This window comes from Lipophrys pholis (assembly GCF_963383615.2).
Source record: "Lipophrys pholis genome assembly, chromosome: 14".
Lineage (NCBI taxonomy): Eukaryota > Metazoa > Chordata > Actinopteri > Blenniiformes > Blenniidae > Lipophrys > Lipophrys pholis.
The window spans coordinates 14,615,402-14,759,580 of NC_137633.1; the positions used below are offsets into that span (position 1 = coordinate 14,615,402).

At 42.2% G+C, this 144,179-nt stretch overlaps 1 protein-coding gene across 4 annotated transcripts; it reads right to left on the reverse strand.

The window, feature by feature from the left end:
* Positions 1-7,794: 7,794 nt before the first annotated feature.
* On the reverse strand, positions 7,795-63,226 carry cdin1 (CDAN1 interacting nuclease 1). Of its 4 annotated transcripts, none has more exons than XM_080479369.1 (12): positions 63,156-63,218; positions 62,780-62,893; positions 51,869-51,914; positions 50,821-50,885; positions 49,720-49,780; positions 46,592-46,664; positions 39,067-39,146; positions 38,700-38,749; positions 37,158-37,225; positions 35,566-35,631; positions 35,271-35,376; positions 7,795-8,716 (listed from the first exon to the last, which is right to left on the reverse strand). In XM_080479369.1, exons 2-12 carry the CDS (start codon positions 62,878-62,880, stop codon positions 8,536-8,538), a joined length of 897 nt encoding a protein of 298 aa, XP_080335495.1. In that variant the 5' UTR covers positions 62,881-62,893; positions 63,156-63,218; the 3' UTR covers positions 7,795-8,535. The 4 variants fall into 4 exon arrangements, with proteins under 4 accessions (XP_080335495.1, XP_080335496.1, XP_080335497.1 ...); XM_080479370.1 differs by having other exon boundaries at positions 63,002-63,168; XM_080479371.1 differs by lacking the exons at positions 50,821-50,885; positions 51,869-51,914 and having other exon boundaries at positions 63,156-63,226.
* Positions 63,227-144,179: the final 80,953 nt, after the last annotated feature.

Below are 144,179 nucleotides of genomic sequence, written 5' to 3' on the forward strand. Positions count from 1 at the left end.
GTTTATAGACAGGGAGGCAGAAGAAGAGGCCGTTTGTCTGTCTTTCATGTTGTGACACCAGCGCCGGAGGAGCTTTCATTCACATTTCTGCTGTAAATATTGAGAAGAGCGATCAGATCTGCCCCCTCCCTTCATCACCCTCCTCGCCACAAAAAAAAAAAAAAAAAAAAAAAGAAGCTCATGCAAAAAAATGTTCCCTCACCATTTTTACTCTGTGAGATGATAAGATCCTGACCCGCTGCAGTAAATGTGACCTCCAGAGACTCTCATCTCATATTTACTCACAGGTATAAAGCTCCTTATGCATGTATTAGGAGGGCACGTTGATGGGAAAATCAATAAAGATGGATTGCAGGGTCAATATTATGCTTTGCACCTGGGGACTTGTTGCCCTGCTCCCTTTCCTTGGGAGTGTGTGTGTGACACCGAACGAGTGAGAGAGAAAGAGAGAGAGAGAGAGAGACGTGGGCAATTCATAATATCTCTGCAAAGCACGCTGCGTACGCACGAGTCTGTGTGTGTGTGTGTGTGTGTGTGTGTGTGTGTGTGTGTGTGTGTGTGTGTGTGTGTGTGTGTGTGTGTGTGTGTGTGTGTGTGTGTGTGTGTGTGTGTGTGTGTGTGTGTGTGTGTGTGTGTGTGTGTGTGTGTGTTTAAAGAAGAAAGAGAGTGTTTGAAGAGCAGGGCAGCAGGACTGGAGTCATCCAACCAGAGGCTTGGAGGACCCGGCGAACACTGGCATCATTAATCAAGGCCCACTTGAAGATTATGACTGAAAGGAGAGAATCGGCAACCATTATCGTCTCGGATGGCAGTTAAAACCTCTCCTTATTTTTCAAAACATTGCAATGGCACCGAGGTTTACAAGAAAAAAAAGGAGTGAAGACTATAAAGGAAGGCAAGAAGAGGACTGGAGTCAAAATAATGTTTCTGAAAATCGTTGGTCCTTTACATTAGGTTGGACTAGAAATAATAATAATAATAATAATAATAATAATAATAATAATAATAATAATAATAATAATAATAATAATAATAATAATAATGTTTAAAATCGAATTCATTATTGATACTTTGTTATCTGTGTCGGATTTAAGTTTTAATCAAATCAATCAATTTCCAAACATTCGTTTGCAAATTAAATTAAGCGTCTTCTAATTGTCAATACAATTGAAAATATAAAGACTGTTGAACCTGAAATCGATTTTTAAAAAATGAAAATGTGTTCTCCCTTTTCCCAGAAGTGGGAAAAACAGCTTTGTCAATATTTCGACACTTAGAAAGAAGAACGTGAAAAAAAAGAAAACTTGAAACGCGAATGATCGATGTCATTTTAACCTACCGAAGAAAACGTGAAGCAATAACAGTAAATACAACATTTGTAAATTATTATTATTTTTCATTGCATTTTCCCTTTAAAAAAACCATATCAACGTCGGGTTATTTGGTAAAAATAATTTTTTGATATTAAATCCAAAGCGCATTTTATACAATGGTTGAGACATTTTTTCTAAGTTTGGATTTTCAGTCAGTCTTTGCGCTTGTGAGTTGTATTCCTTTTTTTTTTTTTTTTTTTTTTTTTTTTTAAAGCGTGATATATTGATATTCGGTATTAAATGGACTCTGTTCATGCGTACTTTTGTGCGCAGTATGTCATCGATATGTTTAGGGTGTTTCAGCCAATGAGAGAGGCGGAACTGGCCAGCCTGCTCCCTGTTAGCAGTAGGAAGCTCCAGTGATGAAAAGCAATAGCTGGTGTCAAGAACTTTTTTAGCACGTCACTACAGCTGGTGGGAATAAATAGAAGTCAAGTGAAGAGGAGCAGGAGGGGGATGAAGAGGGGGAGTGGGAGGGAAGGGGGGGGGGGGGGGTGCGGCAGGGGGCGCATGGTTGTGACATAAGGCTACTTGGGTGTGTGACCACAGGGAAGCTGGGTTTTCATATCTCTCCCACACAATAAGAGCACTGTGTGCAACTGTCTCACAAGTCCAACTCTGTTTCTCAACAAGGAGTGTAAACTGTTGTCAATATTCAGATAGCCTTCATCTGCCAATAATGACAGGCAGCCGGCTTCCTATCTTATCTGCGGGCCAGGTAGCGCCATACCTGGGGGGAATAACTGCTGCGATAAAGAGTGTCTGGGCCAATAGAAAGGCTCTTGTCTGTCTGTGAGGAGTTAATGGAGAACGCCACTGGAGACAGGAAGTCCTCAGAAAGTGAAAAGCACTTTATTGCACACCTGAATGGCTCGGCATAGGGTTTCTCTCAAACCCAATGGGAAAACCACATTACAGGTCCTTACACAGGGTCATTACAACGGGGCAATGGAGTTCAAGTGATCCATTGCATTTGAATGACAACATCACATCGCTCCATTCATTCCTCCCTCTTGTGTGACCTGATGATGATCCCTGTGGGATTGGGATGTTGTCAGTGGAGTGATGTGCTGAAGTTACAGTAGAGAGCGAGCGAGATTCGGGACCATTCAAGTTCTCTTCAAAGTGAGCGTAACTCAGTCCAGCGCACATGTTGCCTCATCCATTTGTCACTAACTCTGAGTCGAGACAGTTGCGGTGATTGTTGCTCTCCCGGCAGCTACAGGTCCCCGGACCCGTAACCCCTCGCCAACACTGCAACATGACATCAGCAGGCCTCTAAAAGGGAACCACATCGATCCCTCGCAGGCCGATCTCCCGTAAGTCAAAAGTAGACAATGTGGCACATGTGTTTGGATGGAAGTGTATATTTACCTGTCACCAGGAACTCAAGGACATGGCAGCAGCAAGGTTGTATCCAGCCACAAAGTGAAATGTTTTGGGGTGAAAATGAGTTGTAAAAATGACAAATGGCCCCACGTTTCTCCAGCTAAAGGAGCGCTGGAGCTGGCACCATGCTTTCAGCCACACAGTTAATTGCTCAGCTCAGTGAAGGGCCCACAAAATACCCATAAAGCATGACAAAAAAAAAGAAAAAAAAAAAAGAAGAAGAAGTTAAATCCAGTCAGTCTCTTCCTCTCAACTCCCTCTCTGCTTCCTCCTCCTGCCTCCACTGGCTAAACGACAGCGTTCATCCCTTCTCTTCACAATTTACCAGCACAATAATATTTTGTTGCCCGTGGCAACAATTCAATAAAATACCCAATCACGTCTGTTCTTTCAAATATTTGCAAAATTAAGCTGAGTCTGTACATAATGGCGAAGTCGTCTTCTCTGTGCGTTAGGATTTCAAGCCGGGATTTATTGCGCTGTGATAAACGATCGTACGGCTTGTTTTGACAAACGCAAGGGTACTTCTGAATGAGCGCAGGGGCTGGCACGCCGTGTACGGCCAAACCCACTGTTATCAACTGGATTAGTGGCTCCGATTGTGCCCTGGATTCAAGCTTTGCTCCAGAGCACCAATCAAAGTCTGTGGTCTATGCATCCCATAATAGCCACTCTCATCTCCATGGCTGCCGCCACCCTTGTACTGTAACCCCGCCTCCTCCTAAGTGTACTTATTTCATAATAACAAGCTCGCGACAGCTCCCGTCAGGCCATCGCGCTCACAAATGGAGGACAAGGGAAAGTGTGAGCCAGGGTTTGTTTTGACTGAACCGAATTTTTGTCTCCAGCCTCTTGTGAAGAACATTTTTTTTACCCCCATCTCGACAACCTCGGCTCATATTTTTCTACCGCACAGCTTTAATCTTTTAGGATGTCACTGGTGATCATATGCCGGCTGCTATCTCTCTAATGGCTCTTCCTCCTCTACCTCTCCTCTGCCCTGCTGTTCTCCTCGCCCCTGCCCATCAGCGCTCCGGCCTGTACCTGACTCAGTGGATGTTGCCGGCCCTCCTGTGGACCCTCGCTGTGAACAGGAGATGACACAGTTTCTGGGTCACTTCTGTCACGGCCCAAAATGCCACTCAGGTGGGCTGACCTTTCAGGAGCAGCCAGCCCTCATGCAGGTTGTCACCCCTGTGGTTACAACCAAGGGTGCACACTGCGGTATCCTCCCGTTCCCTTTTATTCATGATAATGCATGCGAAAACAATGGGGACGAATTAAACCGGAGCAGAAATAGCCTCTGCAAAACAAGGCTGATGTGATATCTTGGCTAAACGCGGGACTGTGACAGGCCCGTGGCGATGGCCACAGACACATGCTATATCAGGTCTCGCTGGAAGGAACTCCAAAAATGTTTCCTGGATTTATTTGAAGGTGTGGGTTACGCAGCAAGTGCCACTGTTTTTACAAATGGGAGCTTAACTCTAAATGGAATACCTCAATTAGCAAGAAGCCCAGTCAACACCTTTCTCTTTAACATAGTATACTCCGAGGTTTGCCCTGCCAAGGGGAAAGCAGCTTGAGTTGCTCATTTGGAGCTGGCAGAAAATGAGATTTCCAACGTCCACATCCTGAGTGCATTTGATTTAGTGTCACGTCCGTGTTAAGAGTGATTTTTTGCAGCTCTCTTGGCAACGTCTTGTCCAATACTGTCAGCAAATCCTTTAAGAAAATAAACTATTACTTATATCTTTCCCACTCTTTGAGTAAATGTATGCGCTATTCTCCATCTATATATTGAACTCCTACCCTGCTTCCTCTAAAGTCAGTTTGTTGGGGAGGGGGGGGAGGGTTCAGACGACACAGGTAAGCAGTTCATCACAGGGAAAAACAGACTCCAGTGGTGAATGTGCTCACTGTTAGGCAAACGCTAACCACTGCCCCACTTGTTCCACTTTATTCAAACATACCATCCGTCCCTCATCTTGTCAATCAAACATCCTCTGCTTTCACAACCCCCCCACCCCCACCCAACCCTCCACCCGACCATTTTTCTCATGATCCATTGTTGTTTTTAAATAACAGCCTCTGATTAGCGAGCGGAGCGTCCTAAAAATAAAAACTCTTCGTATCTGCTGCAGCTCGGAGTGGAGAGACCTCTTTTTTCTCTCTCTCTCTCCTCCCCGCGCTGTTATTCAAACCCCGCTGAAAAAAAAAAAAAAAAAATCCTTTTTTAATTTCAAACTGACTTGCTCTGACTCTTCCAGGAGAACCTTTATTTATTTCCACCCTGTGATGTCTCGCTGGCTGACGGAGGCTGAGAGGATCCCGACTAAAAGCACCGGGCTGCCTGGGGCAGAAACAGGCCAGAGCTCTCTTCACATAAATAACACAGGAGCGTGGAGGAAGTCCGTTTGGTGGTCTGCTGGAGGGAGAGAGCCTACCCTTCACTCCCTGGTTCTGTCCTCCTTTTCTCCTTCTTAGTGTCTCAGTGGTCTATCCAGCAGCCTGGCTGAGGAGGCATTAAACAGCAGGACGTGGAAGAGATTGGGCCAAGATGTACATCTGAGTGGAGAGCAGTCGTCCAATAGCCCGCAGGCCTCATTCCGACCGAGAGGATGCTCTGAACGGCATCAAACTAATACGACACACGAGAGAAGCATATTTCACAGTTGTAACCGATATTACAAAATGAAGTGTGTGAGTAAAACATGCGCATTAGGAAAACTATATTTAATGATATCCTCTCAGTATTTGCTGCATTTATTTAAATGTCAAAATCAGTCCAAAGGGCTTTAAAATAAAGTTTTCTTCTCATTTTAATGCCTGTTGAAGATCAGATTTCTCCAGAACGCGGGTGTTCTCAGCCCCAGGAAGTGACCTCTGCAGACTGGCCTTATTTGGAGAGCACTCCAGTGCCCCATTGTTGGGACAAGAACAATGAATCTAAAAACGGGGTGGGAGACAAGGACAAGGAAAACACTAAATAAAATGTCTGGCTCTTAAAAAAAAAAAAAATCATGAGATGGATTTTTTTTTTCCTTTTCTATATTTGCACTCGCATCATGGAAATCTTGTCAGCTGACGCTGATCCAAACTCTCGCCTTTGAAGTAGGTTTAAAAAAAAAAAAAAAGAAGAAGAAAAGCTGTATATAGTGCACATTGTGTATGGAACCTAATTTATAGGAGTTGACCCGGGCTACTCTTTTGTGCAACAGACATCTTGGAAAACAATGGCAGGAAGGCTTGAAACTTGAGAGGAACTGAATCTGCTGTTTTTCATTTTTTTCTCTTATTCAATGGAGAATTTTCCTCTCCCGGTGTGAAACAGCTCTGTTTTTGTGTCCAACAGGAGCCATAAAGTGATGTCTAAGCATACCATGGCCAGGCAATAGGCCTTAGTTTAACTGGACACATGGGGACAGTTGTTTTGTACCACATGGAGCGCGGGGGGGTGGGGGCTGACAGAGGAAGCCATAGCCGCCTGGCGACCCCATAGTGACCCAATGGCCTCCTCATGGAGGGATCAAGGCCTAGAAGGGAGCCGGCTGAGGGTTAGAGGTTTAAGGGTAACAAATCAAGCAACACTTTAGTGGTATTTAACCCCCACATGCCATATCTCTCTAACTGCTTGAACAGTGCATGGAGCACAAACTTAGGAGGGCTTATTTGGATTCTGCACTCAGGTTCATTTAAAGAGTCCCGAGAAAAGACGAGCATCAGTACGTCTGTGTGCTCTGACACTTTTTCCATCAGTGACTGAGGTGATCTCTGAAAGCTCAGCTAATATATGAAAGCCTCCGACACTGCTTTATAGAATGTTTTCTCCGCGGTGACGGCAGGTTCCTCTCACCTTTTCACTTTCTTTCCTCTTATCGTTTTGTGCGCCATAAAGAAGGGGACAGGACAGGGACCCCCTATAGGCAGTGCATATCTCGCTCTAAAAGCATCACTCAACTTTATGTTCACTTCTGGTTCTTCTAGCTCAGCTGTGTTTCTTCCATTAGTATCTCCTCATAAAATGTACCCGGGTATAAAGATGTGCAACGGACAACTGTAGACAGTCGCACACCTTTCACATGGTAATCACTTGCTGCTGTGTACCTGCAGGCACTCGTGTGTGAGTTTATGGTGTTAATATCCCTGACGAGAGAATAGTAAAAAAAACTGCTTGTCGGGCCTCATAAGCTCACAGCTTAAAATGTGAGCTGAAACCAAGAATAGTGAAATAATAATAAAAACAATTATATTACCACAGGTGATATAAATGTAATTAATTTCGCGTGCGACTGTTTTTCTTATCACAGCCTCATCTGTCTCAACCGATCCATTAATCCATCCGCAGTGATTATCTGCCTCTTACCGTAAGTGATCCATGGCTCGCAGAAAATTAATTGCAAACAATTTTGATATACTTACTAATTGGTCGACACATTTATCAAGCAGAAAAAACATGGTTCGCAAATACAGGGACAAATGGGTGTCATGATTTTATGGATATTGTTGGGAGGTTACAAATAAACTAGTTTTATTGGGAAGACTTCAGCACCACTGTTCCTTTTTTCATACAAGTTTGTCTATTTTAACAGACCAATCAGGAATAATAAACAATATCAGAGGGTATTTTAAACTCCAATACGACACAGGCATTGCTCTTGAGCTGATGCCAACAATTACATTGTAATATTTCATTTTAGGAAAATATTAACATCCGTTCGGATTCATTTCCAATAAATATCACAACTCTTCTTGTGCTACTTATATGCTTTTTGATATTTTTTTCCATATATAAAAGGCATTGGTTGGGCCTTACTTCATCTGATAACTAAATTATTTACACTTTCTCTAAACTTTTTTTAATGGAAAAAAAAAAAAAAAAAAAAAAACATGCTTGGAAAAGAGGCATTCTTCTGACCCCCAGACCTGCGGTCACCTGCTGTTTTGCCACAACTGAAAGACACTGCAACATGAAATATATAGTTTAACCAGTTACAATAGAAAAAATTAATACACAAGAGTAAACAAAAATACCGGTAATGTTATTTATTATTTGATTGCAGTTATGTACAGTAATGTAGCATGAACACTGGATTTAAAACACTGTTCCCCCTCCAAAAAAAGAAAAAAAAGAAAAGAAAAGTATATTGTGAAACGAGTCACTGTGAGGTCGGCCACAATCAGAAATGATTCCGTTTCCCTCCTGGAGAGAGGCTGAGGGGGCACTGAGTGACGCAGGTGAGATAGAAGCGTCCATGCAGCGCCCCGTCCCAGACCGCACCTCTCTTATCAGCCTATGGAAAAGGAGGAGGAAGGAGTGACAAAGGCCAGGGCTTTGGGTGTGATAAGGAAGGGCCTAATGTCCTGCTTTTGCCCCGGCTCACACCGTGACCGAGGCCATCCAGAGGCCAGGTGTCGACCACAAGCCGAAAAGCCTTCCAAAGCCGATGTCTTCGCACACAGGTGATCTGACCCTGTGCTGGCAGATATACAGAAAGCTGTTGTGTATTTACACGCGGTCGCTTTGGGGCGGTGAATGGAAGGAAGAAAGTGAGAGACGGAGAGAAACAGAAGGTCAGGTGAAGTTCAGGGCAAGTTTTTTTTTTTTTTCCTTCTTCTGCCGTCTCACACTGCAGGAAAGCGAAATTGCTTCCGGATCTCGGTATCCACCCCTGCATAGTTCAGTGTTCCTACCCTCCCCGCCTCCTCCTTGTCCTCCCTCTTTCCTCCCATTCATCCTCCCGTCTTAACGGTTTTGTCTTTTGCTCCACTTCTAATCTTTATCTCGCTCTTTGTCCTCATTCTGGCGGTCTGGCAGGCGGTCCTGCTGGGTGGCATGGCACAGGGTGACGATGTCTGTCGGGAAGCAGTCTTTGAGCAGGATACCTCGGTCTCGCTGGCAGTCGAGCTCGCCAATAAAACCATACCAGTAGATCACAAGGCCTGGACCAAACCTGCAGAGCATGACAAAAGAAACAAAGCCAGGGACTTGTTAGTACATCACCGCTGTCATCTACAGGGATTTTTCAAGTAGCTAACAAGTGCTACAGCTGTTTCAAATACAGATCTGCAACGTGCTTACGGCTGTTGACTTTGGGTTTGGCAATCATATTAAAAAAAAGAAAAAGAAAAAAAAAAGCAGGAATAAGTTAGTGAAGAGACAGAAAAATGGGACATGGGTGTGATGGACCGATGAGAGACGATGCGGCTTAGGTATTTTTGTTTGATCGTGCTCCAGGAAACTTGAAAACAAAAACACTGCCAAGGAGATAGAGATCTTTCTGACGGAGTGATACACACTCGATCACATTACAATGGCAAGTGAAATAACAATGATCTATGAAATAACAAAGAACTACACCGTGGCCCCGCGGATCCTGTCGTCGGAGCTTTCTGGCACTGAGCAGAGCGCGCAGAGTTCAACACGGAGTCTGGGACTGAAAACACACAGCATCTGGCGGATAATGTTGGCCAGTCTATCAGTGTCCAGCTGTTTCATTCACACTCACTTTCAAAGCAGAACTCAATTTTCCTTACTTGGCATACATTTCAATTCGTAGAGGGTATTAAAAAAAAAAAAAAAGAAAAGAAGAGCAAAGCAACCCAGTAGTCATATTCATAATTCTTAAATATAAACTTTTTTTTCCTTTACTCATCATTTTGCAGCTATTGTTCGAGGCAGACAGAGTCGGAAAGATCTGCTGGAACATGCAGACACAATTAAAACGGAGGTTTTCTTCACTGAATGCGCAACGTTGTCTCACTTCTTTTCTTCACACAAGGAAATAAATCATCTTTGAAGCTATTTATTAAGCCCCAAAGAGCCACCGGTGGCCCCGCTCTGCCTCATATAGATCATGCCGATTCTTTGAACATTAGCCACCATGCATAAAGACTTGTCACAGTTGAACTCGGAGTGGAAGAGCACTTCGGCTCCCACGTGGAAGACCAGATTCAGGGGGCTGACAGTCCTCCGGTCCCAGATACTCTATCCTCAGACAGTTAACAATGTTGTGGGGGGCCTCCGGAGACCTAGACAGGAAGCCGGCCAAAGGGCCACAGCAGAGGTTCAGCTCCAAGGTAAAGTACATAAAAGCTTGAACCTGTGATCAATCACTTCACATTTCAGATTTCTGACACGAGCACGTTGTGGTTTCTATTCTAATAACGATTATGAAAATCCCGAGCATTTTGTGCAGGTGTAATTTATGGGATTAATATAAATGCCGAGACGGTTGAACTTACATCTCTGACAAGGTATTGTGACCACATAAATTATAAATGCGAGCGCAAGTCTCAGCTGTTGTGGCATTGTCAGCTCGACATGTGCTGCGCTGCGTTGGCTGGGCCTTGAGGCAGTGCATGTTCTACATACAGCACTTGTATGGAGACAGACACATGTACAAGAAAATATGTGGCTATACATGTGCACCCCTCCTTCCATGAGGCCCTCGCAGCAGTACATGCTCCTGCACCCCGTCCCCGCATTCTGCGTTTTACAGTGTGTGATTTACGGCGCTCTATCTATGAGCAAACAGGCCCAAGACCAACAGCCCAGGAGAAAGCCCGCAGATACACACTGCAAGTTCACCACAATGTCACACACACACACACACACACACACACACACAGCTCAGGATCTCGGCGCTGCACAAAGCTAAAGCCCCCCCCCCCCGAAACGCTCGTCATTTCCACGCTCCACTGCTGCACACGGCCAACTCTTAATATGGAAATGTTATGGAAACAAAACCTAAACATTTACATTAGACGACTTCGGAAAAGAGGTTATGCCGTTCTTTTTATTCAAGCCGCCGTGCCGTATGCATTTCCTGCGTGCTCTCCGGATGGGGAGGCGAAGTTGAAAAGGCGAGCAGAGGGAGCGCGGTCTGTGCGGAGTGGAGAGAGGCAACCTTCTGAAAAGGTTAAAACTGTACATCAACAGATAAGGCAGCGGCGCACGATACATCATGTCCCCGGTCTGTCAGGGGAGGCCGAGCACAAATTGAAACAAGCAAAATTATAAACACTGGGGAACCATGTCACCAAGGCCTTTCCATACCGTAAAGAAAATAAATGGACTTTGAATCCTACTCAGGATTAATACAAGTCAGTGCTTTAGGGAGGTTGAGGTAAAAAAATCTGGGAACTGAAACAAAAACACAGAGGGGAAAGGAACGGTCAGGGGGCTGAAACATCTTGAAAAAAAAACCCAGCATAAAAGAGAATCCAGACCCTGTAAACAGGTAATTCTGAATACACATTAAGATCCTTCAGTCTACGCGTTTCAGCATACCTTTGAAGTGTGTGCGTCGCACCACCTGGGGAAGTGAGTGGAAGTTCGCTTGAAATTTGTAGACAAATTATGGTTTATTATGTGGGCTGGCTCACTTTAACCTGGCATGTGCTTATTACACGCACAACCTCTGAGTCGGAGTCAACCATCTTCCAATAAACACCTAACTATGTAACGAGTTGGTGAAATTGTTTGTGAAATGTCGCTAATTTCGGCGAGAGGGCCACTTGACGAGCCTGGGCGTAGATTTGCGGCTGCCAGCCACGCTTTGGTTAGTGTTAATGAGCGGCTGGTGGTCGCATTTAAAGCAGGTGCCAAGCAGCTTACTACAGCAGCTTAATGAGAGCGAGGCAGTCGGGAACAAAAAAAAGCCCTGAATGGAGAAGAGGGGAGTGTTATTAGTGTTTGCCTACACACGCACACGCGCACAGCATGCCATGTCGCCAGGTCTCACATGGAGCCGCGCAGAGAAGGCGATCTCCACCTCTTAAAAATGCACAAGCCATACTTATATTAGTTACATGCAGGACAGATAAAACTGCAGTGTGAAAGTTAATAAAAGTAGAACAGAATACTAACTATAACCTTCAAAGAATGTGCAGACTTTCTCATTTTAAGGTGGTTGAAGGTCAGACAGTCCACCCTACGAGGAAAAAAAACAACAAAAAAACCCTTCAACATTTTCACTGAACTCACAGATCAAGGTTAATCTGATCTGCCACTTTTGGTGAGAAAAAGCGTTCGTGAAACTGGGGGCCGAGCACTTCTGCCAGAATGCATTACACGACATTAGGAATCACCAATAAAACCAAGGTGAATTTACGCCGGACTTTAAAAAACAACCTCACTTCACTTTACATACCACACAGAACCATTAAACAAATGCCCCGGCAGTGATTTAGACAGTGTAAGCCTCTACCTGAGGGTGAACTCTGTGTCTCCGAGGTCTCTCCACAAAGACCTCTTTGTTTTCAGCATCCATACATCAGGTCACAAGGTAGGGCCACTAAAGCTCTGCCAAACATTGGTCTTTTCTCTGCTTTCTGAAATGCAGGTTTGGAATCTGCTCAAGCCCATTTAGGACAGACAGCGCTGAGAGTGATCGCAGGGGCGGTACTGAGGTCTGAGACGCTCTGAAAGACAGAAAAAAAAAGAGGCGTGCGCATAGCAAAACACCGAAAATATGTGTAATCGTGACAAATGGCCTGTTCTTTCGAGGTCAGTATATAGACGTTCAGATAATGGTGCTGTCACGTGTTGGTGTGTGTGCAGAGTCGCGCGGTACGCTCCTGCACCCGAATACTGTACAGCGTATTTTAACATGTCATGTTGTAGGTGTTTACAGCAAGTCCGGCTTCTGTGAACTAGATATTTAAAAAGGCACTCTCCCCACAGAGGGCGTCTCAAGCAGGGAGGTAAATAATCCCCTGCTACTAACACAACACCCCGCTGTCCATAAATAACAAGAACCGAAAAGTTAACCTCTCGCAGGCAAGTTATTAACATGAGCTAAGAATAGCCCGACTTTCTTCGTCGTCTCTCCGCCTACTCCTTTGTTCTTATAAGTAAAGAAAAGTTCAATCCAACAAAGTACGTAAAAGCATAAAGGACCAATTGCTTGTTATTATTTAATAAACCCACACAAGCTTTATAATTAAGGTGGAAAAAAACGAGACGGTTCATCTCTGCCAGGGTGTGAGTGTGTGTTATAATCATGTTTTGTGTTTAACATGGACGCGTGGAGGTGAAAATTGTGAAGATGAGAAGTGTGGGAGTTCGGGTCAACTCGGTGTATTTGTGAGCCGTTTACCGCGGGAAGGAAATAATTAACGTCCACGAACGCGAGGTGGCCTTTCCAGATCCGGGACAAGACGACTCCGGTAAGCTACTTGATAATCATAGCAACCGTTTCCACCTACAAACACCCAACGAGCTGCAGTGCGACCTCACCCACCTTTGGCTCAGGAGCACAAGTGGTAAATTTTACTATGAGATGCACCACCCAATATTTGCCTACAGAAGATGGAAGGTGTGGCAATTTGGAGTGTTGGCCAGAATTTGACTGTCAAATAAGGTCTAAAACAAAATTAATTCAAACATTTATTTATTTTTTTTTGGAGAAGAAGCATAACTTTTAATAAAATTTTAATATATACAGGGCTAAGAGTTTACCGGTATACTGTAAGCAGAAGATGAAATAAACAGAAAAATACAACAAACACTATTTACAATCAGGAGTTATAGAGGTTTATATCCACGGGAATGAAGGATATCCTCTATATATAGTTACACGCACGCACGCGCACACAAAGCAATGTTATTATAACGGCATCATCTAAGCCAATGGCGTTTAACATGCAAGAACAACTGACAGAGAACAACTGATTTGCATGTCAAGGAATTTATTTTCCCAAGATCAACTTCTGATCCACTATAAGATGTTCAAAACAAACTGTCACCGTTCTAAACTGCTCACAGCTTTGAACTTACATCATCTGACATGTTTCTGCACGAGGCTGAAAAGCGTTTGTTCCAGCTATTTTCTACACAACCTTTAACTCCTATCGTCTTTAATCTCCCCCCATCACACTAAGATAGTTTCTATTCCTCACTAATTATTTTGCCAATTATCACTTTCCCTGACCTCAGTCCCTCTACAAACTCTTATCACCTCAGCCACCTTCTCACATTAACTCCAAATCTTATCACCTTAGAAACACACGATCTGACAGCTAATTGATAACTTGCCAAACACTTGATAATATGAAGGAGTGAACCAGCATCCAGCCTATTTTCGTTTAACTGCAGAAGAGTAAGAAACGGTGCTTCCTAATGCCATTTGGTCCTGGTTAAGAAGTGTTTGTACAGTACAAGGTTCCCCAAACATCTTCCAGCTGAAAGGGGGAGTCTCAATCAGTGTTTGGAACTCGTTACCTTCCTTAACTGAGCATGTCGCCTACCACATTAGCAACACACATCTGAAGGGCGAGTGTGTGTTGTGTGTGTTGTGTGCCGGTCCCGTCTCAGATCTACAGCGTCACGGTCCGACGTGCTTAGACACACTCTGGTCTGCTTTGGATGTGGAGCGAAACCAAACAAGGTGCGGTTTGGCCTCGTCTGTCTAGTGTTCAGAAGTTGGTCCAAACAGCATCCAGGACACTGCAGACGACATACCGCTCCATGGACGACAGCCCAGCAACGACATGCGAGCATCAGCGTTGCTATTGGAGTTATGTTACAACCAACTTCCAGCCCTTTTCTTTGCATTTTCACTCTTCTGCAAGCAGCACCACGCACCGACTTTTAAACATGAATGCATTAATAACAGTGTGTTTGATTCTCTGGCTGTATAAGGGTTAACCTTCAGACAGTCAGAGCTCACCTGATCTTTTCTCAGATATCGACTCCCCATCCTCCATAATGACCCTCTACATCATGAAAATGGCCTGATCTCTTCAGTTATGACACACTGAGTGGGTATTCATTAACACTTGATGCTGATGTTATTATACTCTATTATGGTGATGGCTGCAAATGGTGTCTCCTCTGCACGTACTGCACAGAACTCATGAGTAGGCAATAATTGAGTGCATGAATTCAGATGTATGTAAATATATTTTAAATGTAGAGTAACTACCGGACAGGATTAAAAGGGCTTTGATTGTATCTCATGGGGAAAAATTTAAAGAAAAAAAAAAAAATCTCCAAAGGCTTTCACTGCTTTAAAATGAGGCATCCAAGTCTCTGAAGCCAAGCGTTGACCAGAGGGCTAATTTGGAGATCTGTTGAGAGAGTCCCTCTGGCCTTCGACGTATCCCCACGTCTCCGAGTTCTGCTTGGAGACAGGAAGCTCCCCGTGGTGGTAGGGGAGCGTGCTGGGGGCTGGGAGGCTGTGCAGACAGAAAAGACTACATCGTCAGGGGGATACATGCTCCTTTAACCTGTTATTGTGAACTCCCAGCAGCCCTGGCCGATAATTGCCACCCGTCTCTGGGGGAAATGCCGGCAAAGGCAAGCAGAGGGACGGCCATTTTGTGTCTAGCACTGCTTGCCGCCCCACTCGGCTCTCGTCCTAATCCTGCCCTTAACCCTGGCGGCTAATGTGTCTTCAATTTAGGATGATCCCCCACTACAGGCACGGCCTTAATCAACAACAGTTTGCACTGTAACCCTATCTGCCCTTCCTAGGGCAGCGTCAGCCTGACCGGGCGCCTGTGGATCTGATGCGTCCAACACTGCAACAGTGTTATGTTTTTATATACATATGAAGGGATACCGTATTCATTTGTGAGGTCATTGGATACGTCTTGCACTTGGTTGTTTATCTTCCACATACGCCATTGAAATAAACCAATAAATATCTACGCGCACACAAAGCAATTGCACCAAATAATATTCACTTCAGCTCGTCACATTTATAGCCGCAAGTCATTTTACAAGGTAAACACATTAAATGACGATTGCATGCACAACAATGATCATTTTTCCCTAAACTTTACCAAACCTGGTATAAAGTTAGCTCACACTAAACATGAATTCTTAAAGCTCCTTATTCAAGTCTGAAAATGTGATATTATGCAGTATCACATCAGCATCATGCTTCGTGATTCAGGCTGAATCAAAATTCATGGAAAGGCAGGTGTGGATGTGAGTTGTGTAGGCCCTCCTGGCCTCTGCATCCATGAGCACAACCCTGCCCCAAAATTAGAGTGTGGTCTCTAATGTCTCCCTGAGAGGAGGGAAAAAAAAAAAAAGAAAAAACAGGCCTGGCTTTCGTCCAAGTCAGCACCTTTGGAAGTGCAGTCGTGTTACCACCACTAAATCAACATGTCAGCGCCCGGCCCAGTGAACTTCTTCACCCAGACTCCATAGCTTACAGCTACCCCACACACCTAATGAATTGGTGTGAATGTCTATCTGTCCGCTGAAGTGAAACGAGGAAAGGACGTATGAGGAGTCATTTAAAAAAAAAAAAAAAAAAGAAGAAAATTTTTTTTTCTTTTTCAGCAGCTACATCGGACATTAGCAGTCCTGCGGTATGATTATCATCACCGGTATTACTCCAATTACTTGAATGAAAACTGCGGCTGTGGCTAAGCAGCCAGTGCCAGGTTAAGGTATCATCGCCATCAACCTTGGCCTCTGTGTCCAAAATGGAACTGTCCCAGTTTGGAGGGGGGGGTCTGGAGACGGACACAGGCGAAGGGCCACAGAAATCCGTGTGCTTACTCGGCAGTCTGTTTACATTCCTGAGGGTAATTTTAGCCCCCGGGGGGGGGGGGGGGGGGGAGAAAAGCAGGGGGGGTCGACATGTCGTTGGGGCTTGTCAGTGTTCGACAGGCCAGCCGGCGCAGGGGCGGCACCTGGACATCTGGGTGGTACGTAAGTACACATATATACACATACCTCCCGCAGGAAAATCACTGGAACCTATCAGTTATCTGTGTTTCAGTCACTTATTTAGGTTGGCTTTGGTATTAGCTTCTCTAAAAAAAAGTCAACGAGCATCTTACATGAAATAATATCGGTGAATGTGTTGTCTGTGACCGTCCAACCAAACAGAAACGCGTGCCGACAAGGCTGCCTTGTGTGACATCCTAAAGTAAGGGTGGAGTCATGCTAAAAGGCCCACCACAGAGCAACATTAGTTTTGGGCAACACAGGATATCCCCAATGATTCTGCCCATGGTCTGTAGTGCAAATCTAATTTTATCGTAGTTTTAAAAAATTTACTAAGCAAACAAAGTAATAATCCCGGCTTCTGTACACGCGCAGGCATTTGTGTTTTCACTACTCCCAGCCCAGAGTATCCCTTCAAAGGCCAAGCAAGCAAAATGTCCGGGGGTCTCGTGGTGTTTGTGTGTCAATGCATGTGTAATGGAGAAGTCGAGAGAGCGATAGAGAGATAGCGAAAGAGGGAGGGAGGGAGAGAGAGAGAGAGAGAGACCCAGAGCTTATCGAAACTAATTAGGCGAGGGATCAGGATGGAAGTTAAATACTGGGCTACATGTAATGAAAGAAGCAGAGTCGGGGACATCTAGGGGTCAGGCCCACACCAAACAGTGGTCCTCAGGCAATCTGGTATTGATTTTCACTCGTTTGGGGATGAAGGTGGATGAGAGGGAGGGAGCGATGAAGAGCGAGAGAGAAGGGGAGAGGCGGCAGGGCAGAGTCTAAGGGTCTCGCGAGTTGTCAACTTGACAGTTTAACCCCTTTTGGAGTAGAACAAACAAACAGAAGGATCTCCTGGGCTGACAGCGTTGATCTGTCATAGCGATGACACTGCAAAGCCGCACACAATGCCCACACAGGAGAAGAGGAGAAAGGAGGGAGGGCGAGTGGATACAGATATGCACAGGCACATTCCTTAAGCTGAAGAAGATAGGACTGTGCTGTGCTCACCTTAAAAAAACAAAAAACAAAAAATCTACAGTGAGTCAATCTGAGGTGTAGTTAAATTTAGGAATAAATCGTGAGTAAAAGACAAACTTTTTTTATTTTTATTTAATTTTTTTTAAATGAATGTGTTTTTTGCAAGTTATGATGAAAGAGCTTACTGTTCCAAAGTGGAACTTCGAGGTACATTTTGGCCTTTCGCAGTGTACAAAAGTCTCGCAATTCAAGACATTACAGTATTGGCGATTATTCATAAGCACACATACGCACACAGATGTCAGTGCTCCTCTCTTGTCACTCAGACTGGGCAGCCCGTCACCCGGAGCACCTTCCCTCTCATGTCCATAAACACTTGAAGACCCCTTTCACTCTTCTCTCAGAGCGCCTCATCGCTTTGTCACATTGCCAAGGGGGACTCCATTAGCCTGGCCAACTCTCACTTATACTTATACACACACACACACACACACACACACACACACACACACACACACACACACACACACACACACACACACACACACACACACACACACACACACACACACACACACACACACACACACACACACACACACACACACACACACACACACACACACACACACACACACACACACAGAGACAGGGGAAGGCTGATACTCACAGCTCAGGCTGTCCACATCAAATTAGAGTGGCCCCTATTGTCCCCATTACGGCCCGGGAATGCTCTATCATGACGGATGCTACGGGGTCCCTCACTTGTCAGAAGTTGTCAGACAGACAGGAGTCTGGATACACACAGCTGACAGGTAATCTTAATGTCTTCAATTAGCCCAATTAGGCCTGTCATAAACAATTCGATAAGTGTTCCACCAACACAAACAGATAAACGCACGCACAAGCGCACAGGAGAACGCACGCACTCACACACACACACACACACACCATGGTCTGCAGGGTATTAATGAGAAGGGTAATGGGTATATCAGTGGACGGTTGACTTGTTTTTTGGTTTCAGGGAGGGGTGTGTCCCCATCCCGGGCTCTCAGCTGTGCACTGCTGGCTGCTACCTGGTCACTTCAAATTGTACTATCTCCTTTCATTAGCACATCGCTGGCTGAGAATCTGAAAGGCCGTGACAAAATTCATTTGAGACGAGTGGGAGCAGATTGCCTGAAGCAGGTGCTATAAGGGAGATAAAACAAAAGCAGCACCTTTGTGAAGCTGTGTGTGTGTGTGTGTGTGTGTGTCCACCGACGTGTGTGTATCTCATCTGTGTATGTGTGTGTGTGTGTGTGAGAGAGGCTTTTCCCTGGTATTCACATTCTGTTCTTTTCCTTGCTATGGTAAATGGGTAATGACACAAAAGTGCTTTTTGGAAGAAAAAAAAAAAAAAGAGAAAAGGCACTAGAAGAATCGGCCCAGTGCACATTCAAGAGCGTTTACCAAGCTGCGGAGAAATCTAAATATTATTTCGAGTGTGACTAAACAGGCCAACACCTTTCTGTGCTGAGAATGTGGGAGAGCTAACGTTGTTTGATTTGGTCTCAGCTGTATGATATCTTATCGCTAAGCAAAGGTGACACCCGCACTACATCCTCAGGTTTTTTTTTTTTTTTTGTCCGCTAAACCAGTTCTTTAATTCATTTATTTGCATCTGCTACCAGTTTCGTTTCCCCTCTGGATGCAGAGCATGTTTCAGGGTACAAGCTAATGTTTAAAACAGAGGTTCCACAGTTTGCAAACACGAGAGCCGAGAAAGTTAGCATCAATATTTGAACAAGAACTTCAACATCAACACGGCCTTGATCTTATGTACAGGGGCCTTGAAATGCCCCACATCAAGCACAAACACTGACACTTTCAATGCTGTACTCGTCTCTGGGCATTCAGGGCTGAGGGGGGGGGGGGGGGGGGGGGGAGATGTCCAAAATATAATCAAAACAGAAGAAAACAAGTTAAAAACCGAGGCAATATTCTGAATGGTGAAATCCCGAGGCTCATTTTCATTCGAGGAGTCAACCTGGGACAAGAACACAAAGACAAACCCACTGCTATCAACAAGATCTGTGATGGACCTCTGAATCTACTTCTGATCCTCACCTCAAGTGACGGCTACAAAACCATCCCAGAGAAGAAGAAGAAAAAAAAAAAAAAGAAAAAAAAAAAAAGAGAGGAAAGAAAGAGAAAAGCCGTCACCGGGAAGTTGTAATAGGAAATTGCTTTTGGCAACTATTTGTTCAAGCACCAGATTTTTTTCGTCTTTATGCCAACCCAGCGAGCCCCCATTGGAAAACAGGGCAGGTCCCCCTAATGAGTAATCTATTTCAAAGCAGTCGTGTCTGGGCATGACAGTTTACTGAGAGGCTTGAAGAACTGGTAATTACCAGTGTTACGGGGCAATTAATGCATATTACACTGCGGCACTCATGGCGGTGACTGTCAGCTCCCCAATAAAAATGAGCACTCTTCAGCTAAAGGGTGACATTAATTGGGCCCTTAATGACTATGCAGAGGAACCAAGCCAAATAGGAACAAAACAGGGGACTCGCTCTGACACTAGCAGAGGGCTGGAAATTGGACTAAAAATGAGATTAATTGCTGTTTAGAAAAAAAAAAGAAGGGAAAATGTGGTGAGGGGAAGGGGGGGGAAAGAGGCTGGAATTATAGGGTGCAGAGAGCAAGAACGGTTCATACAGATGACAATTCAATTAAATATTTTATACTGTATTTCCTATACCTTTATATAAAAAAAAGAAAAAAAAGAAAAAAAAGAAAAAGCATAGATAGGCCCCAGGCCTATTTTGAAAGCTTGGTCCTGACATGCAGCTCATAACATAGAGCGTCACACCTACATTTCCAAAAAGCCCTTCTAGAATTTTCCTCTTAAGTGAAAAGCTTCTTCTTCACATAACACAAGAATACATATAGCTGCAAATGTAAAGGGAGTCGTGGTAGTGCACAATGTGCAAGAGAAAAATCATCTCGAGAAGAAAGTACTGAGCATTTCGAGGCTACACAGGTTTCTATAAAGCTGAGGTCTTTTCATATGTGTTTCCACTTAAAACATCCATTTATATAAAAAATAAATAAAAAAAAACCCTTAAGGAAAGCTTTCATTAAAAGTAAATCCACCAAATTGCAGGCCATCCACCCCCAGAAATGTTTGTTTAGAAGGAGATCAAGGATGTGGTGGAGACATGAAGTAATTCTGATTAATGTTGCTAAAGCAAGGCACGTACTCAACACCACCTGAATATGCAAACCCCAAATCATAAAAATATCAGCATGCAAAACATGCCGTCATTTGCATACATTTTTGATTCTGGATTTCCTTCCTTTTTAAATATGCAGTTAGAAATAGTCCAGCACTGCCTCTTGCGCTGTCACGCTGCATACTCACACTGTCATTGGTCCTGATAGAACTCTTCCGCTTCAAAGGGAGCTTTGCAATGGAGAGGAGAACGAGCAAATATTTGAATTGCAAAAACACATCATCTTCCGAGGGGAGAAGATTCAAGACAACTTTCTAGAGTTAAACCCACCACCCCACCCTCCCCTCCCCCACAACACCCAGCAAGCTAACCCTCTGCACACAGCACAAAAAAAAAGTCAACATATTCATAGTGTCCTCACTAATTTACCATAACCAAATTTGTGTAATGGGATATGACATATTTTAGAGGGGATTGCAGAAGGGGGAAAAAAAAAACCCAACTTTAATTTGAGTCGAGAACCATAAAATGTTTAAGCTGCTCCTGTATTTAACTGAAATCCACCATACAAATCCAGGTTCTCAGACAAGCTGACATGGGTTTGATTACGGACTGAAGTGTAATTAGCTATTTAAGTTATCCTCTGGAAGGTTGCAGCGAGCAGCACGGGCGTCCTCGCGAGCTATTTCAGCATAACTAAAGAGACCGTTGGATTCTGCGGGAGTACCTTTCCAATTAGGATTCAGCGCGGCCAGTTTATAACCATTTACATGCAAGAGCACCAGGAGAATCCACGTCGGCTTTCCAACTTTTCTTTTTCCTTTTTTTTTTTAAAATAGAACTTTCAGAGAGAGTGTGATAAATAATGTTCATGACAAATCAATAATGTGACTCAGAGCATTTTTCAAGGTATGAGCCGCTCAACTCGATGCCAGAATAAATAGAAGATTTAAGCCAAAAGTTACAAGCCTCGCCTGGAAGGCCATGAACAACATTAACACCACTAAATACCCATCTTCAGACAGATGGAAAAAAAAAAATCCATCCCTGCAAGGGGGGGGGGGGGGGGAACACTCATCTCCTCTGTTTATGATCGTAAATGTATTTACCGCCGGCTGCGAGTTCCCTTCAATTTTAAAAAAGGGAACATTTGACTATGTTGAAAACATATTAAGAAAACAGAAAAACAAAATGTACTGTAAATAAGGAACAACGAATAGTGGAGGGGGGAAAAAACTCCCCAAAACACCAAGGCTACATTTTTCTGTACATACTATAAATATAACAAACAGTTGTGGCGGCATAGTGGTGTAGCGGTTAGCACTCTTACCTCACAGTGAAAAACATCCCCAGATTGATTGGGCCTTTCTGTAAGAAACTGTATGTTTCCTCTCTGTTATTCAGTTATACAGAGAAACACTTAAGCTCCCTGTGACCCTGAATTGGATAAAGCAGTAATCGCAAATAATGTGAAAACTACCAATAATCTGATCATTTGTCCCATTTTAAATATAGAAACAACAATCCAATAAAATTAAATAAAAGATTAGGATAATTGGAAGTGATTAATGCAAATGATGTATCCTCAATTACTATTAAAACTACGCCATCCACTGTATCGACTGTTAATAAGCAAACTACGTTTCTTATTTTTTGAAACAAAAAAACTCCCAAACAAATAAAAAAATCTCTTTTCATGAAGCTTTTGGTGAAGTTTCGCTATATTTTCTCATTTTTTCTTCCCGTTATACATTTGTGAGACTCAGCGTGTATTTGAATTTTCAGATTTATAACATTAAGAGCAAATGTATATCAAGAGGACATTAAAAAAACACACAAAGGCCACTTCAAAAAGCTATTAACCAGCCACAAATGTGACACTGTATTCAATTATCATTATAGTGTAATATTATTACACTATTGACCAGTCAGTATTGGCTTTGTTCCTTTTGAAATGGCCAAAATTACTATGTTAATGGAAAATGCTACGTTATTCGCCATCATTACGCCAACAGTTACCGCAAACCGTTGCGGATGTGTATTTCGTGCAAAAATAGGATGAACACCATTGTAGAATACAAGTCCACCGGTGATGCTGAATGTGCCGCCTCAATACGTTGCCTACGTCACAGTTCCCAACGGTCTCTGCTCGCCTGTGGCCTCAACTTCATGTGAACTGCCAGCCTGAGTGCAGACAAGTTGGAGACAGGCCTGAGCCCAAATCAAACGCGAATGATGGATGGCTTTACTGCACAATGACCTCTGTCACTGAGTTCTTGCCCTAAATCAATGCTGGCGATAAGGGCCCTGCGCCAGCACTCACCTTGGTATGTTCACCAACAGACCTTATCTGTGGCAGGAGGAAGTATGAGTAATAACTAAAGACAAGCTACGACAAAACCACTAACCCCACCTTGTCAAACATAATTTACAATGTATATCCCTCCCCCTTTTCTGCTGCTGTTAAACAGTAATTATGAGAACCAAAGAGATTTGAGACCATGGGTTTGGAAGATTAACCTGTTATATGACGGCGGGAGAGCTTTTCACATGTCTGCGGTGCGAGCGGGGACTATTTTTCTAGCAGGACGCGGAGAAACCAAGCGCCGGTATATCTTATCCTTGTTATGCTAGCATGCGCGCAGCCATTCATTCACAACATTATGAGCGAGAACTCTACATTTCAGCGATGTCAGGTCTGTGTGGTGGAGCCAAACTTTCAGTGATGCACACAGGGAGAGGTCGGAGGCTGGAGTTGAAAAGAAGGGTTGACAGGAAGTAGAAGCAAAGACCTTTTGAAGATTACCGCATTGAGAACTTCTCAGACCTTTTAGTAGTTTTTCATTCGACACTGTGTGTGATAAAGTGTGTGTGCGCGTGCGTGTGCGCGTGCGTGTGCGCGCGTGCAACGAGAGTGAACATGCTTCCAGGCAGTCGCATCAAAAAAAGGGGAGAGAGACCAAACATGACATCAAATGTTGCAATTAGCTGACCCCTTTCTCTCAGAGTCACAGTTTGAGAAGCCCAGCCTTTAAAACTCTGATTAAAATATGTTTGCTTTCTCATTCAAAATGACATTTGACAAGGTTAGTAATATTTCAACTAACTGCAAAAACATTCTTGCAGACGTAATCCGTTTTTTTTTTCCCATCACTTTGCAGGGGCGCAGGTAACCTCAGTGTAAGTTTCCCATGAACTCAGTCCTACAATTTGAAAACAAAACTGCCGGGAGAGAGGGGGAAGAAAAAAAAGAAAAAAGAAAGAAAGACGGAGCGGTTCAAAGTTTCACTCAACTGTGTTTGGTTTCACCCGGGCAGCTGAAACTAAATGTTTTCTGATCATTATTCAGAGCATTTATCCCCTTTTCTAATTCAAACCACAGTGACTACTTTAAACAGAACCAGTAGTCTTTTCTCGAACAGCGGGCTCGAGGGGGCGACGACTGTCAGCAGCTCTGAGGATACAGTTCCTCAAACTGCTAAATCCCTTCATCGCCAAATTAGACGAGGTGCAGCTCGTGAGCGCGGCGATCTGTCCGATGGAAACGTTATATAAAAGCACAGAAAAGCTGCGATTTAACGGTGCACGACAGAGTATATGAGCAACACTGTTTCGCAAGGCGATGCGGCAGTAACGACTTCGTGTCAATTGAAAAGTTGGGGGAACCTAAATAAACAAAAAGGCCAGTCTTCAAGTCCTGACAAAACTTGTTGAAGACAAGCGATGAAAAAGGCGACGGGGGGGATCAGAGATGGTCAGCCCAAAACTCCGTCTGACGTTAATAGTTTTCACATCCGTTCCAGTCGCGCAGAAAGAGGATGTGAAGTGTCGGGCCGGACAGTGAGCCGGCCTGGGCTGAGCTGCAGCTGTGCTCAAATGGAAGTGGCACTTTCTATCAGGGGCCTTTCACCAGACAGCTCTATTCTGTCCGCTCGCTGGTAACCTCCATGACACGCGGACACTCTTTGCAAAAAATAAGAGTGGTCATTTAAAACACACAGCCGTCATTGAAGAGACAGACTCCGGGTTTAACATGGAAGGGGGGGGGGGGGATTCATGGTGCGAACTTGCCAGCTGATAGAGATATCACTCAAAATGAGAAATAGATTTTTCTGACATATCTGTGGCAGCCGATCCAAAGGGGGCAAGCCAAGGCCTCCAACTCTACAAAGAGTTTATATTTCACTTATTCAGAAAATGTGTGCCTCCGTTATCTTACATCTTTCTTAAGGAACAAGGATTCAGGACTACTTATTGCAACTTTCTGCTGATGAAGAAGTAATAATCGGTTGGAATTCGGGTCTTGGTAATTACCTTCCTAACTCCTTCAGATTGTGTCACAAAGTTAGTTTCACCACAGTCTATACCGGCGTTATTAGCAGTCATTTTGTGAGTCCACGCGTAATCGAGGCTGTTTTAATGGGACACGGCGACCAGATGCACTTTTGCTTTAAATCGTTTATAGACCTGACAAGAGTTTGTGGAGACAAATCTGTTGCTCTGATAGATCTTGTACATTAACCCCCAGAATTGATGAGCAAAAATCAGAAGGTCAGCACATGGACACAGGCTCCTCATGTGTCTCTGATTACACACCCCCATTGAAGGCTGGGCCAGCAGAGATGTTTAAGCTATCAGGCAATCAGACCGCCGAGAGACGTGAAACTCAAACCAGAGACGGGAGAGCGAGAGGGCTGCCTGGGAACCGAAAATGGGGGAAGAAGGTTCTGACGAAGCTTAACAAATGCCAGGCGAGAGAGAAAAGACTCTGATGTCCTTGTATCTGTTTCAGTGTTTCTGCCAACAATGCAGTTAGGCAAATTAATACAGACTTTAAAGCACAGTTCAGAGAAAATGAAGACAATTTCACCTGTTATCCAAATGGATTTACTGATTTATCGCTTACATTTAATCAGACATAGCTGTTACAAGCCAAAACAGACAGACTTGATCATGAAGCATATTTTACAAGAGAGACGAGCCTATAGAAAAAAAATAATAATAGAGAAATGCTACACAATGAGGGTTTAGAGCAGGGGTTCAGAGGTTTTAGTTCAGGAGCCACAAACAGCCACATTTCAACCTTAGTGGGTCGGACCGGTAAAATAGTGTCATAATATTTTATCCTTTTATTATATCTACTGATATTTTTCAAAATCGCAACATAAAGCCAATATTCATGATAACTTTTGTTGCAAAATACAGTGAAACGTCGATAATAAAACCTTCTATAACGGCTGCATTTTTAAAAAAAAACAAAACAAGAACTTTAACAATGTTTCATTGAAATGTTCTGCTTGCCGGTTTGGTGGGACGGATTGGAGCCTCTCATAAACTACTTTTGGCCCACAAGCCTCACGTTTGACAATCCTGCGTTAGACCATTCACTGGCAATTCAAATGGTTTTGGTGTCATTTCAACTTTTTTTTTTTTTCTTTCAATGCCTATTTCTGTTTGTTTGCAAGATTTTTGACACTCTGTTATTAACATCTGAATCTATTATATTGTTTAGGATTAATTCTTTCTCCGTTTTTTTTATTACAATAAAATTGTTTTTCTATACGCATAAATCATACAAAACTTTTTAGATTCATTTAAATAAACACAGAAGTCATTCTGAGACATAATCCATATTGTACCACTGACATCTGTGTATGCACATGCACTCAATGCTTTTGTTTATCGGCTGTATATATGGGACCACATTTCTGCTATGTCAGTCCCACATTACCGCTGATTACATGAAAATTAATTTATGACTGTGAGAAATAACTGCAGCTGCAAAGCGTCTAAAACGGGAGAAAACCAAACGGGGAGCTAAAATCAGAGGCAAAAAAAGGGGGAAATAAACGCAGGTGAATAGGAAAACCGAACAAAAAAAAACAAGGTTATGTGGGGGACAGCGAGCCTATAAAAAGAAGCCCAGTGTCTAGGTTATCTATAAGGAACCACTTATCACAAGCGACCAGCTCCACACAGTGACTGATGGGCCTACGCAGACCACGAGTACCAGCACATTATCTGGTACACACAGAGCTGCTCTTTAAACACAAAGGCAGAAATATGAAGCATTGTTTCCCTGCTTGTCATTTGGTAAAAATATTATATTTATTTTGGGTCTGAAATAGAAATAGAAAAGAGTGTTTACTGGTTTTGTGCCGGCAGACACACTGAGATACTGCACAGTAACACAAATTACTGCCGAGATGAATTAAACTGAACCGTTAATATGTGGCGTATAGACTCTGTTGATTTAAGGCAGAGGAGCCTTAAAAATGCACAATTTAATCTTGAATACGTCTCACTCTTCGGATTTTCTTTTACAACCCAAAACCAAACCTTTTGAAACTGTTGCAATGTTGGGATTTCTTTCAACCCTAATAGCACCCCCCCCCCCCCCCGCCCTCCTCTTTTTTTAAACTTACAACTAGTGCTAGGGATCATGGTGGAATGCTTTTCTTCAGATTTGGAAGGACATCGAAAGATTCATCTGATGACTTCTGGCCTCCTTCACCTGCCTCAGCAGTAAGGTTAAGACACGATTAAGTCTTCTAGTTGGACAGCATCAAGGTAGTTTTCAAGCAGCTGTGAAGGTGCATGAAATTAAATACTTCAGGCTGCCAGGACCCAAACATCCTCGAAATATTTTATTGGTGTTTTGTTCTCCATCTCTGTCTACTGAGCTTAAATGCAAGTCTGTAAAGAATGATTATGTGTATTAGAGGGCATAAACTATAAGATTCCAACTCATAATTACTTTTTTCTTTATAAATATCTAAAAATGTAAAGCTATTGGGCAGCAGTGAGAATGCAGGCCTCTGTGTGAAGCATCAAAAGTATGCACAATTTCCATGTCTCGGTATCAAGAAAATATTACTTCAGGTTTAACGTCACACAGAGGGTAATGGAGACCTGAAAAGCTTCTCTGGAGGTCAGGTAGCCATTTAAATTCTCCTGTTAGATTGACTTTTACAAAAGGCCCTTCTATTCCTTGCCTACTTCTCTCTTTGCTTTTGACAAATGCTGCCGACTTCTTCCTGGAATGAAACCCAGAAGGTCAATGTAGGGGGGGGGGGAGAAAAAAGAAAAAAGAAAAGGAGGTGAAAAAGGCGGCAAGACTGAGAAAATGAGGGAGGAAAAAGTGCGTCTCTGTAAGTCTGATGACATACATCGTGAAGGCTGACAAAAAAATGTACGTTCATCTTTAAAAAGTTCCATAGCAAAACAGGAATTTATGGAGTAGACATGCTTGCACCTCATTTTACTTGAGGCTTTCCTCTCCATCTCGCAGTGTCACAGGCAAGCAGGAAGACAGGAGGAGGGGGATATATCGCTGGGGTGCCGCTTTCCGTCCCGCTCCTCGTTTATACACACAGCATCCATGTCAAAGCCGCTCTCACACTCAATGGCAAATGACAAATTTGGATAATGCACACATACAACCCTACTAAAATAAATAGGAGACATGGAGGCTTAACCACAGCTAAATCCTGAGGCTGCCGCAGACCTGAGTGCGGATTACACCCCAGACGCCTTAAACAATGCACACAAATGTGCATCCTTAAAAGCATGAAATCCTTGAAGCATCAAAGCTGGCTTGTCATTTACCATTAATATTCCAAGTTGCTTGTGCTTTGGGGTGGGGTGGAGAGAGGGGGGGTGGGTGGTGGGGGGCAGCAGCATCGCACTTCTGCTTGCTGATGTGCCCTAAAACAAACACTTGCAAAGCCCTAAAGGAACCACCATTGTGGGTAGCTATTTTTCTAGCTGTGGAATATTCTACAAGAGGATGTCATAACAAAGGAAACAATAAAAGAGGCCACGTTCCTGCACTGCATGGGGCAACCATAACTGTAAATAGGAGAAAGGCTATGTCAGAGGCAAGTATGTGTTAGCAGGAACACTGTGCTTTAAAAAAAAAAAAAAAAAAACGTGGAAATAATACTACAACTGCAAATCTGCATTGAGATCAAGTGTATAAAAACAACAATTAAATATGCTTAATAGTACAGAGAGGTGTTATTTAGATATTATTATTTTTAGGCTCATTACAATTATCTAAACCACTTTTTAAAAAGAACATAAAAAAAAGTAAATAAATCCACCCTTCCTTTGTTGTGCATATCTGACAGGAACCTGAGGTAAAGTATGGTAGGGCGCAGGTCTTGGAGGTGTCATACTGTCACCCTGAAAGTGTTGGTACCTTTCCTCAGGGATGGCCCGGTAATGTCCAGCCTCATTGTATCAGCAGCAGCCGCAGCCTGTGGGCGCCCTCTCTCAGGTGACATCCCCTATCTACTCTGGCTCCATGATGTCCTTGCTGCCGAGGCTTTAATACTCTTTGCGACAATTCAAATAAAAAAGAGCCTGTATAAACTGACGGTTTGTTAGAAAAAAATAATAAATCGAAATATGTAGGAACACACGCATATGAGCAAATACATCTATTCGTATGCAAGCAGTCACTCAAGTGGAAGCAAACATATCTAAAGCAGTCAAGAAGAAAGCGATAAGACTTTTAAAAGCTGAAAAGTATAATCTGATCATTTCAATAAGGGTTGCCGACAACACAGTGTATTGTTACACCCGGGTAATTATGAATTCCTGTCGTCACCGCTTTGAGAAGTTCAACAAAAATGATGGACACGTCCATTAAAAAAATTAATTTGATGTCGCGAAGGGATTGACGTTCTTAAGACTATAACAGAATTACCACGCAATTCCATTTATAAACCTACAGCACACAGTTCCAGATATAATTGGAAAAAGTTCACAAAGAACTCAGGATGTCTAATTGCAGCTGTGTCAACTAATATAAAACATCCCATAAATCTTGCTTCTGTCTATCTATTAGCCAATGTGTCAGGCAGTATTAGCGGTGCTTTGGGAACAGTCTGGAGTGAGTCTTCAAAATCAAGACTTCCAGATTAATCATTGCATCGTGTCCATTATTTACATAAAATAAGTCCGGCAAAGGAGAAGCAAGGGCAAATCTGAATAGAAATCAATATGTGCTTTGGGCAAAAAGCAGATATTAAGGAGGAAATTATAAGACAACATAAATGAGCTCCATTGCAGGGGGTGGTTCTGAAAATTGAAGGAACAAAGAAGCCCTGTACGACATAATGCATGTTGGTGCATTCAAGTCCAAACAAATTTCAGAGTGGTCAAGCCAGATGATGTATAATGGCAAAACCAGAAGTCTTAACCCCCATTTCATATGAGGGAGAAATGAGGCATACTGTCCCATTATTTTGCTATAAATCATTTTTTGTGGACGGCTGACAGCTTTTTATCAGATCTAACCTTTTCAAGCCTCCATTAAGAGTGCTAACATTTTCAACTTTGACACATTCGCAGTGTACGAATTGCGCAGCTGATTTACTTTGGGAGGGGACGAGGTGGTGTTCATGCTCATTTTCACACAGGCCGCCTGTTATGTTGGGCATGGAAGGGTGGAAACGGGGGAAGGGAAAAAAAAAAAAGAACAGCAAAGTGAAGAAGAATATGACTATTCACATATTTCTACATTTATATTCTTAATCTTTTGTACAAATCCTTTTAACTGTTTTTGGTTGACGTGTATCGATTTTTCCTTGTATAAAATGCTATAAGCAGGGAAACCACGGGCCAAAAATAACCCCCTTATAATCTGACAGATTAATAATGAGTGGACTCTTGTCATAGAAAAGATGTTGTGAAGCAACAATGAGGAGACAAGCGTTATATCAAGAGGAACTGTTAAAGCAGCTTTTGTTACATATTGTGATTGTGCTTTGATAAGGGAGTAGTGTTAATGTTTTGACTGATTTAGATTTTTGTATTTTTTTTTTGTTCAACCCATGACACATACTGTCACGACAAAAATACCTATCAGTGATCTAAATATCTGCTAATTTATCTATCCATCAAACATCCACACTTCTCTTTCGTCTTGTCCACCATAGAGCAGATACACATACTTTACAAACAATAAAAACAGACGGGGCAATTCATCTTCCACGTCCAACTCGAGGGTCACGAAGGGGCTGAAACTGATTCCAGCTGACGATGGGTGAAGGCAGGACACACCTTGGACAGGACACTGGGCCCTCACAAAGTAAACATCGGACACACATTCACACATCTTTGGACAATTTAAAGCGGTATTGTCAAACACATTTTAGAGCTTGGGCCACATTCAGCCCAATTTCATCTTGAGTCGGCCAAAACGGTAATATATAGATATATATATCTATATATTTAAACTGCAAGGTATTTCTTTGTCGTGGTGATGAAAATGTCAAAATATTCACAAAACTAGTTATTACTGAGAATTATTACACTCTCCATATAAAGCCATTTTTAAAGAAGCCTTCTTGTGTAAAATACAGTGAAATATCCCCAAAACTTCTCCTATAGCTGTTGCATTATGCACGTTTCACAAACTCATCTTGACACCATGGCTTTGAGGCTAATGCTAGTTTGCTAGCAATGAGGTGGCAAGCATTCATACCAGCACCACCAATGTCTAAGTTTGGGTCTCAGTGTTGTGTTGGTGTCCGCTACTCGTAAAACATCTGTTATCTTTGAAATGTTCACAATTAGCTTTGTGGTTTGACGGCCGGATTGGAGCCTCTTGCGGGTTGCTTTTTGGCCACAGGCCTTATGTTTGACACCACTGACGCGTGTGTGCTTCAAATGGTGGAAAACGACGCTGCCTTTATACTTTCACGCATCTGTTACAATGGAATGAACATTTGGCATTCAATACTAAATACCGCTTTACTAGAGAAAAAAGGAAGTCAATTACAACTATGAAAATAACAATAAATAATTGCCGTAATTGTGGGAGGATATTATTCCAAAATTGACATTTTCAAGCTCTTCTAATCTTAACACTGTCCTCATCATTACTGGTGGTAGGACAGACTAAAATACAGAAGAAATGAATGCAGCGTATGGACAGAAGGCTTTGTTCATATCTGCATAAATACCTAAAGTCAAGCACAAATGAGTATAAACTCCCCAGCTGATTTCAAACATGTTTTAAGTGGGAGGAAGCTCAACAGCTAGAACATGCAAACTCCACACAGTGGCCCCCAAGCCTGGACTTAGATCAGGGATATTCTTGTTGTGGGTCTAAATGGAAACCACTGGACAAGCCGCTGTGGCTCTTTTTTTATAGCCGGTTTTGTTCCAACAACAAGGTTGGTAGTTCAATCCACATTCTTAATTTGAAGTGTCTTTGAGCAAGGACATTGAACCCCAAACTGCTCGCTACAATGGTCGAGCAGATGCTGTAAGCCATCGTTGGCGAATGGTGAAGGTGACCAACCCTGTAAAGTGTTTGAGGCTGCAGCCCATATAGCGTTTTACACCATTGCCAGCCCTGATACCTTCATCTCGAGTAAGAAAAATTAACTGGCTGGAAAATTGTCAAAATAGCTCTTAATAATCCCCAAACGTCCAATTCTACATAAAAGCAAATCATTATTATCTGCTGGCAGTCAGAATTAAATATGTGATCAGCCCGACAGACAAATAGAAGAGCAGAACCTTAACTGCTGCTTGTGGAGTTAAAGAAGGAACTCTGCCAACCATAATTGATTTAAGCACGCCATAATCAAGAAGGGGCAGTTAAGGTGGAACCACACAAGAGTCCATATTTCATTACATGCTGTGTTTAACCTTACCCACTTCTCCTAAAACACACAAGAGGCTCATTATGTGTTTAATATTCACCAGCAGGTGAATAATTTTTATGCAACTCTGATAGTTGGGCGAGATGGATCACTCAATTATCTGAACATCCGTCAGAGCAGAGGGCTCGCTGGCTCTGGAATGCCACCAGCTAAGATTGATGGCTGGAAGACACCAATAGCTGCTGCTTCACCATCTCATCCAGGCACTGGGCCTGAACACGGCGCCTGATTTGAGAGAGGACCGTTTTTCTCACCATTTCCCCCCCCCCATCCTTTCTCTTTTTTCTTGGGAGTATTGTAGGTGAAGCGTCATTACCCCTCACTCCACTGAAGAGGGGTTCATTATGGGGTTAGTGTGTTGGCAAGACTATTGTTTGGATGATAAATGCAGTTGGTGAGGGCTTTGGAGGGGAAATTAGTTATGTTTTTTTTCCCTTCCCGTCTACAAAAACATGTCCCCACTCTGCAGTGCTCGAGGGCAAACAAAGAACAATTAACACAAGCACTGGGTGAAGCAGCTCAGTTAAAGCAAAGAGGGAATTCATGAAAAATAAGCAAATCACTGCAAATGTCAATCAGGGGCAATGAAGTAATTACAAACACTGGTGTGCTTTTCCAAGGGCAGTCAAAAAGAAAACCGAAGAGTTTAGACTTACACACTGAAATCTGACTTTGAGGAATGAAGGAATGGACAAAGAGCCCAAACACCAGGCCTTCAGGCTCCAGTTCATAAACTAAAACCAACTAATGAGAAGTGAAAGGGGAATGATGTCATCCCATCTCTCTGTTGTCACCTGTTTTTCTATTGGCTTATGGTTTTGTGACTACAAAGCCCTGATGATTTGTCATCACAATGATTACGAGCACACACGCACACACCTCAGATGACAATACATAAGGCCTAACAATAACAGATGAGGCAGATTGTGAAATGTCAGCGGTAAATGTCAATTAAAATTTACAAGGGTGCAAGAAAAGGTAGCGTCTGAAGGGACTGACATTTTTTTTTTTTTCTTTCTTTGACAGTGTTTGTCTGATTCGGCCGCTTGCTGACATGATGGGATCAACTTTGTCAGTTCCTTAACACACTTGGACGTGACCGCCCCAGTGAATATAAATGAAAGACACCCACAGGCAAATATGTAAAGCTCAGGCTCACCCCGGCTGTCCAATCAAGCTGCACGGATTCCTACATTTGGATTTACTGTAAGCCGCAATCATAAAGAACAAAGCTAAAAATCTAAGAAAAAGGATTGTTTTTTGTTGAGTCTGAACACTAAAAACACAAACAAAGAAATACGTAATCAGACAGTATATTGTTTTGTATAGAGTATTAAATATGACCGGGTACTTGTTATTATAAAGCTGTTGTCTTTTGTGCATCTAATGAGGACAGCTGAGGAAGTCTCGGGGAGTTTTTCCTGCAATATTACCATTTTCAAATGAAATTAAATGGGGATTAAAACACCAATGACTATGAACTACATATTGGCACATTGATGCTGGGTGAGTCACCTTCCTTGAATGTTTGTTCTTCGGTTACGGAATGTGAAACCTCTAATATGACCCATAAAATTAGAAACAACAACAAAGATAGGTAGCATGATGGTGTCGCAGTGGTTTAGAGTCAATGAGTTGACTGGACAGACAGTCGGTCCAGGAATTATTTTCACTCACTTTTAGCTGAGATAAACCCCACCTATGGTACACTTGGAACATACTCAGGCAGATGGACAAGACATTCCTGAAATGATTTGTATCTATTTATCTGTATAAACAGTGCTTAACTTTAAATCAGGAATGTCAAAGACATTTTGGGTCAGGGGCCACATTCAGCTTAGTTTCATCTTGAGTGGGCCGGACTAGTAAAATGGCGCCATAGTATACGTCATAGAAATGCCTTTATTTAATTTTTTTGCAAAAACCAAACCATTACTACCAAAAACCACTACAATCTCAACATAAAGCCAATTTTAATGAAATCTGCTGGTGCAAAATACAGTGAAATGTCCAAAACACTTTAGACACTGCTGCTTTAAATGAAACATCAGTTTGGCCTTTTTAAAATTGAGTGTAATTAGTGATCACAGAAAAAAACAAAAGTTCTATGTTTCATAGGCACCAGATCAATCACTGAGGTTACATGAATAGAAATATGCAGTAAATCTTAGAACTTAAATCATCCTTAAATCAAATTAGAATGTGGCCATTCACATGCACCAGATTAAAGTCTGGAACAAAGACTTACAAGACTTCAATGACAAACCAAAACACCACCTTTTTGGACACAGCTTCAAGGACCAGAGTGAGCACTTGGATCCAGTGCCATGGGAAGCAGAGTTGTGGAGGCTGTGTGTGTCGCCCACGTCTCAACAGCGTGTGGATCACAAAACAAAGTTCTCAGATGACTTAAGTCAGTGAAGCATGTATGGAAGTTTGTATGTTGAAATCTTTCATGTGCAGAATATATTCACAAATGTTTGCACATGGACACACACAGACATACGCTTCTGCAGCACAATGGACAGACCTCAATAGATTGCTCTTGCTTAAAGGTTCTTATGTCAACAGATGCAACGCAATATTCAAACATTTCCGAGTTGCTCTTTCAAGACAATGTGTGCAATCAGCCTCACGTGCAGACTACGCTGGCAGGAAAAAGCTCCAGTAACGGGGGTGGATGTGGAAGCAGTGCAATGTACAGATGTACTGGGCAGAGGGCTGTGGTTAAAGTGGCCCACGCAAGGGAGGAAGTGGTGAGTGTTGTTGGACAGAGATATGTGTTGCTTTTATGATACTGACAAAAGCCCATGGTGGTTTGTGGTCCGCAAAAAGGAGAAGTTGTAAAGGATATGCAAACTGAAAAACGAGAAATTGCTAGATTTATTGGATCGTTTGGATGTGGCAAATTAAAACTGAATACAAATATATAGCTCACCTATTCCAGTAGCTCCAGAATTGCTCATTGAGGTAGGTGCGATGGCTGTGATCATCTCCAAAGGAGGCTTTGCTCTCAATCCAGTGTACGATGTGCCCCTCCACAGCTTTTCAAAATAAATAAATTATCGGAGAAACGAAAACAAGAGTCAAGCAGGCAACAAAAGCAAAAACCCACAACATTTCCAAAGGCCTGGTCTAAATGCAACGCAATGACAAACAGAATAATCCCTTTTTGTGGAAAAGGAGTTGAGGAATTTTATTACTACAATGAGATTAAATATTTGAATACTGACCAATCGGAACCTCCAAGATGATATCAGGTGTTTTGTCGTAGCCCATTGTTCTCAGTTGGTTTTCATCTACAGGAGATAAAGCGCAAAAGATATATATCATGGCTGCTTTACGCTTGTTTTTTTATTCACCAAATAAATTCTGTTACATAATAAAGCAGGATCAACATTCTTTGCTGGCTGCTGACCTAACCACATTCACAGAGATACTGGTAACAAACCCCTAGCAGAGCAGAAGAAATATCAGTAGCGGACCGCCAGTGCAAGAAAACCATTAACTACATCTGCCCCGTATTCGCTGTCATTGCACAAAAACCTGTAAAACCCAGTTACAGAGCTGCTCCCCAGTTCACAGCTTGACAATGCTTTATAAAATATACAGCAGGAGGACAAGGTTGGCATTATAGCCTCTGTAAGCCTGACCCCTGCCTGCACGGGCTGCAGCCATTGTCCTTGACTCCTGGCGTGCTTTAGCCATTATCCCTACAACACCTGATTTCTCCATTAAATCTCAGGCTGACCAGGTCATTCAGTTCCAAGGGCCTACCTCTTTGTCTCCAGCCAAGCTCAACTAATGGGGCATGGAAAGGAATTGAGGAGAGATGGAGGGTGGCGGTGTCAGTGGTGGTGAGGAGGGAGCATCAGCCAAGGATGAAGAAAGAGAGCCGAGAGAGGTCAGTAAGGCTGCGGAGGGGCCTGTGATACACAGGGGCATCCTGGATGTGGTAATGCAGGTGTGGATGTGTATGTGGTGGGATATGTGGCAGCCTGGGTTCACACCCACTGGGCTGTTGACATACTCATGTGGCTTTGATCGCCTCTTTACATCAGCTTTGATTAAAATTAATGGGCCATCCCCGCTGTTGGGCAGCTTATTTCCAATCCATTTATCAGATGGGGGTGAGGCTGCTTCAGTGGCCCTGGTGCCCCCTGAACTCTGACAGTTTTAGAACAGTACTCTTTGCAGCCCCGAAGAAAGGTCAGCGCTCAATGTCCAAATAAATGATATGGTCTTAATGACATAGGGAATGACTTTTATCCTTCATCACTCATCTGACCTAGGGGATAATGATGATGATGATGATGGCATGGAGGTGAAGGGGGGAAGACAGGATTGAGATTGTGACCAACAAAATCATATCTGGTCCATTAACCATTAATTAAGTTCATTAAAACACAGCAGAAACTATCATAATACAAGCTTGTCAAAGTTTGAAGATATGACAATCGCATACAAAAACATTTGATTCCCTGAAATAGATTCTGGTGATCAGTCTTTGAAGTTGTTTTTATTGCAGACATAATATGCATTCTCATGTCATAGAAAGTAGCATTTTTAGAAATTCAGTTGTAGAAAAAACACTGGAGGGCAACCTGAGGGGACTGTGTATTCAATGAAAGAGAACAACTTTTGAAGCTTTTGTTCTTTACAAATTCACCAGGGGCTTGAGCATACGCATCCAGGTGCACATAATAACTCCTTGTTTTGCGTCAGTCAAGTATTGGCCTTCTTCCAATGAGCTTTACCATAAGGCTATAGTTGCGTGAACTTAATGCTTTTAAAATTCTTCTGAGGACGTTATGAGACGGCTTACCGAGAAAAGAAAGGTTCCTCTCCTTCAGCTTGTCACGGAGCAGTACCTCGTGCTCATGGCCGATAGCACTGAGAACAGAGTCAAGGATTCCCACAGACATATAGAAATAGCACCACTTCATGCTTTCTGGAATGAGCAATGGCATGAAAATAAAATACACAGGAATTCTGCTGCAAGTTTGTAAAACTGATAACTGTGGCAGCTCCAGAGTACACAGGCACGATGCGAGATCAACAGGGCATGCGCACGTTTTTGACATCAGCTCAGGATTAGACACTGATTTCCCTCCGCTATTGGTTTACTATGCAAAGTGAAAGTCACTTCTGTCATGTCAGTGGAGAGCATATTCAGAAATTTCAGGTCAACTTGAATCTGCTTTCACAACAAATCTCCAAAGTGCATTAGCTAAATGAGTCAGGCGAAACAAATGGCAGTTTGGCAAAATGCATGAAGTGCTTGGACCTTTGTAGTGCTCGGCTCATTTTCCTAAAATCTTCAAGGGAAAATTCTCTTAGAGTATCTGTCATTCTTTATTAGGTTTCAGGAGTCTTGATGCACCTGAGTGGAGCCTTGCAAATAATAAGGCTGAATACTAAAGAAGCATAACTTCTTGTTTTTCACAAGAGCTTAAAAGGTCAGTTCTGACGGCTGAAACAAAAAAAAGTTCTAATTAATACTTATGCTGTGACGATCACATATGCATAAAGAGGTATTCTTCTCACGAGGACTTCTTTGAAAGCACAGAGCAGTGGGGCGGTTATCATGAAGTCTTTGTGGCAGAGAAACTGACCCAGTTGACACTGAGAGGACTGCCACATAAAGGCAAAAAGGGGAGATGCGGAAGGAGGGCAGGAAGGGACAGGGCTGACTGACTATGAACAGAACAACACAGCCCCACCACACACGAGGACGCCTGGACAGACACAATAACATACGGACATACACATGTACACTCATTCAAATAAGTCTCCTCCCCCAGGAAATAGTCGATCTCCGACCCAGCTGGCTGCCCCCAAATAGCCTTCACTCTCATTCTGGCTTTATAGGCGAGGCCAGCGCCGCACCAGAATAAATATGTTCAGGAGTTGTGCACAAAGCACACAACTAAATCAGGAATCAATTGCATGCTAATTAATATTTACGTTGGTGAAGTGGCCTAAAGTCTCTGTGGTTCTAAACAGTGTGAAAATGCTCAACACTTAATACAATCCCATTACAAAGGCTCAAAGTTCATTCAAAATTTGTTATTTCTCTTCTGCCGGGCTTGCAAATGATCATTTCTTCTTGTATCATAGAACATTGAGTCTGATCCACTGCATGCACATGGATATGCATTTAGATCAGCGCATCCCATCCTCCTCCTCCTCCTCCTCTCTCCTCCATCGCCTTCCAGCCCCGGTGTTGGTGATAGTGGGCTGGCAGGAAGGATGAAACACTTCCTCTGTGAAGCAGAACTTTTATGTCAGGTGAAGCCAGACACATCTCATCCCCTTCAATAGCTCCTCGTCAATTTCAGGCTTAAAATTTTATGGGATAGGATACTGTTTGATGCAGTCTACCAGCGGTCCATAACAGCAGTCATTTATTGTGCACTGAAAAGAGGGGGAAGAAATATTATGGCGCGCCAAAAGGGTGGGTGGGTGTAGGGGAGGTGAGGAAAGCCCGGAGAGTGTTGGGGAAAAAGGAAAAACACAGGAGAGGATGGCAAGATTGGCAGACATGACCGCCGGCACTCACATTACCTCATCAACACACATGCTCGATGTCGCCTGTCAGCCAGGCGCTGGAGTAACGTTTAAAAACTTTAGGCACACGAGCAATGGAATTGTGGTATCAGAAAATAGATCTTTCTTGATGGAAGCATTTTGGGATATTGAATATATAACAAATCAAAACTTAAAGATCTTACTTGGTAGATATTATTGGCCAAGATTGGGTCTGGAATGAGTGACGGGTCCTTAATCATGCTGCTGATGACAGTTTTGGATGCTGAGAACAAAACAGAAAAGGAGACAAAGAGAAACATAACTAACAACAGTCTGTGTAATTTGAATTAAAAACCTTGCATCCATAGAAAACAACAGTCAGCATTAAATCCAACACAGCGAATAAAGAGACAAAAAAAAACAACCTGGACATATTGTAATTCACCATACCACTGTTAGTGCAGTTTTTTTTTTTTTGCTCTTGTTCACGTGATGGCTGCTTGGTGTCTATAGAGATTTTCTATAGATAAATGTTTCAGTCCAGAGCACAGGCACTTCATGTAGTTTATCTATGTTATGAACGCTGACTATTCTGCATCTCTCTTCCCCATTCTTCCTCTGCCAACATTATAAATCAGGAAGGAACGCCTGCCGGATCGACTCGCTGTTACTGCAACAGCAAAAAATTCCTTAAATCATTTCTTAAAAAGATTTGGATTAAATGGATTGTATCATTGTGTGACGAAATGGTTGAGGCACGCCATTTTAGTGATATATATACACATGCTCCTGACAGACTTGCAGCATTACAGACAATACAAGGAATGTTTCTATTCACATTTCAGACACGGATGATGCCTTTACCAACACTGTAGAAATTCCTAAGCTCATTTAGAAAATTGCACATATCCGTTGAAGACAGGACAGCGTATTTGGGGATTTATAAAAATGAATAAAATAAAGACAGTTTAAAAACCCCCAAATGAAAAAGGATCAATTGATTACTGCCTGGATCATTAAGCCTCTGTTAAATGGGTTTTCATTAACAGAAAAACACTTAAAACTCTTTTTCTCTTATCTTTCACTGTGCACTGCCTTCACTGGCATTAAAAAAAAAAATGAAGAAAAAAAAGACTACCACAAAGGACAAACAGTGCTGTGATTCCTCAACTATGCTATGATGAAATCCAAAGTAGGGAGGGTGCATGAAGAACAAAGCCCATTCAGCACGCTCTCCTCTCTTCTGTTTGTTGTCTCCATCTTTTCCTCCCCTGCTTTTTTCACCCCCCCTCCTGCAACCAGGTTTGTGTTCCAGTGTCTCCCAGCCATGGTGCTCCCCCAGCCCGCCCCCATAACCCCACTTCCCTTCTTAGAGCTGCAAGGCACAGGGCCGTGCTTTATTTCTCTGCTCATTTTTCTCGGAGATTGGTACCTTCACACGCAGATCCATACCATGCTCCCGCGCAGTGCAGGCGGTGGTGAAGAAAGAGGGTTATATTTTCCCCTTGAGTTAGGACACTTCATGACAAATGATAATGGATAATCAATAAAGTGGGAAATATGAGGCAGCAAACTTTATGAAGCCAGGAGACATATTACTCCCCAACAACACTGGTTTCCCTTAACAAAGTCACTACTCGACTGTGCCTAATAATCTGAAGGAAAATCAAAGGACCTGCAACCACATCAGCAATATTGGCAACTTATTCCACTTTAATGGCATTTTGATTGATTTTTTCCCTCTTCCTAATGGTCGTTTTATAGATTTGACGCTGCTTCTGAAAAACAGTAGTGTGTAATAAACCTCCCCGAAGGCAAACGTTAGCCATTAAAGCTCTTGTCTTACTAGTGCTCATAATTGGAGGTTGACCACCACCACATTTTGGTCTCTCATATAACACACATTTCTAGGACGTTTTTTTTTTCTTCTTCTCTCTCCTGTGCTTCTCAAGTGCTGGGATATTTTTGGTACCTGGCAATAATAAGCGATAGGATCCCTTTCTCCTGCTTTTTGAGCGATGGGGTTAAAAATAGCCATAAAGAGGTGACCTTGGCGCTGACATTGTGAAATTTCAGCCAGGCATTGACCTGATGAAAATGGAAGGCCAGACTGCTAATAAATCAGGATGCTTTTAAAATGAGTTTACCCTAATGCTCATTCATCACAGGCCGTAATGCCATTTGCAGGCGCAGGATTCGCTGTTGTGCACAAACACAGCAGTAAATAACAACAGGGCCCTTGCATCCTTCGCATGGTTGCAGCCTCCAACATCAGCATACATTTATTAAAGACGCCCCCGCCTTGCACGGTAGCACACCTCTACAGCACCCAGAGCTCCTATCTGCCGCACACATACACAAACACACGAGCCCTGCTCTTTAAATACACACACTCAAGGCACACACACAGGCGCGTGGCGGAAAATAAAAAGCACAATCTGAAGAACACCAGACACATAGAACAAAGCCCTGCAGCACAACTTTGCACCTTGTAAACATTCACCAAATTTACTGTAATTGTCCCATGTTGGTATAAATTCTGAATAAGGCACCATATCACACCGTCGACATCTGAACAGGAAAGAACAGAGGAGAGGAGAATAATAGATGTGAAACGCGACGCCTCCATTGGGATTTGCAAAAGAAAACAAACAGTGTAAACAAATCACAAACCTGTTTTCATATGCAACCCCAAAAACAAGGTAAACTATATAAAGCACGGTAACAGCAGCGTAGTGTGTGTTGGATTTCTCATTGCTTACTTGTGTCATTTGTAACTCCTCTTCTTTTCTCCGCTAGGGTGAAAAAGTCATTATCTCGAACACAAAAAAATGCGGGGAAACCTCATTAAATAGCAGCATTTGTTGGGGGAGGACCGTAATAAACAATAACAGATGACGATTGTTATTGCCCATGACACTGATGAGCTCCTCTGCAAGTTTGTTTATTAATTACAAAACCCACTTTTTCCTATGGGTGGGGATGGAGTTGGGGAGGGGGCAGTTACCCATTTCCCCTATATGCCCACACCCCCCTAACCACGCACTCCCCATGCACAAGCCATTGAGCTGTGGAGGGGCACTCGTTCATCAAACTTCATGGAGCAAAGGAGAGACAGGTCCTGATAATGTGCGCCGCTAAAGCTGATTTTCCATGATGAATCTCGGAGCATATAAATTGGCTAATATCTGAAAACATTTACAGATACTAGAGGAATTGACTACTTGTGGGACATGATGGATGAGGCTCTCCAACACTGGCCGACAGCTCTGCAAATCTCTGCGGCTGCCTAAAGCCCTCATTTGATTTTCCAATTTACTCCTTTTAAATTTATCCCCCCGCACTGAAAAAAAAAACAGAGGATGGGAAAGAGAGAGGGAGAGTGGGAGACATGGGAGGGGAAAAAAAAAAAAGTCTTTTCTTTTTTTTTTTTAAACTATCTGTGGTGGTGTGTAGGTGCTAGTTGATGATATGAGGTGGTATCTCCTGTGCAGGAGGAGCCCAGTCCCCGAAGAGGTTACTGGGGCAGAACTGATCTGCTTCCACCTGATTCTTCCTGATAGCGGTGAGATGAGACTCTACATTTCTCTGTGTGTGTGTGTGTGTGTGTGTGTGTGTGTGTGTGTGTGTGTGTGTGTGTGTGTGTGTGTGTGTGTGTGTGTGTGTGTGTGTGTGTGTGTCTGTAGTAATAGTAGATCTGCTGGGGAGGCTCTGCTGTGGAGCGAGGCTTCCCAGGTCAGGCCATTAGACTGTGGCAGAAGCTGACTGGAGCTTCTCTGTTGAAAAGGAGTAATTAGTATACTTGTCAAGTGAAGTGCCACGGTGCTGCTTACCTCCCTCGCACACCCCCCCACCCCTCTTACACACACACGCACGGTAAGACTCGTGCTGTCTTTGCCTCCTTACTCCCTCCCTTTTTGCTAATGAAGTGCCCTTGCTCTCATTATTTGAAAAAAAAAAAAAAAAAAAAAAAAAAAAGGGCTGCATCTACACACACAGCAGCTTTGCCACGGTGGAGAGGTGAGAGAGGGAGAAGAGGGGAGCACTTGAAGACAAGAAAGAAGGAACCATAACAATCACAGCAAGTAGAGATTTTAGTGGGGCGAGCACAATACAATATTCAGTTATCAACACGCTTTATCTTCAAAACACTGAAGTTATTATGAATTCTGTCAAGGAACCAAAGGATCATAGCAGACACTAACATTCTCACAGTGTTAACATCAAACACAGGACATTTATAACCCAGCGTACAAGGCTTCTGTAAAGGAATGTGACAATAAATCTTAAAGGCGGTCGAATCACATAGTTACAAAACATGGAGCAGCAATCTAATCTGGAGCTGGGCCTTGGGAAAATGGAAAAGGTCAAATAGCTAGCAAAATTGCCTCCTCAAAAAAGTATGTCTAAATCTAGAGGCACATCAAGTCCTGTCAAAGGAGGAATAGAGAGAAAGATGAAGAGATAGCATGATGGGGGGGAAAGGAAAGAGCATGAGCTCCCCCAGTGTGTCTGCAAGTGACTTCCAAGAAGTAATCTGGTGACACTGAACTGGAAAGACAATGCAGTGGTTTACAATATAATTCTATTAGTGTATCACTCTCACCCCACAGCCATCCATTACAATCAATTTTAATTTTAACATATTTTTCTGGAGAATAGATTTACTTGCATGTAAATTATCATAATTTGGGAAATTCCTTTGTTTTAGTTGCAGAATACAAACAAATCTTTTAACCGAGTATAGAAATAATAATAATACACTAAAAAGTGTCGATAAAGCAGATGTTGGTAACTGGCTGCAAGGTAATTTCAAATGATGGCGACAGAAGGTGGAAGGTCAATTAACCCCAAGTGCAACAAAAACTGTTGGTCCTTTAATACTATTGGACTACACACATTTTAAGGTTTTTATCAAATGCATTCTGAATCAATTAGCTTAATATATAGCCATTCAGCTCATTCTTTAGATTCAGACTCCTATCCTTATAAATTATTATTTATAATTATTAACAAATCTGTGATTAACACTCGTGTGTTATGAGGGCATTGACGACAGTCTCTTTGCAGAAACTCAAATTCTGATATTCTGGTTAAAAAAAAGAAAATATATTACTTACTTCTATTGTTTACTCAGAATTATCTCATTAAGTCTTTTTTCCTGAAGTTGTAGGGTTCAATATTGAAAAACACTCATATTAATGTATTTTTTGCACTAAGATAAAGCTATAATTTATCACATATGCACATGCAAATTTTCAAAATGTATGTTATTGTGCAGGTATGAAACAAACAGAAGCTATCCTGATATGGAGATATTTACACACACACACACACACACACACACACACACACACACACACACACACACACACACACACACACACACACACACACACACACACACTTAGGCTGCCTCAACTGGGTGCACATGTGACCTTTCCTCCCCCTTTGCCCAGTTTGTTTTCACGAGGCAAAGGAGCATTATGGATGTTGATATCATATTCAATACGCGATAAAACTGCTTTGAATGTATTGATTCATTTACAAGCGCCACCAGATAGTCTTTCACTCGACTTGACTGATGTGCTCTCCAATACTTTTGCTGCAAGGAGGAGGAGGGGGGAGGCAGCTTGTTGGCGGTGTCGTCATGTTGAGGTGTGTTGGTGTGTGTGTGGGAGGGAGGGGGCGGTGGAGGTGCGGGGGAGTGGGAGTGGTGGTGGTGGTGGGGGGGGGGACAACAAGCAAGCAAAACAAAACAAGGAAGGTACAGAAAACAATTTAAAACTCTGTATTGATCCAGCACTAGTGATTGTACATATATTCCATAGTCCCAAAGGCCCCATTCCTGTGTCTCTTAAATGCAAGGGGAAAGAGAAGGGGAATAAAAAAAAACAATGGTGCTAGGCAAAGGAAAGCCACTCACCCAGTTGGGGGTAATGTCCCTTATATAGAAGTCTATTGATCGTTGCAGCGCGCCTGCCTGCCCTCCCTCTGGAGTCCGAGGAAAACACACAAATACACCACCATGCACGGTGGAGTGCGGTCTGGGGCTGGTGGGGGGGCATGACAGATACGCCTGCCAATAGCACTGAACCAACCTGTTAGCTAATTGCCAGCAAAGACAATTATCCTTGCATTGTTTCAAAGTGAAAACACATTACTGGAGTCTAATATACACACAGGGAGATTTGAGGATTTGACCGCGCAGCCCATGTGGGCAGCAATTGATGTGCAAAGGCCAAAGAAGTCACTGAAGGTGTGTGTGTGTGTGTGTGTGTGTGTGTGTGTGTGTGTGTGTGTGTGTGTGTGTGTGTGTGTGTGTGTGTGTGTGTGCGTGTGGTGGTGGTGGGGGGTGGGGTGCAGAGAATCTCTGCCATGAGAAAGTCGGCCCTTACAAGTGGAAAGTATAATAAGATCACAATTTCTTTCCTGTTTATATTGCAGGCCGCAAACTAAAAAGTAGCTTATCGGATAAAATCTGCGGTGAATACATAACTCGTGTCCTTAACTGTGTCCCGTATCCAGTGAAAGTCATCTCGTCTCCCTGTGCCGTGTCATTTTGCGCTAGCCCGCTAAAAGTGAGACGCCGCACGCTTACACCGCTGCCGAAATTAAACAACGATCATACAGGAAGTTTCGTCTGCTACAAATCTATCCTGAGCATTAATAAAGCATGTTTTCACTGTATGGAGATGGACGGATGCAGTGTGCTATTATCTGAGACAGAGTGCGTCTCCTGGATGAATGCCCTGTTCTACAAGCTGCTCAGACTAGTATTTTGACAGGCAGTGGATAACGGTGGGTCCAAAGCAATCACATCTTTGACTTTGACAAATGGCTGTGCTGTGGTGAAGTTGAAAATAACACACATCCACTTTAATCTCTTTCTTGATTAAATTGGAAGCACGTCTTTTTGACATCACACGATTCTCTCTCAAAGCACTGCCTGCACAGAGAGACACACGCACGCTCCCAAGCACAGACCCGCTGGAAAGATATGGAACTCGGTGTGTATGTGATATTGAAGATATGAGGTGTACGAAAGGAGAGAGAGAAAATGAGAAATGCTCAAATTTGTATCTATGGTCACAAACTAATATATTACCTGCATACATGGTTAAGTGTTCTCATTAATCCATAAACATCTCTTTGTAATTTTCAAATAAAACATTTGCATGTGAAATTTTATTCTCCATCAGCACTACAGAGGAGAGGAATAGTTTGTTATTCTGCTTCAGCTTCTTCAACTTAATTTCTTCACAGGACACCAAACCAACAGGCACAAAGCGCCGGAGAGAGAGAGAGAGAGAGAGAGAGAGAGAGAGAGAGAGAGAGAGAGAGAGAGAGAGAGAGAGAGAGAGAGAGAGGATGAGGGAAGAGCAGACGATGGGGGATAGATGGATGCATCGGGGGATGAAGGAGGGTGAGGGAAGAAATCAGCAGTGTTATAAATAACACTGATGAGGTGAGCCAGCATTGATCCACACTGCAGATGAGAGGTGGGTGGTCCTCCGAGTACTTAATTGCCACTCATGTACCCCGGGATGCGGCTACCACTAAATGTGGTCCATCTCTCATTAGGGTTGGACAGGCTGAAAATACAACGGCTACCGCTGGAATTGGGACTCGAACAGAAAAGGAATTCGAAAGACAAAGTGCTACAATTAAGACTGATGTGGAGAACGGCGGTGAGGACGGGCTGAGAAATGGAGAAGTGTTACTCACGCATTTCACCGTCCAAGCTCTGAAGGAACCTGTCCAGGATGATACGAGCCATCAGTGCAGGAGACAGATCCACCTTTACATGGATTGAACAACAAAATAAAACAGAATTACCCTTAATAAAACAACTCGAGAGCGTCAATGGGGAGTTAATAGTACTTCAATACACCTTCAATACACATAGCTATGGACGGATCATTATTCTTCCCCGGAGAATGGCCCCATTTGCAAACCTTCACACTAAATCCCACATTTCCAGAGAGAAGGGCAAACATATTTTTAAAACGCCTCAGAATTACAGCACTGAAATTACACAGCCGGTCTACCTTTGGGTGATGTCACAGAGATAATAATGATCGTAATGGCCCTAAATTATATTATCGCATTCTCAAACCTTGACCCAACTTTTGACAATCCCCCGTGCAAATTGGTCTTTGAAAGCCTTGCTTTGCAGTAACCTTTCCCACGGGAACAAGAGTTCGCCCATTACGCAGACTGGCTACCTGGCTGAATTGCTTTCGCCTCTGTCAAACAGAAAAACCCCCCACCCTCCCACCCCCATCTCCTATCTTGTAAGAAATAGCAGCACACACTAAGCCCAGCCAGGAGACAATGGAGCACTTTAATCATCGTATGATCACCAAGGCAAAACTGCAGGAACCAATAGGACACACCTGAGGAACTATGGGAATTCAGTCCCTAATAGGAAGGATAGAACCTATGGCAGCAACATTCTTTGAACACAGGCACTCTGCGGTGAGGGATGTTTTTGGTTTGAGAGCTCTGACAGGTAAGAGTGCACTAATGAATGATGCTCAAGCTATCTACCTGGACACAGTGTTGTCAGTAGGATGTACTTCCACATCGAAAGATTGTACTCAAACAGACCAAACCAACAGATTATTAGTATATCCAGCACGCATGAATTATTGAAAAATGACTGCCATTGAGTATGTAAAGATGCACGTGTTAGCTTTAAAAGACATTTCTCCCTTTGTTTTAGATATATATTCTGTAAAGAAGATTTATGAAGCAATTCACAACTACATTTCTAGAGTCTACTCAGTACAGAGAGAATTAGAATATTGCTGGAAGACTTTGCCATTCCTAGCCAGCTCATTACGAAACAACATTCTTGCAGCCAAAAGATCATTTTTCCTCTTGTTAGCATAATTGGGGACCAAAAGTGAATTTGCCCTCAGCTTGCAGTGAGAGCTGAGTGTTTCATCTTTTCTGTGATGCTTCCTGGTAACGCTGGGAGCAAAGACGCTGCTGTCTAAACAATGCCTTTTCACCCACAGTAGCATTTGTTAACATCTCCATAATATTGCACTAAGGAGGCACCTTGTAAAAAAAAAAAAAAAAAAGACACTGCATGTCTGTGATAATTAAGAAGTGAGCACAGAGTTTATGCCTTCATTAAGACCTTTAATGCCGTTTCCCAATTTGCATTTGTGGCCCACAGCTGAAGCGGAGTTCTTTTGTTGCGCTCAATCCCTCAAATTTCATCTCCTTCCCATGTTCTCTCATATGGGATTTCTGGCCTGCAACTCTCCATTTAGACCTTTTGGATAACAGGAGAGCATCAGATTCTTGGTAACCTGCATCAGATATGACACATGAAAAATGACAACATTACCGAGGCTGGCCCTGCCTGAATAAGGACCATCTGATTAGTTCAGGTACTTGCATCTCCCTAATTTTCATATTAATCATGAGTCCTTCTCCACTCTCACATCAGACGGCAGCAGTTTGTGAGCTTAACATGTGACTAAGACTCAAAGAGCATTGTATTCCGGATGAGAATAATTACTGTTGGGTAAAACTCAGGTTTTATTAGCTCCCGGAGCGAAAGGATGTCACATACAGTGCAGCACAACTGTACCTGTTCTACAAGCCACTATGTTTAAGTAACCTTTGCATAAAGCTCCTCATAAAGCATGCGAAAAACATCAAACGTCGCATTAAAAGGCCTCATTGACAGACTTCTTCGGAGGGCAAAAAATACCGATGAATACTTTTCATCATTGTTAATCATTTTCCTCTCTTGGAGATATATTGTCTCATAAAGAGATGAAACTACATCAATTAGCAGTGTGGGAGACCATGAGTGCTTGGTTTAAATGTTAAGTAGCATATTAAAATGACAGTTAAATGGTTCATAGACAGTTATCTCTGTGCTGGATTTAATCCTTTCACGAAAAAAAAAAAAAAAAAAAAAAAAAAATGTGCGTCAATTAAATGGAGAATGAATAATGGCAGTTAGCTTTGAGGTACCACTGATGCATGTGAAGTACTCTAATTTTAACTAAAATCTCATTGCATGGTATTCGCACCTATCAAGCTTTAAGCGTGCATTGAAATGTGCAAAGAGGTCATACGGTGTACTCGATTGTTCAAAATGAAATGTTCAAACTGAAAAGATCACAATGTGGTCGAATGGTGAAAATCTGGCTTCACATTCTCGAGGGACAAATAATGTAATCGCCTAAAACATAAAGAGAGCGTTTAGAGGCATTATTTTGTTTGGAAATAAGAGTATTGAAAACTTCTCTCTAATGTAAGTGATAATTCACGGAGGAGGTAGAAAATATTACACACACGCTCGCGACGTGGCCAACGAGATTCATTTTCACTAATGCACTCAAACGGAAACTTCAGCAAATGACAAATTAAAATTGGTTATTTTATAGCAAGCACACAAATACCCACCACATGCATTTAGTGTTATTGAATTATTTGGATTTGAGATGTGTGGATACATTTGCTACTGAATCAACCGAGGTATAAATCCTCCTCTGACCTCCTAAAGTGAACAACTGACGAAGTGTTGAGGAGAGTAAAATTAACCGGTGACCCCCGTCTCACCTGTCCGCAGTTTGTGGGGAGTCTGCCTGAGCTGCAATTTGGAAAATTACATAATAAAACACAAAAAAAGTATTTTCACAACTGCTTAATAGAGCTGAGAGCTAATTGCATTAAATAATTGATAATGGGGCCGACCATTTTACCAATTTTGATAATGACTAGCAGACAGGGGAGGGTAACAAAAAAAAGCTGCAGCCAAAGCAAATCTGGGAATTTATGAAAACGAGTTATAAAAAAAAAAAGAAGAAAAAAGATCCTGTTACCTGATAGGCCAACTCCAGCACGACAGGAGCAGTGGGGTGTGCTTTGGACTCTCTCAGATACCTAAATGACAACAAAGAAGAGCAACAGTGAGAAAACACACACACACACACACACACACACACACACACACACACACACACACACACACACACACACACACACACACACACACACACACACACACACACACACACACACACACACACACACACACACACACACACACACACACACACACACACACACACACACACACACACACACACACACACACACACACACACACACACAGAGGGCTTTAGGGGGCCGGACCAGGCCAGCCAAGACATGCTAATGTCCCTGATGACTTTGCCCTGGGTGGCATATGGCAGGCTCTGTGCGGTTAAAACAGCACTGCTTGAAGGGCTTCAAATTTCCTTGAAGCCAGACAAGCATATGATAGTTCGTTAACCCCTGCCGCCCAAAAAGGCCTTTTTTCCCTCGCCAGCTATAACTGCAACTCCCTTTAGATCTTACCCAGATCATCTCTGAGGTTTGCTGTTGTAAGTGGATTAGAAGTGCATTATCCAGGCTTATTTTCCCCAGAACAATGGCCTAATAAGCTTGATAAAGGCTAATTGCAATATGCAAAGAGGCTTTTCCCCGTACAGCCTGTTTTCTTCTTTCTTTATTTTCTTTCTTTTTTTTTTATTTAGCCATATTCATTGAATTACAGATAATCATCCCATCATAAGCCTGCGTAAGGCAAATGTCCAAAGGCTGGTTATTTATCTATTTATTTTGCCGTTTTCACTTGACATGGAGAACAGAGGTTTAGCTCAGCAGGTGCAAGTGGAGGTCTGGAATGAATCCTGAGGGTGGTGATTTGTTTGGAGGAGATTATAACTGTCATGGTGGCCCACCTACTCTCGTGTGGCTTTGGCAAGCCCCGTGCTCAGTCAGAGAATGAGGAAGACAAAGAGAGCACATATAAGCCGGAGACAAATTTAGGGAGGAGAGGAAAATGCCGTTTTAGAGATGAGAGGAGGATAATAAGCGTGCGAGACTAAATGAAAAGAAGCAATGAAGAAGAAAAACTGGAAAGCAGAGTAATGCCGTACCTTTGGTAGTGGCTTTCCATAACATCGGGCGCGTGGTGTCTTGAGAATGTTTTTTTGGTCCGTTTCTGTTAGTAAGACATCGAACCAATCAAAAAAAAGCAAGATTGATCCTAATCATCATGGATGCATTTACCATTAACTTTTAAATGATAGTTTCGTCCAGCGTTTCTTTCCTAATGTCCTGTTCTATTCAATGAGGCATAAGAGATTTTGGGTCACCATAGATCTAATTTCAATAATTTTGCTCGGGGTCAGAGTGTGCCAAGGCACTCTTTTTCAACCCCCCCCCCCCACAACCTCCTTCCTTGAAAATATGTATTCATCTCCCCCTTTTTTCTCTCTCGATCAGACGGCGACATTATTTCCCCAATCCACATCCTGACATTTCCATGAAATTCAATTGCCATCCTTGCTGGGAAGGGAGAGGACAGAGGATAAAAGAGGAAGAGCATTGGTTAAAAACAACTTATTTAAAAACTACTACACACAAAAAAAAAAGAAGAAATGTAATTCCACAGAGACAGGCACTGTGAGTGACACCTGTCAGTGGGATGATAAATGACTCCATTTTCTGCCTGTGCTGCCTTCTGCCACTGGCGGCAGCGGCCATTTATCATCATCCGCTGTCAGCCGTGGAAAGCAGCAGTGACAGTGCGAGTCAGCAAACATTTAGCACACGCAGCCGCACTACACGGGGAAATTATTATTGTCAGAATAATAATGGTTTAGCATAATTTATTACAGGTCCACCAAATAAGCAGGGGCTAGATGTTATTAGACAGATGGATGGGAAGGCTTGGCAGACATCCACCGAGGCTCAGGCAGGCAAAGGCCCTCAATGTGAACGTCAGGGAGAGGAGGAGGGGGAGGTGGAAGTGGTGGTGGTGTAGGAGGGGGGGGGGGTTGAAATAAGTGGGGGTACGATGGTGGTGGGGGGGCATTCTCCAAACCAATCAGAAAGCTGGCAGTTCAATTACAAAGAAATAAAGGGACATTCATCATTCAATTAGGCACCTGTCAGGGCTCACAAAGGAAGAAAACTTCTAACCTGGTACTCCAGGGAGAAGATGCTCAGAAGAGTGGACTGCGAGTGACTGGAACAAATAAAAGAAGGACAAAGTTAATTACCAGAGTGCATTGCACAGAGACAAAGGGAGAGGGGAGCTTCAAAGCTGGGGCCAGCTGCCCTGTAATCTAAAAGAACATGAAAACAAGTGTGGCAAAGTTGTTCCAGATGAACACCTCTGACAAAGGATTCCTGCCATGATGGTGTGGGGGTAGAAGAAAGGGGGAGGTCCTGTGAGGTATGAGGGATGAGAAAAATATAGCCGATTTTTTTTTTTCTCCTTTCAGTCAATCATACATTAAATCCGCCTTCCTCCTTTTGTCTGTCCATTCAAAGTGCCCCGAGCTGAATTTTCTTTCCGTAATTTAAGTTTCCGCTGTCGTGAAAACTACACGTTCTAAGACTAACTATGACAAAAGTGGACAGAAATTAATGACGTTCATGCAAATAACTGACAGAGTTCAAGAGCAATTGTTGAGGAAACCACGGCGCTTATTAGCAATTGAACTCTTCCGGTTTTGGTCTGCCTTCACAATGAATGTACCGCTGTACAAAGGCAAAGTTTGACTTTTCTCCACTGCCAGTAAAGGCCATGGTGATGCCCTTCTACTGCAACTGACGGGCTTTGAAAATGGAAACTTTCCCTTCATGAAGCTGCGACTCCCATGAGTCGGTCCATTCCATGGGTTGCCTTAAGCTGCATTAATCTCCAGCTCCCGTCGATGTCAAAAAGCCTGGCAGAGAGGCCCACCTGGAAAACAGGCAACTCCGTGCCCCTCCAATACCCGGCCTCAACCCCCTCTACTGCATATGCTCAGTTCAAGATATTTAAATGTGTGACAAGGATGATTCTAATTGGATGGTGCATCGCTCAACGCCATGCACATCAACAGAAATGTACACAACACAGGTTCATATAGAAATGGATTGTCTCAAGTGAGTTTGAGTCTGAAGATACCGCTCTCAGTACACTTGATTGTTAAACTTAATGGACATTTCATTACAAGTCACCTGAGAACACTATGTAAATGCTCATGAGAAGCTGGAGCCTCCGACCTGCATTACAATATTGAGTCGGCACCGGGGTCTCAACATCAATCACTATAACCCATGAAATCACCGTGTGACGTGTCGACAAAGGCAAAAAAAGGATCCCCAGCATCGTTTCCTGTCTGTGACTGTTTCTTTACAAAATGGCAGTCTTTCGTGCAGGAAAAGTTTGGGTGTTTATAAGGACTTGCCCTACAAAAGACGTCATCCAGAGTTCTCCAGATGCCTGTTTGAACCCATGTTACCGCTCTGGCTGGAGAAGAGCTCATTCTCCACCGTTCAAGCTCTCGGGGGCTTGACCCATCACGCGGACGAGTCGCGTCAGGCACAAAGTTACAGTTACAAAAGAGACCAACTGCTTGAAGTGAAGGAGAAACGGTGGGGGACGCGCTCAGAAATAACACAGTGAAAGCTCAGCATTAATTTACAATGATGCTTGGGGATGAAGGGGCCACTGCAATTAAGTGGGCCATTAAATGGTCAACTGTCAACATGTGGACACTTAAGGGAGAGAAAAAAAAATTTCTTCCACACTTCAACCTTGCACCTGAGCATTTCAACAACATTACAGCCTTATTGTTGGCATGGGACCATCGCGATCCCCCCGTCGGAACAGACATCTGTTAGGTTTTAAATGGATTACTCTCTATAATGAGCATGATTACTGCTTAATTGCTAAATCTATACCCTGTTAACTTTAAAGGCACATAAACTGCTCTTAATATCTATGAAAACATATCTGTTTCATAAATGCTAAGAACTTTCGGGGCTTTTGTTTTTCTTTCCCAATGCAATCAGATTCTGCTGCCAGAAATTCTGGACAAAAACACTGCGATCGCTAAAGAGAACAAAAATGGACCAAAACAAGTAGAAAATACTGAGACAAAAAAAGAAAAGAGAGGAAAAAAAAAAAAAAAGACAAGTTCAGATAACTAGATTAACAGCAGTAGTAGAGTTGTCTACTTTTTATAGAGTCCGTCAAGCTTTACATGGCTATAAAATCCTTTCCCTCCCCGCCCCCATTTAGGAGACATTAACAGCAAGTTACTGCAGGCTTTACATTAATGTATATCCAACCTGTGCTCTCCTGGGTACTGTATGCTCACTTTATGCTAAAATATGTGGCCAATTGCAGGCTTACAGTGAGGATGTGATCCGCCTGCTGAATGGGACTTTTTCCCGTAATTCATCCACCTCCGTACTTCAATATATCCTCATTCAAGGGACCGTCTGATCTCAAGAGATTAAATTTTTTTTTTAAAATAATATATATATAAAGAAAATGATGGCAAAACAACCCAGATAACTATTCAAAATAAGATTTTTTTCTCTTTGTCTAGTTAGTGGTTTAAATGTAATGACTTACTTTGTTAAAGTAAAAGATTGAAAAAAGGATACAACATGCTGTTGATATGATAAATAAAACTGACAAATATTATAAAGCTGTATTAATTTGATCTGTTTGAAATGATTGTTGGAGTAAACACAAAAAAAACAAAACAAAAAAACAACAACCTCCAGCTATGATGAAAGGAGGGGAAGTCCTGAGTGCCAGACGTATTTCTTTAATGTATTGCTAAGATGTCAAATAGAATATTTAAGTTCATTAATCACAGTCCTCCTTTGAAACGTATTACACCAAACAAAGAACAAGAAAAGTCATTTGGAAGGGGGTCTGTAACGCCGAGGCACATCTTTACGTTGACCTTTATGAGAGGAAGAAGAAAATAAAAACCCTCCCTCTCGGATATAATTTAGAACACGGGGAAACAGACGGTTGGGTGACAGAAGAGTGGTTTGGGAATCATTCACTCTCAACCTAATTACCCTTCCTTACAACGTAAGACAGAGCATTAATATGCACTGGCACCCAAAATAGTAAAGCAGCAGATTAAATTAAAAACAATTAGGGACTTTCACTTTGTCACTGAGCTGGTATGGCTGTCTGGTCAGTGCTTCAGGCTCTATTAAGCTGGGATATCCACTGGTTGTGAGAATGAAAAATTCAAGTTTGAGTGTTGAACTGCCTTACCTCTTCATGCATTCACCGTGCATCAGTGTCTTAACCATAATGGTGGGGGGGGAAAAAAATGCAGCAAAAAAGCCTTGAAATCCCCGGCATTCTAATTAATAGGAGGTGGGGGAAATTCAAGCTATCAATTATATTCAGAATCTTCCTATTTACAAATAATTAATTATAAACAATAGCTGTAATTTGGGTAATGAAAGCCACCTGGCTAATGGCATTGGTATCATATGCTGTGACAGTACTTAGCATTTGGTGGATCTGCATGCAGAGAGTGTTGTATGGCGCGACTCTTCGGGGCATGGAGCGAGCTAATTGAGGCGGAGCACATATTTTTACTAATGGAGCTAAAACAATTTTCAGAAGGGAATGGTATGGATGAAATAATTCACTTGTACAGATTGCGAGGAAACCTGGCTCCATTTAAAAATCACACATCTATGCTACTGGCAATCGTATTCAACGACTCTTAGCAAACTTTCGATACCAACGCGCCAGCGACAAGACTTCAATTTACTTTCTTGTGGATCAATATTTTATAAACAGCCGAATGGCAGCTAAAAACGCTGGATATGCAAATGCTGTTAATTACACATGCTGATAGGCAAAATGCTAACATCTGTTTCACAGCTAAGCCTAACGTCATCAGCAGCAAAACAAATGTGTGCGGGGTAAAAAAACAAAAAAAAACCTTAATGCATTAATGCAAAAATGTGATGTATTTTGACAACGGATAGAAACAAACAGAAATCTCAGTGTGTCGTGGAGCTTCAAACAAATACTTGCTCAATGAGCACACGTGTTTACAGTTTAAATTAGTTTTTGGTCTTTGCAATACAACTAGAAAAGCCTTTTTCCCCCATAAGAAAATCACCACAAAAGAATTTTTGTCATAGATAAGAGACTTGTAGAAATGCATTCTTTATTTTTGATGTGTGTTGTTCATTCAATCTACAAGATTACTTGTTTGTTCCAAGAAATTAAGTAAGTTTTAACACAAGCTCAACTCAGGGTACATTCCACTGCATTTCCTGATCGTGACCCCCACCTCTCGCACGCCATCTTTCTGCTGAAGACCGTACAAACGCAGAAGCCCGTAGGGAACCACGGACAGAAATGGCTTTAGCAGAGGCACAACAGGACATCTCACGGTCTTCTATTGTCTTAATAGACGAAAAAATATGACCCCTACCAAGCTCCCTTTGCTTTATTACAATCTTTAAAATTTCTGTCGGCTGAGGTGCCCTGAGATGTCAGAGCTCTTATATAATGGTGCTACAAAGAGCGAGAAAGTCCCCACAATCACCACTCTAATTGTGATTCCTCCTGAAAGCCGGGGATCTTCCTGACTCTGTCTGTGGCAAAACATGTTATAACTATTATGGTGTGCTGCCATTGTTATCGTGTAATTACTGTCACCGCGGCTTCTGCGAGCTCTCACGGAAAACTGAAAATGAGGTCCGCGCTATTCGTCAAGTGGCGAGTGTCCACTGGTCTGGCAAAAAGAAACACATTACACTGACCAATTGCCTACTCCCCCAAGCGTGGCTGGAAAACTTGTACCATTCTGGGCAATTTGTTTCATTCTTCTCTTGCAATTGATCCCAGTATGCAAAGAGATCCCCAGGCAAGAGAGTCTACCGGAGATGTCCAGCTAAACTGTGGCACTGTGTACTGTAGTTTTCCTTCCTCAGAGTATATGGCTCTGGGACTGAAGAGATGACACTGTGGTGCTAAGACCGAGAGCATCACCTACACTTTAGTCACTCTTGGTTTAGATTCATCCATCAGAAGTTTAGAAAGACACAAATTAACAGCTTATTTCTAACCTAATAAGCAGTTTATAACTTTTAGAACAGCATCCTATATAATTGCTATAAGCTATACCTAATTTGAGCAATGGGCTGCTTACCGCAGTGTTTTTTTGGCCCAAATGAGCCAAAAAGGCTTTACAATCTATACAGGGTGCTTGGACAACATCCCTACGATATGAGGAGGAAGTAGTCATTCCTGTGCTTCCTAATCAAGTAATTGATTGCATCTATTATTCATGAACTCCTTAGCCTGACATGAAGTTGTAAACTCAGCACAGCTTCTCCTCTTTCTGCATCTCCCCTCTCTGCTTACACTTCATTCATCCCTTCACCCTTCCAATGCTCATCTAACCACATAAAGCTGTGGAATTACTTTGCCAGCCTCTCAGCCTTCAAGGGTTGTACCCCTAAAGCCCCAACTGCCAGTTTGTGTTTTGTTCAATATGGGCAGCCAGAAGTGTGAGGCCGTGCACTGGAAGCCCCCACAGGCTCTGCACTTGATCAGTCTCTGGGTAATGTCATTGCCACTTCCAGCCTACCAAATAGCTGCAGAATTCTACCTTCACGAGAGCTACAATGGAACAGCTCAATTAATTCTCGAGACGAGAGAGGAAATTAAGACGAAGTGAGGAAATAATCTGTGACTTTATGTTCTTTTTAAATCGTCTATTTCGGGGTAGGCCTTATGCTTTAAATTAAATCCACCTTGAAGATCCTGCTCATATAAATTGCATTATCCTAGAGGTTTATTAGTAAATAAAGAAGCAAATAAAGAATAGTCTGTCCTGTCTTAAGTTGGGCTAAAACATAAGACCCGAGGGCTAAAACCAGCCAATCTGGACCATCAAATCACCAAGCAAAATGTAAGAAATTCAAAGAAAACATTGATTTAAAAAAAACATTTCTTAAAAGTAGAAAACACAATGAAACACTGAGAATTAAGTTTTTTTGGGGGGAGACATTTCACTGTATTTAGCACCAGAAGATTTCAATAGAATTGGCTTCATATTGAGATTGTAGTCATTTTTGATAGAAATTGTTGAAAATAATTTCCATCGCATATATTCTGCACCACTAGAAAAAATTATTTCGAGTGTGAATTTAAAAGTTATCATGGCACTATTTTTATCGGTCCGGTAGCCCATGAACTAACATGTGCTTTGACAAACCCGAGCTGAAAGTCAAACTAAAAGTATAAAGAGTTAACCAGTTTAATGTATCCTGTCGAATACCGAAGTTTAACCAAGTTGTATTCAAAGAGGCAAAACACTACACCCACGATAAATAATCAATGAGAAAGTCCCCCAGCTTTATCCTGAGCTGAGTTATTACCATAAAAAACAAAGTGTCTGAAGCCAAAGAATCACCATATCAATGGCACATGCCACAACAAGCGTGGCCCGCACTTCTCTTCTAAAGATCATGCTAGATAAACCCCAAATAACAGAGAAATTAACAAATGCTTGACATTTGCTCAACATCCATTATTCTGACACTTCTTCAGAATTTCAAAAGGCTGAATGCATGCTTAATCAACATTCATATTCCCAAAGCGAGCTCCAGCACCATATTGCAGCCCGCCTCAGTGCTGATGAAAACGGCACATTAGGGCCCGATTCGAAAAACGTTCAGGGACTCCTCACCAGGGAGTTGTGTGTGTGTGTGTGTGTGTGTGTGTGTGTGTGTGTGTGTGTGTGTGTGTGTGTGTGTATATGAAAGGAAAGACAGGCACTGGTTGTGTTTTGCAGGGAAGGATGCTTCACACTTTACTGTTTAAGCATTTTCCAAAAACAGCGGCATCTGCCCCCCCCCCCCCCCCCCCTCAACCTCCTACTTTGATGACTGTGAAAGCCATATGAGGAGTGAGCTGGATGGCATTTTAAAAAGGGAGGGGGGGGCAATCATTACATCCAAATTCATTCATAATGTGGCACAGAAGGACACAGAGGACTCGCACATTCCCTCCCTCTTTATCTTGCCCTCCTTGCACCAACTCTCTCTGGGGACAAATGGTAGAAGGACTGGGGTCCCCTCTAAACCCAGGGGAAGCCAGGCAAGGCCTCGGAGAGCAGGCCATCATTTCCAATTCTAATATGTGGCAAGAGAAGGACCTGATGGGACTGATGTCACATTTCCCCCCTGCACTGGCCTGCCATGAGTCCTCCCCAAAAGCCCCCCCCCCCTGCTGCCTAGCCACAGTCCGGATACTAGACAGGACACCACGGCTGGCTAAGAGGAGGGCAAGGAAGATAGGGCAAGAATGGGGGTTGATATTTGCATGTCCCTCTATTGTGAGCGGGGGTAAAAAGTGACAGCACCGTGTCCAATTCTTTTCCCCCCAGAGCAGCTCGGGCCCGGCAAGAGAGGCCAGGCTGACAGATGACTCCCAACATCTGTGTTATGCAGCCGTTACAGATGAGGGACTCCACATCGCAATCGCTCCCTCTTTCTGTCTGTCCACAGGACCCTCCCTCTCTCCTCCCACTAACCCTTTTCATGGCACGGCCAAAAGACTGACAGACCGTCCGTGGAAATTACCTTGAAATGGTGTATAGCAATCATTTAGTCTAAAGTTTAAATTTTCTTCTCTTTTGAGACCTCAATCAAAAGCAAAGACTGTGAAATTCTTTAAACTTAACACAGTATTCATAGACGTGACGACAAGGGTTCAATGGTTATTTGTATTCATCCTCTTTTTTTCTTTTTTACTTCTACCAATGTAATTCCCTATATATAAAATTGCAAGTGCACTGAAAGAACATTGGCAACACCATATTTCTAGTGTTGCTTCTTTTAATAATAATTTGAAAAAAATATTGGGCAGGGAAAAATACATGTTTTATACGTCATTATATGACAGGAAGTAAGACACATTAATACAGCCCAACTTTTTTTTCTTTACACAAATTAAGAAGCACACAGATCTGTATCACCAAAGCAAAATTTTATATATGAAATTTTCTTACAAGAGTCTCAGAATATGCAATCTTTTTTTTTCCCCCCTAAAATAAATTTCATTATAAATTTATCACTTAATAAAATTATTTCAGTGTTTTAATACAGCGTAGCTTTGCGGACAGATGAATCAACCTCAGCATTGCCTGTAGTGACCAAAAAAACAACATTTTACAATTCAAAATTAAGTGACATCCAAATATCGGTCCTTCCTTCGTCCCTGAATGTTATAAAAAAAAAAAATCATTATTTAGTCCATCTCTTCAGTGCAGGCCTGTCCACAACAAGCCTCATACCCCCCACCCCCCCGCCCCAACCCTGCCAGCTCCAGCCTGGCCAATATTTACGCAGTGGCAGGGCTCCCACACGGTCCGAGGGGACAGGAGGGATGTGGGGCGGGGGTGGCTGACTGCTGTGCCTGAGCGCATGCTAAGAGATGATGGATGGCCTAGTCGATATGTTATGTCTTAAGAGCCTGATTTCCTGCCAGTCCAATCACTAACCCTCCAGAGCCCAGCTCAGCTGATTGGACAACCAGAATAATTTCGCAGGCTGTGAAAACACTGCTGCCGTGCCTGTCTGTCAGGCCCAGTGACGAGACTCAGGGATTTTAAAGAGCAAGGGCCTCCCCGAGATTGGTTATGGTGAACGAAATAATAACAATAACCAGCAAGACTAAACAAAAGAGCAAGCACCTCAGGGAGAGAGATATGGTGCAGAATCATTGGAATGAAAATGCTCCAATGTTTTTCTTTAATTATTGCACACACCAGTACTGCATTTTTCTTTCTTTTTTTGTAAAAAGAGAAGGTATTTGAACTGTCTTTAATAAACAGTTCCAATACCAAAACCAAAAGGAAAAAGTAAACTCAGAATAAACATGAAAAGAACCTCCTAGTGTTGCTGCATAAACATTAAGGATATAGGATGCTTTTTTTTTTTTTTAAGCATGACTTATTCTGTAAAATGCTGACAATAAGAACAAAGGCAAGCTGAAGCTCCACTCTGTCCCCCTTGGGGACCTGATACCTCCTTCTAGATTGGTGATTAGGCCACAATGGAAGTAGGAAGCACCAAATACATGCGACTTTGTAAGTGACCTCGGCGGGATCAGCCATGGTGTCCTGTTGGCCTTGGGGGATTACACATGTTACATTCAATAAAGTGAGGGCCTTCAGTGTCAAGGAGAAAGGCAAACACAACCATTAACCTCTCTCTTCGATTTCTGAATGTGCAGGTGCTGCATGGCAAAACATTGGCTACTGTTGTGGTGGAAGCCAATATGGAAACCAGTGTGAAATTAGTGATCATCGTAGTTCAATTGCATTTATTAATAAATGTTACATCGCACGGGGCACAAAGCGCAGAAAATAAATTAAGGTAAATCACAACGCACTGAATCTTTTACAAACTTCAATTGGTTCACAATGTGGTTCATCACAATATTATAATTATATAATATTCATCATAATTACCCACAACCCCTGTGCCTCGCTCACCTCGTTATCACAATACCTGCCTGCACGCTCACTTTTTGCTTCATTCACCCCCCTGTCCCATCTATCTACATCATTAACACAGGGAATAGGTAGGAAATTCAACCAATTTTCTGCCAAACTCTAGATTTCAGGCACTTTCTTTCTCCTGACTTCAACAACTTCACACAAAAAAAACAACTAACGCTTGAGTCAATGTAATGTAATTTTCATCTGTTCAGATTAAGTTCATTTTAATTATGTTATCTGAACGTGTATTAGAATGAACCATTTAACAAAGAGAAACTCAAAATACTTATGTTAATCAAACATATTTCTCATACGTACACTAAACAACTGCCTTAGCTCAGGCTTTCTCTCACTCCATGGATGTTTTTAGTCATCATCATCATCAAATTCTATCATGGAAATAATTACTTTCCAAGAAACTAAAACTGAGGCGTCACAGTCATTTCAGTTCAAGTGCACCAGACCAAAAAGGTGTAATCTAAACATATAAAACGCTAATAAACGTCTTTAGCACAGAGAAGTACAAATAAATTCTGAAAATGTCCAAATTGAATAAACTTTTGATTTAAGAAAAAATACAAAAGGCAATAAGTCAAAAATGTCCACTCTTGAAACTGCCATCTGATATCTTCTGTGACTCAGTGTTTCCCTCCAAGATATTGCTTGCAAAAGATTGTCATCACCTCTTAGGCCACACGATGTCTGCATCCTTCAGCATGCATCTTTTAACAAACACACACTCACAGTATGGATTTGTTGCTGATGTAATTCTGATCGCAATAATGTTGAAATCCTTCACTGCAATAAGCCAATCAGTTCTACTTCAGTTTTATTTACTTTACCTTTATTAAACCAGGTAGAACATCTTGTTTACAAAAGTGACCTGGCAAAAGGCAAAAACCCTTTTAAGGAGAGGAGAGGAGGACAGGGCTAAAAGGAAATGCAAAGTTACGATTATCAGCAGATTATGTATAGTTTATATATGTAGTAAACATAATGATGAACATGGTGTGCATTATGGCAGACTGAAACCAAAGAAGATCACTTCAATGCACCTCAACACCGGTGTTTCCAGTACTGAACGCTGCATTTTAACAATGTGTACTGACACTAACATGTCCTTGGTCACCTTAACAACCTGGGAATTGCAGCTGTTCTTACATTGTACCGACCATCAATATAAATAGTTGATGCAGCTGTACGATGTGCAATACTATATCTTAGTCTTAGTTTATTATATTTATACTTAGCTGAGGTTAGTTTTTTTCAATTTGATCCTATTGGTCTTTTGTTTTATCTCTATTTATTTTGCTCTACACTGTGACCTGGGAAACCGGGTTTCCTTCTCATCATGTGGTTTGAATGACAATCAAAGCAGCCTGAGTGTTTCCCAGCAGCTGTCATCTGTGTTGTTGCATGTCTGCTGACCCCAGTCCCCTATGTAGATTTCAAACTATGACACATAACAGAAGGGTAACTATTAAGCACCATGATTAGAAAGATAAATAAATGAATAGATGTTGTTCCGTGTGCAGCCACTTACTTTGGGAATCTGTCCTTCAACATTCTCATACACTGACGTGTAGGTCTCAGATGTTCAGTCCATCTCGATATCTCTTTATAATCAGCACGGGACAGCCTCATGTTTGAGCCTTTTCTGTGTAAATACGGGCAGAGAGATGAATTAATGCACGACCTGGCCTCTGGAAATGTGTATTTAACGATGTCAACAAGGGGGCAGCTGACAGAAAGCAGCTCCACTCACCAACATTAGCACCGCGACCTGCTAAACACGGCGCATTTAAACGCAAATACCGAAATAAAACACTTCGAGGAGTCACTGCATGTATTTATTTCTGCAATCGGCTGCTAGGAAATCATCTTAGGACAATTAAAAACGTGCAATACGCATTGTTTACCTCAGATTGCTCTGTCAGTTTCCGATAGCCGCTTCCCGCTAGGAAGTCAAAGATGACACTTCTGTGTGAGCAGCGCGCTGAATGGTCGATTTCCACCCAGAGCTGAGTATGTAGACAGCTGATTGGTTGCTTAGTAGAAGGGAGGCGGGACAAGCTGAACACGTTGCTCCAATAAATCCATGGACGCTTGTCTGCTGTGGGCGACGAAAGCAGAAAGCAGGTACTATTAATCACAAAACGAGGTAAACGCAAACACTTGTGTTAGTAGAAGGGAATGAAAGAAATCAGGGTTAGTTATTCCAGCTTTTTGCAAACATATGAGGGATTGAAAAGTGTCTAAATCAACATTTCTGACCATATTTGTTGCACCATTTGGAAGTGACAGACTGACGAAAGTAGAACAATTTGTTGTGGAAATATTTGAACCCTTCTCGTGTAATCCATGTCGGATTTGGTGCTGAAGCTGTCCAAAGATTTAGAAAGACATTTCAAGCGAATTCTATATCCATATCTACAAGTATTAAAGAAGTGCCTTGCCACTTTTATTCATATTTTTGAATTTAGCAATCAGTGGAAAAATTCAAGTGCTGAAAGAATTGTAAGTGTTTTGAGCAATGTCTCAGCAGGAACACCTTCAGCAACAGACTCATACCACTAAAGTGCACAACAGTCACAGATCTTTCATCCTTGTTGCCATAAGACTCTGTAACTCTCTTCCTGCAAATAGTGTTTGATGTGTTTTCTGTTGATTTCATACTTTCTGTTCCTTTATAAATCACCATTAAGCCTGTACATATTAATATTTAATATTACTACTTATTTAATGTTTATGCTACGTATTAGTTATATTCCTATCATTTAATTTTTAATAGTTTTTACTATTTGTTATGTGTGCTCTATTCCGTCTGGGGCAACCTTTTGAAAAAATGCTTCTGGGATTAATTAAGTATGTCCATCCTATTCTATTCTATTCTATTCTATTCTATTCTATTCTATTCTATCATCCTTTTTCCTTTTACTAATCTTCCAAAAATGTGGTGGCACAGACAAACTAACCAAAATCTTTTATCCAAAACAAGATTTATAGATCCCTTCAAATTCAACAATATTAATCAAATTCAGTATTAAATTGAAAGCGTAAAACAAAATGTATTGTATGGTTCATGCATAATGGGCACAGATTGTTCAGTAAATGGTTTGCATCTAAACATTTAGATTTAATTTTCAATTATCCCACCTCTATAAATACCACGTTTTATGAAGTGATTGCTGATCCTCAGCCTCTCCTTAATTATTTTTGAAAACCTACAGGAGAAGTTTTAGATTGTTCCCACTTGTGGGGCTCCTAAATTATACATTGAACTTGTGAGGTATAGAGCTGTAACTTCCCGATGGTTAAAACTTGTATTGATACACGAGAATACAACAACAGAAAACACTCATAATTTTTCACACATCCAAGACTGATGTTAAATTTATTGAAGAGGCATCTGCTCCCCCACAGCTGTGACATTAATAACTCCAAGCTGCTTAACTTTCAATAGAAATAACTATTATTGTGGTATTTATTTACCTCTGAATCATCCAGTTTCCTTTGGCTGGAGTGAAATAGGACTAATTTGTTAAGACCCAATTTGTCAAACACATCCCGTGAGATCAATATAATTTTACTATGACATTATTGTATAATTAGTCTCTGAACGGTGCTAAACCTCATTCCATAATAGATTCTTTCTTCGACATTTGAGACATACAAAAGTAAGTGCTTTTTTCTATAGTCTTTCTTTTTCATTATTAAAAAAAAAGAAATCTGTAAATCATCCCAAAACTGCTATAATTGCATTTTTGTTCACAAACCTTTATGATTAATACAAATAACTGTATGGCAGAATCAAACATTCTTTTGGTTTCTTTCATTGTGAGTGAACAATGCATCGGTGAGCAGAAAGGCTCTATCTGACCTGTACTGCGTCAGAAAATAGAGCTCATTGTTGTTGGGCAGTGTAGTATGATGTCTGAGATGAGCTGAGGTCTCGGGCTGTGTGTTCACCAGCGTAGTCCATGGGTCTGAAAGGACTCAGTGCTCTGTGGTTGCTACAAAAGGGAGCTGTGTAGTGGGATTGGTATGGCCAGATAAGATCAGGGCCTCTGAGGAAGTCTAGTCTGATTGCTACAAAGGGCTGAGGTCAGGGGCAGGAGGAGCAGTTTACTCATCTAGGTATCAGAGGATCAGGGGTTTTGGTGGGGAGCCGCGTGTGTAATAGGTATAAAAGGATCAGTGTAATGTGATGGTATAAAAAGATAAAAATCAGAGAAGGGGTTGGAAGGCTGCGTACTGTAATGACTCCAAAGCGAGGGGATCAGAGGCTTGGCTTTGTGTGGTTGTCTGCTCATGGGCGCAGATGTACCTCTGCGTGTGTGCGCATTGAATAAGTTTGTGTCCACGTGCATCTTTGATGGCTACGAGAGCCTCGGTGGGATGTGATGAGAACTGAAGGGGAGCGAAAAACGATGGAGGGGATGCAGGGGGAACTATGAGTGCTTTGGAGACTGTGTGTAAACAGGGCAGTGGTACACCCAGTGCCGTTAACCAGCTGTGAAGCCTGCTCACAGTAGGAGATGAATTTACAAAGGATGTCTCCCTCTGATATCCGGGAGATGCTGCACTGATCTCTGCTCCACTGCTCTCGGCACACCATTGTATTGCTAAGCACTGTGCCACTAATGGCACTTATATACCTTAATGCCTGGAAAACATTTGCATTTTGCTTGCAGCAGTGGGAAAGTGTGTGGCTCTGGAAGGGAAAAAAAAATGTGTGTGCTTGTGTGTGTGTGTGTGTGTGTGTGTGTGTGTGTGTGTGTGTGTGTGTGTGTGCCTGAGAAATAGTTTTTTATTAAGGAAAAAAAATATTAATCATTATTTCACAAATGTAAGATTTGTAAAGAGCTGTGCCATTTTCTTTACTCAACACCCAGTTTTAGAAAATTGTAAGCACACCCCATGTCTTACACACTACCCCCCCCCCCCCCCTTTAACATATCCATTGATATTACTCACCATATAAAGAGATCATTTTGTTACACCAAATTGTCAGCATTAGTGTCGTTATTGTTCTCTTTTCTCCCACATTTGTGAGGTGCGTGACTTCACTCTTTGGCATCACAAAATTACTTTCCAATCTTCAGGGAGTCTGAGATCTCAGCTCTAAAAAAAAAAATCACATTTTAAACATGAGGCAAACCATAACCAGGAAATGCCTGTAGTATTAGCAAGGTATCGGATTCATACATCCCCCCTGTACAGCATGACTGCCCCTGAAAATCCCACATCCATATTTCACATCACAGAAGACAAGACACGTGTGTTTCTCCCCAGCTTTCAAAGCTGTTTCTTCCATTTATTTTATTATCCTTTAATGAATTTAATTAGAGGACATGTAATTAAATGCAATTGTGCTCACCCCCTTTTCCACACATACACACACATGCGTGTGAAAAAAACCCCCCAAAAAAACACACGTGCACATTAGGCTGTAAATTGCTCAAAACAACATGTGCAATGTGAGCAAATTTACCGGATTAATAGGGGATTGATAATATTTTGGGATTGTATTTCACTCTAAACGGCTGCATGCGGAAACAAAGGCTGCAGCCCAAGCTCATTAATCATAGTCAACGGGTTGCCCGGGTGCAATTTGCATGACCGAGGTGGCTGCACATGCTGCCGTTCAGGCCTAGGTTGCTGGATCTGCCTCGATTTGGCCAGGCTGTTAACGCTGCGTCAATCAAGGATAACCCAATAACGGTATGACAGAAGAAGAGGGGGAAAAAACATTTTCTTCTCATTACCCAGCACTCCGTCCCCGCCCTCCCTCTCCCTGTCTGCCCAAAATCTTATTTTAGTCAAGACTAATTATACTGGTCTGATGAAAACTGAAGTCATTCTGTTTAATTTATCACTGTAACTATATATTCAGGACTATTTAAAAAAGAATGATATACCTTCCAAAAAATTTACTATTTTAAGTATTTCTCTTCCTGGCACATTAATGGACTTTTCAAGTATACTAATACGCTAAATGCAGTAGTATTTGATTTGAATGGTATATGTATTTCTTTTTGTGTCAGACAGATCCCTATAGCCCTTTATCTTATTTTAGCAAAAGTTACTTTTATCTATCAGGGAAACTTTTGCGGTGCGTCTGTATTTTTGTCAGTCACAGTTTGGAGCCTCACTAAGCCATTTTAACTGGAGATAATTGGGTTGAGGCGTGATGCAGTGAACTTCAAAATGAAGCACAATTTCACAAAGCTGTAATCTCTCCACTGGCTCCATACACTGAATTCTAATTATCTCATCATGAACTTTAAAGAAAAAAAAGAGAGAAAAAAAAAGAAAGAGACCATTTTTAATTTAAAATAAAAATAAATGTGTGTGTACATGCATGTGTGTGTTTATGAGCCTGAGAGTTGAGTGGATATGTGCATGCATGTGGGGCTGTTTTGTTCCGTGTGTGTCAGACACACACACACACACACACACACACACACACACACACACACACACACACACACACACACACACACACACACACACACACACACACACACACACACACACACACCCACCATCACCACACACAGACATGTGAATGCGGCTTGTGTCTGGTCTGGCCCCTCTACCTAGCTCTGCCGCAGAGCCTCACGCTGTGCTCCCCCCACCACCATCCCCTAATATCCTGGAGGCATTTTTCTCATTATCAAATATTGTTTGATGTCTTTGTTTCTTGATGATTAACCATGGTCACCAAACACTGGTCTGGATTGTTTAAAATTTAATTTTGGGGCTCTGAAGTACCTGCAGAGTGGCTGACTGGTGGGGACACGCGTATTTTATGTTTGCTATTTTTCACGCTGAAATGCAAGAGGACACACATTGAAAAACACTATAAATCCTGGAGGAGAATCATTAGTGGAATACTAGTGCTTTTTATGACCATTGTTATTCAATGCTGTATTGAGATGCAATAAATTATTCTGTTTATTATGGGTTTATGGATTCAGTCCAATTTTCAGAATAATTATGTTGTTCCTCATTTCACATTAATAAAACCCCTCTCCATATACTCTTGTATGAGCTCAAAGCAAAATGTTAGATATGTTTACCAAATATTTATTTTAAATGATGGCTAGTTTTTCCATATTTTTTTTATTTGTCTGTGCATCTCAACATGACCATGTATATATTTGGTCATTTGAACACTATGAAGACAAACTTTTTGCCTTAGGAATTCAAGATTTATGATGGAAGCAACATTGTAAGCAAACAAATAGGGAAACAACGCTCTCCCCTAATGTCAGCATGTCAAAACTATATTGAATACTTGAAATATCTGTGTATCTAAGGCTGAATAGCAGCCATTGTATCGGTCTAATGATATTATCCTCTGAAATTTGGAGTGAAAGATAAATGGCAGAAATGAGCAGTACCATTGTCTGCCCCATTTTATTTAAACAAATTGCAAGAGCAGGGAGACGCAGACTGAGGGAAAGAGCGAACGGGGGAGACAGAGAGAGACAAAAAGAGAGAGAAAGTGCTCTGTAAATGAAAGGTTATGCGTCGTCCCATGTGTTTGTATTGTCAATAACTGGAGAAGGCTGTCAAGAAAGTGGGGAGATAAAGGTCAATAACTCAGGCAAATGTGTTTGTATGTGTACACTCCTGCTGATAGCATAGCAAACGTCAGGGCCCTGCGTCTGACACCCCACAACAATAACACAAACAGTGGGGCTAGCACTGGAATAGTCATTATTATTGTTGCTGCTGCTGGAAATGAGAGGGAACCTCAGCACATGGCTGTGACAGCCGGCGCGGTGTCACTCAAACATCACTCCATAATGAAACACGCCAGAGATCAGAAAAAGTGATGATAAAGTGTAAACACAAAGAGATTATGTTGCCAGATGATTTTGATATTTCCGTGCATAAATGCGACCCGTTATAGTAGAGACAAACGTAGCAGAATAATTAGGCCTGTTTTATTTTTGGCTGAATAAAGTCACTACAATTTAACTTCTTTAATCATGCATGAATTTTTCATGCTCGCATTCTCGAAAAATTGTTGGTAATTTAGGTAAAAATTTGTCATTGTGGATCTTAATCTCATAATTCTTTTTTTTTTTTTTTTTTTAAATAAAAAAGTTATGACTTATTTTTGTAGCACAATCTAATCGAAAAGCTTAATATATTTTTCATGATTCGTATACATCTCCAAGTGGTATTTTATTCCACAGCCGTTTAGTGTATCTCTCTGTGGCCTTGAGTGCAATAAATGTGCAATTAACAGACTTAACTAATTCATGAGGAACATTGTGAAACTAACGAAGGGCATAACTACTGTACAGACGCTACTGTCATTGGTGAATATTGTTATTGTTCTGCTTTTAATTGCTGGAGAAGGAAAAGGAGGAGGAGGAGGAGGAGGAGGCATGTTTTGAATATACGTCCTTGGTTACCATAGCAAAGAAGAAACATTGGCTGCCTTCTGACGGTTATATCTAACGTCAGAGGTACGTGGAGGTGTTAACTTCTTTGCTTTAAACCAGTTACTAAACAAATTACCCTTTTAAACGTACATGGAGAACAGATTATGCCTCAAGTAACAAATCCTCTGGCCATTCATCTTGATCTGTGGTCAGAGAAACGGGGCCTGAGTGTTTGTATTTGTGTGTCATTAATGCACACTTTTTCCAGACTAAATATATATATTTTTTTGCCCATTTTAACGGTTGTCTTAGTGGAATCAGCATTATACCGTGGCCTTCTTTCTTTTGGAAACTGCAATAATTAAACCAATAAATCATTTTTAACTAAATAAGAAATGCTGCTGAAGATTGGTGCGTCTCCCCCCTGTGCTATGAGTGTATTTAGGTGTGGACCTGAGAGTCTTATTTTCTGTTGTCACCGGCACACGACTCTGCAAAATTTGCAAACGCTGTCCAATTGTTGTGAGAAGATGAAACAAAATGTACTTTCAGTAAGTATATAAAGTCCATAGGGGAAAGCGGATCCCTCTCCTGCTGTCACCCTCTCCCCAGTCAGTTTGTTTGTTGGCTGTGGAGCCTGGTAGTGGTTTACATTACATATGATTATGTAAATCTGGAGCTGTTCCTGTGCATTATGGGCCAACGCATTGTCAAGATCTTTTCTAAAGCAGTCAAGTAGCTATTTCTAAATTCTTTTATTATCTGAGAGTGCAACAAAGAAAGTCTTTTGTTCAGTGTTTGCCGCACACACACACACTAACATGCATGCACAACCATATACACGCACACTCCTCCCGCTGTCCATGACTTACTACTGTCCCCTAGTGGTGCTTCACTCCATAACCTCCCAACTCTCCTTTTCCATCAACTTTCCACACTTCCCTTCACCTGACTTCCTCCTGTCTTTGTCCCGCTCACCCCCCCCCCCCCCCCCCCCCCCCCCCCCGCGCCTCCTCACTGCCTTATCATGCTCAAACATTTAAAGGCTCGATTTGTTGTATTGTATGACAGAGAGCTCCAATTATGCATCGCTGTGTCCACAGTGACTTTGCTTTCAATGGAGGGCTCAAACCGTGTCAACAAAAACAGGAACCCTGATGTTTTGTGGCCATTGTGAGGCCGGGGCCCGTGTCAATAAGGGATTGTTTAGTCAGAGTGCCACACCGAAACTGCGGCAAGAATGTTATCAGACCTGTGGAAATCGGGTGTGCATATAATAGTGCTAAAATGTAAGTATGATTGTTTGGACAAGCTCGACACGAGTGCACACAGGGAGCAGCCTCGGAGCTCTGTCACTACTCCACACTGTTTATTCAAGGCTCACAAATTCTTATTTCACCCTGTTCAGGTTTTTTTTAACTTTTTGATCATTTATTCCATTTAAATGTATTTTCAGTGACGTCAAAGTGATTCTTTTCTTCAAGTTCACAAGACTGAGCACGTCCTCCCTTCCCACAGGTAACAATATGCGTTTTTACACTTTTGGTTTTCTTTTTCCTGATCACTGTTGTTCTCGCTCTAATTGGTGTGATAACCTGAAACGGTGCCAATAAACAATAGGGTAAAAGGGTCAGACACACACACACACACACTCACACACACACACACACACACACACACACACACACACACACAACACACACACACACACACACACACACACACACACACACACACGCGCACACAAATTCAAGTCACTCATGTCAAATGACCAATTATACAGGTTATAAGGGATGGCACCTCCGTCTCCAGTGCCCCGTCCCTCCTGGGATAGCTTTCCAATGAGAGGGCTATCACTCAAACCCAAACCACATTCATTCATTAGTCTGTTAAGATGTGCATCAATTATTCATTGAGAAGGTGGCCAGTGGATTATTTCTGTCAGCACCAGGCTTATTGTATCAAAGGTTGATTATGGCTTGGTTGATTTAGGATGCACTATTATTTGTGTGATTAGTGATTGTATCAATTTGATTTTAGGCTTTTAATGTGACTTTGCTGACTTTAGAATTTGGTAAAGACGTTCATCTGAATTATTTGTAAAGTTTAAAAGTGATAAAACTCTGTGATTACAAAGAGATGCTTGTGAGTGTCCATTCTCCTCGTATAATTCCTTATTGTTCAATGTGATTCAACTTACCGCAGAGTATAACATCTTCTTGATTTATGGGTAAAATACGCTCAACACCTTGACTTTATCCCTCCCCAATCATACGCTCGCGTCTTCGTCCATTTTTCCATGGCATCATGTCCCAAAATTCACACTCACACCACTCTGTAAAATCCTTTTATTACAATGTTAAAAAGTCCTGTGGGGATTTTTTTTAGAGAAACTCTGTGAGAGGGGAACCAGTAAAAAAGTTGTGCCAAATCGAAGGACGGACAATGCTTTGGCCGGGACTACGAGTACGAACTAGTTGATTTTCTGTGTGCATGAGTTTCAGAGTAGAAGTTAGGTTAATCAATTATGAGGGAAGTTGTCAACTATTTAAAAAAAAAAATGGATTTAATTCCTAAAGAGAATTATAAAGATAATAAAAAGTTTGGTTTTTCCACACAGGACATCAAAAAGAAGTGTCTTTTGTAATTGTTGTTTTATGTCGCAATGCTGGAACCATAACCTACTTTTTTTCCCCATCTTTTCACCCATTGATTACCTTTTGAAAACATGACCCTGTGAAGTGCCATTCATACGAGCGAGGCGATGTTTTAGCAAATACAGATGGAGTGTTTTGGAGATTAGCATCCTGTTACAACACACAGCCGTGCTCTTCAGTTTCATGTTTGCAAGGCTTTTCATTTGCAAACTTGACCTGCGACTTTCGAGAAGTTGCTCAAAGCAGCAGATTGCATTCAGGGGAGCAGATGTGGCGTAAATATACACTATGTAAATTATATTCTGGGTCTTGTATTTAGTTGACAAATGCATTAAATGCTATGTAAAAATGTGCGTCTTAAAATGACTGTATTTAAGCCTATTTATTAAAGTGATTTAGTGGATATCTTCCTTTGAACAAATCACATTTATACACAGAGAAAATCTTGATATGGTCAGTGCTCCGAATTTCCTTATTTGGTATATTTTGTGCACTGGTTTCCTCTAATCGCCTGCTCCTGCAAGTGTTAAAATGACACCCAGGAGTTGCGTTGTTCCATAGTGTCACCACGTTCTGGGTTAAAAAAATAAAAATAAATTCTATTAGAAAAATCCTAGGTGTGTTACTGTTTTGGGAGTTCTAATGTAGAATAAACACAGTGACGAGGTGACAGAGAGCAGACCCTGGACTTGGCACTCAGCTTTGAGCCACAGCAGATACTTACACCACCATGCAGTGACAGCTCTTTGAGATGTGGGGTGGGGGGGTGGGGGTTGGGGGTTGGGGGGGTGGATTAATTCTTGCTCAACGTAAAGAAACTATTCATAACGGCTTCGCTTGAGAAAACATTAACAATTTTACATATGGATCAAAGTGGCCATCTGGTTAGATTCACACAGGCTATACCTTATTCATGCACCTCGTTTACTGCTCTCGGTGGATTTGCTTAATTTTCTGTCTTCCTCTCTCCCCTCAGGTTTGTGCAGCACTAGCAGAGTGAGACTCTCTCAAGAATGTGTCTAATTTAGTGGCTAAGAAGCAGATTTATACCTGTGCTAGTTATGGAGACGGTTGCTCCCCCGAGAAGCCCAATGACTGTTTACGGGCGGCCTGACAATGCCTCGGCAGATGATGAAGCACCTGCCAGAGTTCTCCCATGTCTGCTCCATCCTCCTGCCGTCTTCCCCTCTTCTATTCTTTCTTAGCCTTGCACTGCCTCTTCCTGTCTCCCAACCTTTCCCTCGCTTTGTTTCTCTTCTCAGCAGAGCCGCATCTCCTTCAGTTACCATGGAGTTGGGGCATTTTACAACAGTTCCTCCCGCGCTCCCCAGAGTGAACCCGTCCACTTACTCTGTCTGCCTCCGAGAATAAGAGTTTTCGTCTCCATGTCCCTCTGCCATTCTTCCTCCTTTCTTCCCCCTCCGCACACATGCTGGATAGACAAATCGACAGCAACACACACACACACACACACACACACACATATACACACACACACACACACACACACACACACACACACACACACACACACACACACACACACACACACACACACACACACACACACCAGTGAACAGAGCTGTGGTCAGGTTTTGTTTATGACGGGGAAAGGCAATATCGAGATTGTTTCAGAGTAGTGTCATCACGTGAAATGTATCGCTGTCAGGAGTGTGTTTTATATGTCTGGGCTCTTGGCTGAAGCCATTTTGGGAAACAGAAAATATCATATCATATGACCTCCTCTGGTATAAAAGTAAACTATCAGCTGTAAATCTGATACACAACTACAGTTGTGTGAGGTCGAAGAGAAGTGAGCCTTTTTCTGGCATACAGCTTTACTGTTGAATTAACAATTCTTACGTTTCTTGATTTTGAAATTCGGGTCTTCAGAATAATTTTTCTTTGTACCGGGTATGTTTTTCAGTAAATAGTTTTCACTGCATAGGCACAGTTTCAAAGCTGTGTTTTAATATGAAAGATATTCTATAGTTATTTTCTGTTCTCTCACTGACATTTTAAAATAACAAACAAGAACACATGGAAAACCTAAAAACCACATCATACAAATACCCTGTTGTTAGTATTCAACAAGTGTAATTCTACTCATTTGCCAATTAACAATACTTTTAGATTAATTACGGTTGCCTCAAAAGTAATAAATCCTAACGTATAATGTGATATATGGGTTTTTATAAAATCTCCAAGCTCATTATTTATGCCCCTTGATATGTCACAACATTATAAAATCATCAAGCGTTGACCAATTTGAGGTCACATTCCGCTTCTCCCTTCACTTAAATATCCAGGCTGCATTAAACTCAATGGGCCGGAACTCGTTAATGTATGCAGTATGATTTTGCACCTGTAATTAAGTGTCAGTTTATGAAACACACAAACACTAATAATACCCAGAGCTTTTCTTGGGCGAGCCCAGTGGTGGCAATAGCCCATCCATCAATGTCCCTAATGAGGCGCCATATAGACAAGTCAGTGGAGGCTTCTTGGCCTACTCAGTCCTATTTCCTATGCAATAATATGTATGTGATGATAACCACCTAAAACCCCACAGGAAGATGATATGAGCTAAGCTCGGGAAGATGTGTGTGTATGTGTGTGTGTGTGTGCTTGTACGTTTGCATGTCTGAATACTTTCCATGTGTTCATGTATGTGTGTAAATTACAGTTCTGGTTTAAGGTTCCCTTTAACTTCACTACTCGATGTAACACTATTGGTAACATGACAACTGTTTTGAGTGCCGCCATTGAGTCAATTTAGACAAGTAACAAATCTCCACAGGACTTTAGTGCCTCAGATACTTTAGTACTGATTTATCCAACCCGGGGTTGCAGTGAGGAGTTGGTTCCAGCTGGCAGTGGGTGAGGGCTGGGTACGCTTCCAGGCCCACCGGCCCGCCACAGCACAGAGACAGAGAGACAGGTTAACATACACTCACATTCACACCTGCGCCAGTTCACCTCAAAAGAAAACGCAGACATACACAGGGAGAACATGCAGATCCCACACAAGAAAAAGCCCCAAAATCTGGACTCAGAGCGGGGAAGTTCTCGCTTCGAGGCGAGAGTGCGAAAACCGCTATACCACCATGTGGCCAGAAGAACAAAAACAGACCTATTGAAATGGGACGCGCTAACATCATTGGAAAAAAAAAAGAAGAAGAAGCTTGTTCTCTTCTCTTTGGAGAAATGTTGTTTATTTATGGTCCCAGCAAACCTCATATTTTCAACTGAAATCCTCCACCAGCTCATGAGTGATAATCCCTTTCCTGTTTATTTCAATTACAGATTCTTCATCCTCTCCTTTTCTCTTTCTCTCTTTTTAGACTTCTGAGGCAAAGTGTGGTCGCCATGTTTAGTTAAAAGAGCTACAGTTTCAGAAGCTGAGATCCTTGTGCTGTTGGAAGGATTTCATACTCCAGATCATGACCGCATCAGAGCCGGGACAAGATTTGGACTGGTTCTCGCATCCTGCCGCCATAGAAGGAGGTAATTGGCGTTCTGAACTCGTGTACATGTGAAAGAAAGTCTGTAATCTTTGCATGGAACTACTGTCTCAGGGCTTTCGTAGAAGCATCACTGGAGGATAAATTTGAGCAAACATAATCGATTCATTTTTGTAGACTTCGCACCTATCGGATCCTTGTAGGAAAAAAAAAATCATCCCCAAAAATACGTGAGTATTGAAGCCACTTAGTCTACAACAGAGCATCTAAAGACTGACCTAGTTTGTCTTTGTGTTGAACGTAAAAGTGCTCTTCCAGCACAACCAAGTATTTCCACACTTGATTTCTCCAAGTACTCTTGTCCACCTAGTGATTAGTGTGCATTAATGTAACAATGAGGAACGACCACTCTTAAAATACTTTTAGACTTTCAGACTGTTTTTTTCTTCTTCTTTTTTTTCTTTTTTCTTTTTGTCACTATGAAAGCAGCAGCAGTCAGTGTGTCAGCGGGTAATGACAGAGGAAGTGACGTCTGACAACTATAGCCTGCCACTGTGGTTGGTTCTTTAAGAGCAAAGGGAGGTGGCCACGTCTCGACGCTAATGGAGGAGGAGAAAATGGCCATGTCACTCCTGTCAACGTATTATGCTTTAAACCGAGACAGTTGTTGTCGCTCTTGCAGGCCCATAATTTTATGCCATTAAAAGTGCCAAGGGGGGAAAGAGTGAAGGAAGAAGGAGTGAGGGAGGTGGGCTCTGGAGTGAAAGCAGTAGTAGGGTTTCTCTACCTCTTGTTCCCTTCATGCCTGATTCCCTGCCACTATTGCACTGGAAACTTTTGGCATTTTCTTGAAGGCATAAAGACCAGTTGAGACTTTAAAGTGATCATAAAGTCAATCATGTTGGCTTGAATTACCCGGCAATCTCTCTGTCAGTTAGCCCCTTCTCAGCCGCTATGCCATGAGATGTGTGTGGGAGGTGAGGTAGCCGAGTGTGCGCATACACGTGTGATCCTCCGTTAATGTGCGGACTGTAAACGTGTGGGAGACGGCAAAACCCGAAGGTCTGAAAGCGCAAAAGAGAGACGGTGCGTGGATCGGATCGTGTTTTGACGTCTAAGTAACTGAAGTCCGGTAAAATTTTTAGTACTTTGAACTAATTAGACAAAAACGTTTTTTTATTTTTTTTTTATTTTTTTTATAAACGCATATTTGAAAGAAATTATAAAGCCCTGCAGATAAGAGCAAACTTTGACACTTTTGTACAAATTTCCACCAATCGAAATTCTTGGTGGGAATTACTGTCACTCGTTCTGATTTGCATGCATGACAACCTTTTCCATCTGAAAGAATACCAGACCCCACAAGGTCTTTACATTATGGGCAAACATTTGCAATTATGATGAACTCCACCGGCTTATCTCAAAAGGAACAGGTTCATTCTGATGGACAAGACGACATTTCAATGAATAAACTGCTTTGAGCTGATGAAATAAAGATTGCTCCACCTCGGGGTACACTCAAATTAAATTATCAAGATGACTGCATGCATGCCGCTCCCATTAACACAGGTATGGTAACAGACTGATCACCCTGTTCCATATACTATTTGTGTAACATCTACTGTATACAGTCATGATGCCAACACTTAAATCCGTTTTCTTTGTTTTTTTTTTGTTTTTTTTTCCATCCTCTCTCACCCATCTCAGCTTTACTCCACAATGGCTGAAGGCCTCGCGGATTCTTTTGTACTTCATTCAGAGAAATGAACTAATGTCGAAACCATGTGTCGTCCCCAGAGGCTGAGCGAGTAGACACTGTGATGCATGCAGTTTTATGCGTGCAGATAAACATGGGCCTGATGGCTTGTCAGCCTCCTCTGGAAGGAGCCCAGAGTTCGCTGCCTTAAAACAATGTTGGTGTTGGGGCGAGAGACTGTGACTGGCAATGGGAAACACCTGTGCTGGGGTGAGCAGCCGGGCAGCACAGGGCGAGTGGGGGGGGGGGGGGGGGTGAGGGCTTTACCACTGTTAGAAGAGGAAGGGAAGACAAGAGGGACATATAAAGCCAGTTCGAAAGGGCAGTACATCCTCAACATTTGCCGCTGAGAAGCGGAGGACTAAGGAAATTAGTTACAGTAATGTCTTGGTTGCTAAACCTTCTTTTTTTTTTTTTACCACACATGTGTTGGCAGTGGCGCTTATACCTCAGGCGTTTACAGTAGTTAGTTGAAATGATTAGGATTATAGCTTTGGTTTTATTTGAAGTAGGAAATGCACTGATAGTTGAAGAAAAAAATACAACAAATTACATTTTCTATTTTCATACTGATATTCATGTACTGAAATTAATCAAAAGTATTTTTTTTATCTATATCATGGTAATTCAATATAGATTTCCATCTATGTATATTTTTATTTTCTGATATAAATTGCAGTCCTGCAATCTCTCTTGGAGCGTGCGTGTCTGTTGATGTGGGATCGAGTTGGTTTTTTTGGACTTGATCTCTGTGGGATTTTTGTGGAAAACACTTTTTATTTTCTTATAAAAAGATTTGCCTCTGTGGGATCTAGTTTTGGCTGTGGTGTCAAGGTTTATATAGTTTAAAAGACCATTTTTGAACTTTTAGATTTTAGGGGTCATTAAAGGAACTATAGTACATTTGACATATTTACGCCTGTGGCGGTATTTCAAATATTCTGATGGAAACATACAGATGGCATTGGCCACGTACAAACCCTCTTGCTATTTTCTCGGCATGAAACTGAGAAGATCTTACAATCATCATTGAATTAAAGCATAATGAAAAAGCCTCTGCATTTAAAGTAATCGTAGAATCATGTATCAATGTACCTTTCATTAATTCATTTCTCTCCAGGAACAAAAAATATGAACTGTTCCAGGTACCAAGTTGATTCACATGTCAGTTTTATTGATTTTTGAATAATACCTCCCCGCAAAACAAAAAAAAGTGCATACAGTATAAACATGCAAATCCCAAATGAAACAAAGAACACACACTACAGCAACATTTTTACAGCCAAACATCTTATCCTGCTATATATCCATCAGGCTCTCCTCAGCGGCCCACTACTCCACCCTCAAGTCAGGTTGATCATTCCATCTCCTGCTTCTCTATCCTGAGGTGCCTGCTGTCAATTTATCAGACTCTTCCTTTTAATTTCATACTTTCCACCGTGCAAGCATCCATCTCCGCTGTCTGCAGCAGCTTTAGAGGCTTCAGAGCATAGTGGTGTGTGAAACAGGCTGATGTGGAGCCCGCAAACTGACAGGGAGACGCAAGTTGCAATGGAGTAATGATCTCTGGGAGAAAAATCTGCTGTATACTGTACGCCTGCTGTGTTTTTTGTTGCCAGCGGTTTCCTATATTTACAGTGGAATGCACACTTGTGTGTCAATGATCAAACTGTAAAGGATTGTTGAGTATTTGTGGCATTTCGTTTACATATGCAGATATGTGCCATGTTGAATAGTTATCACGATAAAGCAATCATGACACACACACACGCACGCACACACACACACACACACACACACACACACACACACACACACACACACACACACACACACACACACACACACACACGAGCCCATGTTTTCCACATTATGAAACTCAGGACCCATAATGAATCTCCTAAGACATTATGGTGTCTAACTGTTATAATGTAAGCTTTATTCACATTCATTACACTTACAATAAAGTAATTCTAGATAAATAGATAAATAGATAGATAGATAGATAGATAGATAGATAGATAGATAGATAGATACTCTATTAGATCACCTAATACTGATAATGATAATTCACAGTTACTATCATGATGAAAATTTAAAAAAAACGATGACTATTAATTAAAATGTAATATAAATGAGAGAGGCAGCACAGGTAGTTAAATGTGCAATGTGTATTATGATAAAATAAATAGTAATTCTATCCTCATATCAGGATATTTTCAGTTGAATAAAAACAAAAAAAAAAAACATCATGTTGGGAAAAGATAGAACCCCCCATATATATTGTTGCTGTTCTGTGCTTGAATCTCTCACCTATATGTACAAGGTATGCAGTAATTTAGTGGCTATTAGAGTGTATTGTCTCCATTCTGAAATGACATTTATCAGTACTTGTATCTGGGAGTCATATACCATTATGCATTGCTACTGGTGAGTGAGATATCTCCTGTTTTTGGGAATCCTGTGTGAAACAGAAGATTATATTCGTGTTAAACCCCACCAGCTTTATTGCTCGTCTTTTAATTTGACATTTAAAAATACCTTCTGCACTAGATGTGACAAATAAAATATCACAAATGGAATCTTAATTTTAGTCTCACAAACTATGTCTCCATAACCTATCCCCATCTTCTCATCATCCTTTCCTCTTCTGCCCCCACTTTTTCGCTCCCTTCTCTCACTGCATCTAACAAAATTAATTACTGTATGTTTTATTTTATGAAGGTGTCAGGATGAAATGATGAATGGCTTGTAATATCAAAAGATTAGAGACACAATGCAATGAAGGACGCGCCTGCTTACTCTGTGATAGTGCTTACATGCAGGCACACACACACACACACACACACACACACACACACACACACACACACACACACACACACACACACACACACACACACACACACACACACACACACACACACACACACACACACACACACACACACACACAGTCTCTGGGGCCATTGATATCTGGTTTCATATTTGATATTAACTACATGGGGGAGCGATTATGGCCACAATGTCATTACTAGTGGTAGAGGGGCGTAATAGAAGTGAACTTTTCAAAAGGGTCCTTATAATTGCTGCCTGGGTCCTTCTTGATAAAATTCAATATTGATATGTACACTGGTCCCCTCATTACGGCCACAGATGAAAAAGAGCATTTCAGCATTCTTTAATGAGCGCTGTACCAGTGAAGGTCATCTTAATGGGGTTCAACTTGCTTTTGGGAGCCAGAGGTAATATTCTAATGAGAAAAAGCCACTACAACACTCTAGTAATTCTGTAATTGCACCCATGGATGCCACTTTATTGTTGCCTGTGTGGAAGTATTGAAGTCCTTTGTTGTCATTTGCAACATTGCTCGCCCTTTATGGTCAGGCCTGCTAGTCAAACTGGAGCTCAGTTGCACACATGCAGGCGTGCACACACCCTTATTATCATATTTCAGATCCACTTCCCACACTATCTAATGTTTATTGGAAACTACAGTTTATTCATTGCTTACTTATGGGTGGAGGGACATCAGAATCACCTCGCAAAAGGAATGAATATTAAAGCCCAGTGCCGCAGTGTGGCAGAGCAAGGACAGAGGGAATGTTTGCATACACTTGTGCCTGTGTTGGTTGTGTTTAGCTGTGCATGTGTTGATTTTGACTTTGCATGAGTGCATGTGCATGTCCAGGAAAAAATAAAAAATAAAGCTTTGAGCCTGAGGCTGTTTCTCGTCCAAATTTCAAGCTATTTCTTAGAATAGCAGAAACTTTTGCCTGCTGTTGCAGTAACATGTCTTTTTAAATAGATTTTTTCCAATAATGTGTTTTCTACTTGTGGTTATTATATAAAAAAAAATCCCTGTACATTCAGATTCCTGCTTTTGATATCAAAAGGAAAAAAAACCCACTAATTTTCCATTGAACCTCATTCTATGTCTTCACTCTTAATTGACAGTTATTCAGGTGACAGTCAGTCACATGACATCGAGGATTTACTCTATTTTACATTGTATCCTTTGGTCTTCATGCAACGTCTTTCACATTTGCATTACTGCTTTTCAAGCTCCATGAACATATTTCTTCTTCTATTTCATCTTCTTCATCTTTCGGCATAATAGATAATACACTTCTCTCTCCTCTGTCCATAAACATATTTATTATGTAAAATTAGGGGGGAAAAAAGAATCACAGGTTGTACAAGGAGCACAGAGAAGAAGAGGACATCCAATATGTCCAGCCCTGAGTCTCATTTCCTCTTGCTTGATGGTTTCCCTAGAGTCCGTTCTCTGAAAAGCCATCTCGTAGAACCATGCCGACAAGACAAATGAACACACGGACCACGTGCAGGCCATCTGTGATTGCTGGTTTTCTTTTCCTCCCACAAAAACCTTCACATTAACTTTAAACTGAGAAACAGAGCTTCACCCACCTGCAGTACTCTTACAGTAGCTCTTAATCTGCAGATTACTGCGGAATGGGATCATTTCTGAATTAGTCCTTCAATCTTGCAACAAACAGTGTGACCAATTTAAACATTTTGGCATGGTGAGTCAGCTCCTGAGGACATCAATCATGTTTTTAGGATGATTTTATCAAGTGAATGAAGGCAAAAGAATGTTCAAGTTTCTTCCACCTGCTCCTATTCGGACAGCTTGTATTTTCCTGTCTGCCAATGTGTTTGTGTATTTATGACTAAGTTTACATTCAAAATAAAAATAATAAATCAGTCATTTAAAAAAAAAAAAAAAAACAACCACACATTTTTTTTTTTTTTAAATAGTTTTTACATTTATGAGATTCTCCCTTCCCTCTTCCCTGTCAGCTCTGTTTCGCCCTCTTCGTAGGTCATGTCAATTTAAACAAGAGCCGCAACAATTTTCAGTGCGATTTGTATGCACATGAGAGATGCTGTACAGAACGAGATGTTAAAAGTCACACACACCTTTTTTTTTTTTTTCTTTTTCTTTTTGGATAAAAAAAAGTCATTTTCAAAGTCACAAATCATCAGCATTCAACCTCCCATTCAAAACTATCTCAGGTCGAGACAATGATGAAACAGATGTAACCTAAACTTGTTCTGTGAAAGCTTAGGGGCATATACTCTTTGGGGAATTATAATGAGCAATTTGTCAAATTTCATCCAAAGCGGTGAAGTGTTTTAATGTGTAGATAAATTTCAATCTTGTCTCCTCAGTCTTTGAATGACTGAAATAGGAGAGTGAACCTGCTGCATACGATTCAGGCGGCTGTGTAAAAGAATGAACAGGTTTTAAAGGTGATAAAAAAAAAAAAAAAAAGCAAGGCAGTGAATATCATCTTGTAGATAAGACAGCCACCTCGCTTTCCACAGGCTACATCCGTTTTATTACATCTGGCAGCGAATTAAGGCACGTGTTGGGGGGTGGGGGGGTGGGGGGGGACGATTGAAAATGAAACCTGGGGCTAAGACGGCATTCACTCTGACTTTTTTTTCCTGCTTCAACACTGACATTAGACTTTGATTCTCACATGAGATCCTCTGATGATGATGATGAACCATAAAAAATGATATTGCTCAATAAAAGTACAAAAAGGCGCGAGTTCATAAAGAGGACCTGAGGGCCATGTTAGGTTTGGTCCATGCCAATGCATTTCTTTTCCCTCTGCTGGCTTTTAGAGATGATTACCGTGGATATTTATGGATGAAACATTTTTTTTATTTGAAAGACTGTGGCTGGATGTTGTAAGGCTGCAGCTTTCCTTTTTTTTTTTTTTTTTTTCCATTAGCAGATATTTAATCTGTTACACGCAGGAATAATGCAGTACAGTTCATCATATGTAGCACTGGAGAAAGAAAACACAACTTGCATATATCACTAGTGACAGAATTGGAAAATTGACTGATATTGATAGTCATTGAAAGGACAAATGAGGCAATTGTTGGTTGAGTTTTCTTGGTCACCTTGAGAGTTTTTATTTGGGTTCAGCCAAAGTCCGAAATGTCTCACATGCCTCTATGTATCATAATGAGCCCATGCCAATATATTGAACTTTGTATTGGTAGTTTGAGGAAAATCTGTAATCAAGGAAATGCTAGAATGTATCCCCCCTCTCTGCTCCTCATTGATTCTTTCTTCTATCCCGTCCTCCCGTTTGAAGGAGTGCAGACGGGAGGAGGCAGGCTCTGGCGAGCACTGGCTCCCTCCTCTTCAGGCAGCGTGTGATGTGACTTGAGCTGTGTGATCTCCATGAGAGAAAACCCTGATGCATACAGGAAATAATCAGGGCAACACAGGCAGGGTTCAGAGGAATGCAAATATTTTCAGAGTGCTTAAAAAAATAATACCACACACACACACTCGCGCGCGCATGCACACACACGTGCACACTGCCAAGTGCGGACCACCTCCACCCCACTCCCCATCCTCACAAACACACAAGATCACACACACTTTCAACCACAATGCATACCCACACGAACATCACACAACAGAGCGAGAGGGAGGGAGAGAAAGAGAGAGAGAAAACAACCACCCCCCTGACAAAACTCTCCCCAAGTGCATTTGCATAAAACATTAAGCTTAACAAAATGATTACACCTGACAAGTTGAGTTGGAGGAAGAACATCGCCAGTGGCAGCCGGTTACTTGCAGATCCTGCAATCATTCTCTCGTCAAGCAACTGTTTCATGGCCGCCTTTGTAGGCACTGTCATGCCACTGCATCGTGATTAATCCTTCCCTTTTGTTTTTCTTTTCTCCCTTCCACCCCTCTCAGTCCCTCCCACAAATCCAATAAGTTGCCCTTAAATCAGGTTACCCTGCACCTTGCAGATAGGAGCATTGTGATGGATATGCCAAAATGCATGCCAGGCAGCATGTTTTTGTGCGGAAGCACTGTGAAATTGTACTGCTGTGATTTTGCATTATGGTGCTAAGTGTTTGTCTTGTAATGCAATTAAATGTGCATGTAAGCCACCCCCACACTCCCCAAACTATTGTGTGCTGTATTTAATAATTTTATATACGCTCTTTTGTGACATTGCCATTTAACCTGAGGTAAAATAGAATAATTTAGAGGAGTATTAAAAGAATAACTTTAGAGTGTGTGCCATTGAGAACACAAGCTGGATCGTTTTAGAAAAAAAAAAAGATGACAATCAAAACATTAATATCCTTCTCACTCATATAAGCCTGCTGAAAATTCTTAGCTCAGAATACTTTGCTGAAGGATAGCTCGCAGATAAAGAAAGAGAGAGATTATTGCCTCCTTTCATTTCTGCCCCCCTGGCAGCAGTAGGTATGGTAATATGGTTTTTGAATATTTGCAAGCATAAACTTAAGAAATGAGTGCTGATAAGGAGTGACAGCAACAGAGGCAGCAGAGATCTTCAGCATGACAGGCGATGTCAAAAACCCCGGTGACGCTGTCAGTGTGACAAACTTTTCAAAAGAACAATGCACACACACACCGTTATTGAAGTGAGCTGCTGCAAGCCTGTCTGACAGTGTTGTCCCAGCAGTTAAAAAATGGAAACATCACCTAATTATGCACGCTATATTTTTTTTTCTTTCCCTGAATAGTTAAGCCTACAAACTTCCAATGTATGTCAATATACTTTGCAGTGTGTTGTACTACCACAGGCACATGGTGGAATGAATGAATATTTGCGATATGAAAGATTTGATTCAAGAAAATAAGTTCAATGCAATATTTCAACTGGTGATCAAAAATTGGGGAAAATAGTAATTTTTTAAACTTGAAGTTGTGTCCTGAGCCTTACCATAACCTCCACATAAGCAGGTGCCATGTTATGTTGCTGAATTTTGCTCGTCTTTTAATCGCAGCAGTACTTTTATTGGCCACTCTGCAGACCCTGTCTCGTTTGTGAGAAGCCGTGAGGATCATTACTTTGAAAAAGAACCAGCTGGTCCATTGTTTAGGCTTTGCCAGCTGGGTCTATTTTCATAACCCGTTTTCCTTTTGTTCTGCTACACCTCCGTATAAAAGTACAGAGTCAGGAAGACAAGAGTTGTATTTCAACATTTTCTTGAACTCTTACCCTCGTGACTGCTCGACTGTTGGGCGTGCGCGCCCGACGTGCATGTGAGAAGTCTGCCCATACAGTGTGCGTCAGCGTGCATGTCTGAGTGACTGCGAGGAGGAAGGCAGGGTCTGTAATCACCTAATCCAAACATACACTTGGGGAATCTCATTACTGGACCCAACAGTTCCATTTGAACCTTATCTGGTTTCAATCAGCCACCTCTCATTTGGAGAGAGGTGCAGAAACTTGATTCCTTTTGTCTCGAAGTCCCTGCTATCAAAGGTCTCCTGTTTGTCTTGTCTATCACTGTCTTTTACAGCTAACAGCATTTTCAGTTCTCCATCAGCGGTGAGAGGAGCGATTGAAGTGGCTGCTTCTTGTCATCCAGCTTGCAAGTAGCAGTGTGTGACATCAGCAAGTCTCTATGTGCAGAATAGACGGCTGCCACAGGGAACTCCCGCTAACCCCACACCCTTGAACACTAAACACTAGTTTTTCCCCAGCCGCCGACTCCCACAGCCCCCCCGTCCACATGCAAACGGACATTAAAACGAAACCTGACCCTGGCCCTGGAATCTGTAAGGTACTGTTTTTTTCCCCCCTTCTCTCTCTCTTTTTTTTTTTTTCCGAAACAGGGAATCCTGCTGCCTGTGGGTTTGTGTGGCGTGTTTGTGTGTGTGTGTGTGTGTGTGTGCGTGTGTGTGTGTGTGTGTGTGTGTGTGTGTGTGTGTGTGTGTGTGTGTGTGTGTGTGTGTGTGTGTGTGTGTGTGTGTGTGTGTGTGTGTGTGCGTGCGTGTAGTCGGGTCGGGGGGGGGGGGGTCAGTGAAAGGTGAGTGCAGAGCGACGTCAGCGACTGCGAGTGAACTGTCTCAGGAATCCCCAGATTAAAAAACTCCAGAAGGTTGAGAGTCAGAGATAATCACAGGATCTGGAATTCACAATAACAAACTGGCCATATATCTACCTGTCTCCGGCCTTCCTCCCCGAGACGGCCACAGGGTCAAACAAATGGCTGCATTCCATCAACAGCTTTTTTTTTTTTCCTCCTGCTGGGCTCCCAATGAAGTGTCTGGAGGGATCAAATATGGCCTCTGAAGCAAACTCTTAACTCTTCTCTTGCTTTCCTCACTTAACTAACAACCCAGCTTTTTTTTGCTTTTCTTTTCCATCCAACACATGTGATCATTCTCCTCCTTTTGAGTACTACGAGTAAAGTTAATACGACGGCATTACCTCCTCACACATGGCTTTTACCACTGAAAAGAAACATAAGCTGGATGTTGGACTTAAAATCTGATCAGGGTGAGATTTTAAGTTAGACCTTTAACACCCGGCCGCTACCGCATCACAAATGTGGCTCAAGCTAAGGGCTCAGTGGAGGAACTGAGGTTAGAGTTCTGGAGTTTCGTGGCTGGGGTTAGAGCACTTCCTCTGAGACTTAGATGGGAGCCGTGGGCTCAGCGGCTGCAGTGATTTCTGGGTTGAATTAACAGTTGAGCAGGAGAGCTGTGGCTGGTGTCTGGAGTGGGGGGGTTTGGGGTCTAGTGGAGGGCCTAATACACCAGGTATGATTTACATAGCTGTGAGAGAGTCCAGGATCTGAGCCTGCCTGGACCGCGTCCCTTGGGAACCGTGTTGAAGGAGGCTCCGCATTGTGATATTTGCGTGATTTATGTTCCCCACGTACTCTTCCTTGCATTGCCTGGCAAGCTTATTATTTATTCCTGCTTGTTGTGATTATTTGCTTTAGTGCAGTTACAAATACTGTATATTTTGCAGCCGTTCTGTAAACCTTGGGTTGAAGCCTGGAGATTTGACTGTGTGCCTGTCTCCTCTTCAGATCTGTTCTCTGCAGAGGTTAGCCTTTGTTGTTGCCCGTGTACCCGTCTAGACACTGAGGATAATTTGTCCCTTTGCTTCCTCCTCTGGTTGCTCCATTCTCAGCAAGGGAAATTACCTTACAAAGAGGGCAAGGGTTGCCAATTGAAAGTAAGTTATTTCGTCAGTCTAAAGTGTAGTAAATAGCCCGGGGTTAGGAGAAAATAATGATATACAGTCTTATCCAGTGGGAGACTACAGCATGAGACACAATCAAACCCTTGCAGAAAACTTTCTGAAATGCTTTCAGAGGATGTATTTCATCATGTTAGATTACTACTGTGGATAGTACTTCTGCTAGATGGTTATATCATATTCATATCCTGCATATCATGGGCATTGTGCACCAACATTCCTCGACTCTGCGGTGCATGGGTTTTAGGACTGCAGGGCATATCTAAATTCAGCTATTGATTAATGTTGCAGCAGAAAAAACAAAAACCTGTAAAGACATCATCGTCTCCAGCTGCACGGCAGACTGTTTAATTCCCCCCTCGCTGCTGCATTCAAATTATTTGCTTTCACAGTCAAAAATCGAAAGGTTGTAAAAATTGACTTCCTGTACAGGCAGGGAGAAATAAATTTCAGCACTATTGACAGCAGCCAAACAGAAAAGCTATTGCCCAGCATTTAATTATTGAAGACATTGATCAACAAAGTGATTTGTTTGCTGTGGTTCAGTTAAAAGGCCTAATTGAGTCACGGTGTTCCGTAAAAGGCTTTTATTTGTTCATCTGGCCTGGATCTGATTGCATGATAGCCTTCAGTCACAAAGTATGAACACGGTTTAGTTTGATTGAACTCATTCAGTGACTTCTCTTGCAAGCAGTGTTTAATGTAGAAATTATTAGATACAAAGACAGTCGAGTTACAGTTTAGGATTTTTAAGGTTTGAGAAGTAAAAGTAATGTTTAAACAATTTGTAATCTCATAGAAGGTACACTGCTGGACCAAAAACAACAGTGGCAACAAGAAACCAAACATTGAGCTCGACCCGAATTTTAGAAGTTCATTTACACGGTAGAGAGGTTCCTTCAGGTCTCCAGCTATCGAGCTGCAGGCCTTCGCCTCCTCCCCTTGATCATTTGCTCTTCCCATGCGCTCATCAATAAGCAGGGAGTCTGATCTATCAGACACTAATGCTCCACTGTATTGCCCTTGGTTTCCCTGTGGGAGTTGAAGCAATCTGACCGTTACAAGTTCTGTGGTTGTTCACCCTTATGCACTGTTTCTAATTGATTCGCATAGCTGATCGAAAAACAATAACAGACCTCGATCATGTTATTGTTTCATCTTTCCAGAGCTGATATGCATGAGCTTTTGATCAACTCAGTGCAACGTTCCAAAAGTAGTTTTTCACGCATTTTTTTCCACAATGAGCATCTTTTGTGCTTTTTCCTCCATCCAAGAAAGGCACAACATGGACATGTCGATTGTGCCTAAACAAATACAGAGAGGCAGACAATCACACACACTCACGTTCATGTTTGTATTATTTAGACCAGGGGTGTCAAACATAAGGCCCGACAGCCAAAACCAGCCTGCAAGAGGCTTCAATCCAACCCACCAAACCACCAAGCAAATTGCAAAAAAATTTCAAAGAGAACATAAAACATTTTTTTAAACAAATTTTCTAAGAGTAGCGGCACGCAAGCTGAGAAACTGCAGTACCTGGATGAAATCCACAAATACAAAGGGAAAACACGTTATCACAGAAAAACATCCACCATCCCAAAACAAACGCTATTAAAGCGAGAGTACTAACCACTACACTGGACCTCTGTGCAGGTCTTCATATTCCATCAGATTGCACAGTTTGCAGTGAATGTCAGAGGTCATTTACTCTGCACGAGGCTGTTGCTCAGTTGATTGAGCAGGTTCTCTTTCACAATCAAGTTGGGTGGTTTTGGTGACCCATCTCGCTTGGACCTTGTGCACGACGCTGAACCCCAAGTGTGTTCCAATGGAGGGCGAGCACCCACCATGGCAGCTTTTGCCTTTTATGTGTGAATATGTATTTGAATCTACAAGCCAATTGATCATCTTCAATGAGTTGAAGTGGCTCTAGTGGTGAAGTGTATGATGTTCTGTTGATAAAGTCCATTTACCAGTTACTATCCGCTTGTATTAAGAAAAGAGTGTTGGGGCCGACAGCACCATCTCTTTCCCTTGTCACCTATCTTGACTTTTAAACTGGCAGCATAGAGTAAAGGGAGGAGCAGGCAATAGGGTGTCTTCAACAAAATATCTGTTCTAACTCCACAGTAAGTAAACGGATCTAATCAACTTTAGACAGATCTGGGAATGTGTGGAGTAATGGCATTCCAAGAGGAAACCTGGGGCTTCAGATTGTGTCCCACAGTATGAATCTGGAGGGAAGACTCGGACAGCACGACTGGAAGAAATTATGAGATAAAGAGCCCGAATTGAAAGAGGGGTAGAAGAGAAGGAGGGGTTGTTTCAGAGAAAGACACCGCAGGAAAAAAAGTAGGGGGGTTGGGTTGTTCATTTTCTGGATAGATAGATCAGATGAAATGGAACCATGCGTCACAATGAAAGCAGCTGCGCTTTTGGCAAGGACTTTCCTGGCACACACACACACACACACACACACACACACACACACACACACACACACACACACACACACACACACACACACACACACACACACACACACACACACACACACACACACACACACACACACTCCTCAACTCCTCATAACACACATCACATGAACAGCACACACTGCCCACATGGCGGTGGGGGTCTTTGTGGACAGGTGAGGGTTAGCTTTTACTATTAGCTCTGCGCTGGAGGCCTGGATGAGCTCAGCCTCTGATTTCTCCTTCATTCTTACTGGCCGGGGCTTTAGCCAAGGGAGTAGAGTTTAGCAGGCCCTGAAGGCATGGAGCCATCTAAGCAGCACAAAGTCCTGGAACTGCTTCAGATTACCTGCTGTGGGCTCTGCCAGATAGAGCTGTGTGCTTGTGCGTGTGTGCAATTGCGTGTGTCTGTGCTCACTGTAAGTTTACCGCAGGTTTGTTGCATGTGATGTCATTATCAGATTATTTAAAGCTGCACATGGGTGCTGCACATCATGCGTTTGATGTGTTTCCATTACACGTGGTGGATGGATTTTCTAAAAAGATCAGCATGGAAGCAATTTTTTCATCTTTTTTTTGTCATTGCATAGTGTCTTTTCTTTGTTTAACATAAAAGTTTTTTATTCCATTGCCGGATTTTTACTTGATGTTTCTTTGAGCAAAGCACAGTCGGCCACTACGATAACGAAAATAAACTGTTATCCTTGGAAGTGTCTTTATTGTACTTAGTCACACATGCATTTATCATGAGGTTATAAATCTCTGTGAGTGAAGGTTGTTAATGACTCCAAGAGACAGTGGTGGAAGTGCTCTGTCTCCTTCGTTAGATGGGCCGTGATTCTAGTTGCCGAAGACAGAGCTGTGGCTGGGATAGTACTTTTCTTGGCCCGGCACTCCCCTGGGCTCACTATAGTGGAACGCTCTGCAGAATGGAGGCCCTGGCCTCATGCTGAGCCCGTCTGCATCCAGCAGTTTATAGAGATGCTGCATATGGACTAACACTGACAGTTTGATGTCTGTTAGTTGCTCCTTACCTTCCTGTCTGAGAGTGTTTGGAGTGTCTGTCTTTATTTGTTTAACTCTTTCCCTCTTACCCAGTCTTCCTTTTTTCCATGTTTTGTTTTTTATTTTTTTTGTCTGTTTAATTATAGACTCTTGAGATAGGTTCAGTAGATCATGCTCTGCACCTAGTGTGTTTCCTGGATTTGTGCGATTTCAGTCAGATAACGGTCTATGCAGGGGTAGGCAGAAACTTCAATGTGTAGTGGAGTTTTTTAATATTTCCTTTCCTCTGTAGATATGGACACGAGGGAAGTATCCATCTCCTGGGATCCTGACCCCAGAGGAACTATCTTTATTCTATGCGGAACTCAAACAATGACATTTAGACAGGGGCAGGGGGGGCTAGTTGTTGTGTGGGGTCACTTCCGAGGCATCAGCCCCAACCTCTCAGGGCCTCAGACCTCAGTCCATTTTTAGGGGTAAGTGTAGTGAAAATAAGCATCACCAGCAGTTTGTCTTGTTGCAGCCTTGCATCATTTCCTGCCTCCCCCTCGCTTTTGATCGCACTCTCTCCATTTCTGCCCGAACACACTCTCATACCCAAACAAACTTGCACCATCCTCTGACTCCTCCGCCTTTCCTCTGTCCTTCCAGCCCTAATGACTCTTTCAGCTGAGCGATGATAGACTTGTATTTATTATCCAGGCCGATAATTTTAGGGAGTGCATCTCCACTGTCAGTGCTTGGGGCCCCATGCCAGCACCGGAGAGGCCTCAGCTACAGGCAATGGGGGAAATTGTTTTTCGGCACCCACCTCCACCCCGTCCAATTTTGCTTTACAGTAAATACCCCTTCTCCCTGTAGGCATTGTCACAACTTGATTTTTTATTTTTTTTTTCAAAAACAGTTTTCTCTTACATCCTCCAACACATGCACATATACACACACAAGACTAATCCTGTTAGGTCTTAACACACTCGCAATGGACAAACTCCAAGCAAAAGCCCCAGGCTGCCACTTCCTACCACCTAGCTGCTTAGTAAATATAAAAAAGAGAAAACATCATATAAATGTTTCCGCTTGTCATGGAGTCAAGTTCTAAGTGCCGCTGCAGTTGCTCACTGTTACATGTTTGCTTCAAAGTTATTCGAGAGAGGCTGTAGGTTGGCGGGAGACTTGTGGTATGCACAGAGAGCACGGGGCTGCAGAAGACTCAGCAGCACACTGAGATACATAAATCTACCGTGCAGCATGTGAGCTCATTAATTCAACATTTGGGTCCTTGCGGATGAGACACAGGGCCTATCCAAACAGTGTCCCACTGCAGCACAGCTCTGAGCACTCTTAAGCACTCTCTATTTACTGTAGGCCTGTGTTTGGACTTGTGCCATCTAACACTTTGACCCAGTGAGAGGAGATTGTTGAGACTTGTATCCAAGAAGGGAAAACAGTGAGCTATTGTGAGTCTCGGCACAGCAGGGTTTGGTTTTTGGTGCGCTTTATCAGTTTCTCAACTTACTGACACGTGTGATTGGTAGTCTGAATAAACCTTTATGCTGGTTTCCTGCTCCCCCCCCCCCCATGATTTCACATATTACATTGGAGTTAAATACGTCTTCAGAGAAAATGACTGTGAAGCTTTCAGTATCAGTGAGCCTGCACTGTTTTTCAGACGAGAACTGTTTTCCTTAGTGAAATAAAGGGTGAAATACCTTTTCAGTGATATAAAAGTAAACCTCTCCAAGTCAAGTGTGTCCTTTCCTTGCCTTCTTTTGCTCACACACCCAAACGTCTGACTCAGTACTTTAGATTCCATCATAGCTCCCAAACATCCCCTCGGTGTTGACATTAGATCCCCCAGGGCAGATGGTCTTCGGGGAGGGGTAGCACAGTTCCCTGGATGCCTGGATTTGTGCTGGAACACGCAGGACGAATCAGAGCACCTGTGTTCATTTGGACATAGCTCGGCACATCACATGATCTGTCTGAGGCGAGTGCAAGGGCACAGATATCCAGAGCTCATCCCGGCTGATCAGCAGCTCCTCTGAGTGACCCTGTGTCGACCCAGGGAAACACTCATCCATCTCTGTCTGCACTTAGTTCAGAGATGATATCACTCCCTCCATTCGATCAATTCCTCCTCTGAAATTACTTGTTCATTACTGCCAGCACCTTTACATGTAAGTCTTTGAGTTTTATATGTCTTGATGTTTATATGTCTATATCTTCACAAATGCTCAAATTAGAAATGAATTTTTTTTCAGATATATACTGTATAATTCACTAGAATTTTCTTTTGAATTAGCATGCCGATGTGAATCAAAAGCTCCATTGTAGCTGATGCGTCCACCGTTTATCCATCATTTCATTTTTCTGGGATTCTGGGATGGTGCACTATCACAGCACAGACGTCTTTATAAGGATTTCATACCTCCATAGGACAAGCATCAGGTCACAAGGCCTGATGATATCAGCCTTGCTGCTCTTCCATTAAAGTGATTCCACATGTTGTGGCTGGTGTTTAGGTCTGGGAAATATTATTTTGAGGTGAGGGCTCATGTATCCCCCAAAGTAGCACCATGCTGTCCCAAAAAAGGAGCATAATATGGAACAGAAGTGTAGTGCTGCGCTATTGTCCAGTGCATTAACCCCAATCAGGCTCTGGACAATGTGATGGAGGTTTTTTTTTCTTACTTTTGAGTTACAGTTAAAACTTTTGATTTCTATCACACAGCTTCATCAAAATGATCATTTAAGACTATCCCAATTCATGGGTACACATCAAATCACTACCTTAAATTTATAAAGTCCTCTCAGCCAGGACAAGCCTTTAAACTGCCCTGTCAGGATGTGATGTGTAGTTGTCCTCTGTCTTGTTCATCCTTACTGTCACAGTGGATGACAGGTAAATGACCTCTGAAAGTGCAAATACTGTCACTCCACTGTCATAAATGCCCCTGTACAGCACAAAGCAACATGCATATTTATGATGTCGCATAAACACTGCCCTTGCGTCACACCGGCAGGCAAATGTGTACCTCGCCATGCCACTCATCTCCCACCCTCCAAAGCCCCGGTGGCACAGAGCACCAAATGAGGGGGATGTCAAAGAGAATGCCAGCCTTTGTCAATGGGATGTTGAATCCTGTGAAGGCACAAACCACAAAAAGCAGTCTTTCATCTTCCCAAAAGGAACTTCTCCCCTAAACAAGTGATTGCAATGTGGCTATTTCATCCTGTTTTGATTCTGAGAGGTTTTGTGTGCAATCATGTGCATGTTGAGGCAGCGGCGTCTGTTGATGTGAAGTATCAGTCATCCTAACCTGTCAGAGGTGAGAGACTTTTCTAAACTCTGATGATTAGTGGATGATGAGTCCGGACATGTCGGTGACTGACAGCTTCACCGCCCCGCCGGAGCCTTAATCCATGAGGAATGGTGGGAGGCGAGGCCAGTGTATTAATCTTCTGAGTGTTAGCCCTGTGACAACACAAGCGCTTTTTATTGTTTCTACAAGCGCTTCTTTCAAGTGTCTGCTACAATATTTACTTGATTTCAATGTTTTACTCTGCTGTGGTGGACTGTCTCTTTCCTGTGTTCATACTCCTGCCAGTGAGGCGGAGTTGCTAATAACCTGAGATAAATTCTAGGCTCAGCCATAAACAATTGGACACAACTGGTGTGAAATCCTTTTTGGTCTCCTGTGAGGTGCCCTGACCACTCCACCACACCTTGGCCCATCTTTCCTCTCAGTGGGGTGCCCCTACAACACCTCCAGCTTCCCCCGGTAAAGCAGCCAGACTTCCTGTATTTCTCAGCCATAAAATATTGAATAAAAGTATGTGCAGGAAAGAAAAAAGGTCAGGTGAAAAAAAAAAAAAAAAAAACCCTGTCTTTCTGTTAATTGGTTTATGTCCTTTTGGTTTCCTTTCTGGCTACTGTAGTCAGAGTGACTTTACATCCTTTTCTTAAGTTGTAAATGAGCAAAATACTAGTGAGGTAGGTAGATTTGGTAAAGTTGGGTCCAAACACACATACGCAGATAAAACCACAAATCAGTGGCAATGGAGTGATTAAAGACAGTTTTATGAAACTGAATGCTCCCTTCCTTCCTAAAAACTCCTATCCTACCTTGGACTCTGGATGAAATTCAACCGCTTGCCCAATAGGTCAGCTAATAGCGGAGACATTTGTGAAAGATGCTTCCTCCAAATTAATGTATTGAAAAATGTGTTTCCTCTCGACTTCACATTTCACATAACCTCTACCGTTAATGGCGCTTTGTGACCAGGGCCTGAACAAACTCCAGAACAGACTCGCGCGTGGCGTCCACCCGCACTGGTGGCGATATAAAGGCGGTCTGCTCAGAAAGTCTTGTGCAGAAGAGAGAGACGTGCCAAAGTAGGATGCAGCTGGCTGTACCCGCTCAAGGTCCACGCTGAAAGTGGAAAATAGGCTTGAATTCTTTTCTTCATTAATCAGAGTGCGATTTGTGATAAAAGCAAAGGAGCGTATGTTTTCAAAGAAGTACTAGTGGGATGGAAGGACATCAGATAATAGAGTGATGGATGGTGTAAAACTTCCTCCACCAAGCAAATTGTAAAATTTTAAAGAGAAAAATTGACTTTTCTTGCAAATTTCCTAAGAGTAGCAGACATAACACAAAACTGAGACCAAAGCTGAGATATCGGTGACGCTGGCATGAAAGATAGCCTTACTGGTCAAAGCCACGCTCTCCCCATGAGTTTGTAAAAACATACATAATGCTACAGTATATACAGTAACAGCTATAGGAGAACTTATTTGGACGGTTCGCTGTATTTTCCAATGGGAAGTAGCATTAAATCTGGCTTTATGTTGAGATAGTGATTTTGGATGTTTGGTTGTTTAGTTTTTGTGAAAATATCAGCATTTCTATCATGTATACTCTGCGACACAACAAAGAAAAACTTTAAAGTTTAAATTTAAAGGTTGATATGGCTCTATTATACTGGTGTGTCCCACTCAAGATGAAATCGGGCAACATGAAACAATATATATGAATAAGTACAGAAAATCCAGAATTCAAGAAAAATTTAGAACTTGATGTGAGCAGCACGAGTGTGAGTATTATAATAATGAATATTAGAATTAGTTTCAATTTGGATGTGCTTTATTATGTCCGCCAAAGGCGTAATAAAATCATCGATGTATATTTGTTTGTCTGTCTGTATATCCGTTAGCAAGATTAAGTTAACACTTCTGCACAGATTTTGTCGAAGTTTTCACCGCAGATCGATATTCGGTCACGGAAGATTCCATTAAATTTTCGAGGTAATCTGGAAACATTTTTTATATATTTGTTTGTGTGAGTCCAGGTCAACCTTTGGCGGACATCAGAAATCTCTGCTTGCTCTTGTTTATACATTTAGGTTTGTCCATTCTGCAGCTGAAGTAGCTTTAACCTCTCTTCAGGAGACTTCCATCTTATATCTGCTTATGATAAGAATAATTCCACGCAGAGATTTTTACAGCCGGGCCTTGTTAAAGTCAACCACAATCCTCCATCTCAGTCTGACAGTGTGAAGTTGCTGTTGACTTTCGCACATCACTGTGTCAGTTGTGACGCACGTGCAGAAATAGACCCGATAATATATTTGAAAGCGTCTTCCTGGTGTGACTAAAACAACCGCGCACCTCTCTCCGTAACACATCCTTTAAAGCGCGGCCCTTGCAGATGGATATTTATCCTTGTTGGTGTGAGTTGATTGACAGATGCTTTGGAACGTTGCGTGAAGCCGTTTCACAGTTCAGTGTCAAGGTTATGGTGCATCACACAAATCCGCACTAATCGTAGCCCCTAGTAAGCTCCACCTGACAGCGGGAAAACTCCACCGACGATGAATTGTTGACATGTTTTCCAAAACCAGCATGCCCAGCACATTATTTTCCCTTAAGCCTATTCACAGTAATGGAGAGTGCTGAAAGGATTTTGATTGTCTGCTAAAGTATTTAATGCACAGCAAATATTTTAGACACCGCTCGCGGTGCGGAAACAATACATACAGTTTCCAGCATTCTTGGTTAATCAAGCAGAACAAAACAAACCGAGCCAGTGGGAAGAAAAGGGGGAGAGAGAGAGAGAGAAAGAAAAAAAAAAACAGACCGGCCTTTCTGATGAGCTTGGATGAAGAAATGTGACCATAATTTAACTTTTTGTAAAATTTGTCTTTACAGAAGCATGAGAAGCATGAAGGCATATAAATATTCACCTTATTCTGCCAGGCTTGTAATAAATGATTGATAAAATCACAATAGGAGCCTTTCTTCAATGAAATTTAACAGCATTACTGTGAAATGAACTGTATGCTTGTGCCCTGTGGTGTTTAAAAGGATTACTGGAAAAATACAATATCTTCTTTGTCAGCACTTAAGGTCTATATAACCGTGCCTCAGGATATCCTTTTCCCAAAAGGAAGGATTGCCCCATTTTATTTTTTTTTCCCAACTCTCACGCTGCTCATCACATTAACACCTCAGTTTCATACCAAAGCAAAGACTCCCTCTCATAATGGGATTAGTCAGAGTGAAGTTGCCATTTTCTAATTTGCTCCAGCCTTTGCCTACTTGTATGAAAGATAAAAAAAATTGACATTTTGTTGTTTTTGATCATATTTATCAGGAGAATAAAGCACTTCGAAATGACAGATTCTGCTTATTTTCAGGCCTGCACAGATTTCTCAAGGAGAGCGTCTTCTGCTTTTCTGACAGAATCGTAGATTTCAAGAGTATTACGTGTAGCACTATACTCCTGGATCATCTATCATCTGAGGCCCTTCACACACCCTTTCTCCTTGTCCCCTTCCAGATGTTCTCTTTTGACTTCCTCTCCCATCTGCCATTCTCTCTGTCCCTGACAAAATCAATAGTAAGTCCATTTGCCATATCATACTGTAGCGTCTCTCCAAACTCCGGATGGTAATGATGCGATGATAACCCGGGGGTGAGCCGCACAGGGGAGAATTTTAGCCTGATCAATACAGCTAGTGTACAGTATGACAAGGTTCTCTACAAGGATGCACTATACTTAATCCATTTGTTATGTACATCATCACACATTCAAACATTCCCCTTACAAACAGATAGGAGCTACACATAAATAACATTTCTATTGGTATCCAGACCTAGTATCTAGATATGATTTAGGTGATGTTTCTCCAACACTGCATGCAGGTTTAGGGTCACTTTATGGGTCACAGATCTGAATTTTCTCTCTGTCCCTGGACAGAAGCAGTCATATGAGCCACCATGACATCACTCCATTAATGTGCTGCTCAGCCAAAGAGAGCTCGAGAGTGGCCCTTCCTTGGGGGAAATTTCAGAGAGGGTCTTTCGCATTATGAGCTGCTTCACCAAACCCCGCTCAAAGTCGGCATTCTGCTTCCTAAACACGGATTTAATACCCTCATTAATGATATATGACAAGGGAGATCAATGCAGACTGCAAGTTAGAGCCTTGGGTCTGTGTGTGTGTGCGTGTGTGTGTGTGTGTGTGTGCGCATGCACCACTCCATATACTGCTTTTAATGGGTACATGCTGTTGAACATCATAGAGACTGGACTGTCTCTGGATACCTTACACCTCATGGAGGAGAGGCTGCAAATAGCAGGGTTGAATGCCTACAGAGGTCAAAGAAGCCAATTAAAGGAGTTACACAGAAATGTTATATGTACGTGTAAGTGCATCTAAATTTGAAGACATTTTATTTGTAATGATAAAAAATATAATAGTTTGGATTTTCATGACTTAGTAGCAAAACTTTATGGATAATGACAATAATGGTTTGAAATAAATTTTAGTATTTGATTTAAGCTAAGGCAACACTGAACTTTTTCATTGTATTCTAATTTTCTTTATAAAATCATATATTTTTTAATAATTGCACATATAAGCATTTTTTTTAAATTAAAGTTGTCATTGTCCAGATATACCTTTTAATAAAAGTATTTCATGTTAACAATTATTTTTAGTTCTTTTATTTATATAAAAATAACTTGAATTTTATATTTTATGGAACATTGTTTAATTAAAAAACAGTAACTGCATAATGCAGATAAAATGTGTATATAAATGTTATCTGAAAGAAAATTTACTTGTGAAAATGCATTTTTCTGCTCATTGTATAGTTTTATATTTTTTCTAGTTGAAGAACTATTGTTATTCTCTTCAGCTTTTCATGAAAATACAGAAAAACCTTTTGGCTTTACTACAGATAAAAGCTATATCATGTAGTCTCTAGTGTTAGTTATTTTATTATTCAGCGCAATACGTGCAATATCGTCCAGTGTATCGAGCGAACTGTGTTTACAGTGGGATTTGTAGTTGTGAAATATTGTTGGCATGGCTCTGTAGCAGTCCAATATTTTATTTCTTTTCTGTATATACAGTTCACTGCAGGCACAGTGCCAGCCACAACCAAATAGTCTTCAACATTGGGATTGAATTCCTGTTTACTGAGCATCAAGGCTAAAGCCCAAGTTTTAAAAGGTAAAACTGAAGTACTGTCTACTTGACCCTGTGACACCCCGTTTGAAAGGACCCATAGGCTGAGGCGATAGCGCGCAGTAAAAGCCCAAGATCAAAGTTTGGATTTGATTTCCAGCCAGCATGGTCTGGTGAGCAGGGCCCAACAAGCCCATCCAACAGCCATGGCAACCATTCAGCGCTTTATTTTCTTATTAGATTGCTCTCCCAGAATTCCATTTTTATCCACATAGATCTGGCCAGTGAATCACCATTAAAGGGCCCATCAAGCTGTCAGGCCATCCGGAGTGCAGGTGCAGCGGGCCCACTCCACTGTAAACAAGCAGCACAGGCCCCTGAATAATGGAAGCCCAGACTGTTTTATGTTGTTCAAGGGGACTTAAAGAGATTCATCTCCTGCTGCTTTTCACCAAGTTTGCTTCACAACTCCTGGCTGAGCTGCTGAAGAGTACAATCTCATATGAGGAGAGAGAGAGAGAGAGAGAGAGAGAGAGAGAGACAGAGTGAGAGAGAGACAGAGAGAGAGAGAAAAAGGTTGGATGTGTGGGAGAAAGGAGGGGCTTGGAGGAAATGGAAATCTTTCCCTACATTCTCAGACAATCACTACCTGTGAGGCTGTGCCAGAAAGCTTTGTTTCTGGAAAGCGGTCTAAATGGAGCATTTTATGCCTGGCTGAGCACTGACTCTAAAAAGCAGAGACTTCTTCATATCTGACAGATTTTCTTTCATTATCTTTCCTCCATAATTTCTTCAGTGGTTAGAGGGGCTGCGGCTCTTTGTAGAGCCGCAAAATGTCTGACTTAACTGTTCGAGACACCAGACAATTGCCCGCCGGTCCTTGTTCCCCCCAAGGTCAGAGAGAGAGAATAGAAGTGCCCAAGAAAAACAAATGCAGACCATAGTGTAGTTGTCACACGCTCCACTAACACATGTGAAGGCTGGCTCCTCTTTTATTCTCAAATAAATTGCCCTGAAGAAGTGCTCACACATAAATGTCTCTCGCATAAACTGAAGTAAGAGGGGCATTTTTCATGATTTGCGAAAATGGCCCTCAGAGTTTATCTTATGTCGTTGAGTTTGAGTGACATCACCCCTCGATTAGATTATTGCACGTCCAAGATGTGCTGTGTTTTCTAGAAATGGGCTCGAAAAGATGGTTTTCCTCCGCTCAGTAAAGAAAGAGGTGCGTGTTTACAAGTCAGGAAAAGAGCATTCCAGAGTGTCACACTTATCTGATAGCCGCTTTATGATGCAGCATGTGTAACTATCTATAATGGGGAACGTGAGCAAGCAAATGTGCACGCGGGATAGCTCTGTGGGGTAGTTAGCGCCTTCGTGCCTTGGCTTTGAGGTTGTCTGGTTGTCATTAGGGGTGATGGGCAACAGTGCAGACAGGTGGGGCTTGGTGCTTTCGGTTTGCTGACACTTTTGCAAAACTGTAAAAGATATTATCCAAGGGGAATGAAAACAGCGCTCAGTGGGTCTGTCAGAGAAGACAGACAACTTGAAACAGATGATGAACGTCCCAGTGACTGCCCCATCATTTAAGTGCCCTGCTACACAAGCAGCTGTAAAGAACCCTGGGTCGCCACATCTGGCTGGGCTTACCTCCAGGCTGAATCCTGGGGCCTGGGGGGACAGAGAGCAGAGACTAAAGGAGACCTGTCAGAACAGACCAAACAAAGGTTTGCTGGCTACCGACAGGCCAAACGCCCAGGTTGCTTCTGTTCTGTCCCCATCAGCTTTTAAAAAGGACACCTAACAGGGAAGTGGACGACTTTTATTTCACTGTTTACAATATGTGGGTGGCTTCTGTTTACGGTAGCTCCGGGGTCTGATTTGATGATGCATCGGAGATAGCCAAAGGGGAGTGTAAAATATGCACAGCTTTCACAGTTAAAGATGATGTAATATTTTGAAACATGCGACTATCTCCGAGTTAAATGCATTTGAATGTATTGAATATAGTAAATGTTTTTGACATTTTGTCTAGAAACGGAAAAAAAAACAACAGGATTTATAGCAGGGTAATTGCATATCAAAACATACTGTATTTTTGCCTTTTACTTAAATGAATATAATCATTATACGTCTCTGAAACGGAACATAAATAAAGCAGGGTGGTGTTTCTCGTCCATCAAACCACTCGATTTTTCCTTCTCACTTTGCAGAGGTCCAGGCTTGTGGCCTCTAGCGTTGAGGGCTTTAAAAAAGGAAGAGGCCCAGGCCAGAGAGGGCGTAGGGCAACATGGGGTGACCGAAGGACACAGTGTGGGGTCACACTGGGGCTTTTCCTGCTCTGCATGCTGCATGCCCCAGTGCTCTGCCGGCCAGAGCCTGATTACTGCACTGGGATCCAACCACAGCGCGTTTTCATTAGGGAGAGGGCCAAGATCATCCAGGAAGGTTCCGGCCCATTAATACATTTGAAACGGCGAATGAAGGGAGGGATGGTGGAGGAGGAGGTGGGAAGGGTGTGTGTGTGTGTGTGTGTGTGTGTGTGTGTGTGTGTGTGTGTGTGTGTGTGTGTGTGTGTGTGTGTGTGTGTGTGTGTGTGTGTGTGTGTGTGTGTGTGTGTGTGTGTGTGTGTGTGTGTGTGTGTGTGTGTGTGTTGGTGGGGGGAATATATTTTGAAAGGGGAGAACCCTGTGGAACGACCATGAGAGCCTTAGTGAATAAATACCCCGTGGATCATCTTAACCTCGCTCTACATTTTTTTCCCCTGGTCCTCTCCTTAAGATCTGCAGCCAATTTTCCTGCAATTTGGGATAAATTGTTTGTGAAATCCATGTCGATCCTTCCACTGGGAATGCATTCAACAAAAGATAGAGGGAGAGAAGTTGGCTAGACGGAAAACTACAGGGGAAAATGGGAACAATGTATGGAGAATCTGGTTAATGACATCATCTGCTTCCTGTTTTAGACTTGTGCTTTTCATACGGACAATCATAACATGCCGTAGAAACAGATTTTGCATTCACACTTGAAGTAGCCTGAAGTGATCAAAGTAACTTCATTCGTGTGGAACCATATGATGACAATGACAGATGTTTGCACAAAGCCTTAATATATTTTGGATGTGCATTCTGATGTCATGGGTCAGTAACAGCTTACAAATGCAAGACCTGTGTTCCCTGCTTTGCACAGCCTTTTCCGGGACAGCATACTAGACAGGGAAGCAGGTTGGTTTAATTATACCGAAGGTTAACTGCTCATCTTCCCTCTCTTTGGCAAATATGATATTTCCCCTGCTAGTGTTTGCACCCCTGTAGGTGTTTATTACCAATAACCACATCAAGCCTTCATACCAGAGGAAAAGAAACCTCCTCAGGTCAGTTTCCAAAGTAGTTAATATTTTATCCTGTACAGTAGTGGTGTAATGACCGCCATTGATTTTTCATCATCTCTTATTAATGCAGTCTGGTGCCACAGCATAATGCTAATCACACAGTATATTACACATCTCTACATACTTCATGTTAACTGCTCCTATTACTGTAACTAAAAGTGCGTCTCAATTCAAGGTCTCCAAAACCTGATGCAAGTCTGATGCTTCTCCTTGGCTGCTCTTTAACGTGAGTTTGAATAACACGATAACAGCTCCCAGTGGTCTGAGAAAGTGCAGTCGATGTATTTCTGCACTGATCATCTGAATCGCGTACTATATTAAAATGATCAGCAGAGACCATATTTAACCTTGTGTGCTCAGCTGGCCCCCGCGCACACCTCAGACTGAGATCCTGCCAATGAAACGAAAGTCGGACCGGACCCGCTAAGCCAGTGCAAAGTGAGCTGTTAAAGCCTGACGTGTGTTTTGTCATTGAAGCACGACAGGGAAGAGGCTCACGGCAAGCACTGAGCACTGCTCAGGGAGCGGCGGGGGTAAAAAGGCTCTGCGACTTGGCAACAAGGCTCGCAGTGTGTGCCAGCACAGCTGTCCGGCAGGCGTCTCATTCAGCGCTGCTCCCAACGCGAAGGCGACGACCAATCTATCACTACACCAGCCGGGCACACAAGGACACAAAGGTGTAAACCCAGCCTGCAGAGGAAAAGCACTAATGCACTGGTAGAGTTTAATCCTCCCTCATAGGCATGCACATGGTGACATGAATTGGTTTGTCTAGCGCACAGAACTTATACAATAATGCAATAAACTGGAATGCTCTTTTAATATGTTGTGATTGTTGGATGAATTCCCAACAGCACATTCATTACTTCACCTCCGTACACGGTGCTAAATGTTCACTCAGCCCTTGTTAGGACGTCTACTAATGCTACCTGGGAATGGCAAAGCAAGGGCAAACCCCAAATCACTCCGATTTCTGAAGTATGTAATTCAGTCAAGTGTTAATAACTTGCAGGGCGCCAGGCCTGTGGAATCTCCTTTGTTGGAGAAACAATAGTGAGAGAGGAGATTTCATGAGCAGGCGTTTTTCTCTCTTGTGCCAGGTTTTTGTTTACACTTTCATTATATCTCTAGTATATTATCTGATGCCTACATCCTGAGTCCAATCTCGCGGTTAGGTTTTAATCTCCTGACGCACTCAGCTCACTCGCCCTGCTGTCCTGTGCCACACAGGGAATCGGAGAGGGGTTATATTACAGCACATGAATCAAGGCAAAATGAAATGCACTCCAGACGCTTTCAGATGGTTTTAATTTATGGCAGAGGCCCGCGGATACAAAAAAATGCATTAAACGTAATCTGATCACTTTATTCGATGCTGAATTTATGAGCAATCGGACCCCGCCTGTTCTGAGCGATTGATTTTAAAAATAGATGCCATGATAGATTACAGACATTCTGCGTTGAATTATGCTAATAATAGTTTTAACTTTAATCTGCCCAAAATATCTTAAATAAACACAATATTTATAGGAAAATAAACAGAGATTTGGTAGTTAAACTCGTTCAATGTGCACATGATTTCTGTCCAACCTTACGAAGCAACTCGGAGGTATTAACATAATTTCACTTGACAACATGTTTGATTCTTCCAGTGCCAATTTAGTGCATGGATTGACTTTCTCCTATTCCTCAGTTGTGGTCTACGTTTCATTGATGTCTCAATTGTAGGAATCATCTCTCTTTCTGTGTCCTCAGAGATCAAATCAATTTATGAGAGCTGGATATCTGTCATTGGACCAAATCCATTACGGTCAATCCAACCCAGCAGGGCACTTGGCTCGTACATTAAGAGGTCCGCAGGCATTTACAGCCAAGTGAGGAGACGCATCAAGTTTTAATGCTCAAAGCCACAGAAACCAATGAGGGATTAGTCTGACTCATTACTTGACATTAATGCCTTGTGGCATTTACAGAGAAGTGCAAAAAGCTGTCGAACAAATGTTTTTTTTCTTCTTCAAGACACAAGTGATCTGAGGTTGTTTTTAATCTTTTGCTCTGTTGAGCAGATAATGCATGGCCACAAGCGAGCGCATTAGCATACAGTCACACCATTTGTCCCAGTGCGAACGTGAAGGCTTGGGAAGTGCATCCATCAGCAGTTTCGGGTCCGTGGCACAAAACAAAATGGCCTCTTCCTTCCTTCAACTCTGACCCCCGTGCAGCGAGTGACACCTGGTGACTGAGGATGTTCCAGTGAGTGTGAACGCACGTCTCTCCTTCAAATGAGCTGCGTGTTTGGAAAACCACTGCCAGGAATTCTGTGGCGAGCCAAAATGTCTTTTTCAAGAAGGGATGTTGACGTTCTTGTGACAGCTGCTCATGAACATCTGTGTCAGGAGGCTTTTCCTTCGTTTCCCCAACTAGTGTGAAATCTAGACCAACCTTCTCTGTCGGCTGTCATCTTCCGCTCTGTGGGTTCATTCTTTTTTTCTTTTGTGTCTCCAAAGTAAAAAAATAAAGAAAAAAATTTCTATCCATGCTCAGGGATGTTTATCATCATGGTACAATCCTACAGTAGCTGTATGTTTGACTGAGGACAGATTGATCTGAAACTATCTGTACTGCCTCCTTCCTGAGTTATAACTCGAGCCATTGACATTTCCTCCAGTTGCCAACAGCATGAGGATAGCACGCTGTAATATTCGGTACAGTTTGTTCACTTTCCATTGAGGGAATTGTTACATTCTGTGACTTTGAATCAGCACCGTTTGGTTAAGAGTATTACAGCTGCTGCAAACATTCGGTTAACATTAGGTGGTGTTCCTTAGGGTGTTTACAGCCGCGAATAACTTATCATAAATAGATTGTTCATAACGATCATAAAAAATAATGGAAAGCAAACGCATCGAAGGCCTCCTGTGTCTTGTAGAGAAACTGGATATAGCACGCAACATCTCACACAAATGAAAAATACACCAAATGTGAAGTGATTTCCACAAAATATGGATAAATAACAGCTTTTTAAACTTAAATTAAGCAAAGAAATTTGGCAAATATTTTGATCTTGTGGTATGCCACATGCCAATGCAATTTAAAGTAACTGATTTTACTCAAGATTAGTGTTCTCAGACTGCACTCACTTTTGTTTTTTAATTTTATTGAAGTGACCAATTCCAATATAGTCAGCATTCAGTTTCAGGATCACTGCATTGACTGGGCCCTTCCTTTTTTTTTTTTTGCAAACGTGTTAATGGTCTTGGTCCTTCTTATTTGTGTTTGAGGCAGGGTCTGTGAGGTGAAGGGAGGGGCTCTGTGGATAATAAAATATTCATTCATTCGTTCATTCATTTGGAAAGAAGTGGTTTGGCATTACGCTTTAGTAAACTTAAAGTCTTGGGGGGGATTGAAACAGATCCCAGCTGGTTACACCCAGGACAGATCACTAGAGTATCACAGGAAAAAAAAAAAAAAAAAAAAACACCCACAGAGAAACAGACACTCATATTACCAAAATGCATGCATGTACAGGATAAATATGCAAACTACAAACTGAATCATAGTGCAGCCACCTAATGAGATAGATTTTGACCTTAAAGTTCCCACAAGTAGCAATTCGGTAACTTGCACTCATGCACAACTACTCTAATCTTGGAGTTTAACTTTGTTTTGAGAATCTTAGAAAAACACTCAGAATTGATGCAATAATCCAGATGCATTCCTTCTATGACATCAATGACACTTTATTTTGAACCGTGTTCACAAAACAAACAAAACCTTTAAAAGAAAATCAACAATGAAAAACCATTTACAGTTGAAACTGCCCCGTATAAAGTGCATTTCTGGAAACCCTTGTTCAAAGATGATGCACAAAGTCTGAAAAAAACAAACAAACAAACAAAAAAAGCCCATGGATGGTGTAATAATTGTAAGTGTTGCTCGTGATATATCTTTTCATTGTTGTTTCTCTTGCTGTACAGCACCTATCTGGGAGTAATTGCTGCAATTGTACTGGTATTATAAAAAGGCCAGTATGGATGAAAACAAACTCAGCAGAAGCCCGCCAGAGGAAAATCACAGGGACCCATGTTTTGACAAGGGTATGACGAGTGTCCGCACACCCGTGCTCGTTTACAATTAGATAAGCCAACTCCGTACCAGAATCCCTTTCTCAGCCTGCCACCCTGACTTTGTGTCTGCCTCACTGCTCACATAAGCTTTTCTTTTAATGTCAAGTTCTGAGCCCAGTTTTGCAAACTTTCTTCAGTTAAACAAAGAGAGACTACTACTGTATTCCATCTTTGCTTTCTCCACTGCAAGTGTTGAAATAGTTACAAGGACTTGGTGGCTGGTTCTGTTAAGATAGACTGAAGAATATAAGGGTAAAAAAAAAAAAAAAAAAAAAAAAGAGAAAGACTTTTGGATCTTGAAGAAATTATTCACGGCTGCAGTTCAGAGGAGCGCTCCTATCATGGGCTGTGACAACTGTACGGCTCCAAGCACGTCCCTGCCAGCCTGGAACTCGGTGCCGCGCGCTTTCCACAGACACCATTAGGGCTCTGAACTGGGAGAACGGCTCGTCATCACGCTCACAGAGGAACAGAGGAACCGTGGAAGCGTGTCTGAGATTTGGCGGCAGTGACGTTTGTTTTGAAGGCTCGCTAAAGTGATCTGAAATTTTGAGTTTTTGCTTTTAGTCTGCAATATCGTGTCAAGCTCTTCTCCATTTTTGTTGTCCCATTTGTAGCCGAGAGAGCGTGCGGATACTTTTGATGTGTGGCCCCTTTTTGGTGCGAACATTCTCATTGGCGCGGTCACCTTAAAGTTTGCGTTTTGTTTAATTCTGAACCATTTTAGATGTTATTTCAATACCAATTACAGCACAAAAGCTTATATCAGTACGTTTGGCTCCATGAAGCAATTCAAAGTCATCTTGGAGAAATCTTTCAAGAAAAAAAAGAAAGAAAAAAATCTTTCAAATAGGGATCATAGTGTTTTGTGAATAATTGCCCCGTCCTCTGTTTGGAGGTCCAGACAAGAAAGGTTTATGTATCCAGAGATGATAACAAAGGAGTTTTGCTTTAGGCCGAGCGTAAGGACAATGACATGTCACCCTTGTACACACACATCAGAGAAAGTGATGGGACTGGGGCCATCCCGACTACCATAACGACCCGGCACTTTCCTCCCATGCATGTATTGAGATATGTGCGCCTTTGTACCTTTGGTCTATTATCTGTCTCAGAGTAGGCCTCCAGCTATCCAGATGAGCTGGGGGAGCTGAAGTTGTGTGCGCTGTAGACCTAGTGTTGTCTGATGGGGAGAAAAGGGGGTTCAAACAAACCAACCCTGTGAATTATGTAGGCTTGCTCTGAGCGTTGTCTAAATTAGCCTGGTTACATATGCACAGTCCTCTTCATCCCCAGAGGTCGTACACCGACCTAAAGACGACGGTGACATCCCTCAGACATGCGGTTCTTTGGCTCGGACAACAGAATTAACACCAACCTTACCAAAATGCATGCTTTGATTTATTCATCTAGTTTTATTTTCTTTTAAACCGACATCAGGGAAAATTCTTCAGCATCCACGTTTTCTTACTTTTTCCATCGTTTCTTTGCAGCTCGTCAAACAAACTCACCTTTATCACTAAATGAGTAGGAATGGCTGCCTCTTCCTGACAGGTTATTATTGATCCTTTTTTTTCAATGTGCTGTCAAAGTTAGATCTGGCAATTTGCAGACCTGGTCTCAGCGTGTTGTCCATCTATCCAGGTATGGCAAGGTCGGTCACCAGCTGACCAGTCAAGCATCTGTCTTAAAGGGCATTTCAATTTTTGACAGTGACAGCATTCGACGAGAGCAACCGGGGTCAAAAACAAACGTCTGTATCTGTCAGGATGGTAACACGAGGCCGAAGCTTCGCCGTCCTTTGAGTGATCCCCCGGAAACCCAGCAGCGTCAGTTGTTAAAGTAGTTACTACTGTAAGTTTGACAAAAAATATAGTTAAGTTAGTGTGGCTGAACGAGTCGCAGCCTTGCCGTCCATCATAGGACTACATACGGTAACATTCAAGCAGTAGTAGCCATGTCTAAGAGGTAATTTTGCACTGGGAGGTACAGGTGCAACATCATTGCATAAAAAATGAATATTTCCACTGTAGTACTTTTTTTTTTTTCGATGTAACTGGAGAATTTCCTCTATTCCCAGTTTCAGTCAATATACAGTTTTTATTTTAAGACTTTGGAATGCTGTTTACTGATGTTTGACTGTGCCAAATTGGGAATGTAGGTAAGATAAAGCTAAAGTGTCGAAACAGTGATTGTACCTCAGCAGTAATACCAGATGCTTTTGATATATAACGTGGATAAGCAAACAGATGAAAGTTTGGCAGTAAAACTGAGTAAAGTGAACAACTAATCCACCGAAGACGGACACATGGTTGCCTCCACATTCTCCGTGCTTCTAAATGATGTGTAATGTTTACATACGTATGTGTGGCATTGATCCTGTCATCAAATCTGCATTTTTATGACGTCAGTGCAGGTTATTAGCATTAGCAAACCCCTTTCAATCTCTCTTCATCAAGTCGGTTCATATTATGTTTTATTAATTCTCATTCACATCTGTTTCTTTTGCAATGCCATGATATTGAAAGTCATAAACTGTGCTGAATATGAATTTTAAAAAAAAATAACACATGCTATATACAGTTACATCTAAATATGGTAAAATAATGTTATATTTGACTTGTTTTTGTGTTTTGTTTAGTTTTTTTACTCTTGCTGTGCGTTTATGTGTGACCTATTGTTTATGAGTGGGACTCATCAGAAGACGAAGTTCAGACGAGCTGCCTGTGTTGTCTGCCCAAGCAGAACCTGGTGAACCTGTGAACCTGCAAACCTTGAAATGCAGATCTGAGGCCTGCTGAGCAGTGATGACAGCTGTCATAGCTCTGTATTAAAGTCAAACAAAAGAGAGGGAGAGAGCAGAGAGAAAGGAGAAGAGAAAAGGGGAAGAAGCAGCAACTTCAACACTTTTGTGCTGAAGACAGAAGAAGGTTTTTTTTTTCTTCTTTTTTGTAGGCGGGTGGGGTTGGGGTGGGGTAGTATGCTGGATTCTGCTACTCAGCATAAAATGTGTTGGATTGAGAAATAAATAACGGCAGTGAGTGACCACATGAAACACTGCTGCGCTGCAGGGGATTCAGCTTCCTTTGTTTAGATGCTAATATGCTGCTGTGATAGCAATATAGAATGAAGGGGTCCTCCTTTGCCTTTGATACACATTATCCCTCTTTTTAAATTTTTTATTTTATTTTTTATACTCGCCTGACACAACAAGAATAGTATCCCTTGGAGAGTAAATGAGGCCCTTTTGTTGCAGGCTGACCTGCAGGCACCAAGCAGCCATTAACATAAGCATATGGGTAATATCTAACATTGCTGCTATCTTATTTTGCCTATAATAAATAACGATCCCTTTATAATATGGCTTTGTTGTATGTACAGTATTGCGCCCTTTTTTCTCGGGTGTCCTTAGGTGGTCAGAGAATGTTTCCAATGCAGGTCTCGCTGTCTTTGTGTATTCATATTTAATGTAATCCCATGATTATTCTCAGAACATTATCTGCTGCGCAGGCTCTGGTGAGTGACCTGGTCATGTCCTCATCTTTCTGTGTAAAACGAGCCTGCCTGCCACACACGGGGTCATTGCATTGGATCACTTTTCGAGCTGCTTCGTTGAAGGTGTGCGGGCAAACTAAAGTGAGACCCGTGAGCAGGAAATGGACAGGAGGGGATCGGAATGAATGATGGAGAGACAGATTCCGACTGGGGGGGAAAAAAAAGGAAAACATCAAACTAAGAGAAAGGACCTTCTCAAGTTTCATTTTAATAGTGCAGGGCCATTTTTCTCCCTTTACACTAAGCACAGGCCTGGCCATTAGGGCCTCTCGGTAGAATGTGTAAACCTCCTGCTATTAAAACCACAATTTGCACTGTCAGCTCCTATGAGCCAAATCTATGACATTACTACAACCCTGCCCCCCTCTGTACAAGTCAGACCCTTTTTCCCCCTTTTGTAACAACTTTCAGGCCACAATAACCATCATCAGTTAAAGGCGGCGGGTCCATTACACTTCCCCTGTTCACACAGCCCTGCATTAAGCTAATATTATCTATTCCCAGAGTGGCCCAGCCCTTCACACGCCCCATCAATTATTAATCTCCCTGCTCACAGCTAATGTTTGGTTTGAATTATTTAAACGTATCTTCATTTATCAATAAACATAAATGTTAAACAAAGAATGCTGATGAGCGCGAATTACCCTGTAAAAAAGTTTATGAGATTATTTGTGTGGGGGCTGATTTATGGATGTCATATTCACTGGTAATGTTTCAAAGAAAGGATTATAAAGGCACACTTAGGCACAGGCATGGAGGGAAAGCATTTTCACACCAGAGCCGGTCATTTTGTTTACACTCGGCACTGTCAACACTCTTAACAGTCAGAGGAAAAACGTTACATCAAAAGCCCCATTTCACAATTTAACATGGTTTTCATCTTATTCTTGTTTTTAATGAATGGATTCTTTCATGACATCAGTGAATCCAAATCCTTGTCCCAGATATTTGCTCTTGTTGAAAGCTCTTACATATTAGTCCAGTTCTCCCCAGGGTGCCATTACAGTTCAATACCCCTGCAGTGAGAACAAAATGAACCCGTGCCTCTGAGATGTCCAACCTGTTAAAAGGAGAAATGAGCAGACACGAACACAACCTCTCTGTTGGGTCTTGCTCTGAAAGAGAGGCCTATCCCACCGCAGCCTTTTGACTAATGAGGAAAAATAGGCAAACGTCACAGTTTCTCCCTAAGCAAACACATTTGGATATTATGGATGACCTATGGAAGCAGAAATAATACAAGCCCTGAAGGGTGTGAAAGAGCTCTGCTCGAGGCTTGCTGCCTTGCAGACAGATCTCACTGAGAGTCCATGCTGTATACACTGAGGAATGCTGGGAATTCTTTACGATCAGGATATATCTCATATGATAAAACTGCAAGAATATAACCCGTGCAAATACTTCACGTGAGTGCAGGATATACTCTCATTTCTGCATGTAGTTGTTAGTACTGTTGCCTCAATGGATGACCAGGATGATTTTGGACCATTCAATTAAAATTTCAGCTTTTTTAATTTTTATAGTGCCAAATACAACACAGTCATTTCAAGGCACTTGTGCAGAAATAAATTCCAACAATTCCACAAGAGCAAACATCGGTGACAAAAACAAACAAACTCCCTCTTAACTGAAAGAAAGGTTCAGAGGTGACAGCTTTCAGCTGTTCTACTTAGGGTTAGGGGATAGAACGAGAGACAAAGATAGGACAGACAGACCGATTGTGGGTAGGGATTCAAACCCTGCTTCAGGTAAGGGAATAGGGGTACTCCTCAGTTCAGCAGACAGAGATCTGTGTGCTGCAGAGAAATGGGGGCACGAGGCTCAGACCACAAACTTTCCACTGTCGGGAGATCTTGCAGGGACGCAGAGAGGGAGGGAAGACAGGAAGGTAAGTGCGCAGCAACAGAAACAGGTGAATATCAAAATAAAACTGGAAGGGGCAAAACTGGTAATAAACAGACACTTTATGAGGGCATAGAAGGAGACCTGACTGGCTCCAGCATCATGCAACCCGAAGTTGAATGAATGGATGGAATCTTGAAACCAAAATAATAAAGAGAGCACAAAGCATAATTTTATTTGATCCCAATTAACCCATCCTGTTCATAGTTAACCTCAACTTTAACCTATCTGCAATGGGATTCAAACATGCAAACCTCCATACAAAAGCCAATTTCTCTAACCTCGAGGCCACCGCCAGTCCTGTATGGTCTTCAAGAGCTTCCAGACAGATGCTGCTGAAAGAGTGCATGCCGTATTCACTGAGGGATTCTGGAAATTCTTTAGCATCATGTTCTCCCTGTGAGTTATCTCCAGAAAGTCCAATCTACAAACATGTTTGGGTCTCTGTGTGGCCCGTTTGGCTCAATGTGTTTGCAATATGATGGACTTTTTACCTATCCAAGTTGTACCCTGCCTATAGGAGGTATGTATGTTTTGGAAAGATATTGGTGGAGTAGGTGGGCTTGGTTCACCTCCAAAACGTCAACCCCTCTCATATTCAATCCGCCTGTTCTCATTCACAGTCTGAATCAAAAGAATCCATTTCTCAGAGCACAAAGAAGGGCAGTCTGCAATCACAGAGATATGGGAGTGAGCAGGCACGCGTTTTTTTTGTGGTACCCAGGGGTGTAATTCCACGTGTGGTTTTAGATCCCCTCGCTGGCATTTTACTTCCATCGTCGCCGTCCAAATTCGATGCCCCTCATGCAGCACCTCACCACACAACCTAAATCCCCCCCCCCACCTCCACGACGCTCCCTCCTGTGTTGGGTAAACAAGGCGGAACCCTCGTCAGCGCGGTTAAGCTGGTGGCTCATGACAGAACGCTGAATGAGTGATTTAAGGTTTCAAGTGAGCAGCTTTCACAGTTAATTAACCTGCTGATGGCTGTGCGTGTGTGGAGAGGAGCGAGGGATTCACGGGAGGAAGCCCTCTTCAGTTGCCTCGCCATTTCAAGTTAAGACAGCGACGCACATTACTGTGACACTGGGGCTGAAGTCTTCCAGCGGAGCGATCACTCATTTGTTTCCGTGGAAGCTGCTGGTTCTGCAGGTTTGGCTTCGTCTTCTCTTCTCACCTTCAAACGTAAGAAAGTGGTTCGCGCACGAACATGGCTTCCTCTCAACACCAGGCATATTGCTTGAAAACCGTAGAGGTAAAATGTATCGAATGTACATCGTATTTATAATTCTTCACCCACTGCTAGTCTGAAGTGTTGGAATGTTGAAGTGCTCGCCAAAACTTTAAGACATTTCAAGTTCTAAGTAAGCATAGAGTGTATATATATTTAGATATGATTTCATTCATTTCACAGAAATTTGGGACACAAAGGCCAAGAAAAATGTTCTAAATCATAATTATGGAAGCCTTTAGTCACTCAGGAAGACATGTGACCACTGGGATGGCGAAATACCAGCAACTACTTCACTGCTAAGAAATGTTCAGGAAGTTGGCTGTTAAGTTGCATTCAAATATGAGCTAATCACTCCCCTGTAAGTTTCCCAAACACTTGCCATTTACTCTGGGAGGTCAGGGACTCTGGGGTTACTGTGTGGTTGATTTACTCTGAGCAACTACGACGGGAGGAAAAACACTCTGAACACTTTGAACGTGGGACTTTAACAGTCATCTATGCCCTCGTTCTCCTCCCAGGTCTCTTCAGAAACTTGATCCATGGCGTGCTGAAAGCTCGGTCATCACCTGTTAGCAGATCACCCACTGGTCTCTGGGGTCATTGTGTATTTTTCCTCTGGTTTGCCACCCAGGATGAAATGCATTTCAGGGGAAGGATAGTGTGTGTGATTCATGCCTTTATAATTACAGTGTACAGTATGTCCTCTTATTATAAGCAGCTGACTATTCAGACAGATGCATGGGAGATGTGCCCTAACAAGAATTTTGGGTGTTTCTGTAATTTAGCAGCAGCCTACACATCTCAAAAACAAGCTTTGCAGTTTGCCATAAACAATACTTGTAAAGATAATATTCATTTCCATCATCGATACATTTTTAATTCAGGCAAGAGACAATGAATCTATGTATAAAGGGACGCCGCGCTGACAAGCTACATAAATGGTGTAATTGTCCTCGAAGATCAAGCTATCACATCTGCATGGCAGTAATGTAAAAATCTTGGTTAATTTACATCAACCTTGAGGCAGTGCAGCAAAACAATTTGCAAGTGAGAGCAAAAGCTTTAACAAAAGCAAATAAGAACATGTAAGTCATTATTGACTCTTAGCCTTTTTTAACTACTCTCCTAAGGACACTATAATTGCCTACCGGTGGATATAGCTGCAGGTTGTTACAGATTACACTTTGATGATGAGTTCTTGTCTGTAGCCTCAATAATTAAAATGACAATTTTTGTATTGTTTTAGTATAGATTGTTGAGAGTGTGTGTGTGTGTGTGTGTGTGTGTGTGTGTGTGTGTGTGTGTGTGTGTGTGTATATATATATATATATATATCTTTTTGAATTGTGTATTATGTGCATTCACCCACCCATCCTACTTTATTATTTTTTAACAGGAATGAGACTATAGAATAACACGCCTCACCACTGATCTATGGATCTCAATATGAGCCCCTTTCCAAAGCACTCTGGGATGCATTTAGGACATGCATGAAGAAAACAATGGCGAGTGTAATACCAGAAAAGATAAATCTATCTCATTAATCCCGTCTTCTCCCAGGCCGGGAGGCACATTCAGGCGAACATAGAAGCAGTACTGTGTGCGGGGATCCTTCATGCAGATGGGCTAAGGAAAGAAGAAGAAGGGGAGGAGGGGCTGCACTGTCAATCTGTGCATCATTAGATAGTGCAGTAACAGCGAGAGGAAGAGAAGGATTACCAAGATGTGAATTTCACAACAAAATGATCAATGATGCCTTGTCATATTAAAGATGTTGTATCGCTTCTTCTTGGGAGCACTGCTTTAAAATTAACTCTTTTTTTTTTCAACACAGGAAATTGCAAAGTGTATTGAGGTATTATAAGGAAAACATATGCTAAATATATATATATATATATATATATATATATATATATATATATATATATATATATATATATATATATACTGTATATATATATATTTTAATGGTTTTCAAAGAGCAGGTTAATTTGGCCTTGTTTGCCACCCATATTTTAGAGTCTCAAGTTCAGTGATAGCATTTATTGACACGCTGAAATCTCGCCGTTAGTGGTTTTCCAGCCCACAAGTCTGCTTTACTGTTGCACTGCTGCATGTTCAAATTACCACCAGTAAATTCGATTGATTTCGGTCAAAAATGACATTGATTTTTACCCATCTGAAATGGCCGGAGAGTCCATAAAACAGATAAAGAGGTCATAACCATTTTACCAGCCTGTAGAATTCCACAGAAAGATTTAAGGGGTCGTGAAAGCCTGATGGTTAAAAATGAAGGCTGCAAAGGCCAGCAAAATGTACCAAGAATGCAGCAATACAAAGCACTCCTGCTATAATGTGGTTCGAATCTGTCGGCTTTGGAATCAAATTAAAAGGCGCCTTTTTCATAGAACGGTGTAGATTTGACACCAATTTATAATGTGGTTATTGGCTCATATTTCAAGGAAAGCGCGCTTACCGAAACTGAAAACATACGAACGAGAAAACTACAATTAATCAAATGTCTTTGCTGTGACTGTGAAGTGTGAGACACAGTGAAGCAGTGGTTTGCACCACGTGGTATTTGTGTGTGAGCTTTCTCCCGGTGCTTGACTTATCACCTAATCCCAAAGTAGGCTTTTTTAGGCGACTTAATATTTCGTAATTGGTTGCCGGGAGTCGTAAGCATGCCAAATGGGCAATGTCTCATGTTTGAGTCTGTTGTGCGCATATAGGTTTTCTCTGGGTTTCCTCCTACAAACCTGTTAAAGGTCAACTGGTGATTCTAAATTGCTCATATTTGTAAATGTGTGTGTGAGAGACTGTTTGACTCTCTGTGGTCAGCCTTTAATGGACTAGTGACCTGTCCATGGTGTAGCCTGCCTTCGCCAATAGTCACCTGGGATCAGCTCCAACTTGTTTTTGAGTTGCATAACGTGATGGGATGGATGGTTGGATGGATGAAAGAAATTAGCTGAGGATGTGACTGAATGTGGGGCCATACTACGTGAATATTTGCATCAGCACTATAATAGATTGGCACCTTTTGCTGTACACTATTTGGGCTACACTCCATTCCCTCCAAGACACCAACCCAAGTCAAGTCGGTGTTGAGAAATTGCTTTAGTAAATTCAGTGCTTTGTAAATATATGACACACAATTTTCTTAAGAATCGTGTCAAACGGATATGGACTTCTAATTTTTATACAACTTTTTATACAATACCTATGGCACAGGAGTGTTGGGTTCTATTTGTTGTGCATCTTTCCATGTGTTAACTTTCTATTTTTTCTGATAATTTGACCACACTTTGGAAAATAACTTGCCTCGGGAACACTGCTTATGTAGGCTCCTGTTGTCACTGAGTGCCAATGAGGTGAAACATATATAGACATTTTACCACTGACCTTGGGGCCGCGTAGAAGGACACTCGAGAAGTTGCTAATGAGCGAGAGAGAAACCGTATTGATTCATTTCCCATTCAACCTTCCTAAGTGCGGTAACTTTTAGATTTGAGGGTGAAAGTGTTTGAGTTGCACTCAGTGAACACACCACTGGCCTGACTGCCAAGAGTGCCTGGTTTGCTGACAGACAAAGAATTATTACTAATTTATTTCGCACCTTACCCTGCTCTGGTCTACAAGCTGGGAAGGCTGTATCTTGGGGGTCCAAGCTGGATCTCAGTTCTGTCAACCTTTTATTTCACCTGTCAGAACAGTAACTGACATACAAGTGCTTGTTTGCCCTTCTGTCGTCTTCAGCTGCATTAGCCGTGACAGCCGGTGTGGAGGAAATAGATAGGGAGCAGATTTTAAGGATTCCCCCCTCCCCACGTCTTCATGCTTTTGTGAGATTGTGGGATTTGAGGAAGCGAGTTCTTCTTCCACATCGTCTTCCTCCGGAGATGTCATTTACTCCTATAATGGAGAAGGGGAGAGAAAGTGAAGGGTGAAGGTGAACATGGGACGAGAGATGAATTGTTCAGTTTTCAGTCAGTCATCCATCCATCCATCCATCTATCCATCCATTCATCTATCCTCGATACTGCTCGAGCCAACTGAAGGTTGAGAGACTCTGGTGCTGATCCCAGCCGACTATGTGTGAAGGAAGGTTCCACTGCGAACAAGTTGCCAGTCCATCCCAGGTCAAACACGGAGAGATAAATACAAACAAATACAGTTACATTCCCTACATCTACGTCACTAAATCATGAGTTGCTACTGAGTATGGCCACAATCTAAATTAACATTAACAGCTTTAGATCTGCATCTACATTTGACAAGGCAATTGACACAAACTAACCTCAAATGCATGTTTCTGTACTGTGGGACAGAAAAGGGAGAATACTCGGAGAGCACTCAAACTAAACACAGAATGGTTTCCCAGGCTCGGACATAAAGGGGTTATTCTCTTTGTGAAACAAGAATACTAACCACGACACCATCGTGTGGCTCCCATTTCAGTCATAGAAACTGAAAATTAAAACCAGCATCAGTCTGAAAAAAAATCTTCAAAAAAATCTTCTGGAGAGGATGTGCACTGATTTCTGTTGATCCGCCAGATCTTTCACATCCTTCAGAAAGACGCATATGGCCTCCTGAAATGTGAAGAATCTATTCTCATAACAAATTTGTTCAATGCGAAACATAACCTGAAATATGTGATTATCACCTAAACATTTCAAATGCTGACATGTACATGGGCCTTTTAAGAAAAGCGTACATCTATCTTTCTTCTTTGCTGATTTCAAAACTACAACCATCCCTCTCCGATGTAGATGTTCTGCTTTGCCAATTCCACATAATGACATCAGATTATACCTCTCAAAACCATGAAAATAAATATGTCTTTCAGCAGCCGGGGCTTTGAGGTTTGTGAGGTTGGAAGGCCGCTGCTTTCTGGACGTGCATGAAAGGTTTTGTCTTTATTTCACTGATTTATCTGGAAGTAGCAAGACTTTCTCTGTGTAAACCACTAAAGTTTTAATGATGGATTTGTAGAACATGGAGAAGACAGCTCAGCTCAACCAATGTGGTATGCTCTGAGAGAGACTTCTAATTTTAAAGTAAAATTGACAACAGCGTCACGGGATCTGCTTCTCATGAAGTCTGTTTGGATGTGTCTGATTTAGTGTCTTTAAGGTTTGTTTTATGTCTCGAATCCCTGACATTACAGAGGGAGCATTGTACTTTCTGTTTCTACTCTGCGTGTATTCCATTAGTCAGTAATTACTCTGCAGGTAAATGGACTTTACTTTTATTTTTGCCACTTCAGCAGCCATTCGGCAGCAATTTACAGTGGTTGTCACAGTCATCCATTAACAAACACATTCATATACAAATGGCAATGGCTGCCATACAAGGTGATCTCCCTCCACAGGGAGCAATTTGGGCTTCAGTGTCTTGACCAAGGACACTTTGACGTATGGATGGTGTGAGCCACCACTGAGCCACCTTGGGATTGGAAAATAAGCCACTCTGTCAACTGAGCCACAGCCACCCAGTGTGTAATCAACAGATACAATAATGTGAATTCCTGTAGAATAATCCCATCTATTTTGTTGTTGTTGAAATGGCTTTATACCAGCTGCAACGTGTTATTTTTAAGTAAAACTTAATCGCTGTCGAACTCACAGCAGTATTTTGTGGTGCTAAATGGTATTAAAGAACGATTATTTTCCAGGGCTACTTGTGGCTCACTTGGAAAAGTGTGTCATCTTTCATTTTCAACGTTAAACATTTGATCCCCATCTCCCCATCCATACGTCAAAGTGTCCCTGAGCAAGATACTGAACACCCAGATTTCTCCTGATGGATGGATTGAAGGTGCTGAATGGCAGCCGTCACCATGGTGCATGAGTGTTTGTGTGAATGGGTGAATGTGAGTAACAATGTAGAGCACTTTGAGGACTCCTGAAGCTGTAAAAATGCATTTTATAAGTTAAATCCATTTACAGCTGCTATCGTGCCAACATCAGTAGATCCACCTCTTTCTGTGGAATGATGCAAATATATTTTCCTCGTGCTGATATAATACTTTCTCAGATTTCTGGCTGGGATTATTATTGGGCTATTTTGTAATATAACAAATTGCATCGTTCTTTTTCATACATTTGCAAAAAAGATTTTATCTACATTCAACCAATCACTTTTGCTGAGAAGAGGATTCTTATACACTGTTGCTACTTGTACTTCAGCAAGGAATCAAGAGTATTTCTAAATAGCAGTATGATGTTGAAAAATAATTAACAAATGCCTGGCTGTATCAATGAAAGCATCCAACTGGCAAACGAGTGCATTGGTTCTGATGTATGTAAAATATACAGATGAATCAAATATCAGGGGGTCGTTTGTTGCCTGTGATGTGTCCACTGATAGAAATGAGTGCTGCCTGAGGGGTGGAGTCCATGTCTCTCTCTTTCTGTCAAATGGTAAGGAACCCTGCACCAGGGAACTTTAGAATGAGCCTTTGTTTTGGTCGACTCTCCTCCTCTCGCTCTCCTGTCATCCTTTGATCATGTCAGGTTTCTTGCTCTGTTTCTATCTCTCTGTCGAGCCTCATGGGTCTGATGGGAGAGACGACGCATTCAGGACTGTGCCAAGTGAGAGACAAAAGTTTCCCCACTCACCCTGTCCGTTTTCCCCCCCGGGGTGCCATTCCTAGCCTCCCCTCCCAGCCCCCTCCTCCTCAAGAGCCCCCCAGTCGGGTGACAGCAGGTAAGAAAACACTTCTGGATCTTCCCAGATACAAGAGAAGACTTCTCCGACAGGGCCCCGTATTAGTCTCCCTCCATGCACTGTCAGTGGTATTCTTCCAGCTAAGACTGGGGTCAGCACCTGTGGATATCAAGCCATGCAGCTGTAGCGGGATGTCAAAACGTGCCAATCCCCCATCAAGGTTCAGCCATTTTAAGAATGAGGAAAATTTCAAGGGGTTTAGTGGTGCATTTGCAGGTCCTTAGCCTATTACTAGTGACAGCTAAACCACCCAGGTGCGAGTCATTGATATCGCGATCCTTCACCAACAAACATTTCCAAGCTTTGGTGAATTTGAACCTGTTTATGAGTCTGAACATGACAAAACAAAAATAAAACAACTCAATCCCACTTTGTTGCTTTGTTATAGTCCAATTTTCAGACTGCATATTGGTATTTACTCCAGTCGTGACTATACATCTATCCCACTCTCGTCTTCTCCAGGCTCGCTGTAGTGCCTCGATCCAAACATAGGAAGTGTTGGTCCTCTGCTGTGCATTTGGCGCTGCTGCCCAACTTTAAATGCCCTCAAACTCTGTCAATAATATTGATGTAATCCACAGGCATTTTTGAGCGATCCTGCTGTCACAGAGACATAATGACAGGCAGTGAAGGCCTGATTGGAGCTGCACTACAGCGAGGTTGCCCGGCGCACAGCCAGGCATTGATAAAGTGTCACAGACTTCAGTGCTTTGATTAGCCCTTCGACTAATGCCATGCTAAGCAGAAACATTACTCTGCCCCCGCTAGCTATACGGCTAGAGGAGGGGAGGGCTGACTGAGGGAAAGGGAGAAAATATACTCTACAGGGAAATTAACCAATGCGGATGAAATGGTGTACCAAGGAAATTCTTGGATAAATTAACAACGCAATTACATTACATGACACACTGCAAGATGGATGAGGAAAACTTGGCTGGTATTATGTTCTGTTTTCCAAATTGCAATTTATTTGAGGGCTCTAATGGATGCCGTATTAAAACATCTTGGGCTGCGGTCAGATTTCATTGTGTGTCACCAAGATGTGATTGATGACCCTCTCTTCCACGCCCCTCGACCCCCCCCCCCCTCTGCACCAACCCTTCGTCCTCTCTTGCAACCCTTTACTTCAACCTCCTACGCTCCCCTCCTTGCTGCATTCTCTGCACATTTACTAGGAATTTTAAACATTAGCAACATTTATATGGATCCAGGAGTATTCAATTGATTTTCTTATCGCTTAATTTCCTTGCTTGCTCCTGCAACGAGGTGATAAATTTTGTGCTGCTTGCATACTGAGAGCTGTAGTCCATCTCCTCTCACAAGCACTTCCCCCCCGCCCTCCTTTCTCCCACCCATAGTAAAATCCTATCAGTAATGCCATTTTCTAGGAATCCAGACCTCTCATCATGTGCCTGTGATCTTCCCTTGCCGTTTCATGTGCTTTTGTTCCAGTTACAATGATAGCTCCAGCTATTCTTGAAATGAAAATATAATCAAAAGTATTTTTATTGCTGTAGCAAATGCATTAGTATGTCAGGGACATCTGGAAATCATCCAGAGTGAGCTTGCTCAGTTATGGCAATATCATAGTTACTTTATGTTACCATTCATAATTACTCACAGGACAGTGAAAAACCACATGCTATCTGCTTTGAACTTAGGGAAACAGGGTTTTGCCCAGATTGACCTGAACAAACGTGAAGCAACCCAATACTTGATACACTTTTCCCCTCTCAATCATCCCCCCCCCCCCCCCCCCCCCCCCCCCCCCCACACCTTTCTCTCTCACTCAGAGGTGAGCGGAGCCTTCCGGGGAGGGAGAGGTTAATAACATTCAAAATAAATCAGCATGCAGCACATCCCCTGAATGACATCAGCGAGTGCTCCTCCAACCCAAAGGGCCATAAACAGCTTTGTTTTTTTCAGGTTTGTTTCAGATGTGAGCAAACGGATAAATAATGAATGAGCCGCACTGACGGGACACATATTTCACTTAGCGGAAATGGCTTTAATGCAGTCGGCCTGTATTACACTCCCAATCACTGAGAGGAAGGAGATCTGCATGGGGAAAAAAGATGTTCAAACTAAATTCAAAGAGTGTTGAACTAAGGTGTATTTCCAATGCAGATGACCTAGTTTGTAACAAAACTCCTGAAGCAGCTCCTCACCTGCTGCAGCCTATAATACCATCTTGTATTTGATGAGGATGATGATGATAATATAGTTGTGTGTGTGTGTGTGTGTGTGTGTGTGTGTGTGTGTGTGTGTGTGTGTATTTATATATATATGTATATGTACGTGGACTATACATATGAGGAATATATTTACTTTTTAGGAAGAATATAATCAGAAACTACTTCATATGCAACCTCATGAATTTCCACTTCATGCGCTTTCATTTCTGGTATGCAAGACGTCTGAGACATAAGTGCTCAGTCTTATTCTAATTCACTATTTATTTACGTATTCCCAGCTCTTTGTGGTTTTGGGGAAATTCAGCGTGACTTTCTCTCTTTCCCAGGTCTCAATGGTGAAGAAACAAAAGTGAGCCTGCAGTTTCTTTTGGCCATCACATGGCTTTTAGAGGGTTTGTCTAAACAAAGTTTGGGGTTTGTAAATAGCGAAGGTTATCTGGCCATCGAGGCCTCCAGATGGTGCTTGAGCCAGACCACCTGCTATGGAAATGCCTTTGCAGTGATGGCCTGTTGGAAATATTCAGACCCCAAATCTTTTTCTCACTTTTTGTGTGTCTCTCTGACACACACACACACACACACACACACACACACACACACACACACACACACACACACACACACACACACACACACACACACACACACACACACACACACACACACACACACACACACACACACACACATATCTTTATGGTTAACGTAGAGCAAGGATGTGAAGAAGCCTTCGTCTTCCTTCCCCTCTCCCACACACTGACCCCCCCCCCATCACTCAGCCTTTACAAAACAGCTGGACAAGGGGGGCTCTCCTGCAGGTCCAGATCTATCATGTAAAAAGATAACACATCTTTTGAAGGAATGGGGCAAAAGGGAGAAGAGGCAGTTTTGGGAGAGAAAAGATAAACACAAGTGTTTTCATATGATGGTCGCCAGTGGCACACAAACAAAAGTGAAAGGGGGCAAAAGAAAAATTGCTCACGATACCAACTCTTTGAATGACAGCCGGGAGAGCGAAGGCATGAAACATAAGCCTTGCTTTTAGTGCCTGAATGCAGAAGAATCCTTTTTGTGTTTCTTTAATAGTTACTCGACTTCAAGTCAAGATCTAAGTGAATGTATCTTTCTTCTTAGTGTCTTTTATCTTGTGTTTTTAATACTTTATAATGCAAGCTTCATCTCTGTTTTTCTGTAAATAAGTACAACATATTTGTACCGAGTGTGCTTTTAAAATATTTGATACAAAAGCCAGGAGCTTTTCTCGCTTTTTATCCATTGCTTTAAAGAGAAGAACTCTTCTGACACCATCTCACTTCAATTGTCTGTTTTGACACTCGACTTTGATCGATTGAGTTTCAGCGTTGCGGTTAAACACACGCCCCCTTCCCCACAAACCCTATAAGAGGTCATGAAAAGCTCCACTGTACATCAAAACAGCCAACACACTCCCCGCCACATCATCCAACATGACACGTGAGACAACACTGACCACAACAATGGTTCCAGCGCTTTGATGGTAAAATGCCTGAGTGTTTATTTACATCGGGCAGCCTCCTCGCCTGTCAGTTGTGTGCAGCACTTTGAGTCTCTTTGAAGTCATCAGGGGAAGCAACGGTATAGCGTCCCGCCCAGGGAGCACGAAGACAGGCGGCCATATTGGCAGCACTTGTTGTTGGAGACACATGGGCAGGATTAGACACGGAGTGTTTGAACCGGGAGGGTCTTCAAACTAAATGGCAGGAATAGGATGAGCGTGCTGCTACATTGTGGTTTCTAAACTGGGAGGAACTGAAGTGTGACTCAGACGCGTTTAAATCCAAAGTGCTTCCAATCAGAAACATCCTCTGCCTGTCATAAAGATGAGCGATAATCCAGACTCTCAATGAGCACAATAATGATAATGAGTGGTGATGGTAATGTCCGAGAAATATGGCAAATGTGTTCCCAGATGGGTGATTATTGACAGGAACCTTCTCATAAATGCAAGTGCACAAAAACACAAGTAGACCTCAGGGACACCTGCGTACTGTAGATGCAATACTGACGCTGGCTTTCTGCATACTTGCCAAGTCGCCCCCACTTCATCCCCATGATGTTAATTAAAGCTAAAAGGTTGCAAGAGGTGACACCCAATAACATGGCCACACATTACATTTGAGTTGCTTCTTTTCCTTACACCCTCTCAATAATTCATGCGATCCCAGAGTCTACAAGGAAGTGAGGGTTCTCCTCCTCCCAGGAAGAATCAGACAAGTATCGTCTGTCCTCTGAACTCAGCGTAAGTAAGGAAGTGTGGGTACAATACATCCCAAGCCCAAACCTCAGCCTCATAAATAAATGTGGTGATTGTTAATGGGGTGTAGAATTACTCATTCTCTGCTACCCAGCCGACTGCTAGTGTGACCACCATGGCATAGAAGCACACAGAGGCGACGTTGGCCTGCAGATAGGATGTCTGGCACTGAACACTGACACAAAATAGCCACAGTGCTTCCACCTCTTCTTCACTCTTGTCATTTTCTTTGTCACCTATACCTTCATTTCAAGGTGGATGTTTTTCCAGACCTTTTTTTTTTCTGATGTGAAGGTGCATGTTTTTCACCGTGGGATCGAACAACGGAGGGTTTTTTAATATTTACCTCCACTGTTTGAATGCACGTGAAGCCGCTTTCCATTGTTATGCTCCTGCGTGTTTACTGATTTTTTTATCTGTGTTTGAATGTCATTGCACCTGCGGCCACCGAGGCTATCATTCTGGAGGTGTATTTTGTTTATCTCATTTCTGAATTGATTTCCCACAGTCCCAACAAGTGCGTTTAGCAGACTGATAGCCCTACTTGACTCATGTAAGGAAATACAGCCCAGACGTGTAAAAGATATAGAATTATGCTGTCTGTTGACTGTGTGCTTTTTGAAGACACACCACTCTTGTAGAAGCTGTTATGACTTTTATAGAAATGATTTTGCAATTGAAATTTAATGCAAGCACACTCTTCAATTTCCACCCAGTTACACTTGGAAAATATATTTTTCTTTTAATACTGAGAGAGCACAGAACATGCTCTCTAATAGAAATGTAAACTGTCTGTGGTCCATGTTTATACTAACATTGATAAACATTATGAATTCAGGCAGCATCTGGTCTTAAGGACGGTGTTTATTTTTCTACTGTGAAAAGGAGAAGGTTTATATTTATAGTCCTTTGTCTTTGTTGAATTATTTCTGCATTTTGTCGAGCATTCCTCTTCCCTTTCATATACATTCTTTGAAAGAAGCTTTATATGTGTGTCTGTGTTTCTACAACAGTATGCATGTATGATCTTCGTTTTTACTGTTAGAGTGTAGAACGTGTCTCTGTTCTTCCTTCCACCATAGCATAGTGTAGGGTTCTCTGGTGCTCCAGCTCGACTGCATGCCTGTATCTCCCCCTCCAGGACAACCTGCATTATGGTCCCAATCTCCCTCACCACTGAGGCTTCACAAGTCAGCAGTTGGCGAGTCACATCTCCATCTTCATCCTCAAATTCTGAAATCTGTCATTTAAATCACCAGAGGGGTTTTTTTTTTTTTGGGGGGGGGGGGGGGGTCCAAAATAAAATATCCACAGTCAAATGATTCTCTTTTCAGTGACAAAATAGTTGTAGGAGGGACCTGGGCAATTTGCCTGAATTCGGATATTCCCAGCCCCATTCTCATCTGCCTTCCCTACTCCCCAGCGCCAGCCTGAGCTGATAACAAGTGAGTGCACTCCCTAGAATGATGGATGGGCTTTAGCCATGGGCTTGTCAGGAGAGGGTGCAGGGCCATATGGAAGTGGCATATGGAAGCTCATAGTAGAAGATGGGGCAAAAGGAGGGGAGTGACAGAGATATACATTAAAGACACTGCTTTGCTCTTAAAAATGCAAGGTTCATCAGTTTAGTGGGGAATATCCGTCAGTGGTGCTTCCTTCCGTGGGACTGGAGGCAGACAAACACAGGCAGATGCAGGAGGTAGCGCCATTGTGAATTGTAGCAAGTTTCCTCTCCTATTTCTTTTTTAAATTATGACCCCAGAAATGGTTTGCACCTAATAGGAAAGATTCATATCAAAGAGCTCCAGGAGAATATAGCTAACGGAATGTTTTATTCTGATATTCTATTTGATTCCATTATTTTCTGTGTGGTGTTGTCACATATAATTTCCAGTGTAATTTAGAGGAATGACTGCAGACAAGTTCACCCATGCAGTCCTGTGAACAAGCCTTAATTATGTCCTCAGATCAAGTCATGATCAGTCTATTTTTACCTTTCTATCTTTGTCTATGTGCATATGTGCGTGTCTGTGTGCATCTGTACTATCAGCCGTGAAGCTGTGTGTGTGTGTGTGTGTGTGTGTGTGTGTGTGTGTGTGTGTGTGTGTGTGTGTGTGTGTGTGTGTGTGTGTGTGTGTGTGTGTCTCTGTCTGTCTTTCTTAGTGCCCTGTGGAGTGTCTGTGGGCCCTGAGGAACTCTGTTTGATTGTTTAAAGCCCTTCTTAATTGGCGCTTTGTCTGTGCGCGCCTAAATGAGGCGGGACACCCACGGTGGGGGTTCCCGTGGAGACCGTGGGCCGTTTGACAGCCCCCACGGTGGGGCCTGTCCCACAACCCCTCAAACTGCCAGCCACATGACAGCGGCCCATGCTGCACCACCCTGGCCAATTAAAACTCAGCTGTCAGGACCAGACACTATACCAACACTGGGTGACTGAGTGTGACTGTGAGATAGCGGAGAGAGTGTGGACGTGTACGTGTGTGTGTGTGTGTGTGTGTGTGTGTGTGTGTGTGTGTGTGTGTGTGTGTGTGTGTGTGTGTGTGTGTGTGTGTGTGTGTGTGTGTGTGTGTGTGTGTGTGTGTGTGTGTGTGTCAGGGATGCTCATGGACTCTTGCTATCATTTGCTAATGGAAACACCTCATTCTGCTTGGTTCCTTGTGGGTTTTGGTATACAGTATATGTGTGTATCACCGTGTCGAAAGGTGTACACGAGACCCTCGTGTCCACACTTGTTTTTAAAAATCTGCCCCTCATTAATGGGTTCAAATTGCGAGTGTTTATCTCTGTGTGGAAGGTGTGTGGAAGTGTTTTTAGTGAATTGAAGTGCTGAGCAGATAGGCTGTATTGGGTTACATGCAGACAGATTTGTAATTCGGGGTAATCACTTAGGACAAGCCCTTACACCATTTTATCTGGTCATGACTCTAGGCCAAAGTCAATACTTGTAGTATAGTAATGAGTAGGGGCTAACTGAGCACGTTTTATTAAAGCTCCAAGGAGTGACTCTGATGCCAACCCGCTTCCCAATGAAAATATCTCATTCTCTTTCTTTCAAGCATTTTCCTCTCTATTTCTACCTCTGTCTTGCTCCCATTGTCTGCCTGAAACATCAGTTAGACCTCAGGCTTTCTGTTCATTGGTGGTAACAATGCCTCATCCCTCTCTTTTGTGGTCCAACAAACAAACACCTTCCAAACAGAATGAGAGGAACTGTAACGACGAGATGAGATTCCACACACACCTCACATATTTTTGTCAAATAATCAAAGCAAGTTTCCATGATATGTTGGGTAAAAATAAAAGTCAAATTCATGTTTAAGACACAAAAATCAAAGCAAAACAGGTTTTAGTTTAGGAGATTATTCATGAATGACATGGATGAGTTAAACAGCCCTTTGGCAGGATCCAGATTTGTAATCCGAGATTCCAGCATTGGGCATAGATTCTGTTTAATCCCTGCTGAAGGCGAAATACAGTTATTGGAAACTTCTCACCTCATCATAACCATGTTCAAGATTCACATAAAAGCGCACCTCAGCAATATAAAATCCTCAGCATTCTCCCCAACAAAGGGGATCGTCTTACCTTATGGTCTCCTTATTGAATCCTCTGCCTCTCTGTGGTAGATATGCTATATGTAGCGAACAATGTAACATTGTTGTGAAGGTGCACCAGCACTCTACCCTTGGGCTAGTCTGTGAAGGAGCATGATTTGATTGACAGACAGTTTCTATGGGGGTAAGTAATAAAGTCAGAGTCAGAAACAGTGGAGCAGCACATCTCCCTTTCACCTCCTGTGTGGCTGAACCAAAATACAAGATATTCTTTTTCAGTTGTGTCTTTAAGGTTGGAAATGCACCTTTTTTTGATAAAAACTTTGTGGGGGAAAAAAAAGAAAAGTGATTGATATACAAGCACAGGAAAAGTAGAATAACTTTTAAGGAGACAGCACTCTTCACAAATTTCAGCCAAAAGAAATAAATTGTTTGAAGTTGTAAACGTGAACCAATCATAATGTCCATCTGCAGAAAGTCTCACCTTTTTACGTGCTTCATTAGAGATAGCGACGCAGATTGTGCTTGACTACAGTGTGGTACAGTAATGGCATACACATGGAAAAATACACTCACATATGCTCGTACACACAGTTTTACTCCTCTCATCTTTGGTGTCTTGCATCTGGAAGTTGCTCCATGAAAAGTGGCTTCTTCCTGCTCTCACTGGAAACATTTTCCAACCAGTGGAAGGCTTCGTCTGGGAGCTGGCCCAAATCCAGGAACACTCAGGCTTCACAGCTGTCTTACAGCGTTTAAATGCAGCATATGGTACCCAAGTACCATTGTTTCACCACTAAAGACCCTGTTTTTTCATCATGGAAGAAAGGCCATTTAATGTCAGCTCCACTTGGTGAGAAGAAAGAAAGTTTGGGAAATGAAAACTGGTCTGTGTGAGAAAGAGAGATGCATTTTTTTTTTTTATTATTATTATTTTCTCAGACCATCACTAACTTTGGCAGTGATGACATTTTGATTTTCAGTCTGCGAGTTTGTGAAACAACACCATCTGGGTGCTTTCCTCTAATTAGGGTAATAGCCACAAATATTACGGCAACAGTTCCTCATGACAAGCTGTTACATGCCAATGTGTGAAGACTTTTCTAGGTTTGATAGGCACAAGTTAGCAATTACACTGATGTAACTGAACAGCAATGTAGCATTTTAATAACATACATGAGGCGTAATATTTGTCTCATTTGGCATTTTTCCCACAGAGTGAATCACACCCACCGTCCTGTAATTTATCCGTTTATTTTAAATTATCGGTAATTTAATCTATGTATTCTTTAATTTTCCTGCATTTTCAGTTTGTGGTTTTATAAAGGTTGGATCTCGTGAAATGAAAAAAGCCAGTACACATTATCATGTTTTTCTAAAAACAATAAGACCTTTGTGCTGCATCTGATGAGAGCATGACTGCAATTACCCAGCTTCACCTGCTGTGCAAAACTATTCGCATTACCTCAAAAACAATATCATATTCATCATCAAAAGCTGCCAAAACATTTCATTTTAGGACACGCGATACATCACATTATCTTCTCAATCTCCTTACTTCATTTTCTTTGGTACCATTTGAACCCAAAATCTGACATTAACAAATGGAAGTTAATTTGCCTCCCTCAGCACACGTTATAATCAGTCTAAAGGTTAATGTTTCTGCTAATTTATAAATGCAGGATTGCTGTCAGCATGAGGGGGAAATGGTTTTGAAAGGCCTGACATTGTAAATTAAGCCTGTCAGATCGTCTCTCTGTGCCGGCGGATCAGAAGATGCCGCAGTCTATGATGTCAGACAGGCAGGCAAACAGCCCTGGGGGACAGACCTTGCTCCCCTCACTTCCAAACACTGGAACGCCAGGAATTATGTGGCTTTGGAAAGGTAGCTGGGTGCACAGGCGGAAAGGTGGGGGGTCTCACCTTTAGGGTCTATGCTCGATGGTCAAAACTGTATGTTATGTGGATGGTTGATGAGATTTTAGCTAATTCGGCGCGACTCATAGGGGAGGATCATTTGAATCAAGATGTCATGCCTTGCCAAAGCAATGCATTGTGGGAGCAGAGCAGCCAGGCTTTCAGACCATGTGTGTGTGATTAAATTTGTTCTGTATAGCTATTCCTCCCCTGTGTTTTTGTACCACTTTGTGGAAAACAAGCTCGACCAACTGCCATTCTTGCCCCGCAGATTAAATTTATAGTTTAAGTTTGCCACACACAGCATGAATGTGGATTAGAGTGTGGATTTCCAATATACTTAGATAATATCAGTCTTGGATCACACCAACTATTAAAGCCTTTGGTTGGCTTGTATGTGAAGGTTTTAACTGCCACCAAATTTAAAGCTTTAGATCAACGGTGTCAAACTCATTTTAGTTTCAGGAGCCACGGGCAGCCCAGTTGGATCTCAAGTGGACCGGAGTAGTAAATTGATAGAATAATAACCTATAAATACAGACAAAACCAACGTTTTCCCTTAATTGTGGTTCAACAAAATAAAAGTACAGGCGAAAATGTTTACATTCAATGCACCTTTTTTCTAAATCTATCAACAACCTGAAAACAACTCATGTTTTGATGCTGATTCTATTTCATCAGCAATAATGCAATAATAATCCTGCTCAATGCCAGGTCACAGTGTCAGATTACGTCATCTACTCTAAATAAAGCAGTTTGACCCCCAGTGGAAAGATTAGGAGCAGCAACTCTATTAAATAAATGTCTTCATGTTTAACACCAAACTCAAAGTCATCAAAACAAATTCCTCTTATTATGTAAACTCTATTTGGCAATAAACCCTGGATGGACGGACGACCAAGTTAGATCTTTATTCTGGGTGACTGTCAACTATAAAACTACCAAGTCCCAGGAGAATCTGTACTGGGAGTCATGACACTCTGGAAGGAAACGTTGTTCTTATTGTCCTTCTACTCAAGCATGTGTAGAAGAATGATTTTCTCTGGTGCACATGTGTAGTAGCAACATTTCCACAGTCTATATGGAGACAGCGTTGGGGCGTTTTCAAAAAAGTTGCGTGCTTAGCGGCTCCGTGCACCATTGCCATGAACACCCAAAGAGCGACTAAAGTTTAGCATTTTCACTTGAAAATGGGCCTTAGTCTTGTTCAGGCAAAAGTTGCATTTTGTTGTTTAATATTATATAACCATAATTTCCGATAGTGGATGCGATAATAATGGTATCCACACAAGACCATTAAATTGAAAAAAAGATGACATAACCAAACAATTGCAAAAAACACAATTTAGGTCAAATTAAAGTTAGCAGAAATTATTCAAAATAATTCAGACTTCGATGAATTAATTTTTGGAGTGTCACAAAGCAACATTAGCTGTTAACTTATCAAAACTAATCCAGAAGTGAAAAAGTAGATCGGATCTCGTGAAAACAAAAGTGCATTTTGTACCAGGGGTGTCTCTCCCCAGCATTTCAGAGTATGTTCTTGCTTCCTTTTCACACATAAAAAAATATTGGATCGCTAAAGTTGCCTGTTCGCAACAAAGCTCAGCCGTGCCAAGTTCACATGAAGTATCTTTATTTTGGAACTGCTCCATTTGTGCTAAGTGTTGCTGAGCCTTTTGGGATGGAAAGAATTACAGCCCTATAGTGGAGCCTATAAGCCAATCAGACATTGGGGGATTGTTACAGGGGTACTGGAAAACAGCCAAGCTCTGACAAGCACCAATCTTGTCCTGCTTGTGGGACGATGGGGCCAAAAAGTGAGATAAAGATTATGTCAAAGAAGTGGTAGAATCCCCTCCCCAAAAAAGGGAGAAAAGAAAAAAAAGGATGACAAAAAAACTGATTGATTCTAGCAAATTTCTTCCTCAGTGGGAGGAAATGGCAACCGACAGATGAGACATCGTCTACTGTAATCTGTATAAGGCTTTGAAATATAGGTCGGCTGCAGGCCATATTCTTTCCTTCTGTCTCTCTGCCATCGCATCGCAGCCATGCACAAGGAAAATGACCAGAGGAGTTATTATAGTGGAGTCAGGTCTGTAACTAAGTCTGAAACTAACTGACCCTTGTATATTCAAGCATCTGAATCTGTTGAGTGTTTGCATGTGCGTGCATCCAGTTGTTTCACTCAGAAATCTATGAACCCACTTCACTTGTGAGGACCAAATATCCTGGACCCCTTCATTTTTTAAAAACTATTTCGCAAAGATTAACATTTTGATTAAAGGCTATCTTGACAAGGTAAGGTTAAGTGTAGGCATTCTGTGATGATTAAAGGAATGCATTATTGATTGAGCGACTTCCACAGGTAATGCTGAACATATTAAACTCTCTCTCTCTCTCTCTCTCTCTCTTTCTCTCTTGCTATATATCTATATCTGTCTATATCTATAGATCGATAGATAGATAGATAGATAGATAGATAGATAGATAGATAGATAGATAGATAGATAGATAGATCGATAGATAGATAGATATACAAACACACACAATGTGTGTGTCTCTGTGTCTGTATGTGTGTATGTGTGTCTGTCTGTGTGCAATTCTGTGCAGAAATGTTCTGTCCATGCCGGTCGTCATTCCCGCAGCCTGTCAGGACCCAGTCTAATGGTGTCTCACCTGACAGCCTCACAGTCCTGCACCAAACATGCAGTACAGGTGTGGAAGGCTGAGCATGGGAAGACTTCTAGAGTCTTGAAATGCGAGAATCCGAACAGTTTAATAATGGACAAAGATATTATTTTGGAGATGATACAGTAAATAATGAGAATAATGTCTTCAGTTGCTTGCAGTTGAGTAGAAAAAGCAGTATTGTGCAAGTACAGCAAGTATTAAAGAAAATTCTGGTAAGCAGGTCATCTTGCTTTCTGAATTCTAAAGTAATTTGCTTATTACACCTGCTGGCAACATTAAATTCTTGGACTCCCTCAAGACTAAAATGTGGGAAGAGGAAATTCTTTTGACGCTGCGTTTTGTGACTAGGGTGCAATTCCCCAGGGTTTCTATTGTCCCTGTACCGTACCGTATCTGTCCAGTCGGTTCCTTTGCTCCTGTTCAGAGACGGATGAGTAGAAAAATGTGCAGGTGTGTTGGATTTTCTTTTTTGCCACGTCATCAATTTTTCTTGTTTCAGACTAGAAAAGGGGGCACATTGAGATTCATAAAATGTGTTATTTTGCCAGCATCATCCATAATAGTAATAATCTCATCCAGCGTGTAATATTTTGGAGAAAATGTATGCTTGCACTAATTAAGTATTCTGCCGTTCTTTGCCAGAACCAGTTTTCTGGAACCTGTGTATGTCTGGTGATGTCTTTGAGATGACATTCCATGCTGTCTGCATGTCCCTGAGCTGTGGTGACCCCATGCTGAGGCTCCCAGGCCCACCAGAAGGGCCTGAGGTGCTTCACCAGGGTGACTTATAGCTGCTCTGATGAGAGACGCATTCATTCACACAGACACATGCATGCGCTCTCATGTAGAGACCGTGCAGAAAACTAAATCAATGCCGCTTGTGCAAGGAAATGTTTTTATTTTACCACTATGTCAAGTTTTCATGATGCATTTTGCCAACATGTGCAATTTCAACCGACTGGTGTGTTTCCAGTACTGAACACTCTCTTTTTTTACAAATGGAAAACGCTTTCAATTTCAAAATATAATCATCAGCCGGAAAACATACAACAGATAGAAAGTGGCAAACTCCAGTACTAATGGCATACACCCTTAATAAATCACTCGCCGCACAATACCAAGCACACACCTGGGTACACACACCTGGCAGCCCATTTACCCACTCCATTCTCGCTGCTCCACAGCCCCACCCAGTGTAGAACAAGAAGTGCATGACGGTGCTCTCCTGGACATGAGGATTTAATAGGTGACCCTGGGCTGCACGCTGGGTCTCCTGCTGCCTGGGCTCATCCAGCCGTAAAATGAGGCACAGGCAGGACCCGGCTGGTAATGAGAACTGGCATTTTGCTCAGGACAACCTCGGGAAAATCGCTTCTATAAATACCTTCTATAAATAAAAGTGTACCTTGGCCCAAGACTGCGTAAGGGGCTTTCTCCGAAAAGGTCATCCATTGCCCTGACTTCACCACGACTCACCATGCGCTTGCTTTCCTCCTTTCTAGTACCTCTCTGTCTGTGTCCTGCCCCCCCCCCCCCCCCCCCCCCCCCACACACACACACACACCCTCCACCCCCCCATCCCTAGTTTTTAAGGTCTTTCTGTTTTAACAATACAGAATATGTTGCGTTATCATTCATGTCATGTGACCCGTGGAGGGCTCCTTCATCCTCCTCTTTTATGCGTATCCTTGACCTTGGTCAGGCTTCAGGGCCTACAGTACACCTACCTGATGCGAGAAAAACAGAGAAAAGAAAAAGATGGAACCGAGAGAGAGAGAGAGAGAGAGAGAGAGAGAGAGAGAGAGAGAGCAACAGTGTGTAAAAGCAAAAGTTCAACCAAAATGTGACAAATAAACTCAGCAAATTTGCTAAATTGTGTTGGGCAAGGAACAGGTTCTAGGGTTAGATACACTCGCATTGCGTTAATTACCCCCTAAAGGCTTGTGTGTGCCTCGCTATGTGTCGACACCATGGCCATTTCTCATTTGTCAGTGCCATGTCTAATCTGTTTGCTTAAACTGTATGCATTTTCTGCTATGTACATCAGACCCCACATCACATTCCTCCACATATAAAAAGCTACCCCTCAACGAAACCGCTGTTCAAAAAAACAACACACCTTAGTAAAATGTTCTGCTTTTCAAAAGTGGTTTGAGAGCTCATATGTTAAAAAAGCCAAAACATTCGAATGGAATCAGGGATATACTTGCTATAGGGCGAGCATATTAATCACTACACTACTATAGAGCTGCGACACAGGGGCGTAAGTCATGAATCACAAATACTCACATTACTGTTTTTAGTCTATTTATTCTTCATTCTTTTCAATCTTTGTACGAGAGTCCACGACACAGAAAGGTCCTGGGACTCTCTCGGTAGGCCAGGTCACGACTTAAACGCCGCTTATCCTCCATTTTACTGCCTGTGGCCAACTTAAACTGATTAGCCTCGACCCTACTAGGACTGGCTGACCTCCCAATGCATTCTGTACCACTTATTGATCAATATTCATATTGATCCCAGCGCCCTCATGCTGGATCAAGGGCGAATGTTTCCATTGATTTGACCAGATTAGAGGAGACAAAAGGTTGCCAAATCAGTTTAGATGCAACCTGCCAACGGGATATGACAGCAGGGTTGTGTGGGGATTTCCAGCCAGGATTAGATTTGATGAGTGTTAACTGCGGAATTGATATAGCTGTAGGACTGTACCGATCGGTAGCTAATCAAGTAACACCGTATGTTAATGTAGTCATGCTTGCCCTTTAAATGCATGAGGTTATAGCAATTGATCTACCTGACTAACCCCAGCATTAGAGCAAATGCGGATACTTCCCAATTGAGAGTACATTTGAATATTTATTTCAGCCTTTTTTTGTCGTTCATATTCATTGCGAGCAGCTGTGAATTGGGACAGACAGATGCATTTTTTTTTGCTTTTTGTATGTATCTGTATTGTATTGTATTAACATGTCGAGAATGGAGTAATGATTGATAAAAAGTAGTAAGTGGCACGAGTGGCAATATTTCTACTCGAGATACAAGGTGCAAAATCATGTCAAATTACATAAAGACATTTCAAGATATGTGCTATTCAAAAAAAAAAAAAGAATATGTATACTCTTTGTGGTAGTAATTGTTCCTTGTGTTGTTTGCCTGCTGAGTGAAGCTTCCCCTCTGAAGACTACTACTGGCAATATTTGTTCTTCACCACAGGAGGACAAGAAAAAAAATAAGCGGCTGTAGCACAGCAAACAACAACACACTCACATAAGCATTCACATATCAAGCGTGCGTGTGTGTGTGTTGTACATGCACACAATATCTTTTATTAAGCTGAGGGAAAACTTGCTTCCACGGCTATTAAATATTGATGTCCTGTGTGGGACAAAATGAGTGAATAAGTCATGAAACACTGACAACACAGCACTCAAAGAAACAGAGACCATGTGGACATTTGCAATGTGTGATGTTTGATTGTTACTGCACAGAGCAGAAGTGCAAAGGAGAGGGGGGGAAAAAACAGACAGTGAAAGTGGAAAAATATGAAGGGATTTGAGGGTTACATCAGTGGTGGTCTAAAGAGAGAATTCAGAAGGAAGATATGGTCATTCCATTTGAGCAGAGTAAACAGACCCCACTTTGTTCCTTTATAGTGCCTCATAAGAGCTCAAATGAGTTTTGCTTGAATATTGATGCTCTATCCATATCTTTTCCTTGGCTAGTCACTTGTATGAATTGGCAGCATCCCTTTGGACAAATAATCCCTGGTGGAGCTCTTTGTCTTTGGGATGTAAACGGCAGTAATTGAAAGATCGAGGTTCAGTGGCTGACATCGGCTCCAGCAGCTGTCGAAATGGCTACTTCCTTTCCGCTGTCCCTGGTGATCCCATTTTGCGGACATCACTTTTTTGGGTCAGTGAGTTAATCCCTAAAATATGTCCTGCCAGAAACCTCACCATTTATCTGGGTGGGTATTCTGTGTCAAGCCCAGCATGGCTAATTCTCTCTGGGACTCCCCTCTGTTATGGAAGACAGACCTGACTGGCAAACTCACACATTATCACCACAGTCATCAGAGCTGTCTCCTTTTCCTCAGCTCCCCTCATTCTTCTGCTGGAGAGATGTCTTTGTGCAAATTACCCTAAAACAGCAGGTTGGGTGTGAATGACAATAAAAATGTCACTTTGTAAACATTTGCAAAAGTTCCTCATTGCAAAAGCTAAACTTTTTTAACTTAAAGGACTTCCATACAGCGTAAGCACTGAAACTCTTCTAACCGCCATCGGTTGGCTTAATCATCCAGCATGCCATAATGTTTTGGCAACTTCTCACTTACCCTCCACAATTTCCAATTTAACCATTTTCAGATCTCTTTGACATCTAAAAGAGAACATACTATCAAGCTGAAAAACACTTAAGTCGTTCACACAAAGTCTCAGCACACTTACAGAATGCCCTCCCACGCCTCACAAAGCAATGTGTATTTTTTCACATCGGGCCTTTCAGGAAGAAGAATTCATAGGCCTGTCAAGAGCCATACAGGGGTTGAATGTGGTCATTTATAAGAAGCCGACTGGAGCACAAAAAAAGCAAGAGAAGCCATTTTGGTGCTGTCAGAGGGTTTTGTGGCTCTAAAAGGCTGCGGTGATGTGCTCTGACACTTGGGGTCTTGTATGGTGCTTTTAAGAGCTCTGCGTGGGCACTCTCTGCATCACAGTCTGCAGAGCAAGACAAAAACATACCTGTCACGAGCAAACGTTACTGCTGCACTTAAAGAGATTCCTACATGCCGGCAGAGGTCCTGGGGTGACTTTGTGACATTTGTGTCGTACAGTAAAGCGCTTTTCTGGGGTCTGAACATTGAAGTTACACTTCTGTGTGCGCTAAGAAGTTTGTTTTTGTTACTTTGAACAAAGAGTGAATTTGCAGAGTTGACTTGAATTTGACAAGTTCATCATTGTGGTCCATGAAGTGGTAGATTGTAGTAAACAAATATTCAACACTCACATGTTTACAAGGTGCGATTGGTGAATAAGTGAACCGAGGCAATGTTTCTGACGGAGGGGAAGGGGTTCGGGGTAATGGGGGGTGATGCCTTTTTTCCCCCAGCATGCTTTGTAAGGAAAAAAATGATAAAGAAGAAGCTAAAAAAAAAAAATAATCTAAATGCTTGATGTAAGAATTACATATCATGAAGGTTTCATGATACCTGTTAAATGATAAAATACGTTATGCTATTCATGTTGACCATTGCAGACTTCAAACACACAAGAAGGATGTACTGTGTATCTTGTTCACCCCCCCTGGAACATGTCTCTCTAAATGTTGACTAAATTTCTTTTTTTACATTATCATTTCCTTGAACAGAATCAAATGTTTATTGATAGATTACCAAACACTTTATCGCACAGTTTTCCTATTTTTTTGTGCTACGTCTTGTTCATTTGAATCAGCTGCCTTACAGGGAGGTCACAGTTTGCAAAACAAACACAACAGAGGACAAAGGAGAGACGATCCTCCATTATGCCCCCCACATTTCCTTCCCTCCTGCTTTTCTGTATCCCCTCATCCTCTGCTACCTTTATTTGCTGCCCTATTAACAACTGTTACTGCGGCTTTAATTACGCCCCTGTGATCTCCAAGAGTGGCGGGCACGTGTCATCCCCTTCCCAGGGGAGCCTGGGTAATTACCAGCATCCATCCGAGGGCCGTTGCTCCTGTTCCTCGGTCGCCGTGGTGATAATCACACTGCCGCCACCAACATCTGTTCCTTGGACAAGAAGTCCAAGTGGCCTAAGCCTGTCACACCATGCCTTCCTATGTCAGGCGTGACCCTTGACCCCACCCGTGGCTGAGCAGCGCTAATTTGTTTACTCTTGGAGACAGGAAGAGTCAGACCAAAATTGTTCTTGAATGCAAAATACTGAGATTTTTCCTCATTTCCTTGATCATTTATTCTGTAGTTTCTTAAGTTAAAGATTCTGAAATTCAACCTTGGTCCTTCGAGTGTCTGTGTCAGTTATTAAAAACTCTTACTTGATCCACTCTAGTTGTTGGCCCACCATTGATGTTTAAAGGACAATGTGTGACCACGCATCCCTCCTCCTTCCTTCAACTGACCTTGGGACCATTCAACCTAGTTTCCTCTGCTGAACCGCCAAGGAAGCCCCTTATAAAGGTCAGTGCTGCTGGTAGTGATGATCTACCGCTTCTCGCCGGTTATATTTTCATCTTCACTCCCTGTTTATTAACTGCCTCTTAAGTATGCTAAAGGGCCTGAAAAAACTGTGATCAGGTGCCATTAACTACTGATGACACACGTGGGAGGCAAAGAACAGCTTGTTTGGAGAGCAGTTAACATGTATGGTTTAGAGCAAAGTTCTTGAAGTGCAATAATGCTGTATGAATCTCAATATATATGTATATATATTTTTCCTGACTGCATCTGCCAGGTAATGCTGCAAGTGTAATTACCCCTTTTTAAATTCCATGCTAGGAGCGATCATATTTAGGGCTCCTATTACGAAGTTTCCGATTGATTACAGTTTTATACTACTCAAGAGCAGTCTTGGTCTCAAGACCACAATTTCAAGGTCTCCCTCCACCTTTACAAACATCCACCAACATTTAACTTGAACAATCAGATTTATAAGACTGCTTCATAATTACAATATTTTCCATAGGAGTTATAGTTCTAGGATCTTCCTCCATTTCTCATTAACATGATACTTCTCAAACCCTTGAAAGAATTCCTTCGTACTCGTAACATTTTGGTCTTCAAATGTCAAAGTATGAAATCACAATGACCTCTGACATTGTTGGAAAGGTTTTATCTCAAGATTTTCCTTTACATTTGGCAAAACCTTTCACTCTGAACGAAAGATGGTTAGAAAATGTTGTGATTTACCGTCAAGGTAACCGAGATGTGATATTTGTACCATCTCGGTTCATAGAATTGGTCAGGAAAGCCTGCATTCAATGCGTTTCATTGAATTTCATGGCTAAATCTGGACAAACATAAATGCCGCTTGTAATTCGACACTTAATGAAGGCATGCAGCCCCCCTCTGCCAGGCAATTTTTGTTTGTCATGCATCCCAACAGAATAATTGAAAGAAAGTGGTCTTAATATATTGTAGTAGAGACCGGCCTTCCTCGTATATAATCATACATTGTATATGTATACGCCTGCCTCTTCTGTGCAGCACATTGCGATTCTTGGCCACATTTTCATGGGAATAAAAAGGCTCAGTTATGGAGCAGGAGTCAAAATTAGGGAGCAATCAGCACACAAATCCTTAGAGACTATAAAGCCATTTCCTTCTTTCTCACTGATGAGACCCAGCAGAAAGTTTTGCCCCACTTACAAACTTTCCCCATAATGAGAACCCTTCGACATCTCTGACCAGTCTTGTACACAAGAGGAGGAGGATTAAATGAGCCCATATTAGATGAAGGGATAGGTATGCACTCTAAATGAAGATACATTGCATATTTGCAGCAGATGAGGTGGCAAAATATAAAGAAGTATGGAGGCTTAAATAATGAAAAGCCTTCTGATCAAAGGGACAGGAAAAGTGCTGTATTTAAGCAGGTCAGAATCTTTAAAAGCTGTTTTATTTATGCGCTTTTTAAAAGAAAGTCATAGTCAATATTTGGCAGCTGTGACATTAACGAGCAACGTATTATAAGGGAGGGGGATTCATAAATATGCATAAAGATATTAGTGGGGTGTTAACAGTAAGCACCTGTCTACTTAACCATGACAGGAGCTCTGTGAGTGACTTTACAGAGAGACCCCCCCCCCCCTCCCCTCCTCCTCACAGAGCCACATGTGTCCTTCTTTACTTAACGTCGCCTCTCCCTGATGGTGACAGTGCTGCTGACAACCCACACTTGGAAAAAAAAAAGAACATGTTTTCAGAGATGTCAACCAGTGATGGTGAAAAGCTCAAGGTTAGAGTTGCTCATTCATTCGCTGGCTGGCACAGATGCCAGCTTGCCTGCCTGCGTGTTTCTTTCTTTGCACTCTATGAATATTGGCTATCCACATTGTGAAATTAATAATGCATTTTCATATTTTTTCCCTTCTCAAGATCTAGAGAGCTGCGTAGCATCTGTCAAGTTGACTTCTAAATCCAAACTGTCGAAAGTCAAAGGGTTATGAATTTCCTTTTTTTTTCTCTCTCTCTCTCTCCCTTGTTTTGTCAACGAGAACTGAGAAGCTGTCGGGAGTATTAACTTTGACGGCGGGTGCTTCTTTATAGTTGGCATGTGCATAATTAGGTTGGAAGTTTTTATTAGAGAGGGTTAATCATCATCCATTGTCCCCTCTGATATGAAATGTACAGGTTGTTAAATATCACACCACCTTGTCATAAAATACGGACAATCTCTATGTTAAGTTTTGGCCAAAAAAAACAATTATGGCAACCATAACTGGAAAACACAAATACAATATTATGCATTGCATTCATCATGTCAGAAGATAGGCAGAAGTCTTATTAGCTGTTTTGACAGCTGAAGTTTAAAGATAATTCAACTCCTAATTACTCATTATATCAGGTATGCTCATTTATTTCTTATCAAGAGAAAAAAAAAAAAAGTTTAATTAGCTGACTGGATATGAATGCCAGTAAGTGAGTGGTCAACTCAAAGGTTCAGTCTTCAAGTCATGTCAGAGTGGCTGTCCCTTGTTGACACCAGATGTTGAACCCAATCACACACAGTAAAAGAGCGACAGGGGAAGGAAAACGTAATGTCAACCTGGGATGACTCAGTATCTGTGTCGGGGATTGTTGAATGTCCCTCGTGCATCTCTGACTGTCACCCACCGCAGGATGCCAGGCTCAGACAGATGCAGGACAAAAGGTGCTGTTGTTTACTACTATGCTCCTTCTCTACTGCCCTTCCTTCATCCTCCCATCCTCTGTTTGCCTCTCCGGGAGACAGGCCCCCTCCTGCTTCAGTCAGCCAGGTGCTGTGTGGCTGATCTGAATGTGATGGCAGAGGGGAAAAAAGGAGTGTGGGTGGGTTTGTAAAGACTGGGGGTTGTGGTGGGTCAGAACCCAACAAGCTGTGCACTCTTTTGCTTCTCTCACTTTTTTTTTTTTTTCTTCCCCAGCACCAGGTGGTGTGTTGCCTGCTTCCACCTGCTCACCTGAAAATGCCATTCTGCCTCTCCCAGGGATTCTTCACGTGCCATGCAGATTATTTACTGAGGGAAGGCAAAGAGCCAGACGTGTGGAGGACAAGGTGGTTGGTAAACATGCATCCTAACTGACACCTGACCTTGTCACAGTTGACTGGTGTCTCTACTGTGTCTTTAGGATAACTTTGAGGACTTTATATATAATTACTGGCAGAGTTTACAAAAGAAAATGTACTCAAGTGAATTTCTATATGTCGTTTTACAACAGCCGCATCCGTATGTGTTTCATGAAAAACATACATCCTCAGACTTACTGAGACAGTTTTATGCTTGTTCTGCTCTTCCTCTCACCCATCCGCTGCATTTGTTCTTTCCTGTGTGCCGTACTGTTAAAGACTAAGAGATTTGGGCCTCTTGTGCCACGTGGGACCTCTGAAAGCCAACCTTCTCAGACTTCTGGCTAACCTTCATGTTCAATCAATAATCCTCCTTAGAGCCTCAATCTTTGGAGTTTGTTTGTTTCTGTTCTCCTGCTTGTCTTGATCCTTACATCACAGCTAAGATGATGAAATTGATCAAACTTGAGGCTTTTAACCGAATATGAACCGGAGCATTTCAGAAAAGTGAGCATAAAAAATCATGTTAGTTTCACATCAAAAAATTTTAAAAAAGAAAGAAAAACATAGTAAATGTGAGTATATCATATCTGCAGCCACATTAATTTCACTTCCCATGAAGTGAATGTATTTAGTTAGGTTGCCAGAAGTTGCAATTAACTGTTTACGCAAGAGGGAAGGTTTCCCCCTTTCCACCAGCTATTTGATACCCAGCAAGAAAAAACCTTGAGTGTGTAAGATGGATGGACCCTCGCTGCTCTGACAGAGGTCAATGATTTCCCTTCCCATGTCAGCTGAGAAGTAAACAGCAGGACCCAGGCAGCTATTTCAACTCAATGTCTGGACCCATGAGCTCTGCTGCGACGCTCAAGATCCCTATCTCTGAGGGAAGAAAGCGCCAGTGCCCTCCCCTCTCCTCTAACCCCAGCGTGCCCCGCACCACACCACCACCCTGTCCTCTGTCTTCTTACTTTCATTATGCATTTTTTGTTTATGCTTGGGCGCAACTGTGGCTGCTCCTGATGGTTTGAGGTCAGGCGTGACTGGCCACGGGTTACTCTAAATAAATACACACGGACTAGCCAGGAAGGAGCGGGTAGGCTGCGCTTGCTGCTGAATCACCCTTGATTAATCAGCTGGCAGATTCAGGGTGACTTTTTGTGTACCCTCCCCACCGTCCCCATTCCTTCCTCCAGTCGGCCCTCCGCCCCCACCACCACGACCAACCAGACCCAGGAAAGGAGATGGAACCAGGGCGGCATAGATTGTGCAATCCAGGCAGCCAAGCAGATGGAGTCGTGCCTTTGCTGTACACACACATGCACTTGAAGATGTGTGCAAATGCAGAAATGTGATTGCAAACAACACCCCCCCCCCAACAACACCCCTGTGGTCTTTTATTGAAGTGAAACGGAGTCTAAGTTACAAGACATGCGGCTTGTTGTCATGCAAACCAACTGAATGACTAAAAACAGCACTATCAGATACAAGTGTGGTTTAAAATTATGTTCATTCAAAATAGGTAATTGTATGGTTATGCTGGAGCACAACATCTTCACTGTGGCTGTGAATTGATCTGGTTTGAAGCGTCTGTGAAAACAAAAGCTTTGCACACAGCAGGCCAATTGGCTATAAAGCATCACTCCACACAGCTCTGTGTCCACCTCTCCCTTCCCTCCTTTCACCTCATCCCTCTACTTCCCCATCAAACGCACCTCACAGCAGAGTACTCACTGACCAGCACCAACATCTCCCTGCAACCCCTACCTTGGCTGCCATCATTAGGGGTGGTGCTG

Coding starts and splice junctions, on each gene's coding strand:
- cdin1 (XM_080479369.1), bottom strand. CDS start 62,880: ATGAGGCTGTCCCGTGCTGATTATAAAGAGATATCGAGATGGACTGAA. Junction 46,665..49,719: donor TGCTGGAGTTGGCCTATCAG/GTAACAGGATCT, acceptor ATCCATGTAAAG/GTGGATCTGTCTCCTGCACT. Junction 37,226..38,699: donor CTGGTAGACTGCATCAAACA/GTATCCTATCCC, acceptor CTCTGTTCTCAG/TGCTATCGGCCATGAGCACG.